This window comes from Monodelphis domestica, chromosome 2 (assembly GCF_027887165.1).
Source record: "Monodelphis domestica isolate mMonDom1 chromosome 2, mMonDom1.pri, whole genome shotgun sequence".
Classification (NCBI taxonomy): Eukaryota; Metazoa; Chordata; class Mammalia; order Didelphimorphia; family Didelphidae; genus Monodelphis; species Monodelphis domestica.
Genome location: NC_077228.1, coordinates 437,081,015 through 437,225,193, shown reverse-complemented (window position 1 = coordinate 437,225,193; position 144,179 = coordinate 437,081,015). Strand labels below are relative to the sequence as shown.

The window sequence follows — 144,179 nt, the reverse complement described above, 5'->3', positions numbered from 1 at the left end:
TATCATTTCATTATAATTATCATTTCATTGAATTCTCACAACAACCCTGAGAATGAGGGGCTATTATTATTCTCATTTTAAAGATGAAGAAACTGAGGCAAGCAGAAGTTAAGTGACTTCCCCAAGGTCACACAATTCATAAATATCCATGGTCAAATTTGAACTCAGGTCTTCCTGACTTCAGACTTGGCTATCTATCCACCACCTTAGTTGTCTCCCTTGATTTTCCAGTGAGTTTCAGTATTATTTTCTGTAGCTTGACACACATTTTTAAAGGATTGAACTGGTATTCACCATCCCACCTGAGTTCCATTTTTGATCCACTGTGTAATTAAGTTTCCTCAAGTTCAGTGATTTGAAAAGGGAGGAAGTGAAATAAGAGATGACCCACATTTTCCTAAGTAATGAATGCATGTATTAAGTAAAAAGATGCACATGTTGTGCTTTGTGAACACTGTCTTCCTTCGTCCCCTTCAGCCCCATCACTGAGAAGAAAACAAAGCTCAGTCATAACCCAGAGTGCCATTCACTGACTTTTTTTCCCCTCTCTCCTGACTTCCCTCAGGGGCCCAAAATGCCAACGCAGTTGAGATCCTGAAATAAGTGATTTATAAGTAAAATGGCCCTCTGCAGTGAAAGGTCTATGAGAGACTGGAGAATTTATTTGCTGAGTTACTATGCAAATTTCACAATTAAATCTTAACTCAGCTCCTGAGGGAATATCAAGGATTACTGAAGGAAAGGGGCTTTGACATGATTAAAAAAAAAAGGAAAGGAAAAGGAAGGAGAGGAAAGAAATAGCAGGAAATCCAGTCCTTCTTCCTTTCTTTAGTTGTTGGGAATTACAATGAAGAGACTAGTGGAACAGGAAACAGAAAAAACATGATGGGGGAAAAGGGGAGAAAAGAAAACTGAAAATCCTAAATCCACTCTATTTTTTTTTTTTTTGGTCAAACTGAATTAATGAATTTTTCTTCAAGGCCTTATTTGAACTTTATATTCTTCACTAAAAAGCAGGTAGTCTAGAGTGAAATAAAATCACACACGTCCAATAAATCTACCACCATTTTCTTCTTTATTTCTTTTTTTACATGTCCTCTCTTCTCCTTCCCAACAAACCAGCTTCCCCTGGTTGAGCTGAGCTGAACCTTTCATTCCCCCAGCCCCTCATTCTAATCCTGGAAGTCTGAGCAGGAGACTTGTGTTTTGACAGGCAGTCTCTTGGGTCTCCCCACTGAAAAGGCCAAAGCTCCCAGTGCAGCAGCAATCCTGGCCTTGAAACAGGAGACAGAACCACTCTCTTTCCTCCACTGCATGCAAATAGGGGAGACTCAGTCCTCTCCCACACAGGCCTCTCAGGCTTTCTTGTGGTTGTCTCTAGAATAGCAATCGACAAAGCTGTGAAGTCTGTCTTTGCTGGGGCTAATGGCCCTGCACCCAGCCTATTGATAGCCCATTTTGGTGGTACAGATAGCACCTAAGGCAAACAATATTTAGGGACTGCAGCATCTCCCAGCCCTTAACATGCTGCCAACAGCTCATCCCTCTCTTTCTTTTTAGTTAACACCCTCTGAAGGACAACGGACTTGTCCTTGCTGGCAACTGAGAGTGCCATGACAACGACCCTTTGCTCATTAGGTTAGTTTTATCTTCAAGAAAAAAGCACCTTTTATTTTCCAGAGAAGAATGAGCACAGAGGCTAGCTCCACATGGCTGCTGGTTATTAATCAACAGGCAAGTAATGAGGCAGACTCGGTTTGTTTGTTTGGTGGAGAAGGGGGGGAGCAAGATGGAGGAGAAATCCTGCTGAATCCCATCTTTGGTGTCTTTCTTTCTACGTTTCCCCTGAAAGCAAAAAATAGTCCCTCAAAATCATTCCTCCTATTCATATAAAGACTTTGGGTTGGATCCTTGCTTGGTGTCACCATCTTCTTGGAGCCAAAAGTGCCTTCTACGATCCAGCCTGGGAAAGTGGCAATTAAGAAAAGCAGGTGGATCAAGTCTCAAAAGGTAATGATATTTGTGCCAAAGACAGAATCAAGGCACCTGTTTCTTTTTGATGACCCTCAATTAAAATGGAGGTCTGTTGTTGTTCAGTCATGTCAGACTCTTTGTGACTCTTTTGGGAGTTTTCTTGGCAAAGATACTGGAGTGGTGTGCCTTTTCATTCTCTAGCTCATTTTACAGATGAGGAAACTGAGGCAAATAGATTAAGTGACTTCCCCAGGGTCACACAGCTAGTAAGTGTCTGAGGTCAAATTTGAACTCAAGTTTTCCTGACTCCATGCTTGGCACTCTATCCACTATACCACCTAACTGTCTCTCTCTACCCACTACAAAATGCAAATGTAAAAGACCACTGCCAGGTCATGTTAAATACTATAGCTTAGGAGGATTTACAGCTCCATCACCTGTGCTCTATTCTCTGTGCTACCTAACTGCTCCAAAATGGAGTATTGGAAAGATTTCTATTTTTTTAAGAGTCAGCCTTGTTTTGATTTACCCAAGGATAAAGTGAAAGGTAACATTTTGTAGTGGGTAGAATAATTCTTTTAGTTAGGAAGTCATGGCTGAGGGATGAGAATCTCGTTTCTGACACTGAGTTAGAAATGTGACCTTAGACAAGTCAATTTCATTGCACTTCAGCCCACTCTTTGGGACTCCCCTGGTGGAGAAAAGTCCCATACCTGATGATCCTCACATTGAATTATTCCTGCAGAAAATAAAGAAAAGGGATGAACACTGAGTCCAAATAAAAAAGAATAGAATTGTCCACCTTTATCATTAGCCAAGAATAGTTTTAGCCTTTTCACTCTCTGAAAAGAATAAGGAATATAGAGAAATCAGAAAAAGATCTTTATGAAAAAATTAAAAAAGGAAAAAGAAGACCTGTGCACACATGATCATATTTATATATATATATATACATATATATATATATATATATATATATCATATTCATTTTAATGAAAAGTGGTTGAGTAAAAGTGGACATTTCAGAAAGCTTTTGAAGACTCTGAGAGAAAGCCCATTTTATGATTTTCTTTTTGCACATTGGAAAGGGGTCCAGACCAATTTAATTTGATTGGATTGTATAGGGATTGTATAGGTAACACCCAGTGAGGAAACTCCTTCTACCAAAAAAACCTTCACCTTTTTTGGGCATCTTATAGTCTGAGAGAGTTGCCTGAGGCATTGTGAGGTCAGGAGACTTGCCTAGAGGCACACAGCCAGTGGATGTCAAAGGTGAAACTTGAATGTAGATTCTCTAGACTCTGAGACAGGCTCTCTTTGTCCATCCTACCTCTATTTGTTTATTTAAATGTAAATATCTGTAAAGCAAGTTTGTTTACTTTTTAAAATATTTATTGCACTATTCATATTAAAGCATACATATATTTTAAGGATTGCTTGGAATTCTAATTTTTAAATCTCCTCTCCCTACTTCTGACCATTCCAGAGACTAGAATAAACTTATATAACCGTGGAAACTTTTAAACTATTAAATTATTTTTATATAATAATTTAATAAAAATAAAATTTTATTTTCATATAAATTATATAACTATTAAACTATTTTAGAGGTAGAATACACAAATATAGGTGCCATACAGATCAAAATATAATTAAGAAAAATTAATAAAGAAATTAGGATCTTGTTTGTCACTCTCTAATAGCCTTTAAGGGAATTAGGTGATTATTGTACATTTTTCTATCTCAGATAACCAATAGAGTTTTCTTAAAGAGCAAACTCTTTCTACTTCTTCCCCAGAATAAACATGGGAATCGAAAAAAGTGTCCATACCTTGTCTGGGGACATTTTAAGGGCTGTTGTAAATAAACCATATATCTCAAAGGAGGTGGGAAATGTCATGCTATTTTAAAATATTTATAATATATAATTATATGTCTTAAATTTGTAAAGTCATTTTTATTTTGTGAGTGGGACTGCTTTGTGGAGTTAGATGACCTGGGTAAAATTCCTGTTCTGACAATGACTTCCTATAAGACTTTGGGTCAGTCACTTAACCTATACAAGTCTCTGTTTCCTCATCTGTAAAATGAAGGGGTTGGACTAGATCATTGAGTCTCAATGATCTGTGAGGCAGACACAATTATTAGTTATTGAGAGTTCTCCAAAAAGCTTTTGTTTATTTGGTTATATCCAGGGGCATATTAGAGCCAGCTTGAAGGATCTTACAAGAGATGACTGTTAAAGTTTCAGTGTGAGCATTTATTTTGAAATTGGCCACTTTAAAAATTGGCAAATGGCACAAAGTAGGGCTTTGCAATGTGATCTTTTCATAAGCCTCTTGATCTCTTTGTCCCAATGCCCCATGTTTAAATGGGGTTGCTGAAACACCTTGTATCTATTCCATAGAATTGTTGGGAGCATCAAGTAATATTAGAGGACTAGAAATTTAGTGTTGGAGGAGATCCTTGAAAATCATCTTGTCTAAGGATTCTGTTGTTCTGCATTGTCGTTGAGCTTTTTTTTTAATACACTAGACTTAAAAAAGTGATGGAGAAAAAATCATACAGATAAAATAAAAAGTATATCATGTAATACTCCCCCATGCCCCTGAAATCCAATTGTTAAGATGCTTACCAGCACACCCTTGGTTATTTCTGTCATTTTTTTTATTGTATTAGAAATTAAAACAACATAGAATTATTATGAAAATAGTTTTGATCTCACAGACTCCTTGAAAGGATCTCAGGAATGCCAAGAGGTCAGGCCATACTTTAATTGAACCTCTGGCCTAGATGATTTCAAGGATCTCCTCCAGCACTAAATAATCTATTCCTATAATCCACTGATATTATTTAATGCTCACAACAACCCTATAGAGTAGACACAAAATATTTTAGCACTCCCCATTTTAAATATAGGGACATAGAGACAAAGAGATAAAGAGACTTACAGAATATTCATATTGCAAAGGAGTGGAGGGGCTGAAAGTCTAACCTGGATCTGACTGGTAGATTGGCCTTTTCCAGCACATCATTAGCTCCCTGTCTTTACCACTTTCTGGTTTATTTAATTTCTTCCAGGTATTTCTAAGCATGTGAACAAATGAGGGAGAGAAATGCAAAAACAAATAAACAAACAAACAAGAACTTAGTCTATAAGAAATAAAGAGTATCTATTTGGATCATATAGGGCAGCTAGGTGAAGCAGTGGATCAGGTTGGGCTTGGAGCCAGAAAAACTCATCTTCCTCAGTTCAAATCTGGCCTCAGACACTTAATAGTCAGGCAGCCTTGGGCAAAACACTTAACTCTGTTTATCTCAGAGCTGGAAAAGGAAATAGCAGACCACTTCAGCATCTTTGCCACAGAAACCCTAAATGGGGTCCTGAAGAGTCTGAACAGCCGAGGATTAGAGCCACCCCACCTCCCACAAATGTTAACTGTGAAAATTGCACCCAGTGTAAAAAGATACCAAAAGAAACCCAAAAAGTCAACCAAGGATTTCACCATATTTATAGAGACTGTATCCTCAACCACAGGTTTTGAATGGGATTGAAAATGGTCTCAATAACCCTGATTCTCCCATCTACTCTTGTTGGAGGCTGCCCTAGTTACTAAAAAGCCTTTCTGTTGCATTTTCATAGGTCTCATTTTTCTTAGGCTGAGAGACATTGACAGAGATGAGTTGTGAATGTTTCCTAGGACACAGGATTTAGAGTTGTTAAGGGCCCTTAAACGTTATCTAGTCCAAGACCTTAATTTCACAGATGAGGAAATTGGTACCCAAAATGATTAAGAGACTTGCTTAAGGTCTTATAGGTAATATATAGCAGTGCTGATATTTAAACTCAGGTCCACTAACTTTAAATTCTTGGCATAATGCCCATCCTCGTATAAAAACCCAAACTGTTAAGGAATTAGACTGTCTGGTCAATAGAATAGTCAAGGTCTGGTAATTAAAGAAAATGAAATTCAAAGATATAGTTTTATATGTCTTTCAATTTCTGGTGTATTTTTCCTGTAAGAATCCTCCCTGTATAACCTGAGTAAGTAACATAATTGGCCCTGACTATGTTGATAGTTGTCGTATCATTTGTGTAGTGTATTATGTTTATTTATGTGAAATATGGGACTAAAAACTTTTCAGGAGGAAATAAAAACATGAAATAATGGAATATTGACTTAGAGATAAAATAGAGATTAAAAAAATAGCAAGATAAAAACCTGAATGGCCTCAGAAGTTGGAAGAATATAAAATGATTAGTTGTTTGAAATTGAAGTCTTATATTAGAAGCACCTAAATGGTATAATGGTTAGATTCCTGAACTTCAAGTCAGTGAGACCTGAATTCCAATTCTACCTAAGACTTTTTTTTTTTTAACTCTTACCTTCTGTCTTGGAATCAATATTGTGTATTGGTTCCAAGGTAGAAGAATGGTAAGGGCTACGCAATGGGAGTTAAGTGACTTGCCCAAGGTCACACGGCTAGGAAGTATCTGAGGCCAGATTTGAACCTAGGACCTCCTGTCTCTAGGCCTGGTTCTCTTTCCACTGAGATACCCAGCTCTTCCCTCTACCTAAGTCTCTTGCAAACTGTGTGACCATAGTTAGTTTAGCTCAGTGTCCATTTTTTCATCTATAAAATGGGAATAATAGCATATCTCACAGAACTGTTGTAAGGATCAAAAAAGATAATATGCATGGTACTTTGCAAAACTTCATGGACTAGGTATAAATGCTTATAGCTATCATTGTCAGTTTATAGGAATTAGTTGAAGCAAGTAGGGGCATTTAGTCTGCAAATGATAAGATAAAGCAAAATGATTGTGACCTTCAGATAATTTATATACTCTTATATAGAAGGATTATATTTATTTTCTTGGCCTCAAAATGCAAAACTAGGACATAAAGGGAGATATATTTTTGCTTAATTAAAAAAATTCCTAACAATTAGTACTATCTCCAAATTAAAGCAGTTATCTCACAAGATTATGAGTTTCTAAAATCTTCATGTTCTAGAATCCGTCAGGTTGAGGGGAGATCTTCCTTGTCAGAAACATTATAGAAGGGATATTTCAGGACTAGTTGATTTCTAAGTCTATCTCCTATTTACTCTGTAGTTGGTTTGTTTGTACATTGTTGTTTGCATGTTGTATTATTCCTCATTAAATTGTGACTTCTTTGAGAGTGGGACCTGCCTTTTGCCTTTCTTAGTATCTGGCAGAACTTGGGCATTTTATTGACTGATTTCTAAGAACTGAAATGAACAGGATTATTGGCTAGTATTAGAACAATAAAATTCTAGTATTAATTCTTTAATTTACCTACTAAACAACCTTTGGTCAGAATAATAATAATATTTATATCAAAGGAGATCAAATGACATAATATGTTCATAGTGCTTTCTAAAGCTTTATGTACTTTATAAATACTAATTATTGTTTGTTGTTTGTTGTTGTTGTTAGGAAGCTAGTGGTACAGTGAATAGAGCCAGGCCAAGAAACAGGAAGTCTTCCTGAGTTCGAATCTGGTTTCAGAGACTCACTAGCTGTGGGACTCTGGGCAAATCACTTATTTATTTACCTCAGTTTCCTCATCTTTAAAATAAGCTATAGAAGGAAATGTCAAACCATTCCAGGATTTTTGTAAAGAGAATCTTAAATGGGATTTTGAAGAGGGCTGAAAAATGACTGAGCAACATTGTTATTATTAAAAATTATTATTTTAACATAGTTATTTGCAGTTCACAAAAAAGCTTTCTGCACAGTCCTTTAATTTAAGAAAAAAACAATGATTTCCAATTTATAAGATGGGCAAATTAAGGGTCAGTTAAGTGACTATTCAAATTGCCAAGCTAAAAAAGTATCAAAACCAAGACTCAAACTCAAGTTTTCTGGTTCTAGGCCCAATATTCTTTCCAATGAATCAGTTTCTTAAGTCATTCTCCCTTGATTTCTTTTTCTCCATCCACAGAGCAATAGGGTTGGACTAGATGATCACTAACAGCTGCAGGAATTGATGGGGTTTTGGAATCTATTTGCAAGGTTTCTTTAGCCAGTAATGACCTTTTCACTTTAATGAAAACTACTTGCTGCTATAGGGACATTTTTGTATATGTGTTTAGTCCAACCCTAAACAAAATTTAACAGCTAAATTAACTGTTTTTTTGTAAGAAACTAGATTTGTCATGGGAATACAGACAAAAACCCATGCTTTAAGGATTTGAAGATCCAGACCGTTAAAACCAATGTAAATAACAGTCTTGCTGTCTTAGCCTTAGTAAGGATATGCAAGAACCTTACACAGACAGGTATATAAAAAGGGACAGCAAAAGAAGAGATCGTGGCTAATAAGCTATGTCTGCAAAGTGTTGGCCCACTTTCTGGGGCTTCAGATAATAACTCATTTCCCATTTTCTTTGGTAAGATTTAAAACAATGAGACAGGGATAATTTTGTGTATTATGAGACATGACTATAAACAAATTAGATGTTATCTGCTGAATTGTATGTATGTTGGCAGTATATTCCAGTCAAAGTCCAGACCCATTGAACAAAGTGGAAAACATAGTCTGGAACAGAGGAGTTCATACATCATGAAACTTGAGTTCTAAACTCACCATTTACTTGCTATGTGACCTTAATCAGAACCGTTTAGTCTTACTAGACCTCAATTACTTCATCTATAAAATGATAATAATCACAAATGCCCCCTAGAATGTGTTGTTACCCTCTACCTTCATCTTCTCTTTTCATTCTATACTAACTTGATATGCTCCTCTTTCTTTATCCATCAACTCCCATGAGTTTAATTATTATGACATGTATATATGCATTGAATGTTATATATGTATATATTTCTATAATACAAAATATTTATGTATCTACCACACACACACACACATTTTGTTGTCATTCACTTGTGTCTGATTCTGTTCATGACTCCATGGACTAATTTGTTTCATGGGGTTCTCTTAGCATTGCCAAATGATTTGCCATTTCTTTCTCCAATGGATCCCTTTTTCTTTTTTCAGAGCCATCCACTATGACCTGTCTATCTTGGGTTATCTTGCATGGCATGAGTCATAGTTTCATTGAATTATTCAAGTCCCTCAGTCATGACAAGGCTGCGGGCTGAAAAGAACTGTTGAGTGAGATTGGCCTAGGATCACACAGCAAATAAGTATCTGAAGTTGGTTTTGAATTCAGGTTTTCCTTTATCCAGGACCAGCAATTTCCACTCTATATTATATACTTTACTACCTAGATGCCACACACACACACACACACACACACACACACACACACACACACACATGCAGAATTAGAATTCAAGTTCCTTGATGACTGGACTCATCTGGACCTGAATATATTTCCCATTTTGATCAAAGAACTTAGAATTTGACTAGAACATATTGCTAATATGTGTACAAACATGAGAATTCAGCAGATAAATCCTTATTTGACTATAGACATCTCTGATAATATTCAAAGAAAGCTATTTCTATCTCATTGTTTTACGTCTTTGTGTATTTATATATGTGTATATATATATATCCCCAAAATACATGTATATATTATATATATGTATGTGTATGTATCTCTTGTAGTCTCCAGAGCTCCAGTCTCATATTCCCAACTGTAGTTTATAAATCTTGCCCTATAGATAACTCCAACTTAGCTTATCCAAAACCTATTACTCTCAAGGATACCACCATATTTCCAGTACCGAAGGCTTATAACATCAATGCCTTCTTTGACTTTATTCTCTTATCCTACATATTCAATTTGTAACAAAATCATGTCATTTCCCCCTTCATTTCATATCTTGGATACATTCCCTTTTTTTCCATGCAAACAGTTCCTGCTTTTTTGTTCAGACCTCATTATCTAACAAGTTCTTCTAATTGTCTCTCCACCTCAAGTCTTTCCTTACTCCAATTCATTCCAAATCCAGGGCCAACATCATTTTCCTAAAGCACAGGTTTGACCATATCATCCTGATACTCAGTATGAGCCAGGGGCTTGCAATTACCTCTAAGATTAAAAAATAAAATCTTCTGTTTTGCATGAAAAGCTCTTCATAACTTGACCTCTTCCTGTTCTCCAGTCTTTTAAAATTTTGTTGTAGTTCAGTTGTTTTAGTCTTCTCTGACTCTTCTTGACCCCATTTGGGGTTTTCTCAGCAGAGGGTCTAGAATGGTTTGTCATTTCCTTCTCTAGCTCATTTTATGTATGAAGAAACTGAGGCAAACAGGGCTAAGTGATTTGCCCAAGATCACACAGCTATGAATTATCTGTGGCTGGGTTTGAACTCAAATCTTTTGGACTCTAGGTCCAGCACTCTATCCTTTCTGGTACCTAATCATCCTTCTAATACATTACTCCATTCTATATACTCTATGAGCCAGTTACAATGGTCTTGCTATTTCTTGCACATAGCACCCCATATTTCTTCTCCATGCCTTTGCACTGACTGTCTCCATACCAGGAATGGTCTTCTTCCCTATCACCACCTCTTAGAATCCCTGAATTCCTCCAAAACTTAGCTCAAATGCCATCTTCTACAGGAGATCTTTCCCATTCTTTCATGACTAGAGCCATTCCTCTGATATTAATTTCCATCTACTTTGTATATACTTTGTATGTATCTCTAGTCACTAATGTGTCTCTCTAATGAGAACTTCTTAACTTTTTCCTTGACCCATTTTTTGCCTTTCTTTGTAGCTCCAGGGCTTAACCTAGTGCCTGGCACATACTTCATGCTTGCTAAGGGCTTGCTGACTGACAGACTGAAAGTGTTTTCAGAGTAATATATCTAAATGGCAAGAGAAAAATAGACAAGGAAGGGACAGTCATTCCTTGCATTCCACAGGACCTTGATCCATGTCGTCCCCATGGAGGCCAGTACATGCACTCCTGCGCTTGTTTTGCTAACAGGGGCATCTGGGGACAAGAAAGAAAGAAAAAGAGATCATGCACATGTGCACGTGTTTGCAAATGCATGGGGGATAACCTTTTATTAGGCAACAGATATGCTGAGTTTCAGGTTTATGTTACCAGGAGACTTGGAGAACTTGAAACTCAGCCTAACTAGGTCTGCCAATGGCCTCTAATGAAAATTTCCATTTGGAGAGACTAGATGTTGACTTGGCATGACACCAAGCAAGCAGCCTGCTGCAAAATTTTACACCAATTGTATTTCTCCTAATTAAACCCTGTCTGACCTCAGCATTAAGAAACAATTTGTTTCAGGATATAACCAGCACACATAAGCAATTACATTCTGTTTGCCCCATTAGCATTATTTGGCTCCTTTGCGATCCAGGGCCGCTACTGTAGCAAAAGCTTCTCAACGCCAGAGCTATAAAAAGCCTTGAGTGCTTGGGTTTTTTTCCCCCAGACTAAGAATATCATCATATTTTAGCCAAGCCAAAGACTCTGGGAACAGTATGCCTCCATATTTATTCTGGGGGGCGAGAGGAGGGAATAAAGAAGAACAGGAATACTTCATTTGAGCCTGAAGCTTTTTTAGTTGTTCTAACTTGGGGAAAAATTCCTGTAGAGAAACTAATAAAGTATGAGCTTATTTCAGCCTTGTTATTTTTCATATTCACAGTCAGCTTTTGACCCCTGTACTTCTAAATTGATTGTAGCTGTCAGAATAGGAGAACCTTAGATTCCAGGCCAGGGGCACTGAGCTCTCCTGGTTAAGTATTTGTTAGAAAAAGAAAGAACCGGCCAACCAGATCCCTTTAGAAGACAGGATAATTAGGGAGGGGGAACCCTGATGATTCTTCTCACACCTTTCTAAAAGATAAACTCTTTCCAAATTAAATGATTGATAGAGTAAGATTTAGAAGGGCAACAGAGGCAATGCAGTCCAAAGCTTTCATTTGATGAGTGAAGAAACTGAGGCTCAGGAGGGATATGATTTGCTCATGTTTGGTAAATTTCAGAGGTAGAATTTGAACTCAGGTCTCCCTCACTCCAACTGTTTTGTAAAATCACTGTTCTGCTTCCTAATTGCTTATTCCTGTTCTCTAGCTTCACCTAATTCTCTCTCTATGTATTAGAAATTTATATACAGAGAGAAGCAGTGAAATTAGTGGCTAGAGTTCACATTAAAAGGAACATGAAAATTAAAGAGCTGAAAACAAAGTGTATTCTGTTGGGGTAAGCAGAATACTTATAGTTCATACAAATGTACAGCTTTAAGAGATTCAAAGTGTTTTTTTTAATAAATTATCTTGATGGGTTACTAGGTGGCACAGTAGAGAGAGAGTGCCAGTCCTGGAGTCAGGAAGACTCATCTCCTTGAGTTCAAATCTGACCTCAGGCTCCTACTAGCTGAACAAGTAACGTAACCCTGTTTACCTCCATTTCCTCATCTCTAAAATGAGCACAACACCTGGCAAGCAGTAAGCATTTAATAAATGCTTATCAATTGATTATCAAGATTCTCAGAAAACAAATGCTCTGTAAATTGTGAAATATTTCAATTACAATTCAAAGATGATTTGGAAGTTTTTTTAAAGCACTATTGCCATTTGTACATCATCAGTAACATCTACTGGCTACTGTCTCATGTGTGAAAAATAAAGCTATGTCAATATTATGCTGTAGCTTTCTTGACAATATCAATCTGATACCAAGAAAGATTTGGGGCAGGGGTGGTGAAGTTGTGGTGGTGGCATTGGGGTTGATAGGTATCAAGAGTTTAAAAAAAGGAAAATTGCCTCAATGAAACTTTAAAAAATATATGAAGAAGAGAACATAAAATGGGATAACAAAATAAATAAAGAAATGAACAGAAGGAATTTCAGAAGACAAAGATTAGCAGGGTGATTTTGCTGTTCTTGTTCAGTCATTTCATTGATGTCTCTGACTCTTTGTGATTCTGTGTGGGGTTTTCTTGGAAAAGATACTGGAGTAACTTGTCATTTTTAGAAACTGAGGCAAACAGGAGTAAGAGACTTATCCAAGGTCACCCAGCCAGTAAGTGTCTGAGACCAGATTTGAACTCAGGGAAGTGAGTCTTCCTAACTCCAGGACCATCATTCTATCCATTGTGTCATAATTTTGTTACTACTTGCTAAATTAAATATATTCCTTAAAACTGTACATAAAAGAAGTCTTCAGTTTCATATGCAATCCAATTTTCCCTTCTTTGCATATAGAAATGTTCTTTTTTCTTAAATTAAAAAAAATTGTTAAAGAAGCTGTGTTTGCCATATGAACTGAAAGGTGAGCCTAAAGGGTATGAATTAAAAAATATACAAGAGGCTTGAGAGAAAACAAGCAAAAGCTGATGAGGGTTAGGAAAACAAATGAATGCACATTCTATTCTAAATTCTCTATTCCAGTAATCTGGGATGATGCATCATTGTTGTTTTTGTGTGCAACTCTTTATGACACCATTTGGGGTTTTCTTGGCAAAGATCCTGGAATGATTTACCATTTCTTTCTCCAGGTTATTTTACAGGTGAAGAAAATGAGGCAAACACGGCTAAATAATTTGCCATTTTCTTCCACAACTTATTTTATAGATAAGGAAACTAAGACAAACAGGAAAAAGAGATTTGTCTAAGGTCTCACAGCTATTAAGCTTCTGAGAATAGATTTACACTCAGGTCTTTGTGACTCCAGTCATGGTACTCTATCCACTGAACCACCTATAGCATCCCCATCATTGGTGTATTATGGCATTTTTAGGATATGTAGATATTCATGATGCTCATGCTATATGTGCATATATGTGCATATACATACATGAATCTATTATTCCTCCCTTAAGTTGTTTTATATTTATTTAAATGAAGTTCCATGAGTATCACTGGTTACATGTATACACAAATATATATATAATTATATATACATATAAAATACATCTGTATGTATATATGTGTGTATATATGCACATAAAACATTATCTGACCATCTATCTATCTCTAAATCCATCCATTCATCCATCCATCCATCCACCCACCTACCCACCTATCCATCCATTCATCTATCTATCTATCTATCTATCTATCTATCTATCTCTCTCTCTCTCTCTCTCTCTCTCTCTCTATCTATCTATCTATCTATCATGACAAGACAGGCATTTGCAGATGATTTTCCATAGCAGACTATATCTTCATCTCCAGAAATAGGAAGTCAATTAGGTTCTTAGCTTAGCTTGCTTCCTATAAGCACTGCTGAAGTTCCAAAGAGCTTGAGTTGCAGGCACCCTGGCTTCTCTCCTTGGTTGACTGCCTACAAGATTGCTCTGTTGAACTCACCAGACCTAGAGTTTGAGACATAGTGACCTTGGAGCCTTGATTCCAGAAACAATCTTGTAGTCATCTTGACTTATGAAAAGATTGTTTTTCTCCAATATAAGTTCCCTGATTACTTTTTTGCTTGTTATCTTTGTATCCCTCACCTTGTACAGTGTTTTGTGTCCAGCAGACACTTAAATTCTCCATGAATCATTGAATGAGAATACTAATCTCTGAGTGTATAGAAAGCATGCTTCCACTTTAGACTTAATACTGAAAGACAATTATTGTAAGGCATAAAGTTTATGTGGGTAGGACTTATGGGACTTGGATTCTGGCATTAAGTCTATACATTTCTAGCTAGGGGATATTAGAAAGATTACCCAGCAGCCTTTAGGGCCCACAGTTTTTTTCATTTATAAAAACGAAAGGATGCATACTAGAGTATCTTAAAATTTGTGCTTTTTAGCTTTCTGATTCTAGATTAGTTATTTGTCCTTTATGTAAACTATCACTTAATTTTTAAGATAATATAGATATATCATGCAATATAACATATAATATATTTTTCCTTATATAAGTCATTTAGTAAGGTATACATGTATAATAACATGTCAAAATTAGTATTATATTCCTTAGATTGTTAATGAGAACAATGTTCATATAATTTTCATTGTATGAAAAGTATAATAATGATTATTATGTTAATATTTTTCATTTAGTTGATTGAGTGACAAAGTGGGTTTGGAGAGAATTCTTTCATTAGAGGGTTATATTGACAAGTTGAACATATTCTCCTAAACATTTTTGAAATATATCAATATAAAAGACATGGCCCCTCCATGAATTAAAGTATATCTGGGTATAAACTAGATACCTGAATTAAGAAATATATTTTATTTTAATATGTGATATCTGTTATGAAAGGAAAAGTTCTCTCCATTGAGAAAAGAAAGTTATTATCTTCTGATTAGAAAGATATTGTGAATATGTCACATTTCAGATGGGCACTTTCAAGGTGACCATGACTTCTCTCTTCTAGGTTTCAGTAAAAAATCAACAAAAAAAACAAATAAACATAAACTCAGAGCAGACTATTAGTTTCTTCCTTTCACAGAGGGACAGTTTGGGACTCTTTAATTACCTAGAGAGATAATTAGAAGAGCTATGAAGACAATTTAATCTACTACATTGTAAATAGGCAGTTAAGTATACTTTCATGTTATAAGCCACATGCAAGGGATTTTTAATATCAATTTTGTTGATGATGCAAGATGCTAGGACTAGACCTGGGAAGCATGCATATTCTCTGATAGACTTTTGATTCTTAAAGAAGTTCTGCATGTGTTGAAAGGTTGCTTTCTATCTAGGCCTTAGAGGAAGATCAAGGTTAGCATATATCATGATGTACTGAAATTTTAAAATAGTGTAAATGAAATGTATGTGTTTCTTTGATGGCATTCCAAATTATATTTTTATTACATTTTAAAATATTATGACAAAATATTATGAAAATACAATTATGATTAATTGATATTTTGTTATTTAATAAAGAATCAAATTTTATGTAGAAATCATAATTTACAAGAAACATGTGTTCTGTAACAAATAGAATACCTGGATGGGATGGCTATCATGTCATCATGGTCATCATCATAACATTTAACTCTAACACTTTTATCAAATTCAGTAAAAAAATTGTTATCCTGTTTTGCAAAAGAGACTATGGGGCATTAAGTGACTTGACTATAGTCATATCATTAACCAAGAGCTATGTAAGGTGAGATTTGAACTGCAGTCTGTTATTCATAAGGCTCAACTCTACTACAACATACTTTTTATTGGTACGTTAATAGCACATTTCGGAAGGCTAAAATCACGGGATTAAAGTCAGTTGGAAAGACTAAAATTATGGATAGAAGTAGGTAATGATTGGAAAATATATTTATTTGTACTTATTCAGATAATTGTTGCAACTGTTATCCCCCTTATTAAAATGTGAATAAAGGAATGAATTAATAAATACAAAAATGTTTCTTAAAGTGGTTATTATGTGCCACTCACTGCTATACATGTTAGGGATACAAAGATAGGATATCCCAAAAGTCTTAGTACAGTTTAAAATTTTTGCAACTTAAAACACACTAAGACTAGGCAGTTCTTGCCCTCAAGGATGTTACACTTTGATCATAGATGACAACATCTATTAAATAGCAAGAGTCAAGAAAGGGTAGTAAGGTAGCAAGGAGACCTGCCTTAGACATGACCAGGAAATGGTGTGATGGAGGAAATGGGGCTAGTGGTTGATTAGATGAGATATAAACCCACCAATCAGAGACTAAGGTCTCAGGAGTAGGATTCCAAGTTCTTCTGGGAGGAGATTGGGGAGAAATCTGGCATGCAGGCCAGATTAGATTAATGTAATCTCATTGAGTATAAGGACTGTTTTATTTTTGTTTTTGAATTCCCGATGATGCCAGAAACATGGTTGGAAATTTTAAAATATTTGTTCATTGACTGACTGATTGAAAGAAGGGTGATTATAGAATATGTTTTACTCTATGTGAGGTGTTACAAAAAGCCCAAGACTGATTGACAGTTCTATTCTCCTTGTCACAACTCTCTTTCTGTTCATGTCTATTAGGGGATCACATTCTTCAATTAGATGATGAGTAGAGTGGTCAGCATTCCCAGAGAAATAGTCCAGGAATTATGACTGAAATTCCTTCATTCCACTTTTCTCATTTCTTGTATGCTGACATACAAGAATGTCAGCATTCTGTATAGCACAGAATGTCAGCATTCTGTGCTATACAGAATGCTGACATTCTGTGCTATAATCTGAGGCACAATCAATAAGGCTATGAGAAATCTATCAGTTTAGATAATGAGGAAGGAACACAGATTGTATTCACCTTAAAGTTATCTGAGCCACGTTAGTGGATTTCAGTCTGGGGGAGTTCTTAAAAGACATATAGTCAACCTTCTTCATTTTACAAATGATGAAACCATGGCCCAAAGATTTCGAATTATTTGTTGAGGTCACACAAGTAGTAAGTGGCAAAGTTGAGAATCATCTCACACCATCTAACTTCAAAATCAGTAATCTTGCCTCTAAACTACCTCAGGTATTCCTGGTTGCCTCTTTTTTTTTTTTTGGACATTTAAGTATTGATTTTGTTATTCAGTTATATCTGACTCATTGTGACATCATTTGGGGTATTCTTGGCAAAGATGCCGGAGTAGTTTGTCTTTTCCTTCTTCAGTTCATTTTACAGCTGAGAAACTGAGGCAAACAGTTAAGTGACTTGCCATGGTCACACAGTGTCCGAGGTCAGATTTGAACTCAAGAAGAGGAATCTTTCTAATTCCAGGCCCTGCACTCTATTTACTGCATCATATGTATATAAGAGTTGCCTTACATAAGTCTTTGGGTAGTCATGTTAGGGATCACTATGAGGAAATTAATTAGCTGAGATTCTGAAAAATAAAACAAAGTCTCCAAGCCAAAAGGGAATAGATTTATTGAGAGAGGGCTGACCAGACTCTGGTTAGGAACTGAAGACCTCAAACCTTATGAGCAACCATCTTATATAGCCCAACTTGTACTAAAGATACAAAAGTCTTTAGAGATATTTATACTTACATCTTACCCAATAATCAAGCGACCCAATAATCAAATAAAATCAGTCAAAACCCAGAAAAAATAAGTGAAGAAAAATCAGATACTACATAGAAAAAAGCAAATAATACATGGGTATAAAGAAAAGCTTCACATAATAGAACATGGGTATGGAGAAATGTCACAAAAACTTCGAATAATTCTGCATATTGTGTGATCTTCTTTTAGAAAAGATTATTTTCAGAAATAATCGAATACTTACAATTGAATATTCAATTCCAAAATGACTGAATTACAAAAAATACTTCAGAAAAAATCACATATCTATCAATAATGTAATCATGGGTGGGGGAAGGTAGATGGTTTCACATTCACATCAATTCCGGTCCAATACATATTAGCATTTTCAGGATTAAAACAACGTTGAGTCCAACAACAAATTTCAACAAGCAGTTACTAAATGTTATTATGTATGTATGGACATATACTGGATTCAAAGGATTTAGACAGTTGCTACCTTAAAGGACTGTAATTTTTGGAGAGAGCTAGAGATAGAATATGTTCACAGATTAATAAATGCAAACTAGCTTAACATGAGATGAGGGATCAGTGATAAGTAAGGATCAAGAAAGATCAGATACTTCCTATCAGATACTTAAATACTTTTAATTCTCAGAGATTCTTATTGAGACTATCTTTTCCTTGTCTTGCCCTACCTCTCAGTGTTTAGGTGCTTGCCTTTCTGGTCTATTTACCCTGGCAAGTTTATTTATATCTGGATTCTTCTATCTAATTTCAGCCCACCTCTTTGCTCTGATCTGTGGTATATGCATGTGTTCTAGCTCCTATATTTTGTTTATCTGATCCCATACTTATGGCTCTACCCTGGTATAGATTCCTTGAACTGTGATTACTCTGAATTATCAGCCTTTCTTATAGCTCTACTTCCAGATCCTTCCTTAACTTGCATCTTTGACCACAATCAGTAGTCCTGGAGCTTACGTTAGAATGAAATAAACAGTCTCAAAATACACACTAGGATGACTAACCAAAACAGTACAAAGTCACAGCAAAAATCCCAGTTGGTATCATCTAGTCAGGCAAAGAGGAATTTGAAGAGCAAGTTAATGTGGTCTTCCAGCATATCAAGTGCTATTATAGAGTAAATGACGACCAGCTGATTTCCATCTCTGTAATGGACAGAGAAACAAGAGGAAATACACTTAAATTGTGTTTGGCACTGTAGGTGCTCAATAAATACCTGTTGCTTGCTTGATTAAACTGCTTCATGACATTTAGGCTAGACATAAGGACATAATCCTGACAGTAAGGACCACTGGGAAGTGGGAGGGGCTACTGAGGGAAAGTGAAGAATCACCTTGGAAAGTATTCCAAAAGATTAGAGGTTCCTTGAGAATGGGAAGTTATGCTGTGACTTTCCCTGAAGTCAAAGAGGAGAACATAACCACATCTCAAAGAATACTAACATGAATGAAAACAGTGGAAAGATGGATTATCTGATGATAGTGTTTTAGCATGAATGGTATAATTTTCTACAATGTAGAATTTAGTTATATACATGTTCATGTATCCACATTTGCACAGATATAACCATTAATTGCTTCCCAAGCTTAATGATCCTTTCAGCATTCACTTAGTTTCTGCTTTATCAAACCTACATATCCTTACATTCTATTTGATTCAAGTCAGTTCAGTTCAGTACAATTCAATTCAATGCATCTTTATAAAGAACCGCCTGGACAATTGGATGCAAAAAGAACTAAGTTCAAATCATACCTCTAAAATTAACCAAGGGCTTGTCACTTTACTCCTTTGATTTTGTTCCCTTGTTTGTAAAATGGGGAGAGGGCTGTATTGGATGTCCAGAAAAGACTAGCACACTGTGGTAAAACCATGTAAATAGAGCAGCTGGCCCAGGCTGAGGATAATCAACAACCTTAACTCATTGGTGAGTTAGGGGGATGTCTACTCCCTCCATGCAAAGACTTCCTCTGGCAGAATGGGTAGATGAGAACAATTTGTTCCACTAGTCATCAAGGTGGCAGAAGCAGGTGCTGCAGAGCATTTAGAGATTGGTCAGACACCAAAGATGCCAAGGTCATCCACTGTATCCTGGACTATCAACAACTGTCCTGACTTTTGTCTTGCCACTGGATTTTGATGATTCTGGAGAGAGAGTAAAGCTGACGACTATGTGTAATTCTGCCTTACTTAAATCCAATTCATACACAAGTCAAGACATCATTCCATAATGTCATTGGCCCTCTTTGAAAAAGGATAAACAATAGCAAAATGGGGATGACAGTGTTAGTAGTACTTACCTCATAGGGGTGTTGTAATAATCACTTGATTCTATAAATTATTATTATTATATATGATAATGATATTATATAAATTATATAAAATATTTTGAAAAATTTAAAGCATTATAACCCATCACCTGTTATCATCATCATTATTATTATTGATAATAATCATAATTATTATGTACACAGTGCTTTGTTTAACACAAAGAAAGGACATACAAAGATAGGACATGATCAATGCCATCATTGAATTTACAATCTATGGCATCATCTTATTCACTTAGTAAGCTTTTGCCAAGAGCTTTCTGTGTATGCAACCACTATACTAAACAGTGAGGACACACATAAATTTATGACCTCGACCTTGGTCTCCAGGAATATGAAATTTAATTGGCAAAATATACTCATGAATTATTTTGGTACAAGGAAGACTGAGATAAGTTTTTAAAAATCATAGGTCCAAGTAGAGTATTTTGGTACATGAGTCATGATGTAGTGGAAGGGGCCTTCATTTCTAGAAGCCAAAATCTCAATGAACTGAGTTGAATTAAATTAATTCAAATTTAATTTAATTTAGGGACTTGTAATGAAGATAAATCAGAAACTAAAAGAATGCTTGCTTACTATACGTGTGATGCCAATTAACATCTTTGGTCTTCAGCTTCTTTGTCTATACAATGAGGAGATTAGACTAGATGATCTTTGGAATCCAACCTAGTTCCAAATTTGTTATGATCTCTTTCATTTGTTGGGTGTAAAAGAAAATAGAAATGTCATGGAAGTCATGGAAGAAGGCCTTTGTGAGGTGCTAGTATCTAAATTGTGTCTTAACAGAAGGACTTCAACAGAAATAGTGAGTATGAATCCAATCCAGGCAAAGAGGGTTGGTATGGCCTAACGAGTAGAAATAAGAAAGAGGAAAAAGAGAACAGGGTATTTTGTAGAGTACTTTGGCTGGAATATAAACTCCATTTAAGGATATTATGGAATTTCTATGACAAACCTGGAAGGGTAAGGAGATATTAAATGTCATCCAGTAGGTAATGGGGAGTCACTGAAGGTTTTTGAGCAGAAGAACAACATGATTAGAGTCATGAATTAAGAGGATTATTCAAGTATGAGTAAAAAGGATAGATTAGAAATAGGAATCCTGGTTAGAAGACTGCTACAGTAGTGTAGACAAAAAAGAGAAGATGCTGTTGCAATGATTGTTGTTATTGTGAAGGATATTGGGGAAGTAGTATTCACAGGATTGGCGATTGATTAGATTATAGACTTAAGGAGAGTGATGAGTCAAAGATAATTCCAAAATTATGCATTTTGGTGATCGAGAAGATGGTGATGCTGTTGACTCAAGGAGTAAAATTAGGAGGAAAGGCAGGTTTTTGTACATTGCCTGACTGGGCAATCAAACTAGTTATCTGGTTGGCAAATGGAATTACGGGAAGAATTTGAAAGTAAAGATAAATATTTGAAAACTATCAGTTTAGAGAAAGCAATTAAAATTTTGGAACTAGAGAAGTTCCCCAATGGAGAGAGTGAAGAGAAGAGGGACAAGAGTAGGATTTGGGTGCTCTATTTCCTTTTTTATTGCAATTGCTGGCATGAGCCAATTTGTGAAAGAGAAAGTTGTTAACTACTATTCACCTGGTTATGTTGGACGACAGGATTGGCAACACTGACTTTTCCAAGCCTTTGTTGGTTCTAATATTTGTCACTTTTCACTAATGAGAATTAACAGAAGGATGGATTGCCTTCAGTTGTAGCAGTTGTATCCTGGAGACATGAAAAGAGGTCTTTGTCCATAAAAGAAGCAGCTAGGTGTTGCCATGGATAAAGAGCTGGACTTTACAAATATGATCTCATTTTATCCCCTCAATAGCCCTGGGACATAGGTGCTATTATTATCTTCATTTTATGGGCAGTTCTTAAAAGGCAAATTCAAAAAGGGATAAGTGTAATATCCAACATGTAGGTTCAAAAAATCCATTTCCCAAGTAAAATATAGAAGAGGCTTGACTCAAAGAGAACTGATCTGAAAAAAGAATGAAGGACTAGGGCTTTGTGTGGATTATAAGGCCATTATAAATCAATATATTGATATGGAGTTAACAAAGCCTAATGAAATTTAGGCTTAAATGAAATAGTAATTTTCAGGATTTAAAATGGGAGAATTTTCATGTAGTTTGCCCTGGTCAGATAACATCTAGAATACTGCATACCACCCAAAATGTCATATGTTCATGAGAGCAATATAAAATGGAGAGTGACCAGAGGAGAGTAACCAGGAAGGTAAAGGGCAGAAAGTTCTTGCCATATGAGGATGGTGTGGAGGAACTAGGGATGACTAACCTGGAGAAGGGAAAACATAGGGAGAGGAAAGGAGATGGTGACATGATAATTATCTTCAATATCATCTTCAACAATAGATTTTACAAACCATTTACTTGATGACTCTTCTAGGTCACATGCAAGCTGGTGAAAATAGATGAGGTACATTTTACAATGTAACAGGAACAAGATAGTTTTGCACATTCTTTAATATCTACATTTTTTATACCAGGTGGCATCTTCCATAGTTACACTGAAACCTGATTCTTTGAGACATTTTGTAAACTAAAAAAAAATTTTCCTTGAACTAGATTTACTTAATTTTTTATTAAATGTTAAAAACATAATTTAAGAACACATCCCCATACAAAATAGAAGGGACATATAATATTACATGGCTAATAACATATTTTAATACCAATTTCTATACAAATCTAAAGAAAAGCATGATATTTTAATATTAATTTTTTCTAGATTATGTGTCAATATAATTCTCAATAATCATTTTCTGATACTTTGTGATCCATGTCCTCTCCCTACCCACTCCCACTTCCCCTTTACCCAAGAGAGCAGGTAATATGATACAGGTTGTATATGTGTTATCATAAGATACGTATTTCCATGTTCATCATGCTGTAAAAGGAGACATATCGTTTCCACCAGAGAAAAATTCATGGAGGAAATAAAATGAAGAATGGCAAGCTTCAATCTGCATTGACTATCTCAGTTCCTGCTATAGAAGTGGATAGTCATTTTTGTCATGAGCTTCTCGAAATTTTCTTGGATTCTTGCTTTGATGATAATAGTTGTTATTCACAGTTGATTATCATACTTTATTGATGTTGCTTTATACATTGTTCTCCTGGTCCTGCTCACTTTACATCACTCAATAAGTCTTTCCCTTTTCATATTCTTGTTAATTTCTTATGGAAACAAGCATTATATTGATTTATATTTTAAATTAGAAGTTTTTCTTATTTATCCAGTTAAATTAGTTTCTTCTTTGACTGTGGGCAAGTTCTATTTTTCATTCTTTTTTCTTGGTCAGCCCTGTGTAAAACAAAGAGTACTGCACAAAACCTGGTTCTGAATCCTGGTTCCTATTTAATAACCTTGTGACTTTTGGTCAACTAAAGATTGATTCTTTTGGAATTTAGTTTCCTCACTTTTGAAGTGGATAATAGTATTTATACTGCCCACTTTGTCATTCTAAAGTCCACTGTGAAGCTTATGACATCATACATGTAAGTTATTATTGCATTAGAACCTTATTAGAATTTATACTTTTGTTAATGATAAAAGTCTTTAAAACATGATCTGAATGGTAGCAATATTTTCTTGTCCTGGGTCTTTCTTGAATATGGTGATCAGAATAGTCATATTTCAAGAAATAACTCATACAGATATTTTATTTAATAATATACACAATAGTCAAATCTGTATATGTGATTTTTTGTATAGCTTGCTAATTTTTAGCATCAGTCCTAAAACTGACAAACTGCCTGGCTTTCTTGCTTATAAGATAGCTATTCTGTTCTGAGAGGGGACAAGAGGAGAGAGGGAAATACTTCCTGCCCTGGAGGGAGTTTATTTTGGAATTTATATGCCCTTTCAGTAGAATATAAAAACTTTGAAGACAGTGTCTATTTCTGTTGGGTGTGTGTATGTGTTTCTGTTTCCAGTTCTTAGCATAGTCCTCTGTCCAACCATAATGAAGATTTCTAGAGTCTTTGAAAATTTCTGGTCTTCTGAGTTTTGTCAGCCAGGCTGGTAATACCTAGAATGAGGAACATCCAGTGAACACCTTTATTACATAATGAGCTGCATGATGGCACGCATTCTTTTATGTTTCTTTGTATCCTCAATGCCTGGCACATAGTAGGTGCTTAATAAATGTTTGTTGATTTTATTTGACTCTTCTTTAATTCATACCACAGCTCTACCTTATGATTTTTTTAATAGAAGCATTGCTGATTTTTCTTTTAATTCCCTTGTGTTTCACTTTCCTACATTTCTCTTCCTGGTTTGGCTGGTATTATGGAGGTTATTGTTGTACTAACCCTTAATGTAATCCAGGCATCATTCCTTTTGTGCAATCCAAAAAATCACCAGACTTCCCCCCCCCCAGAAAAAAGAACCCAGCTTCAGTGATTTTAGTTCTAGAATCTCTGATTCATAGGAAAATGCACTTAGTTTTGGATGAGTTGATGTCTTGTGAAAACTATTTTGGTCCAGAGCATCAGAAGAAACTGTCTACTCTAGATGTAGCTGGAATGTAAAGGAGACTTCTTACTCTAAATTAGTTGCACTTGATTTGAGAATATATTTACTCAGAGCTAGCCCTAGCCAGAGATAGTAGAAATAGTGAGGCATAGAAGATTAAAAAAAAACTAAACCCTCATATCTTTCACCAGAGGTTTGCTAGATAGACTCTCCTTATAAACCAAGTGTTGCTGATCAGTCCATCTATGTGTCTGAATTCTGAAGTAATTTTCATGAAGCAAATGAAATAATGAAAAAATAAATCTTTAGTACAACTATATTCCAATTACTACATTAAGTGCTGGGGATAAAATACAAGCAAGGGCAGGTTGTCCCTGCCCTAAAGTATCTTATTCCACTGGGGGAAGACAACATAGAAAGAATGGCCAAAGGAGCAGGAAGCTGAAAATGACCCAGAAATGGTATGAGGTCCTGGTTCTATAGGGTTTCATGAGATGAAAACTTATCTTTTACAACACAGTTTTTCTGAGGTGGAGTTTGGATTACAGTGGGGGCACAGGAGAGAGGGAGATGGCATTGTTTGGAAATGTCCAGGAAGAAACTTCATTTGAGGGTTTCCTTCTTCCAACTTCACAACTTCCAAAGTTTAGGGAACTCTTTGGCATCAAGAAAGGGGAGAGTCCCAGGTAAATCTTTTTGATTTGGCATTTTTGGTCAATTCTTGACTAAAAAATTATATCAGTAACTAGGGAGAGATGAAGAGGAAAGGGTAGAACCTATTTAAAAAGTGAATGCAAAATTAGGAGGCTAAAGTCGCACTTCTCTCTTTTCCACCATTTGAACACCTTTATACAAACCCAGAAATTGTTCAGTGAACACATAACTGTTTTGTGTAACTGAGAAATAGGCAAGGTTCAAAAACCCAAGTGTTTAAGTCTATTATCTGATAACCTCTAATAAAACTTACCTGACAGGTAAAAAAAAAACAAAAACAAAAAAACAACACTATATTGATAACTTCCCTTATATTTTGGTGGAATGTGAATACCAGTATTAAAAAAAAACCTCTCCCATCTGTCTTAGAAGCTATATAAGTATTGGTTCCAAGGTAGAAAAGTGGCAAGGGCCAGGCAATTGAGGTTAAGTAAACTGCCAAGGATCATACAACTGTCTAAGGTCAGAACTGAACCCAGGTCCTTTCAACTCTAGGCCCAACATGGTATATCCATTGAGCCACTTCACTGCCCAGAATACCAGGTTTTGAATAATGACAACCAACCATGATTCACAGAGATTTTTTTTGTCCATCTTTTAACCTAACTCAAGAATCATTACTCTACTCCACCTAGTACTAAAAGTACTATTTTTTTCTGCTCTCCCTTTTTTCCACAAACCATAGACAACTTGGTTATTTCTAGTTTAACTGTCCAGAGGTGTATTGGAAACTCCCTTTCATTACTCAGTTTTAGTGGCAGGGGTTGCCAAAAGCTAATGTAACCATGCATTGGGTTAACAGAAGCAAAGTATGCAAGATGAGGAAGGTAATGTGTCTTCTGTTTTTTGACATTGTTAGATCTTATTTGGAGTATTGTGGTCAAAAAGAAGAGAAATTGATAAGAAGCATCTTCCTCAGAGCAGGGTAACTAGAGTTGGGAAGGGTATAGGAAGTCATATCATTAGAGGATCAAGTGAAGCAACTAGACGTATCTATTGTAGAAAAAGAAAAGGCTGAGGAAGGATACAATAAGTGTCTCCAAGTATTTGAATTGCGCCATGTTCCTGAAGTATCTGGCATAGTTTTCTTGGCCTCAGACAATAGAATTAGAAACACAGGGCAGATGTTTCACAGAAGCAAGTTTCAACTCCAAATAACTGAACATTTTGAATGGTCCAAAAGTGCTTCCTCTGGAGGTAATGAGTTCCTCTTCAATTAACATTTTTAGAGTAAGATTGCATGCTTATTTTTCACATGAATAGAATTCAAGATCCTTGAAGATAGGAACTATTTCATTTTTGCTTTTATTACAATTCCTTGCACATAGTAAGTATTTGATAAATGTTTATTGGATTTAAATTATTGAGAAGGGATTTCTCTTCAGAGGCAGTTAAGATGAACTAGCTCTGAGGTGTCTTTCAACTTTGGTGTGGTAGTTCCATTGCAGGTTCCTTAAGAGTGAGGTAATGTATGTTCCTTCATTGGAAGTGTTTAAGCAAATGTGTGTGTGTATGTGTGTATATATTCTGTTAATGGATATATATAGGATATGGATTATATAACATCAAAATTCTCTTTCTAGATTTGAGATTGGCAACTAGAAAGATTCATTTTGGTCTGGAATGCCCTAGAAGTTAGGAGTTTTCCTTTAGGCTGGTCCCAAGGCAGAATCAATATGGTGATGGTGGTTGATATTGGTCCCAGCCTAGTGGGCTATCATGCTTTAATTGGCCGTAATTTGACCACTTAATTGTGTTTCTTTCAGTTCTTGAGTGGGACACTTAGAAATCACCTCAACTCACCAAGAACCATTTATTAAATACCTCCTACTATGCACTTGGCACTACTCTAGATGCAAAGACAAAAAAAAAAGTCCAGTGTCCTTGTTAGACATGTGGTTATGATAAGCCCAATTGCTAAGATAGCAGGAGGCTGAGAGTTAGCAGTGGTAAGAATTTGACATGAACAATAGACAGCTTTTCTGTCTTCCTTTTTTCAAGTCCTGTAGAGGAAGAGTTATTGAAATGAGTTTTGGGGGCGGATGAATACCCTTGAGGTGGTGCGGCCCATTACTTCCTTTTAGACCATTTGCCTTTAACTCTCACTTGAGCTACTGTTCAGCAAAGTTAATAGCTGCAAACTCTTCAGGGAAGGTTTGTTAAATCATGTCCAAGAAAATAAATATAATGAATGAACAATCTCTGGAGAAAGCCTTGACATTTAAAAAAAATGTAAATGAGTCTCACAAGTATCAGCTATGAAATAGGCAAAGTGCATTAGTATAAATGAGATATTTTTGCAGTGATTATAGGAGCCATCTCCAGGGGACCACACCTGAACTCTTGAAAGCTTAACCAAAAACCAGTTGTGTACCCAGGAATCTAATGTGACTTATTTGAATGTGTTCCACTAATAACTTTCCTCACACTGGGCTTACATTGCTACGCATGCTTCCTCTTGTTGCTCAGTGGGCTTTGATACAAGGATGCTGGAGCACGGCTTTGAACTCCTCTGAACCCAATTATAAGCAGCCATTTGGAAGTGCCATGGTGGGATGATGGTAGAACGGTGCTCTCTGAACTAGCACACAGAGAGTTCAAGACAGAGTTGACTGCAGTGGGCCTGGCAGCCCATTCATACACTGTGCAGCATTGGCAGAGGCACTGCTGTCTGCTAGCCTAAAATTAGGATGGGGAATATGAAAGGGAAATTCAATTAGCCAACCAATAATGTGCACAAGGGAAGTGGAGGGGCAGCCTTTAGCAGCTTCTGTTCTTTGATTTGCAGGAGAACCTCTCACTACAAAATGTACCTTTTGCAGCAGGTGAGCATTTTAAATGAAAACTCTTCCCTGGAGTAAAGAAAAGACCTTTTCCCCTCCTCCAAAGTATTTTCTCAGCTACATATTATGGAGGTAAGTTCTCCAGGTGGGAAAGTATATTGGGAATCCCAGCCTTTTTTCTCTCAAAATCAGCCTGGGACCAATTAAGATGACCCTGATATAAAGGGGAAGAGACAAGCTATTGCTATTGTTCCCAGTTGGTGATGGTTTGACACACTTTGCTTTGAGACAAAGAGCTTGGCCCCAAAGAGTGTGGTAAGCAGGGTAGAAAGAGGGCTTTTGTGACCAACCACTGTGAGGAGTTGTTTTTATTTATGTCATAAATCTGGTTTGTTTTATGGTCTGACTATAAAAGCCTAAAAAGGCATTTTAAATCTGGAATTTCTTACATGGGGATGTTTTATTGGATTGAGGCAGACTCTGCCTGCTTGCCATTAATATCATGGATGAAAATACTCACACTTGCCTTCATCAAGGTTTCTTTCTGTTTCTTTTTCTGTCTCTCTCTCCCTGTCTCTTTGTCTTGCTATCTCTGTCTCTGTTTCTCTGTTACTCTTTGATTCTCAGTTTCTGCCTCTATTTTCTGTCTTTGTCTCTCTGTTTCTATCTGTGTATCTTACTGTGTCTTTCTCTCTTTCTTCTCTTTGATAATAAAATAATAATAGCCATCATTTACATCATCTCCACCATGTCTTTGTCTCTCCCTCTGTCTTTTTCTCTCTTCCTATCTCTGGCTTGATCTGTCTCCTTTTCTCTGTTCACTGTTTCTCTCTCAAAAACCATGACCAGTTTTTGAAAAAAGTAACAGTTTGCTGATGTTGAACTTGCTTTCTAGGCAGACAGTCAGCAAATGAAACAAATTTTTCAGCCCTAGCCCAAAAACATCTTTCTCCAGCTTGCAAATGAATGAGAAAAATTAATAGATCATTAAATGATAACCTTATTACCATATAGTAGCATTTTACTACTTGGATATATGCATGAGCTCATTGGTTTGGCTACTTGGTGCAACAAAGTATATCACAACCACTCATACTCGCCAAATCATTGCAAAGAAAGAGTAGGGCTGGACAAATGTTTAGTTGAGTGGCAGCACAAATTCTAAATGAAGCCTATTATGAGAAAAGTTAGTGATAATGATTCAGGGGGCATGGCTCCATATTTTGGCACTGGAGACAACTGATAAAGGGCACCACCATCTAGACAGGGAAATACTTCTTCCATAAGCTGATCACTGTCCCCATGCCTAATGGTTTTCTGCCATCCTGTGCCACCACATGGTAAAATATTGTGGAATATACCCAACAAACTTTCATTACTGTGGTGCCTATGTCTTATAGCCTACCTTCTGCCCCAGTGCCAACAGGGTTGAATGTAAGACTACCTCCTCTCTTCTCATGAGTGCCTTCAGCTAGATGTTCAGTCATTTAGGACAGTCAGATTGTTCTCTCTACTCTCTGGTGCTCAGGGTTGTATAGGGGATAATTCTAACTAGCTCAAGAGCCCATTGCTAAATTTTCTATGTGAACAATTTTGTATATATCCTATATTTATTTATTTGTGAACATATTGTATTTTGCTTATTGAATGTAAGTTTAATGAAGGCAAGACTCTCTTATTTGTATCTCTAGCATATAAAAAGTGCCAGGAGTCTAATAGGTGCTTTCTGGTTGAATCACTTTTGATTCCATATGTGCTTTTGTATTTTTACAAATAAACATGTATAAAACATATGTGTGTACAAGTTCATATATGTGGATATATATATATATATATACACATATGCTGACATAGATACATGTGTCCTGTGTGTCCTAAAAGTCTTAGTTCAGTTTTAAGCTAAAGCTTAAGTTTCACAAGTGGGAAGGTTGATAGAAGAAGGAGCCAAAAGTGAAGATGGAAATAAAGACCTGAATGCAAAAACATTAAGTGAGAGCTCTGCTTAAAGCTTATAAGGGCCCACTGCAGACAAGAGCCTTGCATGCTTCCTTTCTGAGGATGACTGAGTGCAAATGTCAAAATATTAGTTGGAGTCTAAATGGAAGTTGGCAGTGCTTAAGGAAAAAAAACTCTTCTGTTCAAAGAAATGAAAAATTTAACAGGGAGCAAGAAATAGCCCATTAATGGAGGAATAGAATAATGTCTTCCAGGGCCTGCCTCCAAATATTTCAAAGCATAATTTAGATTTTGTATCATGAGTACCAAAATGCATTTGATGCCTTGATTGGGTAGATGGTATTTGGTTAACAATTCCATTTTGGGTCTGATTAAGCCACACACACTGTAGACATGCTTTATCCACTGGAAGCATTTTCTTCCATCCACTCAAATGAGGTCAAGCCATAAACCTTCAGGAATTAAGTAAGGAAAAAAATGTCATTTTTTTGAGTTAAGAGAAAAGGAAAGGCTGACTTAGTGGTGGGAAATCCTCTGAGATGGCATTCCCAAGAACAAGTGAGAATGACTTGGGATCATATTCCCAAATCTCTCCTTACATCAGAAGATGGTAAAAATCATTGAAGCAGATTATGTTGACACCTTGCTCTTGCAGCTGCTAGAGGGGCGGTGTTGATGTTGCTACAGCAACAGCACATCCTTACTTGAATTCTCCAACTCACTGCGGATGGAGAGGCTGACTTAAAAGTTTTATCAAGGGTTTCAAAGATTTATGATGCTTCCATGATTTCTGTCATTTGCCTGACCAGTTGCTTGTGGTTGATAACAAATTAGAGGTACATAAACAGCCCTGAAACTTGGCTAGTAAAGCAGCTGCCCATTATTTGGGAGAATAAAGATTTTAAGTATTGAGCACTTTTATATAAAAGTGTGTCCAAAAATGTAAATGACACTTCATTACTATGATACTGCTAGAAGAAATGAATGTAACATAATGGATAAATGCCTGGACAAAGTATAAAGACCTGAATTGAAGATCTACCTCTTAACCTGGGCAGTTCAATTAAGTTCTCAGTGTTTCAGGTAACTGTGGACAAGCTGATGCTGATCTGCATTGATAGGAGTTTTTCACCTAGAGTTAGTTCTCTACAATGATGAAATTATAAGTTCAGTTAAAAAAACACCATTGCATATTGGATTCTGGACTGGGAAAGAAGAGATTTAGGTAGAACAGTGAGTTCTTTGTTGTTCTGTCATTTTTCATTTGTTTCTGACTCTTTGTGACCCCATTTGGGGTTTTCTTGGCAAAGATACTGGAGGTGTTTGCCGTTTATTTCTCCAGCTCATTTTACAGAGGAGTTCTTTACCTAGCTTATTGGAGAAATTGGACAAGCCATTTGGATCACGCCTCAGCAAATCGTTTTTTGCAAGCAACTCTACAACACTTGTATCTCTGTAACCAGAGAATTCATCTGCCAGCTCATTACCAAATCAGTGTCCATGAATAGATGGGTTTTTTTTGGCCTCCAGAAATCATGCCGCTAACTAAGGAATTGCCCTTTTTTAAGGCATTGTAGGATTGCAGTTTCCATCCTACTAGTGTAGACACACATTGATGGGATTATCATCCACAGCTAGAATGAAAATGGTCATCTTATTAGTTGTGTTTATCTCTTGTGGTGGAGCAAGTGTTCTTCAAGGATAGTAACTACAACATATACTTTTTCATTCCTCATAATATCCATTGTGTCACAAAGTAGGATTGTAGTAAATAATAGTTGAATAACAAAGTTGAATAATAATAAATAACAATAATAACAATTGAATAACAAAGGTAGCAAGTCATAGTGGGTAGAGAGCTGACTTTGAAGCCAGGAAGACTTGAGTTCAAGTCCTGCCTCTGACACATGAATATATGTGACCCTAGGCAAGATGTTTATCCTCTTAGTGTACCAAGAGGCTATTCTTAGATTATAAATTGCAAAGAAAATGTCAACCTGCATTTGGTTTAGGGAATTTTCTTTACCTAGGAGATCCTTAGATCAGGGAGTTCAAAAGTATAATACCTCTACCAGTTTAACTGAATGTCTGTCAATAAATATAAAACATTGAAACAATGAAAATTACTCAATGAATTTAATTTTAATACATGAAAAAATCTATCATTTTTCATTCAGTGATATGAGCCAAATAGAATGAAAAAGAAGGAGAAATAGAGAGATTTTGAAGGGGTAAGAAGAAGGGGGAAGAATTATAGGGACAATAGAAGAGACAAGGGGAAATAGGACATCCAAAGGAAGGAAACATGGACTCCATATTGTGAGACCCTGCACTATAGAGCTGCTCTGTGCTTTCTCAGAATTGAACACTAAGGGTTAAACTGACATCATACAATCAGCAGGAGCACTTCCAACAGGGCCTGAGCAGACCCTCAAGTAGTAATTAATTCTTGCTGCTTTCCGCTCTCCAGCTTTCATCATTCTTAATGTTATCTAATTGTAAAATTATTCTTCAAACCTTCCCACTATAAAAGGAGAAAATGCCCAGATCCAGTTTCTACCTTTCTTGGGGGCATGGGTGCCTCAGAACCTTGGTGGAAGAACCCAAGATGCTGCTAATTAAGTGCCTCTGAACACTTGAAAGCTCTTGATCCTAGATTATTTTTTTAACAACCTGAACTATTCTAAGATCCTGAAACAAGGCAAAATGCTTGTTATTTGCAACTTTTAGAGAGTACTAAATTGCTGACCATTACAACTAAAACATGGCGCAATCTCCATAAGTGACATAGTTCCCATAGCCCTCTCAGTAACCTCAATAAACACAATGGCACCTGCCTAAGCTTAAAGGAGTGAGAAAGACAACAACAAAAAGGAAATAAGGACATTATCATCTCTCTCTCTCTCTCTCTCTCTCTCTCTCTCTCTCTCTCTCTCTCTCTCTCTCTCTATATATATATATATATATATATATATATATATATATATTAGATACCAATATGAAGGCACTCCGTTTAACACAGTCTCATCTGTAATGAGCTTTAATGCATTAAAGATGGCCTAGTTTTTGTTTATTCTTTTTTTATTTGTACCTTTTGTACATAAAACTTCATCTCCAAGTATAGCTTTCCCTATCTTCTCCAAAGCAATCTTTCATCATAACAATAACATAACAACCCTGCCTGAGAACATAGACACAATGCACATTCATATTCCCCTACCTCTCCAACCAAGGTAGGGAGGTACATATTCTTTTCCCTGTGGCACAACTTAGTCATTCTAATTAAAAAGTGTTTAATTTAATTTTCCATTTGTATTGTTTCAATTTATGTTGTCATGATTATTGTTCCATTTATGTTGTCATGATTATTGTTTTCCTGGTTCTGCTTATTAAATTATGCATCAGTTCATATGCCTTCCTACTTTTGCCTGAATTTTTCACATCTATTATTTCTTGTGATATCATATTCCATCACACTCATGTAACAGAGTTTTCTTAATCCTTTCATGATTAATGGATACTGCTTTGTTTCCATTTATTTATTACCACAAAAAGTGTTACTATAAATAATTAGATATGTTCAGGACCTACCTTCTATCTTTGGTTTCATTGTGGTGTGTACCTAGCAATGAGATGTCTGGGCTAAAGAATATGAGTGTTTTAAGGATTTTGGGGGTACAATCAACATTTTCCACAATGTCTAGACCCATTACAGGTCCTCTGATAATTTATTTATATTCTTATCTTCTTGTAGCTTTTGCCTTAAAAAACAACAACAAAAAATTCCTCTATTTTCTGTCTTAGTAATGATTCAAAGACAGAAAGGCAAAGGTTTCCAAATGGGGTTAAATGACTTGCTTAGGTTCACATAGCTAGGAAGTATCTGAGGCTAGATTTGAAGCCAGGGTCTCTGACTACAGGGCTGGAACTCTATCCACTATGTACCCTAGCTGCTTCTTTCTGTAGCTTTAACAAAATTGACTATTTCCTTCTTTTGTCAAATTTTCCAGGTCCCCAGGTGTAAGGTGAAACCTCTGTTACTTTAATTTATATTTTTCTTTGTAATTTGGAAGTCCTTTATATTTCTAATAGTTAGAAATTCTTCTGAGAATTATTGTTTAGATCTTTTGGGAAGTGTCTCAATCACAGTTTATACTATCTTCCCATATATTTTTTCATATTGGGCCTTTATCAGTGATATGTAATGCAAAGCTGTTTTCCCCAGTTAAATTTCTCTTGTCCTAACTGCATTGATTTTTCTCACACAAAAGTTTTTCAGTTTCTTGTAACCAAAATTACCTATTTTATCTTTTATGATTTCCTCTAGCCCTTCTTTGGTTATGAATTCTCAAGAGAATTATTTTTTAGAATTTACCCTGCACATCTTTCTTCATTATGCCTGGAGATGCTTCCTCTTAAAAAAATATCTGTACCTAAAAGTGTCACTCAAGAGACCAATTTGTGATCTTTCTTTCTCTCCTCTCTTTCCTCCTTCCTTCCTTCCTTCCTTCCTTCCTTCCTTCCTTCCTTCCTTCCTTCCTTCCTTCCTTCCTTCCTTCCTTCCTTCCTTCCTTCCTTCCTTCCTTCCTTCCTTCCTTCCTTCCTCTCCATTCCCCCCTCTCCTTATGTTCTAAGAATAGGTACTAAATATTGTAGTATTGTACTAAATATTGTCTAAGGTGAGGCAATTAGGGTTAAATGACTTGTCTAAGGTCACATATCTAGGATGTGTCTAAGGCCAGATTTGAACCCAGGACCTTGTTTCTTTAGACCTGATGATCTATTCACTGTTATTATTAAATAAACTATCCAACTGCCTGAGCCTTTTCTATTGTGATTAATTTCAGTGATATTCTCTCTTTTTTAAAAATTTGGGATTTGTATGTGACCATGACATTAAAAGTATAGAGTATGTGAGAATAATGACCATTGCCCTCAATCCAGATTAAAAACAAACAAACAAACAAAAATAGGCAGCTTAATGTGTCTATGGTGGAATATAGAAAATTGAGGTCTGACCACTCATGATCATTGAAAATCTTTATGTCCCCCTGCTACAAAATAGTAGTGATATTAACACATTAAACAATTAATCCTTTTGTTTATGTTCTTGATGGATATTGCCCTTGGCTGTTACTATAGTGCTAAAGAGTGGCAATTTTTTACTCCCATTGGTTGAACCATAGTCATTTTTGGTACATATTCAGGTAGAAACTTTTAGTATTCTTTTGTTTGAAAATTGCCTGCAGGAAGCCAAGTAATTTTTTTAGTTAACACTAAAAAACTATGTGTTGTTCTTAGACAATAGTCATTTAATAAATTCAGGTTAAAGCTTCCAACAAACAATTATCAGAAGACTGGAAGGAAGATTGTGGGAGGTTTGCGATTTTGTTCAATAACCATATGGTTGTGTAATTTTTTTGGACTCACCAAGAGTGAGATGCTTTGTGTGCCGCTGACTATTTATCAGAAACATTTAAGACTCCCTGTGGTGGTCACAGTTGGTACTTCTTAGTCAATGGCTCAGTTTTGCACTGTTGTTCTGAATGGCTATGAACTGTGAAAGGCAAATCCTGGGGACTGAGCCAAAGTCAGGAACCCTTCAGGTAACTTTTATTGGCACTCATGCCTTAATTTTAGAGTGGGAAAATAATCAATGGAGATGGTTTTTGAAGTTGGAGGGAGCAGTATTTTGAGAGAATTCAAAATTTTGATTAAAGCAAAAAAATTGCTAAATGAATAACTTATTAAATACATTTTAAAACCAGTATATAGAGTTCCAAGAAAAGGGCTTATATTTAGACACTGAAATTTTTCAGATTATGACAAATGAAATCTATTCTATATAATTACAATGACTATGCAAATAGGAAGTCTTCATTTAAGCCTTGATGAACCTCACATTTGTGGTGTCATATTTACTGGTGTTTATATCTGTATAGAGAGAAGTTTTGATGACTACCATATTATTAGGTCTCTCCTTATCTTTCTGCTTATCTCAGACTTCATATTCTTAAGACCTGGTGAGATTTTACTCAACAGCAGCCTCTACCTCTCTGATTGGAGGGCAGAGTAAAAAAAAATCTTCTCCAAATTTCCATATAGAGAGATCTCAAAGGCCCAGGGAGTTCTTCATTTCTCATCAATGGTATTCTTTGGACTCCACTCTACTCTCACCATTCCATCTTTAAGAAAACTCTGAACTCTAAGAAATTTAAATCACAGAAATTGCTTTGGCTATGATATTCATACCTTAATAGAACCCTCAGTAGCTCCTGCTCTTCTGATTGGAGGACCAGAGGGAGGAAGGAAAAGAAACAACTCCTCCCAGTGCCTCCATATAAGGAGGGCATAAAAGCACAGCAAACTTTCATTTTTCATCAATTGTATTCTGGATTCTACTCTTTAATCACCAGGTTCCAACATTGGGTACCCTCTTTACTCTCTTTTTTAGCTTCTTTAGTTGTGATGTTTTCCTATATTAGATTATAAGATCCTTGAGGGCAGGAACTATCTTTACTTTTTTATATCCCCAGCACCGACATATAGCATATATATGGAGTGTTTTTTGGTCATCATTTAATACACACACACACACACACACACACACATATTTATATATATACAACATAATATAATATGTGACATTAATAATACATATTATATGTTTTAACTATATAATTAATTATAATAAGTATCCTTATCCAAGAGAAACAAATTCTCACATTAGCTGTATCAAAATCAAAGTCTCATTATTTTCCCCCTTCATTCACCCTTTTCATTTTCCTAAGAAGTCAGGTAATATGATATAGGTTGCACATATATTATCATGTAACATATTATTTCCCTATTCAACCTATTCGGAAATGAAATACATATTACTTTCACTAGAGAAAAATTCATGGAGGAAATATGACATTTGTCTGCATTCTGAATGTCAGTTCCTTCTTTTTTTTTTTAAACCCTTTCCTTCTGTCTTATAATCAATACTGTGGTGTGGGTTCTTGTGGGGTATACCCCCACAGAATCACTCTAACGAGCACACAGGAGTCATGATATGATGCAGACAGAAAATGTAGCCATTATAGCTAACTGTGCAAAAGTTGAGTGCACTGCTCCGAGTGGTCCACTCAAAACAATGTCCAGGGGTATACAGATGAACTCAGAATTTATAGAAAATCAATTCAATGCTCCTCTTTAGCCACCCACTGCCATGGGTACTTGCTACATTGTAGTTATCTTGTCCTTTCTTCCTTCCCCTCTCAAAGTTCCCAGCAGTTTCTGAGCCATTGGAGTATTCTTAAGTTACAATTTCAAAGTTGAGGCAGAGTTTAGACATGGCCAAGGTCTTTTGGCAAGTCATTTCTTACATCATTTTGGGGTCTTATATTTAGGTTCTCATGAGAATTTCTTGAGCTATAAATTTTGGTCACAAATGACCTTCTAGCCTTTTAACCTCTGAAATGCTGATTGAATATACTGTTAGAGCTATTGATAGTAAAGAAAAGGGGAAATGTTTTGTTTAGTTTCAGTTGAAAAAGAGTACTAATTAGGGAAATTAAAGTTTTATGAGAAAAGCTGTGTTGTAGGAGTTAATAGAGACGGAGTTCCAGTGCCCTGCTGCTCTCCCCACCAGAGAATGAGTGCTGTGCTGTGCCCCTATCCCCACCCCTCACTCCAGACAGGGGAGGGAGGAAGCACTCCCACTGGGCTGCTGGGCAGAGGGGGCGGGTGATGTGAAAAAATGTCATCAGGCATGGAGGAGAGGGGGAGGGGAGCAACTGCACCCAAGTCACTCTGCCTTCCTAGTAAGGAACTGGAGGGGGGGGGGCTGGAAGAGGTACAAATGACCATAGAGAACTCTCCATGAGCCATCTTTGATACTTGTACCATAGGTTCACCATCACTGCTATGTACACTTCTTTAGGAGAGTTTGGTGAGTCTTCCAAAGGTCTTTCTATGGCTTTATGTCAATGCTTTTTTAATCTTCCTCCTGAAGGAATCTATCTTTCACTAATTCTCTCTTGGAAAGTTGCCTCAGGGATGTTGATCATTGATATACTTCTATTGCTATACTAACTAAAACATAGGAGAATAATACATTAATTTCAACCCACACAATACGAAGTGCTGGTTCTAAGGTAGAAGAGCAGTAAGGGCTGGGCAATCTGGGTTAAGTGACTTGCCCAGAGATAGGAGGTATCTAAGGCCAGATTTGAATTTATGATCTCCTGTCTCTAGGCCTGGCTCTTTATCTGCTGAGTTATCTAGCGGACACTATAGCATTAATAAAAGCTTTTTAGATTGTATTGTGACAGGAATTTATTAAGTGCCATGCACTGTGCCAGGCTCTGGACATCCAAAAGCAAAAAAAGAAAAGGAAAAAGAGATCACATCAGTCCTTGCCTTCAGGTGTGATATTGAAATCACTTTAAAAGACTGATATATATTAATTTAAGATTGCCAAGGAATTTACTTATGTAATTCCTAAATAAAACACTCAAGTCAGCTGCCAAATTTTTTATGGTGTTTTAATTATAACAGGAGGAAGAAAGTATTAGAGGGAAAGAAAGAGAGAGAGAGAGAGAGAGAGAGAGAGAGAGAGAGAGAGAGAGAGAGAGAGAGAGAGAGAGAGAGAGAGAGAGAGAGAAGAAAAAGGGAGAGAAGGAAAGAAGTTTAACTCAGACCCACTCTGGCTCAGGCTGAGCCAAAGCAGGCTTTAAGGCCTTGGATAGCCAAGGCAGGAAAGCAGTCTGCAGGGCTCCTTCAATTCCAAGCACCAGCCTCAAACTGACTTTCCCTCCTCACAGGAAGTCCTGAGAGCTCCAGATGGTGTTTTCTATCTCACTTCCTGCATTTCACATGTACCAATGGTGGCTCTAGCTTGACCTAGAACCACCCAGAGGTCTGTCCTTTTTTTTTTTTTTTTTGCACATGTCTGTTGAAGGCCATATCCTCAAATAATTAAGTCTTGAGTTTCCTGCAGCCCTTCCTAATCTTGTTACACTGAGTAGGGTGGAGAATGTAGTTTCAAAGACTTGATTCAAAGACAAAGACAAAGATTCTTTTATTCCAAGTATCTCTATTGTTATTGATCAGGAAATAGCTAAATCCGTTCTTCTAAAGAATGGTCTGAATAGGGTGGAGTAGTTTTGAAATTCACACAGGAAGCTTACATTCTACTGGAGGGAAATGTGCAAATTAGTAAATGAAAAAGATTTGTGGAGTAAATACAAAAAAAAAAATTAGGTGTGTGAGTGGTATCAGTAAGTCCTCATGTAGGAGCTGAGCATTAAAGTTAGTTCTAAGAGGTGAGACATTCCTGTTGTGTGGTGATAAAAAATGACAAAGTCAGATAACTATCTCAATATGATAGTAAAGGAAGCATTTTTTTCATGTCTGACTGATTTAGCATATGGTACCAAATTATTAAATTCCATATCCTGTTGTATCCAGGAATTCCTTCCTTTTTCTTCATTGCCTACAAAAAAAAGAAAGAAAGAAAACTAGCAAAGAAAAAAAGTAAATAAAATGATAACTTACTCACCAACCTTAGTTCTCTCTAAAGGTACTAGTCTATATTTTGGTATGAAAGACCTATGCATCCTGTAATAAGACATTCAGTATTATGGGTGTCTTGAGCTCCACCTTCATGCAAATCACTAGATTATGAACTTGAAAACAGTGACTATTTTTGCTTTTCTCTGAATTTATTTTATACCCTTATCTTTTATCTTAGTATCAATTCTAAGACAGAGAAGTAGCAAGGGTTAGCCAATCAGGAGTGACTTGCCCAGGGTCACACAGCTAGGACATGTCTGAGGTCAAATTTGAACCCAGGTCCTCTTGCTTCTAGGCCTTTCTCTGTATTCCCAACACTTAGAACAGTACCTGGCATAGAGCAGATGCTTGGTAAATCCTTGTTAACTGAGTTTCTCAGAACAATTTCAATGTTCTACGTCTGTTCATAACAAAAAGAGCCTTTGTTAATGTGCCTTTAGGTTCTGAGGTTCTTTTGACCTAACTTTAGGGTGCTATCAGTACTGCATATACAAACACTATCACTCTACATTTCATTTTCTTTTTATGAAGACAACTGAACATATTACAATTCAGTCCATATTCTCTGTCATTCATGTCATTGCTTCCTGAAGCAAATATTACTTTTTTTGACTACTTCATTCATTTCAATTTGTGGTGTATTGGACATAAAACAGATCTGCTATTCCTATGTTCTATGGTTTGGTTTCAATTTGTTAGTTCTCTAATCCATTCAAAGATTGAACCTCAGTCATCTCAGAATGAAAATGAAAACACTCCATTCAAATAGATGACTTCACTCAAGTCAAGGACTGCTTTCTGGATTTGAAAATCTATTAGATAAAAATATTTAATCTAAACACTTACTAGCATTTATTATTTTTTAAAAGTTAGCAGTTATCAACAAGCATGGTGTGGTGTGACCAAGAATCAAAAGGCATGAGCTCATGTTTGGACCTTACTTATTTCCAGTCTTGGGCAAGTCATTAGTTTCTTCAGTTACAAAATGAGTATAATATTACTCAAACTGTCTCAAAGAACTGTCCTAAATTTCAAATGAGACTATGTATAAAGCAGTTTGCAACTATAGAACCTAGATGTGATTGTTATCTTCTATCCTTGGAAACTTGTAGCAACTTAAAAATAATAGTAATGATTGCTATTGATATAGAGCTTTAAAGTATGAAAAACTATTTATGTTGATTACTCATTCAAGCCTCAGAAGAAATCTGAGAAATAGCTATAGTAGGTATTATTATGTCCATTTTGCAGATTACAAAGCAGAGGCTGAAAAGTAATTTGCCTATCATTATATCGTTAATGGATGTTAAAGATGAGATTTAAAATCAGTCATTCCTGAAACTTCTGGGTAAAAATGGCTGCAATCTAGATGCAAATCGCTTCCTTTCCCCGGCACCGAGCAAAATAGACTAACTCAAAAGAGCATAAAAATCACCTTTGGAAGAATGGAGGGACTCTCCAGTACCCCACAGAAACAAAGGTACGTGGGGTTTGAACATTTCCACACTATAAGAAGGAGGAAAAACTTGCACAAAAAAGTGAACTGAGCCGCCCTCCCCCCCCCTTCCCCACTAAACCAGAGTAGGGTATCAGAGCGCTCACTGGGACAGGGAGTGAGTGAGGAACATTTCTGTCTGGGGGGGCACACCAAGGTCCTTTGGATCTAAAGACTGCTATGAAACGACCTCTCAGGGAGGTTCCATGGGAGAACCCTGGGAACTGGAGAGCGCACAGTCAGAAAGCTCCCTGCAAACTGGGAACAGTTAGGATTCTTGAGAGCCTGTAAAAACTGCCTAAGGCCAAAGCGTTGCCCATCGCTGTAGTGAAGGGGGAGCAAGCCAGGTTCCTGGGATCTGACAGGGAATACCAGAGTTCCACCCTTTAGAGCGGTTTTACAGGAGATTCCTGCACACCTGTAAGAAGAGGTCACAGAGCATGGGGGTGGGCACGGTGAACACAGGGGCGGGCGTGCCGAGCACTGGGGCTGGCACTCTAAGAAACCTTGGAGGCTGGGAAGAACTAGTCTGAGGCAACCTAAATTCACAGAAAACCCACCCATATCACCCAGACCCCAGACCAAAAAGGAAAGGGGAATAAAACCACCAAAGGAAAGGCTCACATGGCCCAAAATCAAGCCTCCAAGAAGAAAGGGGAAAAAGTGACTATTGAAAACTTTTATGGTGGGAGTACCCAAGGAAAAGAAGAGAAAGAGGATGAAATCCAAATAAAATCAAAACAGACCTCCCAAAATGGAAATTATCCACAAGCTCTGGAAGAAATCAAATTGGGGCTTATCCAAAAGATGGAAACTTTCTGGAAAGAAAAATGGGAGAAAGAGATCAGCAGTCTGATAGACAAGACTTCACAATTGGAGAAAGAGCTGGAAGTATCTAACAAAAAGGTAGAAAAAGCTGAAAAACAAATCCAGTCCCTAAAGACCAGAAATAAGCAACTAGAAGACAGTGAGCTTGCAAAACAGTAAGAATTAATAAAGCAAAGTCAAAAAATTAATGAATTAGAAGAAAACATAAAATATCTCACTGATAAGGTAACAGACCAGGAAAACTTAGGAAGAAGAGACAACTTGAGAATTATTGGTCTGCCTGAAAAACCAGAGATGAACAAAAATATCGATGCTATACTACAGGAGATTATTGAAGAAAATTGCCCACATGTTCTGGAGCAAGGGGGCAAAATAGAAATAGAAAGGGTTCATAGAACACCATCTATACTAAATCCCCAAAAGACAACCCCCAGGAATGTAATTGCCAAATTCAAGAGCTTCCAAGCAAAGGAGAAAATCCTACAAGAAGCCAAGAAGTGGAGCTTCAGATATAGAGGGGCTCCTAAAAGAATCACACATGATTTAGTGGCTAACATGCTAAGAGACTGCAAAGCATGTAACATGATATTTAGAAAGGCAAGAGTCTCCAACCAAGAAACAACTACCCATCAAAACTGACTATATACTTCCAAGGGAAAGTATGGGCATTCAACAAAATAGAAGATTTCCAAGCATTTGTTAAGAAAAGACCAGAACTTAGTGGAAAATTTGATATCCAATCACAGAAAGCAAGAGAAACATGAAAGGGTAAATATAAAAGAAAGGGAAAAGGAGATAAATCTTTTTTTGTTTGTTTGTTTGTTTTAAAGATAGTAATTGTTTATTCATCTTTACATCCAAGTGTAACAGTGGCTTCAGCATACAATGTAGATACTCAGAATGTATTCCTTTTTTTCATGAATGTTGCTTCAGTAATTTAGCAGGCCATTTAATTTAACCATTTGAACCATTTTTTTTCTGATTTCTTCTTTGTTTCAACTTCATCACTGTTTTCCGATGAACTTAAAGGAGATAAATCTTATCTTTTTCTTTAAGTCAAACTCTCTTCTATAAGGACTACATTTACATCAAATTATATATATATTAATATGTGGGGAAAATGTATTGTGTAACTCTCAAAAATTGTATGCATCGTAAGAGTAGTTAGAAGAATCATGCATAGGGAAAGATTGGGGCATCATGAAGATTTGGTGAAAGGGGGGGCAAAGAAAGAAAAAGGGAGGGGGGAATCATTGATGATACTAAGATTTGCTTCAAGAAATGGGGGGGCAACTAAATAGAATAACCGTTCCCATACAAAGATACATATGGGAAGGGGAGGGGAAGAACTCTCATATGAGAAGGAGAGGAAGAGAGCGTGAAGTGGTATTACTTAAACCTTACTCTCAGTGAAATCAACTCTGAGAGGGAAGAACATCTAGATCCAGTGGGATCCTGAATTCTATCTTACCCAACAGGGTAAGAAAGAAAGGAAAATTAAGGAGGGGGAGGGGGAAGGGAGTATAAAAAGGGAGGGAAGGAGAGGGGGGAGGGGAAGGGAGCATATCAAGGGAGGGGACTAGGGGGACTGACCTAAAGTAAATCACTGGCTCAAGTGGTTATAGCTAAAGAAGAAAGGTCAGAACTAGGGGAAGATATCAAAATGCCAAGGAATCCACAAGTGACAATCATAACTTTGAACATAAATGGGATGAACTCACCCATAAAACGTAGACAAATAGCAGAGCAGATTAGAACCCAAAACCCTACCATATGATGTCTTCAAGAAACACATCTGAGGCGGGTTGATACTCACAAGGTTAGAATTAAAGGATGGAGTAAGACCTTTTGGGCCTCAGCTGATAGAAAGAAGGCAGGAGTTGCAATCATGATATCTGACAAAGCCAAAGCAAAAATAGACCTGATCAAAAGGGATAGGGAAGGTAAATATATTCTGTTAAAAGGGAGTATAGACAATGAGGAAATATCACTAATCAACATGTATACACCAAATGGTATAGCATCCAAATTTCTAATGAAGAAACTAGGAGAATTGAAGGAGGAAATAGACAGTAAAACCATATTAGTGGGAGACTTGAAACAACCACTATCAAATTTAGATAAATCATAACAAAAAATAAATAAAAAAGAGGTAAAAGAAGTGAATGAAATCTTAGAAAAATTAGAGTTAATAGACATAAATAGACATATGGAGAAAAATAAATAGGGACAAAAAGGAATACACCTTCTCAGCACTACATGGCACATTCACAAAAATAGATCATACACTAGGTCACAGAAACATGGCATTCAAATGCAGAAAAGCAGAAATAATAAATGCAACCTTTTCAGATCATAAGGCAATAAAAATACTGATCAGTAAGGGTACATGGAGAGCCAAATCAAAAATTAATTGGAAATTAAATAATATGATACTCCAAAATCGGTTAGTTAGAGAAGAAATCATAGAAACAATTAATAATTTCATTGAGGAAAATGACAATGGTGAGACATCCTTTCAAACCTTATGGTATGCAGCCAAAGCAGCACTTAGAGGAAAATTCATATGCCTGAGTGCGTATATTAACAAATTAGGGAGGGCAGAGATCAATGAATTGGAAATGCAAATCAAAAAACTTGAGAGCGAACAAATTAAAACCCCCCAGAAGAAAACCAAACTAGAGATCTTAAAAATTAAGGGAGAAATTAATAAAATCTAAAGTGATAGAGCTATTGAACTAATAAATAAGACTAGAAGCTGGTATTTGAAAAAAACAGACAAAATAGACAAAGTACTGGTCAATCTAATTAAAAAAAGGAAAGAAGAAAGGCAAATTAACAGCATCAAGGATGAAAAGGGGGAACTCACCTCCAATGAAAAGGAAATTAAGGCAATCATTAAAAACTACTTTGCCCAACTATATGGCAATAAATATACCAACCTAGGAGATATGGATGAATATTTACAAAAATATAAATTGCCTAGACTAACAGAAGAAGAAATAGATTTCTTAAATAATCCCATATCAGAAACAGAAATCCAACAAGCCATCAAAGAACTTCCTAAGAAAAAATCCCCAGGGCCTGATGGATTCACCAGTGAATTCTATCAAACATTCAAAGAACAGCTAACCCCAATACTATACAAACTATTTGACATAATAAGCAAAGAGGGAGTTCCACCAAATTCCTTTTATGACACAAACATGTTATTGATTCCAAAGCCAGGCAGGCCAAAAACAGAGAAAGAAAATTATAGACCAACTTCCCTCATGAATATAGATTCAAAAATCTTAAATAGGATACTAGCAAAAAGACTCCAGCAAGTGATCAGAAGAGTCATTCACCATGATCAAGTAGGATTTATACCAGGGATGCAGGAAAACCATCCACATAATTGACCACATCAACAAGCAAACCAATAAAAATCACATGATTATTTCAATAGACGCAGAAAAAGCCTTTGATAAATTACAACACCCATTCCTATTAAAAACACTAGAAAGCATAGGAATAGAAGGATTGTTCCTAAAAGTAATAAACAGTATATATCTAAAACCATCAACTAATATCAAATGCAATGGGGACAAACTAGATGCATTTCCAATAAGATCAGGAGTGAAACAAGGATACCCATTCTCTCCTCTATTATTTGACATTGTACTAGAAACACTAGCAGTAGCAATTAGAGAAGAAAAAGAAATCTAAGGCATTAAAATAGGCAAGGAGGAGACCAAGTTATCACTCTTTGCGGATGACATGATGGTCTACTTAAAGAATCCTAGAAATTCAACCAAAAAGCTAATCAAAATAATCAACAACTTTAGCAAAGTTGCAGTATACAAAATAAACCCACATAAGTCATCAGCATTTCTATATATTTCCAACACAGCTCAGCAGGAAGTATTAGAAAGAGAAATCCCATTCAAAATCACTTTAGACAAAATAAAATACTTAGGAATCTATCTCCTGAGACAAACACAGGAACTATATGAACACAACTACAAAACACTCTCCACACAACTAAAACTAGGCTTGAACAACTGGAAAAAACTTTAACTGCTCATGGGTAGGACGAGCCAATATAATAAAAATGACCATCCTACCCAAACTCATCTATTTAGTGCCATACCCATGGAACTTCCAAAAATTTTTTTTACTAATTTAGAAAAAACCATTACAAAGTTCATTTGGAAGAACAAAGGATCAAGGATATCCAGGGAAATCATGAAAAAAAAATACAAGGAAAGGGGGCCTTGCATTCCCAGATCTCAGACAATATTATAAAGCAGTGGTCATCAAACCAATTTGGTACTGACTAAGAGACAGAAAGGAGGATCAGTGGAATAGACTCGGGGTAAGAGACCTCAGCAAGACAGTATATGACAAACCCAAAGATCCCACCTTTTGGGACAAAAATCCACTATTTCATAAAAACTGTTGGGAAAATTGGAGGACAGTGTGGGAAAGATTAGGCTTAGATCAACACCTCACACCCTACACCAAGATAAATTCAAAATGGGTGAATGACTTGAACATAAAGAAGGAAACTATAAGAAAATTAGGCAAAAACAGAATAGTATACATGTCAGACCTTTGGGAAGGGAAAGATTTTAAAATCAAGCAAGACTTAGAAAGAGTCACAAAATCAAAATAAATAATTTGGAATACATCAAATTAAAAAGTTTTTGTACAAACAAAACCAATGTAACTAAAATCAGAAGGGAAGCAACAAATTGGGAAACAATCTTCATAAAAACCTCTGACAAAGGTTTAATTACTCAAATTTACAAAGAGCTAAATCAATTGTACAAAAAAATCAAGCCATTCTCCAATTGATAAATTGGCAAGGGGCATGAACAGGCAGTTCTCAGCCAAAGAAATCAAATCTATTAATAAGCACATGAAAAAGTGTCTACATCTCTTATACTCAGAGAGATGCAAATCAAAACAACTCTGAGGTATCACCTCACACCTAGCAGATTGGCTAACATGACAGCAGAGGAAAGTATTGAATGCTGGAGGGGATGTGCCAAAGTAGGGACACTAATTCATTGCTGGTGGAGTTGTGAATTGATCCAACCATTCTGGAGGGCAATTTGGAACTATGCCCAAAGGGTGATAAAAGACTGTCTGCCCTTTGATCCAGCTATAGCACTGCTGGGTTTGTACCCCAAAGAGACAATAAGGAAAAAGACTTGTACAACAATATTCATAGCTGCACTCTTTGTGGTGGCAAAAAATTGGAAAATGAGGGGATGCCCTTCAATTGGGGAATGGCTGAACAAATTGTGGTATATGTTAGTGATGGAATACTATTGTGCTAAAAGGAATAATAAAGTGGAGGAATTCCATGGAGACTAGAACAACCTCCAGGAAGTGATGCAGAGTGAAAGGAAGAGAACCAGGAAAACATTGTACACAGAGACTGATACACTATGGTACAATCGAAGGTAATGGATTCCTCCATTTGGGTCAAGGCAATGTCCCTTAACAATCTGCAGGGATCTAAGAAACACTATCCACAAGCAGAGGATAAACTGTGGGAGAAAGAAAAAACACTGAGGAAAAGCAACTGCTTGACTACAGGGGTTGAGGGGATATGACTGAGGAGAGACTCTAAATGAACACTCTAGTGCAAATACCAACAACATGGAAATGGGTTCGAATCTAGAACACATGTGAAACCCAATGGAATCGTGCGTTGGCTATGGGAAAGGTGGTGGGAGGGGGGGGCAAGAAAAGAAAATGATCTTTGTTTCCCATGAATAATATTTGGAAATGATCAAATAAAATAATGTTTAAAAAAATAAAATAAAATAAAATAATGAAAAGCAAAAAAAAAATAAGAAGAAAGAAAGAAAAAAGAAAAAAAGCAGCTATTCCTGTACTCAAGATAGAAGACAATGGCTCAAAACCTTTCATTCTTTTAAAAATGGAAGCCATTTAATGGAGATATTGGATTTCAACAATGTATTGTCTGGATCCACAATGAAATATACTATAAAATGAGACTGTAAGAATTGAAAATGACCACCTATTTAGCCATTTTTTTCAATCAAGAAAGGTTCATTATCACATATGATTCTATCAACTTCAGCTCTGAGTGTTAATATGTCAAATTGGTGGTATTTGATTCCAAGGATCAAATCATGATTCTTGCTTTATCTATCTATCTATCTATCTATCTATCTATCTATCTATCTATCTATCTATCTATCTATCTATCCATCCATCTGCCTATTTTATTCCTTCCTCCTTCCTTCCTCCCTTCCCTCCTCTCTATCTTATTCTTCTTTCCTTCCTTCCTTTCTTCCTTCCTTCTTCCTTCCTTCCTTCCTTTCTTCCTTCCTTCTTCCTTCCTCCTTCCTTCCTTCCTTCCTTCCTTCCTTCCTTTCTTTCTTTCTTTCTTTCTTTCTTTCTTTCTTTCTTTCTTTCTTTCTTTCTTTCTTTCTTTCTTTCTTTCTTTCTTTCTTTCTTTCTTTCTTTCTTTCTTTCTTTCTTTCTTTCTTTCTTTCTTTCTTTCTTTCTTTCTTTCTTTCTTTCTTTCTTCTCCTTCCTTCCTTCCTTTCTTTCTTTCTTCCTTCCTTCCTTTCTTCCTTCCTTCCTTCCTTCCTTCCTTCCTTCCTTCCTTCCTTCCTTCCTTCCTTCCTTCCTTCCTTCCTTCCTTCCTTCCTTCCTCCCTCTGTCCCTCCCTCCCTCCCTCCCTCAGTTCTTTCTTTCTTTCTTTCTTTCTTTCTTTCTTTCTTTCTTTCTTTCTTTCTTTCTTTCTTTCTTTCTTTCTTTCTTTCTTTCTTTCTTTCTTTCTTTCTTTCTTTCTTTCTTTCTTTCTTTCTTTCTTTCTTTCTTTCTTTCTTTCTTTCTTTCTTTCTTTCTTCCTTCCTTTCTTTCTTCCTTCCTTCCTTCCTTTCTTTCTTTCTTTCTTTCTTTCTTTCTTTCTTTCTTTCTTTCTTTCTTTCTTTCTTTCTTTCTTTCTTTCTTTCTTTCTTTCTTTCTTTCTTTCTTTCTTTCTTTCTGTGCTTCCAGATGGCTTATCACTGCCAAGAGAATTCTTCCCCACCTGGTAATAAATATGTATTGGTAGGGTTTGATTTCCTTCACTGCAAAGCTACCTCTATGAATGTCCAAAATATGCATCTTTTGCCACTATATAATCCCAGGTTACATCTTGTGGCAAAGGAATAGAGTAGGTGTGATAGCTTAATACCCTCACTATCCTCATTATTGGATTCCTGCCTGGAGATGAGACCTTTGGACAACAGTTAAAATTTTTGACAACTGTCAGCTATGTCAGAGGTTCAGACTTGAGAAGCAGTACTCAATATTAGTGCTAATTGGGTCAGATGGGAAACAGGAATAGTTTGGCCACCAGTGATTATAGTAGTATCCTAGTATAATAGGATCCTAGAAGTAAAATGTCCTGAAAGGTCATCTAATCCAGTCTCCTCAAAGCATGAATGTGTCTCACAAAACTGTTGGCAACTCACCATGTTGGCTCTTTTAGAAAGTTTTTCCTTATAGGGTAGTCTGAAATTACCTCTCCTCTATCACCCAGGCTTTTACTCATTTGTTTTAGTTCTTATAAAATAACACTTAATAAATCTATTAACTTTTCCATATGGTCATCCTTAAACTAGTGTAGGGCAATTATCATATTCCCATTATCTTCTCTTTCAAAAGCTAAACAGACCCAGTGTCTTCAATTCTTCTCATGTGACCCTGTGACCTTATTTCCAAATCACTGTCTTAGTTTCTCATTTATTTCCCTTGATATGGACACCACGTTATTAATAAAGCCAAAGATTACATATTTTGATCATCTCTCTTTCTCTGTCTCTGTCTGTCTCTGTCTCTGCCTCTGTCTCTGTCTGTCTCTGTCTCTGTCTCTCTCTCTCTCTCTGTCTCTCTCTCTCTGTCTCTGTCTCTGTCTCTCTGTCTGTGTGTGTGTGTGTGTGTGTGTGTGTGTGTGTGTGTGTGTGTGTTTTGGGTTGTTAGCTTCTCTATCACAATATTGGCTAATGTTGAGCTCATGGTCATTGTAAACCTTCAGGTCTTTCTTTTTTATTTTTTTTCTCTCATGAACTGCTGTCAGGATATATAAATGAATCAGCTGTATTAATAATTAGGAGCAGGTTAGAGGGAACCTTCAGAGCTTAAAACATAGTTACATCAAGGTCCAAGTGTTCACCAGTCTTAACAATTACTGTACAATGCCTCTACATCTGCTCCCTCATTAAAACCTCATGCTCACCTGGACTAAAGCAGTGCTCATTGTGCACCTGGATGCTAGAACAATGCTGATGTGATTGTCTATTTATCTTATGAAATGTGGGATTCAGGGATTGCCACAAATTCTGTACTTTTGAGTCATAATAGAACTATAAAAGCAGGTGATCTTAACCCTTTTTGTGTCTTGGATCCCTCTGTCAGTCTGGTGAAGCCTGTGGACTCAGAATAATGCTTTTAAGTGCATAAATTAAGATGGAGAGGATTATAAAGGAAACCAATTATATGGTAATGGTTATCTTCCCCCCTCCCCAGGTTAATCCCAAAGGAATAAAAGCAACCCAGTAGCAGTGAAGCAGGCAGGTGAACAAGTCATTGGTTTTCATGATATTTGCTGAATGCCTACAAGATGAGAGAGGTCCTGAAGTACTTGGGACCCTGTTATTTACAGTATTCCACAGCAGATGGGTCTTTTTCCCACATGGGAGAGTGAGATTAAGAATATATGAAAACAATACTTTCTTTTGGAGCAGCTGCAATTTAGGAGCTGCCAGAATTGGGGGTTGAGGGGTAGCCACAAAAGACAATAATTTATCACAAGACCCAGGAAGATAGGCATCAAGAGATCTTTTTTCATGATCTTGGGTATATGTACTGTGTGTGTGAAAGGATTTGAGGAATACTTCTGTGCTCACATATTTGTTGAAGAGAATGGAAAAGAAATCGGGCACTGGATGAAAGAAATAATCCTGAAAGGGAAGAGATTCTGAGGATTGGTGAGCATTGCAGTTAGGGAGGCTCTGCTCATGGAATCTGAGTTGGAACCTTCTGAAGAAGCAAAAGTCCATAGTTCAGGGGATATTAAGTCAGACACATGGACACTGACAAATGAAAAGAACCCTACTATCACCCTCAGGAAGGAAGAAGCCCATGGTAAGAGCTGGAAACTCCCCACTGAGAGGTACAGAGGCAGCAATGTGTAGACCTGACATAGCTAACCAGGAGGTGTGCTGTTTTCTTTGGAGCATGCATCTAAGATCTGACAGAGTCAATCGATAGAAATCCTAAAAAATTTAAGGGGCAGTACATACGGGAGAACCACTGAGCCTGTTTTAGAATTCACACAGAGAGCTTGTTGGATTAAATAAACATAACAAGTTTTTGATGAGCAATCAGAGGGAGAACTAATAGCTTTTATAGCCCCATGTATTGATTTTAAACACAGTTGCCTTCATTATGGTGAAAAGAGAGGCAAAATGTAAAATTATGTATTTGGTAATATGTAAGAATCTCATTCCTTTCCATTGTGCATCACTGAGTGATTGTGTGTATATTCCCCGGTGATCTCACCTCTATGCATCCCTGAGCAAAACCTGGCCCAGAAGGGGCAATGTCTGCCTGGGAAGAATAGATTTGCATGAAGGATTTGGAGTGAAATTAATGCTCATGTTTACTTCTGGCCCCTTGGTTTACCTTGAATCTTGAACTGAATGGACTATGTTGACATCTGAATTTATAAGAGCTGCATCTACAAAAATCTATCCTTCCTCTGAAGGAAAACAGCATGGATTCTCTTTTGTCCAGTTGTTCTATAGCAAGAATATGGCTATGATTGATTTCACTGGTGGTGTTTCTCTAGTGCCCTCCACATTGCACAAGACACAGGTGCTTTACAAATGCTCTTTGGAGAGGCTGTTGATGAGGAGAGCTAACTGGGATCAGATCTCTATTTTTGCAGAAGAAACATTTTGATAATATAGCATTTTGGGGTGGTGGTGGGCTATTTTCCTCATTGAAGAAGTTGATGTGAAAGATAGTTTGGTTTGATCTCTCTATTGCTCAGGTACACAAAGATGTCAGTCAGTTACTCTACCTGAAGCTAATTAAAAGCATGATTAAAAACTCCACACCTGTATTACATGGAACTTAGGTATATTTATTCATTTAACTCAGTTATTACTGTGGCCTTTTACTGGACAATTAAATGGATTGAATCTCCATCATCTGCCCCTCAGATTCTTAAGGAGAACTTTATGTGACTTCCTTGAATGTATTCTTTTCTTCTTAAGTATTTAAGGACTGTGATACAAGTCTTTTAAAAGCAATGGAAAACAAACTTGAGGTTATTTTTAAAGTCACAGAACTTCTCTATTAAGGATTAGAGTAAATATTAACAATGTACTAAAGAAAGTGCATGAGCAATAACATACAAATTTAGAATAAGAATTTCAAAAATTTCTAGATATTTTGGAAACAACCTTAAATATTTCTCACTGTTTCCTATATAAATGGCACTGACTTTATTTAGGGCCAAACTTAATGATTTCTTGAATCTAGACTTTCAGAGCTTTTCTGGAAGAGACAACATGGATACAGAATTTCTTTTTCTTTTGTCATAGATCTCCTCAGCAGTCTGATGAAGGTTATGAACTTTTCAGAAGAATAGTTTAATATGTATAAAACAAAATACTAGAATTGAAAGGGGAGTCAAATTTATTGACATCATTATATTAAAAAACACAACAGGTTTGTGGACTTCTGTTAAGATCTCCTAGCATAGTGGAATGCATGATAAATTTGGAGGTCAGAAGAAATCTGGATTTGAATTCTGTCTCTGACACTTGTGTGACCAGAGATCATTTTGCTCCTGGTTCAGTTTCTTAATCTGAAAAATGGAGAAAATAATACTTGTCATAGCTTATTTATATGGAATTAGGTGAAGCATGTTGTATACTTTAAAACATCATTAAAATCATATAAAGATTACCTATTTTATTACCTCCATCATTCTTCTCACTCTGACATGGTCCTGGCCGTGTTTGCCTGTTGGCTGTTTGTGCTATTTGTGGGTCTGTAGCATCAGAAGCAAATGTGAAGCTGGATGACCCATGTAGTGTGAAAATCCCGTTAATTAGTTAACTCTAGTGCAAAACATTCTTTCAGAGCCATTGGATTTCAGCCTCTGGGAACTTTAGTGAGAAGGGATTCCAAGTAGTTTCAACTCTGAGAGGTTTAGAATGTATTAGGGCATTTCTTTTTCTGGGCCTATACCTTCATCTTGAGAAGTTAGGGGCTTATCTTAACACCCTACCTAACATGATTATTTCAGGTTGTCTTCTCCTTTTACCTAGACAATGGAAGCATTTTAATTTTTTCTCCCTGCGAGTTGACCTGAAAGGACTCAGTAAACTTTGGGGCTTTCTAATTTCTTTTGATTTTTGTCTCTACCAAGACAATCTGGGAACTTCATGATGTGACACCACCTCCTGTATTATCTCCAATTAATTTTTATTCTTTGTTTCCATGGCCCCTTACCAAATATAATTTTATTGAATTATGATCTGAAAATGATGTATTTACTATTTCTCCATTTCTGCATTTAAATAAAAATTTTGTGTCTTAATATATAGTTAATTTCTATAATGATACTATCCACCACTGAAAAGTACATATATTTCTTTTTATTCCTATTCGATTCTCTTTATCAATCAATTCTAGATTACCTAAGATTTTATTCATCTCTTTAACTTCCTTCTTATCTATCATCTATCTATCTATCTATCTATCTATCTATCTATCTATCTATCTATTTTTGTTAGATTTATCTAGATCTGATAAGAGAATGTTGAGGTCCTCCACTGTTATAGTTTCGTGATCCATTTCTATCTCTAATTCTTTTAACTTTTCTTTAAAAATATTGGATGCCATAATGTTTGCTATATATAGGGTTAATACTGTGAATACTTCATTATCTGAGGTACCTTTTAACATAATGCAGATTCCCTGTTTGTCTCTTTTAATTAGATCTATTTTAGCTTTAACTTTAACTGAGATCATTATTACTACCCTTGCTTTCTTTTGTCATCTGAAGCATAATATATTCTACTCTTTCCCCTTATATTTATTGTATATCTCTCCTTTTTAAATGTCTTGCTTATAAACAACATGTTGTTGAGTTTGGGGTTTTGATTCATGCTAGACATCACCTCTTGCACTTTCCCCAACCCCCTACTGCAACTATACAAAACATAACATATTAAAGAGAAAAAAGGGAGATTTTTTTTTTTGTTCAAAGAAGCCAAATATAATTCCTAACAGTTGTTGTTCAGACCTTTCAATCACATCTGACTCTTTATGGCCCCATTTAGAGTTTTCTTGGCAAAGATTCTGGAATGATTTTCCATTTCCATTTCCAGTTAATTTTACAGTTGACAAACTAGGGTAAATAGGGTTAATAAGTGACTTTAACAGGGTCACATAGATATTAAATATCTGAGATCAGATCTGAACTCAGGTCTAACCTGACTCCTGACATAACTCTACCTAATGTGCCATTTAGCTGACCCTATAATTCCCAACAGAATTCATGTAAAGTACTAATACCTGACCATGGAAAGTATTTCTTCTAAGACTGGAACTCTTACATTTAGGTCCTGAGAAGGGCTGCTCCCAAGTGGGCATCTTTCACAGAAGTAATTTGAAATCTGAGGAAAGCAGTGTTCCCGCTTCATGTTATAGTTAACTGTACAATTCCTTGCCTTTAATTTGTGACTTCTCATAAAATGTTTTCCCTGTTACCATTTCTTCTCATGCTTCCTCATCCAACTTATGCCATGTTATACTGCCTACATCCTAAAATTGAATTTTAGAAATCGGAGCCATCTAGCTTCAAAAGGGGAAGATTATTTTCAGAAGGTCTATCCACTAGTTTTATGATGGAAATGGGGAAAGAATAATTCTGAACTTCTTTGCCTTGCCTGTAAATATTTGTCTTCCCTGTATCTGGTTCAGAATATGCTAGGAAATAAACATGAGCAGCTGGGTGGTATAATGGATAGACCTGGAAATAGGAAGACATCTTCTTGAGTTCAAATTTTGCTTTATGCTCTTATTAGCTGTGTGCCTCTGAGCAAGTCATTTAGCTTCGTTTACCTAAGTTTCTCCTCTACTAAATAAGTTGGGGAAGGAAATGACAAGCTACTCAAGTGACTTTGCCAAGAAAACACCAAATGAGGTTATACATTGTCGAAGTTAGAAAACTGAGAGATTTATAGCATGGAAGCCAGGTAAAATGTTATTACAGCAGTGTATGGAAGAGATGGATCTGAAAGAGAAAGGTAGTAGCATGGAAAGAAGTGGATGCAATAATGGATAATGTGAAAATACTACAAAGCAGAATCAACAGGATTTGGCAGCTATTTGGAAGGAAATCTGAGTAACAAAAAGAACAAAATCAAAGATGAATTGGAAATTTTTAAACTCAGATAGTTAAAAAAATAACAGTGACATCAAAAGAAATGGGGGAATATTTAACATTTGTTGGAATCTTAACTATAAATTCATTAATTATATAACTAAAATACATATACACACACTTTAAAACTCCTCTCTATTAAGTATTATTATTATGATGATCCTTTATTATCCTTATTAAATTTGGAGAAAATGGCTATGTGAACATGTGGAAATGAGGTGATATTGATATTTTTTCAAGCAATGTGAAGTAGAGGTTTTTCACTTAGAGGAAAGACAGTTCCCCAATGAGATGAGACACTTCTTGCACATTTGTGCCATAAGAGTGGTACATTGCTTTCTCTGTCCCTGTTTCAGCCTTATCCCTGAATTGCTGATCATCAAGATTGGGCTCCTTAGTATTTATCTACTTGTTAATTGGATGGCTAACTCTGGATAATGGATAATTCTAATTTTCTATATTTAGAAAGTGTATAAATATCTAAATTAGATTTAGGCAATGCAAGCGGCAGTATTTGATTTGCAGAGGACATAATTAGGTTGCTCCTTTACCTTCGCAGTCACAACCAGTTTTTAACTCATTAATCTGTAAAGGGTTTTGATACACCTTTGAACTGAATAAACCATGAAACCATAACACAGTAGTATCCTATTTTGTTACACTTTTGGAGTACTACATTTCACTGGTAACATTGGCTTGTCTAACCTCATTCAACAGCACTCATGATCAGCAGAAGGTGTGAACCAATGACTTCAATTCTTGAAAATATCCTACAGATGGGGGAGTAGGTTGATCTTTTCCAGACAGAGCAGAGGTTTCCAGTGTCACTTGCCTCAATGCTTCTCTGTATCTCTAGATAAAAGAATACATTGTAAAACCACAGAAGTGTGTGTATACTTAATAACAATCAGACTTCTATTCATCACTTCTCTGTATCAAGCTTCCACTAATATTAGAATGTTTACTGAAGGATAAACTGGAAATGAAGAAAATATAAGTTAAGTTCTGAGAAAGTAAACGTGGGCCTACAATTTTTATCTTTGAATTGCGGTTCTCTCCTGCCTTTTCATTTTCAAGACATGGCCTTACCTCTTATAGACCTGGACATAAAGTCCTATTATGAACAACAAGGTTTGCAATGTAGTCATATTCTCTGTAATGCCTGGGGAAGTATATATTACTAATATAAAAATTAGACCCTTTGTTCAAAGGCTTCACGTTACTGTAATAGGTTCAGGATTTTTTTTTCAGTAACATATTATGCAGATAGTGACCCAAATCTCCACCAACACATCATTACCTAGTATTAGATTATAAAAGTCTTGGATTCAATAGTAAATCATTTTAGATGTCAAACAACATAACAAGAGGGAATCTTTCTTTGTCTTCATGCACAAATAGGTACAATTTCCTCACAGATTCTGTTTTGATCCAAGTTTTGTAGTTTTCCCACTGGTTTTTGTCAAATAGTGAGTTCTTTCCCCAAGAGGGTTTATCTATCACTTGGGGGAAAGATCAATAAGTTGTGGTATATAATTGTAATGAAATACTTTTGTGCCATAAGGAATGATGAACAGGATGAGTTCAGAAAAAACTTGGAAAGACTTATATGAACTGATACAAAGCAAAGTGAGCAGAACAAAAAGAAGAATGCATATAGTAACAAAAAATGTTATATGATTATCAACTGTGAAGGACTAAGCCATTATCAGCAAAATAAATGTCTAAGATAACCATAAGGGACTCATGATAAAAAAAAATAAATGCTATCCACAGACAAAAAAAGAACTGTTGTAACCTGAGTGCAGATCAAATCATACTATCTTCTACTATATTTTCTTCATGAGATTCCTATTTTATGTATGATATATCTTCTGTCATAACATGAGCAATATTGAAATATGCATCATATGAAAGTATGTATATAACCTATATCAGACTATTCACTGCCTTTGGAAGGTGGGGATGGTAGGGCAGGAGAAAATCTGAATTTTAAAATGTTAAAAACAGTTGTCAAAAAGTACTTCTACATGTTACTGAAAGATAAAATAAAATAATAGCAGTGATAAAGATGATGGTGGTGTATATTTATATAGTGCTTTAAGGTTTGCCAGACTCACTCAGACCAAAAGCACAGGAGCCCTCTTCCACTCTGATTGGCATGGAACCTTTGACCTATTCTGTTTCTTTAAAAATACTTTATTTGTTTCCATTATCAAAAATCCTCCTTTTGACCTTCCTATCTGAAACCTCTACTCCCAATTTAGAGTACAAGAAAAACAAAACACATTCCAAATATGTATAGTCAGAGCAAATTTCCACATTGGCTATGTCCAAAAAGTATTTGTCTGAGTACTTTACATGTGTTTCAGGGGATGGACAGTATGCTTCATCATTATCTATCTTGAATTGTGGTTAACTATTATGCAAAGAGGCACCTTCTTAGATTCCCATTTACCACTTCAAAAAAGATATTTTTGTACATTTTTGGAGTTTGTTTTGCTTAGGATTAATCTGTTCCTTGGTTTATCCTCCTTTTAAATTTCCCTTCCCACCATGTTCCCCTTTCCCTCCTACTTCCCTAATGAATGAAAGAAATTTCTGTGTGTGTGTGTGTGTGTGTGTGTGTATGTGTGTGTGTGTGTTTGTGTGTGTGTATTCTTCCTTATTTTTGACCAATTCAGATTAAAGTGAAATTCAAGTAACAGAAGCTCCCAACCTTTCGCCTTTTTTGTATAGATGTCTACTTATGTACCCTGTTTATGTGAGAAATTTTTTACCTAAACTTCCTGTTCTTTGCTCCTCTCCTCACAGTGTATTACATTTCTTCTTTCTTTCCATTTTCTTAAGCTCAACAAACCACAACTGAACTACTCCCAGGCCTTGTTCAATTGAACTCTCTCTCTAAACATTGATGATAGGGATCAGAGAGAACACATGTATCATGCCTATATTTGAATGTAAGCAGTTATCTTTGCTTAGTCCTTTATCATTGTTCATTTATGCTCAACTTTGTTTCTCTTCATTCCTGTGTTTGAATTTCAGAGTTTCTCTGTAGCTTTGGTTTTTCATCAGGAATGCTTGAAAGTCCTCTATTTCATTAAAGTTCCATTTCCCTCTGTAATATTATACTCAATGTTTCTGGGTAAATTATTTTCAGCCATTAAGCCCATATCCTTTGGCCTTTTGAATGTCTCATTCCATGTTTTCTATAGTGGTGGCTGCTACATTTTGTGTGATTCTTATTGTGACTTCTTGGTATTTAAATTTTTTACATTTGGCAGAATACTGTGACTTTTTTTTTTACCTAGAAACTCCATATTTTCACTGATATTAGTAGGGGTTTAAAATTTGAAATTTCTTTTAGGAAGTGAGGACTGGATTCTTTCTATTTCCACTTTGTCCTCTGATTCAAAGAGATGTTTTTGAAATATAATGTCTAGGCTCTTTTGGGGGCCATGGTATTTAAAGTGTCAGATGAAATATTAAAAATACTTTGTTTTAATCATCCAACAACTTCTTTCTCATCTTTCTTCCTCAATTTCTGCCTACACCCTATTGCCAACTAAGAATACAAGAAAAGCATTACAAATATATATAGCCAATTGAAGAAAAATTCACCTTGGTCATGTCCAGAATATATTTCATAAATTATTTTTCTTAAATTTCTTGAGATCCTTACATTTTTTCTTCTTAATTTGTTTGCAAAGTAAACTATTTTTGTAATGAGATACTTTGAATTTCCTTCTATTTATTCAGCCTTTCAATTTTAATATTTCTTGTTGTCTCAGGAAGTCATTTGTTTTTATTTGGTAAATTTTAATTTTCAGGGAGTTCATTGCTTTGGAAAAGTTTTTATACTTTTTAAGCCAACTTGTTAATTTTTCAATTCTTTCTTCCATAGTTCTCATTGCTTTTCCTTTTTTACCCCTCATGAGCTCTCATTTAACTTATTCAAAAAAATTTTAAACTAAAAAACAAAACAACAGTTCTTCTTTCATTTCTCCAAGGAATTCTAGTTGAGTTTAAGAACAAGTCTGTTTTTACTCTGAGGCCTTGTGTGTAGATGTTTTGGAGCCATTCTACTATTTATGTGCCCAGATTCCCTGCTATCCTAATAACTCATATTTTTTGTTTGTTCATTTTTTTCTGACTTCCTAACTATGGACTTGCCATGATGGCTGGGCTTTAGTCATGTCAGGCCTGATCCCATTGCTGTTTTATTGGGGGTATTGATTATTGTCTTATTTAAAGATATCACAAACCTTTCAGTGCTCCTAAAGTGATCTGTTCCATGGCAAAGTGTGAATGTTACCTCCACTCCCACCCCTGATCTGAGCTCTGGAAGTTTCTTATGTGTATTTGGGTCTGGGGAAAGATATATTGCTGCAGGACTCAGTCCCCTTCAATCAGCTGGAAATTATTGGTTCATAGTAACAAAATTGTTAGCTCTTCTTTGTTCTTTGATCCCTCTACTGATGCAGAAAATGAGACTATGCTTTAAGCTTGGTTTCTGAGTCACATCATTGCTGTTGTTGCATTCTGAATTTCCTATACACAGACCAAGGGCTCCTTACTCTGGGGTATCACTCCTCTGTGGAAATCTTCTTCCCTCCACACCTTAGGTCTAATGGTCTTGAAACTGGTTACTGGATGACAAAGCTGTTTTTTGGCACTAGTTCCTATTTCAGCTTTCTGGTATAAGTCTAGGACAGTGTTGGCAAACTTTTTAGAGATTGGGTGCCCAAACTGCACCTCCAAGCTGCCTGTAAGCTTTCTATTATTCCATTATTCCACCCCATTATTCCAGAGAGCAGAGGGAGCAAGTGCTTGCATTGGTACTCTAGACTAAGGGGTGGGACATGCAGAAAAAGTGTCCTCAGGCATAGTGGAGAGGGGGAATGGAGCAGTCCCCTTCTTGCCTCTATGGCACAGGTGCCACATCTTTGCTACCTCAGGTCTAGGGTCCCCTTTTGCTCTGATTCACTGCCTCTCCCTGAGAATTACAGTGCCTCAAGTGTGGTTTTCTTCTGTTCTGAATCACAGTGTCTTCATTCCACCCTGCCAGTCTCCAAACAAATGACTTGCATTTTCTAGACTGTTCCATCAGGATTCTATCTGGTACATTTTCTAGATTTCTTTAGAGGAGTTTTGCAGATGAGAGCTTAGTTGCACTTATTCCTAATACTCAGCCATCTTGGCTCTACCAATTTGTCCCATTTTCAATCTGGGCCATTTGGCTTCTCTTAAGGCAACCTGATATTGCCACCCTACTCACACACTCCTCACTTGAAGCTCATTATATTAATGCTTGATTTTACTGATCAAGCTTAGACCACTTTAATTCAAAACTCAAAATTCAAAATTCAAATGCTCAAGAGATTCAGTCATCCCAGAGGCAAGGATTATAAGCATGTTCTGTGACTCTTGATTAAATGCTTGCTTTTTAAAACTCAAACATGTTAGACAATGCCCTATCTAATTCCTTGACTGATGACACCACTACTGTATAAATATATCTTCTTTAGAAATATAGAGAAAAGAATTTCTCCTTGCTAGAGTCTAGGTACCCAAGCATCTAGGGAAGTTGGATTCTGAGGACATTTCTCTTAAGTCATTGCTATGACATTTCAAATATAATAATCAGTATATTGAGGGCATATATATTGATTTAGAAAAATCTGAATTCTATAAAGTCATTCATTTAAAATTATTTGTAGAAACCTTTCAAGCTTGGTTCTTTTAAAAAATTTGACCATCTTTCCCATCTACTCCACTCCCATCATTAAGCAAAAATTTATACAATCAGTTGATAAATAATTATATTTTTTCCAGCCAGTGCACACTGTTACACAAAAGAGTGACACACAAATCACTCTATGCTATGTTTATAGCATCATGTTAGCTTCTGTGGGAGATTAAAAAAAAGACATAAAACATTGTCCAGCCCTCAAGGAGTTTAAAGTCTACTTGACTAGAAAAGACACACATATGAAAAGATAATTCTAGAAAACAACATTATTCTAGTGATTAAATTTTTCTCTCTGAACAGATGGATTTGTTTAAAGAGGAAAATATTATCTCTGTAATTTTTGAATAATCTTAAAATTACCTTAGGTGGCAAGAAAGATGAGAAAAAGAAAGTTTACCTTATAATGATTCATAATACACTTTATTATTAGAATATTCATAATGTACAATCCTATTTAAAATATTGAATTCAGTTTTTAAAGTATAATTCAAAATATAGGTATACACTCAATTCAAACTACTATTTCCAAACTGTTGAAAGTTAGAAGAAATTGGGGATGAGTAAGAATTCAAATGAAACATTGTGTAACAAGGGCAAGGGAAGGAGAATCAGTGTCTAAACATATCTTCCTCCTAACTTAAGGGTTGCTTTTAGTCTCAATAGCAAAACACCAGGCAGTATGCCTTTGGCCAAATTTATCATCTTTTCAAGTCTCTAATTTCCTTTTCTAGAACTTCTTGTGTACAGGATTTGCTCTTTTGTGTATCAGCTCATACTGGCTGGAAAAAAGTGTAATTGCTTACAATTATGTAGTTTATAGATTTTTGACCAGTGGTGGGAGTTGGTAGAATAAGGATGGCAGAGATGCCAGAAATTTATTTATTTATTTATTTTGATGGTAGAGGTTTTAAAAGAATTGAGGTTGAAATAGTTTTGCAAATAATCATAAATGATTGACTATCAAATATTGGCTTTCTAAAGTTAAATTAGTTCAATTTAATAAGTGTATTCTTTGTCAAGCATTGCATTAGGCACTTGGAATATGAAGAAGAAAACAAAAAGAGCTTCTGCATCCAAGACTTAAATTCCACAAACTGCAGGAACACAGATAGGTAAATTAGAACACATACCAAATAAGTACAAAGTAATTTCCTGAAGGGGTATGTATGGATGAAAAGCACTTATAGCAAGAGGAGAAAGAACCCCCCAACCCCCAGGAAATAGTACTAGACTAAAGTCTTGAATGGAACTAAGGATTTTAAGAGGAAGAAATGAGGAGGGAGATGATTCTTGATACGTTTAAAGACAGGAGATAGATTACCATATACAGAGACCTGAAGTTAGGATACTTTTATTGGAAGAGAGCATATATTTTATTGTTATGAATACCTTGCCTTTATGAGAACCAATAATTACCAACTGTTACCATCACCTCTATGATGTCCATATACTTCCATAAACATTCCATAGAGGATTAACTTTTTCTAACACTCTAGAACCTTTCCTTTTGATCTTTTAATATTTTGTAGATATTGGTATAACCCAGCCCATCTTTGATCCTTGGTTCTCATGCCATGCCTGATTCATCATCTTTTCAAGCCTCTTATTTCCTTTTCTAGAACTTCTTGTGTACAGGCTGTTGGCAATATCCTGTAGTCCAATGGCACTCACTATGTGCTTTCCATTCATGTTGGAGTCATTTGCAATTTTGATTCTTTTGAGATCACAATATTCTGTGATTTATAGCCATATATAGTGATATGTAGCCATATCACTATGAGAGTATTAAAAAAAAACAGACTTCTGTGTTAGAAGGTTGCTTGAGATCATTGAGAAGACCATGTGGTTTCCTGTATAATTTCTAATATCTCTAAGAAAGTTCTAAAACCTCTATTGCTATAATCCTATGAAATACACTCCTCTTATAAAATTTTGTGCATCTTTGTCCACATGCAGTACTGCCCAGGGTATTTTTTTGTTTTGGTGGGGAAGAAGAAGAGGTTTACATCTATGATTTCATTAGAATAGGAAAAATCACAGTGAGAAAATTTCCTTTAACAATGCAGATTTAAAGTCTCGCTTTAATTTATAGAGTTGCTTGAAGTATTTTTAGGATAAAGGAAATTTCTTAAAGTGGTACCACCAGTATGTGTCAGAGGAGAGGTCTTCAACCCTGGTCTTCTTGAACCTAATGCTGGCTTTCCATCAACTAAATGACCCCTACTACTCAGGATATCTAAATGGACAGACTGATTTCAGAGGCTAACCTTTCAATCACATATCTCAATATCTAGATAATTTACATTCTCCATCCATTTATTTCTTCTGGTAGGCTAGTCTTTTTATAACAGCTACTGGTCTCATTGACAAAGTCCTATAGGGTTCCAAAATTTGATGTAACCAAATACATTACAAAACAGAGCCTTGGGAGATCCTTGGCATCAATAGAGAATCCTTCATAGGTTTTGATGTTACAGTGGACATCTTTGATGATGATGATGGCAAACATTTTTGTCAGGCATGATTTCCTGTTCTTTGTTTCACTTCATGCTATACCCAAAGTATCATCAAATAAAGTTATTGATGTGGTTGCAATTATGATGGATATAATTCATATATGTATGAATATATATTATATAACATTTATATAATATATATTCACATATAATTCATATAATCTTAATGTGTATGTTGGAGAATCTCTGTGGTTGAAAAGCATTTAAAGCTATTTTTGACACCACAGAGTAAAATGCATTTTTACCACCAAGTAATAATATACAGCAAGATCATCTATTTTCTCTACCTTGATATTTCTATGTATTCAGTGATAACAAAGATCTACAAAGCAGGATTATACATGCTATTGTGTACTCTAACTTCACTATTACTATCAAGGGTACCACCATGACTTTAGTCATCTGGGCTTGCAACCTCCATACTATCCTCTATTCCTAGCTTGTATTCACCCCACATATCCAATAAGTTATCAAATTTTGTCATTTTAATCTTCGTAATGCTTCTCATTTACATGCTTCTCTTTTCCACAGCCCCCACCCTTATACAAGCCTACATTACCTCTTACAGCATTATTGCAATACTTTTCTAATTAGTCTAGCTGCCTTACGTCTCTTTCCCCTCCCATTCACCCTCCCTTCAGTGCCAGAGTGAAAATTTTCCTAAAGAAAAGGTCTGCCCATGCGAATCTCCTTCCACCAATATACTCCAGCAACTCCCCTTTATCCCTAGGATAAAATATAAAATGCTTTATCATTTAGAGGCCTTCACAGTGTGGCCTCTTTTTCCTTTTCTAATCCTGTGATGCTTTACTGTCTTTCACAAACTCTCTCATGAGTTACAAGGATCTGCTTGCTGTTTCTCACACTGACTTGTTATTGAATGTTCTGCCTTCTTTCCTCTGTCTTTAGATTCTTTCAGACTTCACCTCAAACCCCACCTGTGGGAGGCCTTCTCAGACTCCTCTGCTTCTAGTCTTTGCCTTCTAAAATTCTTTTATGCTATATATAGTGCATAGTTATTCTATTTTCTGTCCTCATTTGAATGTGAGCTCCTTGAGGTCAGTGAAAATATTTTTGCCTTTCTTTGGATCTCCAGAGTTTAGCCCAATGCCTGCCACATATTAAGAGTTTAATATAAAGTTTTTTGACTGTTGATGATTGATTGATATAAGTAAATACACAGTAATTTCAAGAGGGGGAGAATGCTAATAAATTGGGGGGATGCTGTGAAGAGAGAAATGGGGAGTGTTAAAGGTGGTACTAGAGCTTTGGAGGAAATAGGGATTCTATGAGGGAGGGGAGGAGAGAATTAGCCTAGGGATGATTACCCCAAAGAAAGAACAAAAATAAACCATAGATTTTATGCCTCTGAGAAGAATTTTGGCTGGAGTGAGTAACAGGGTGAAATTAGTGTAGATGAATGGTCAACATGGTAGCTATTAACTCTAGACTATTTCCAATTCTTCACGATGCTACAATTTTGGTCATTCTCAGGCTTGGAATATCATTTTTTTCTTCCAAAAATATCCCAACCCCCACCTTCACTCATTACCATTCATTACCATTCCTGGAGGAGGAAAGGCCAGCCACAAGAAAAGAAAGAGAGTTGCTCTGAGAAATAAATGCTTCTATTTCAGTTATATCAGAAAGCAGGATGGTTATTTCTCACCAGACAGCCTGGGTCTATTTATTGTCAATGCAATCTGAAAAAAATATATAATTTCCAATCCATAGTTGATATAAATATATAAGAGATGAATCACAATCACATCTTTCTTTCCCCTCTCTCTTCATTCGGCTCTCTTTTTACAGTATCTGCATGTTAGTTCTAGGACGGGTGCCAGTTGTATCAATTAAACAGTAACTAATTCAAGTACATTTACAATCTGTGTTTGAAATGCCAGCCCCATACAGTAGTTACCAATTAAGCATGAGGCAGATTAATGGGATGCATTGTTCTCTTGGGTTAACTCCACCACATTGTCATTAAGCATGTAAACCCCAGTGAACCAAAGACTTCCATGTGAAGAGAAAGGAAAACACATGCTTACAAAATGAAGTTGGGTGTTGTATATCAAGCTTAATCATTTCAGAGTAGAAAAAAGATTCAACTTTTTTTTTTGGCAGGTAGGGGGAGGAGTCATTCTCTCAATATCTTTCTCAACACTGTGGCTTGCATATTTTGCATATATCTGATCAATGGAGAGCCAGAGATACAAACTGAGGAGAAAATAATAATTAAAAAACCTGATCAGACAGACAAATGGTCCCTCTAACTTTAGAGTTCTTAGAACAGATATCCCTTTAATGTGGTTCCAGTTCATTATTAGCTTGAGGAATTCTGAAGACCAAGCAAATTATCTACTAGGTGGGTGAGAGAGAGAGAGAGAGAGAGAGAGAGAGAGAGAGAGAGAGAGAGAGAGAGAGAGAGAGAGAGAGAGAGAGAGAGGTGTAGAGGGCCAGAATTTATATCCATTCAAAAATCAAAAAGGAAAGCAAATGGATTCTTTGTGGAGTGATTTCTGTTCCTAGCCTGATGATTTTTAGAATCAATTGTGATTGTTCTCTCTTCTCCACTATCCCTAAATTAATACAAATTTAATATCTAATTATTTTTCACAGATCAGGGCAAATGGAAATATTTCCATGGCATGAAAAGTAATGTATCCTTCCCTTCTATTATTTGTGAGCTTTTGTGTTAATTTCTCTTCTTTGACTTGTCTGACCTCAGTGTTTAGGAGTGGGCAGAAAGAGTTTAAAATAATACTTAGCTCCTTCCTGTGGAAAAGAAAAAAAAAGAGGTACATTCTGCCTTAACTTATATTCTATAGAATTATTTGGTGATTAAATCATGTGGTGAAATTAATGACTTGATAGAGCCAGAAGTAGCTCAGCATCCCTGCCATTTCCCCAAACATTAAGGGTCAGTTTAATTGCATGTACAATAGGGAAGGTTGAGCACACAGTTATTCCCTTGTGTGGAGTTTTACATCCTTACCCAGCAGCTTCCCGTCTTGAATTTTGCCTAAATGGCATATTTGGAGTTGGCCTAAATAGTGGAGTTAACCCAAGTCTCTCCTCGCTCCCTGTTTCTATTCAGAAAGTCCCTGGGTAGAGGCAGGGGGTGTCCATGGAGGAGGGCTGTTGTTTTTATAGTTGCCTCTTACTAATTTTAATCTCCACTGAGACTTCCCAATTTAGTTGTCATTCCTTATTTCAGTGTTTTAAAGAACTATTTTAATTCCCCAGGCAACCTAGAGTACATGACTTTCCTGCAAACGAGGCATTGAAAGGACCCCTCTCTTCTCCTTCTCCTCCTCCTTTTTCCCTGCCTCCCCCTCCTCATTCCCATTGGCTCATTGGTATAGGAACAGAAATGTTGGAATCAATATAAGAGTAAATAGCCACATGGTCTTTATTGTGAAGGCAGAGTTTCTACAGAAAATCCTTGTAATCAGAAAAGAGGGAAGATGAGATTAAACTGATTAAACTGAGAAAGTCAAAAAAGGACAACTTGAAAGATTAGCTCTAGGATGACTGAAAAAGTAATCCTCTGTGCATGCTAAGTAGAGCAGCCTCTTTCTGCTATCAGCCCCTTCATCTGGTGACCTTCTATTGCATTAGCACAGAGCTACTTGATCCAAGGTAAATACTGACAATTGAAAAAAAAAAAAACGGAATGCCAGTGATTACAACAGGTATCAACCTTATGGCAAGGATGCTTTGTAATCATTAAGGAACTCCATTGCTGGCCCCAGTGATAAAAATAGGGTGAGAAGAGAAAGTCATTCTGCCTAGTACATGCCTCATGTTTATTTTACAAAAATATCATGTGTTGCATTTGGGTGGAAGAAAGGAGGGGGCTAAGGAAATATTAAGGGGTGGGAGGTGATAATATAGACTTGAAGACTTAGTGTCAGGAAAATCTGAATTTCAATCAGCATGATCCTGGGGAAATCATGTGATCTCTCAGTTTCTTTACTATAAAATAGGTATGACAATTTCCCAAAGTGATTTTTGGTGACAGTTAATGGAGATAAGTGAAGTCTTTACAAATATTAAAATGATATTTGTGTCACATTATTATTAGTAGGTACTCAAATGAAGGAAATAAGGAAGAAAAGAAGGAAGAAAGGAAAGAAAGAACAATAGTTGGGGAGAAAGAGAAGGAAGGGAAAGGAGTAAAGAAGGAAAGGAAGAGGGAAAGGAAGAAGGAAAGAAAGAAACAAAGAAAGAAAAAAGAAAGAAACAAAGCAAAAGAAAAGGAAAGGTAGAGAAAAACAGAAAGAAAGATAGGAAGAAAGGAAGGAAGAAAGGATGGAAGGAAGGAAGGAAGGAAGGATGGAAGGAAGGAAGGAAGGAAGGAAGGAAGGAAGGAAGGAAGGAAGGAAGGAAGGAAGGAAGGAAGGAAGGAAGAAGGAAGAAGGAAGGAAGGAAGGAAGGAAGGAAGGAAGGAAGGAAGGAAGGAAGGAAAAAAGGAAAAGGGAGGGCATAAATGAGGAGGGAGGGAAGAAATGAGCAAGGAAAGAGTAAAAACTATTAAAATTCACAAATGCAGAATTGTTTCTGGAAGCAAGAGTCTTTGATGCTTTAAAAGGCTAGGCATCTTTTTCAATCCCCATAAATGAAAATGAAAATAAACTTAACAAATATGAGAATTGATATTAAACCTACAGCTCCTTATTTTTACAATGAAAAACTGTCTTCAAACCTCTCACAGAATGCTTTTACTGTTTCCTTCCAAATTTTTGCCCTGTCTGCCCTGTTTCTCCCCTCCTCCCTTCCATCCCTTACATAGAGGTTTTAAGTTCTTACACTGTTTTTTGAGATGCAGTTCTGAAACATGGAGTTCAAACTGGGCACATGCTTTTCTTTTAACACTGACCCTTAAATAGAAATTCCAAGCATTTTTGAACACTCCGTGGTAGAGATTGTGCTGAGCCAAGTTAGAATTAGCCTCACTTACTGACCTACAAATAGGCTTGGCCTGACCTGACTTGCTTCTCTCTCTCTTAGTGCTTTGGAAAAATTCATATTTCCCAATTTGTTGAATTGAATTTATTTATTTTTGAGTAGGCACAGAGAGCAAAAGCCAAAGTAAACTCCAAGCTGCCTTCTGAAATCACTCATACATATGGCCTGTCACCCTGAAAGCCAGACTTTTCTTTGTTGAAGTCACTTGAGAAGAAACTGCTTTAAATAGAATTTTTAAAAAGTTGTTTGTTTGGGTTTTTTTTTTTTTTGGCCCAGTCAGAGATACACAAGATTTCCTCCTTAGACAATAACACCAAAACAATTCAACAGACTAAAAAGGGGTTGGAGAAGTAGTTCTGAAAAAAACCTGAAGGTCAGAAAGACAGCATCTGTTCAGAATTCTGGAAGCCTCTTTCAGATTGATTTCAATCTCACTACTGCTCTTGGTGGTGAAGTGGTATAAAGGGAGCTATGGTATACAGCAGTGATTCCTATTTTAATTCCTCACACTTCTTTAAACAACAACCATAACAAAATTTGAACCTAGAGATAATTTAACATGCTAATCATAAAATTATTTACTGCTTAAGGCACTATTAAATAATTTTGGGGGTGAACCCCTTGGACCACTGTGGAGAATTCCTAAGGGATTTGTAAATTACTAAATAAGTATAAAAGAAGTCCTGTTTCTGGGGTAACGATCATTGCCTCTGATGTTAGAAGACCTGAATTTGAATCCTGCCTCTTCCATTTATTAGCCCTGTGACATGATCATGTTACTTAACTAAATTCAGTTCAACAGCATTTATCAAGTGTCTATTATGTGCCAGCTATGGGGCTAGATGCTGAGAATATGAAGACAAAAATGAAATAGCTCCTGCCTACATGGAGTTTTCATGCATTTGTCTGGGTGTGGGGTGGTGGGGAAGATAAGAAGAACATAGATGAGGAAATACAAAATAATTTTAAAAGTTTAGGAGAGTAAGAGCTCTAACAATTCAGGGAATCAGGAAAGACTTTTTTCAAATGGTGCTGTCAAGAGGAAGATGAATATCCCATGCATGGAGAAAGCCTTTGTTGAAGAATGGAAGTAAAGGATAGAATGCTATACATCAAGCATGAAACATGGCAGGTTGGCTAGAACTCACTTATTCATTCAATAAATAATAAATGCCTACTATGTGCTAGACACTGTACTAAGTGCAGAGGCTACACAAAGGAGGCAAATTTTTTGAGTGCACCCTACTCTCAAAGAGCTTACAATTTAATGGGGGTGTGTGTGGATATAACAGGCAACCAAATATATGCAAAGCAAGCTATATACTAGATGAATAGAAAATAATAGAGGGAAAGTGCTACAATTAAGAGGGATTAGGGAAAGCTTCATGTAGAAGGTCAGATTTTAGTTGAGGCTTAAGGAAGTCAAGGAGGTCAGTAGTTGGAGTAGAAGAGAGAACATTCTAGGCAGAGGGTATAACCAGAGAAAAAGCCCAGATCAGAGAGACTGCTCAAAGAAAATCCAAGAAGCTACTGTCACCAGATTGAAGAGTCCATGCTAGGGAGTAAGTTATAAGAAGATGGGTACAGCTAGAAGGTATGTGGATAGAGCATCAGGCTTGGAGTTAGGAAAACCTGAGTTCAAATATGGTCTCATACACTTATTAGCTTTGTGACCCTGTTCAGTGACAATTCACTCAACCCCATTTGCCTCAGTTTCCTAATTTTTAAATGAGGATTGTTGTGGTTGTGCTAACTGCCTGGGAGGGTTGCTGTATGGATCAAATCAAAGAAAGGATGTGAAGTACTCATGATCAGAGTGTTTTAAGTGACTGAATACAGAATGAATGAATGACATCCTTTTCAACAACAATGACAAATTTGGTTATAGTTTCAGAGCTAGAAGGGAAGGAAGAAGTATATCAAGTAAAACCTGCATAGATTAAGAGTGGATAGTGAGAAGATAGCCAAAATGTCAAATAAAGCATGGCTAGAACTTGATAGAAACAGTGCCACTGATTGTCTGAGCAGTCTATAGGAACATGGTACTCATATTTTTTTTTTACCTTTTTAAGTTTATTTATTTAATTAATTAACTTAGAATATTTTCCCATAGTCATATGAATCATGTTCTTTCCTTTCCCTCCTCCCACACCATTCCTGTAGCCAATGAACAATTCTCTTTGGGGTATAAACTCAGCAGTGGTATGACTGGATCAAAGGGCTTAGTTCCAAATTGCCTTCCAGAATGGTTGTATCAATTCACAACTCCACCAGCAGTACATTAATGCCCCAACTTTGCCACAATCCCTCCAACATTTATTGCTGTCCTTTGCAGTCATATTAGCCAATCTGCTAGGTGTGAGGTGGTATCTCAGAGTTGTTTTGATTTGTATCTCTCTGATTATAAGAGATTTAGAGCACTTTTTCATGTGCTTATTGATAGTTTTGATTTCTTTATCTTAACATTTTGTCCCTTTCCCATCTCTCAAGTGGGGAATGGCTTGATTTTTGGGTACTCACATTTCAAGATAGAGAATGAGCTCGAATCCTTTATACCTTTCCAGACTTCAACCAAATTTGAAAATGTCAAACTCTTCAATATAGAACTCACATTTCAAGAAAAGAAATGAGCTTGAATCATTCATACCTTTCCCAATCTCTACTAAATTTGAAAATCTCGTATTCTTGTGCTAACATAGATGGGTCGTTATCTCCCAACCTGTTGGAGAGAAACCCCATCCTGATGAGATCACAGAACCTTAGGATATATATTTTAATTACTGTATCACAAAGTAGATTCTAGGACCTAATGGAAGTTATTTAAGAATAAAGTACATTAATCTAATGTCATTTTCTCATATCTCAACCTTTTGATTTTTGCAACATTTGACAGTGTTGACCACCTTCTCTTTCTGGTTACTCCATCGTTTCTCTTTTTTCTCTTCTTACCTGTCTGACTGCTACTTTTCAGACTCTTTACTAAATATTCATCCACATCATGTCAGCTAATTGTGATAGGTCCTCTCATTTCTTTTCTCAGTTAAGCATTCATTATCTGGTACAGAAAGAAACAAAAGTATCCAGAAATATCAGTGCCATTGGGAGTAAAGCAGACCAAGCTTCTTCTGTCAATTCATTAATCTATGTGGTTATTATTGGTAGTAGTTGGTGCCTAAAATTTTTGGTGAACCCAAGAGATAAAAAGACATGTGAAGTCTATTGTAATATTAAAGCCTTGTGTTTGCTGTTTTAGATTTGAAGAAACAGTTTTTGTAATCAGATTGTTACCTGTGATTATATTAGACTGATACCAGGTGGTGATGGTTTTGGTTTTAAACACATTATTGGATAAAGTACATCTTTTTTTGGGTCAACCGTCTAATCATAACAAGCTGCTCACTGATTAATCTTATTTTTTACAAAAAATATAAATATTTGTTAGAAAAGATAAACAAAATTAGCAAACACTTTAAAAGAAATCTAATAGGGAAAGCTTATTTAGAAATAAAAAGTTGACTTTATCTTAGCTTTCTGAATAATCCTTAACTTTCAGTTTTGGTCAGAATACTATTTTTCTCATTTGCCTCAAATCATGTTTTGGTGCTAAATCCCTAATGGGACTATTATCCTTCTCAACGTATTTAGGCTAACTTGGTGTCAAAAGTCCTTATGTAGTTACTATCTATGCATAGGTCATCTTAGGGAATCATTACAAGGGTTACCACCATTAACAGCTTGATCATAGTCATTCTTATAATAAAATTATAGTTACTAGATTATTAGATTAGAAAACTACTGTAAAGATGGCATATCTTTGGGTCAGCATAATTTTGAAAAAATCTGTGGACAAGATAGAGAAATGTTTATGAGATGACAATATAATGAAGTATATATCTAAATGTTTAAATAGCAGTACCAAAAGAGTATTGATAACTAGAAAAAAAGGCAAACAGAAGGTAGTGCTTTAGTGTGTTAGACTCTAAACATTTTAATAAAAAATTTTTGAGCACATAGCTCAAATATATGTATACTGACTTGTAAATTTTGTCAATATACTACTATGGAAATATATTCTTCACAATGTAATACACATACCAAAAATGGAAAATTATAGGATAAAAACAAAGCAAATATTTAATATATTTAATTTATTATTAAAATATTTATCATATTTTAGTGAGAATAATGTGATTTACTTTATTATTTTAATGTATTTTATTGAACATTGATGGAACAATTCGAGGTTCTGATTTTAGGTTATTTATTTTGATATTTGGTTTTAAAGGCTGTCATAGCTGAAAAAAAATCTCACAAAAACACATCCAAAATTGAAGAAACACATTATTGGCTATGTTTCCTAAACCAGAGCAACTATTTTTTTTAACTCCATCCATTAATGATGCAAAGGATTTAGTTGAAATTTCTTTAGGGTTCAAATATGGTTTCAGGCACTTCCCAACTGTGTGACCCTGGGCAAATCACTTATCCTACCATTGCCTAGTCCTTACTGCTCTTCTGCTTTGGAATCAATCAATATACAGTATTGATTCTAAATCAGAAGGTAAGGGTTTTAAAAAAATCCAGAAATATCTTTAGTAAATTTCTATCTTTCCTGATGTCAGTGATGGGTGGGATATGGTCTTCTTCACTTGTTTTTAATATATCAGATATGTTTGGAGGAAGGGATGTCTACTTAAAATGAAGTTTGTAGATCTGAGAGTTTTGTGTGTTTTCACTTGAACCCTAAGCCTACTCCCAGAAGCAACCCTCCTCTCTTCTTTCTCCACTTGCTGGCTGCTGTTGCTTATTTTCACTGTTATGTCTTTTCATCTTAGGGTCTCCCTACCTTAGCCCCTATCGGGTCCAAGGTGAGCATCCTTTATTTTCCTGGGATGGAGCAGTGAACTCAATAGGCTGCAAAGAGATTACCTGCCATTAGCAATTGGAGCTTGATCCAAGGGCCATTATGAATGTACATTATTGGTCCTGTGGTTGAGTTAGGAATGTAGGACAAAAATCTGTGTGTGTGTGTGTGTGTGTGTGTGTGTGTGTGTGTGTGTGTGTGTGCTGGGAAAGGCTGAGTGCTATGACTACCTACATCCCTTTAAACTTGCTCACCTATCTCCTTAGCAAATTATCAATGGCCAGCAATATTTATCTACTCACATTGGGCATAAGCAGGAGTATCAGTTAAGACAGGGCAGAAAATGACTGCCTATTCAGCTGTCTAAGAAAGAAAATGCTACAGGTTGGAATATATACTACAGGATTCAATGGACATAGATAGTAGAGGTGAGTTATGGAGAGAAACAGAGGCAGGATACCTTCAACCATAGTGAAAAGCTGTGTTATTCTCAGTTTTATATAGTATGCACATATCCATGTATTTATGCATTTATGTATCTCTAAATTGATATATGTATTTTGTCCACAGGCCCCTGCCATGCACTGTCCTCATTTTAAAGAACACTGTTGTTGTAGCTAATAACAGCACCCTGTCCTTGGTTCTTTTTTCTTCAACATTTTAATCAATGACTTAAAGGAAGGCATAAATGGCAGGCTTATCAAATTTTCAGCTGACATAAAGTGAAGAGGGATGGACTACAATGATGGTTCAAATCTAATAAAACAAAATTTCCTGTGTACTTCAGTCTTTCTGGAATATTATGGATCCATGGTATCAATTATAGCTGCAGAAAAACAGGTGGTATGAAGGACATAAATAGCTAGCTTGTTCCATTAGGTGGAAAAGAGGTTTTTCTGAAAGCTTCTACTGTAAAATTGAACTTCTTAGCTTTTGTAGCTAAAAGGAAATGATAGAGCAGCTGTTCTGTATTTGAAGAAACCTTTGAATAGGCCCAATATAATATACTCATCAATAAATTTAAAAAGTATAATTGTAATCCTTGGCTCATTACCAACGTTTTGAATTCATAAGTACTTCTCAATAAGTATTTAAATATTTCTCTCTAGTATTTCTCTTGTTTTAGTATCTCTCCAAGATTTTCCCTAGAAACATCAGCATTTAGTTCATATTTAGGTCTTTACAAAAGGAAAGAGGTTGTTGGTTTTCATATATATATTCAGGGTGACAAAACATTGCGCATAGAATAGATTTTATTTTATATGACAGAAAATGAATAGTATTCACATCCAAGTTCATAAATTTTCAAATCAATTTCCTTTCCTATATGGTGGACCTTCACTTTTCCAATGTTGTAGTAATTCTGTTATATAGGGCCTATATTTATTACCTTAAAATAGTAATCATTTAAAGTAGTAACTTTGAAGGGGTAGAGTCACAGCTTGAAGGCTCAGTAGATTGAGTTAGACCTAGAGACAGTAGGTTCTGGGGTCAAGTGTGGCCTCAGACACTTCCTAGTTCTATGATCCTGGGCAAGTCACTTAACCTCCATTGCTTAGGTCTTACCACTCTCCTGCCTTCGAACCAATACACAGTATTGATTCTAAGATGGAAGGTAAGGGTTCAAAATAAGAAATAAAGTAGTAGTTTGTATAGCATCACCCAAGCAAAAGGAAAGAACTTGAGTTTGATAGAAAACTTTTTAACACTTTTAACATAATACAATTATTCCTTTTTCTTAACACTCCATTTATCAGTTCCATACTCCTTGAGTCTACATGAACAGAATAGACATAATACTATTCTGGGGTTGGAACTTCTACTAATACAGGAAAAAAAAAGTTGAAGCACAAGAGAATTGATAACCTCCCCTAAACTTGCATAATTCACATTACTCACAATACAAAAAAGGGCAAGAACTAGGTTTGCTTTTCCCTTTTGTGGTTCTATATCCCAACATGTGATGTAGATAAAAGATATAGATTTGTTATTAAACAATGGGGACATATATCCCATCTAGGGTTTTCATTCCTTGTCATGGAGACACAAAAATAAGGAAGGATTTTTCTTGGGACTCATCTTGGAAAATCTAATTCATAAAGAAATGAAAAAGAACCCATATATATATTTTAGGGGTACTATATGGTGTTTTATTCATTTGTTAACTCCCAGCATACTAGCATAATGCTCTGTGCATAGTGGGTAGGCTTAATGATTTTTAGTAGAATTTAATGTCAACAATCAGTTCTGTTCACATGTGACTGTTAGATTTAGGAGATTAGTGTCAAGTAGATTATGAAAGATATTTTTTTTTATGTCCAGGTTGGGCCTATTGTTATTACTATATTTGTTTGTGACATCCTGACTTAACTAATAAGAATCATCCAGTTAATGAATGTATGGCAGAAAATAAATGACCTATTGAAAATGGAGAATTAATGAATATCTAGATAAATAGATGAATGAATGAATGAATGAAAAAAGCATATATTTAGAGTTCACTACATGACACGTACTGGGTTTAGTATTGAATATAGAAATGGGAAAATACAGTTATTCCCTTTTCTTAATGAGTCATATTGTAATTGGGGGAAACCATACATAGTAGAAAATTCCCTAGTAGAAAAGAAGAAAAAAATCCTATAATCCTATAAAGCCCAAAGGTTTCCAAGTTAAGTCAGTAAGTAAGATGATAGTGCCAAGCAAGGCAGATGGTAAGTTTTGGAGCAACTTAGGAAGAAGGAGTAGGGCAGATGTTAAGGTCTCACTGAAAGGAACAGAGTTAGGGACTTCCATATACCCAAGCCCTGTGAATAGTGTAATTGCTCAGATGAGTTCTGAGTAGATCCATGTGGTAGAAGAGTGTAAAGCAGGAACTAAGTGGGCATGAAGTGGGCACACCTCTAATGCACATCTAGCCATCCCAGATAGATTCTGAGGTAGCTTTTGAGATTAGAGTGGGAAACGCAAGTAAGGGAGTTCACCGTCAACCAACAAAATTTAAAAAATAGATTGAAGCTAAGGAAAAATGCAAAGTGGAATACCTAAGAAGAAAATTAACTTGTGAATGTATGATTAAGGGCTTGTATTGCAGGAAAGAGTCTAGAAGAGTTAGGGAATCTGGGTTCTAGTCCTATCTCAGCCATGGGCTGGCAGTATGACTTTGGACAAGTTACTTGCTTTCTTTATCCGTAAAATAATGGCCTTAGACAAGTCCATTGCTTCCAGGTCTGAAACTAAAACTCTATGAATAATGAAATAATGGAAAGAACTTTGAATCTGGAGTCACAGGATATGAGTTTGAGTCTCAGTTATATGATTTACTTCCTTTGTGATCCTTAATTTAAAATCTTTCAGCTTCCATTTCCTTATTTGTAAAATGTAAAAATTTTAGGTGATTTTTCATGTTTCTTCCATCACTAACTATAATCTCATCATTTACATAGTGGGCAAGATTTGAACATAGTGGGGAAATGCATAATACTGAAAAAAATTTACTTGAAAAAATATTGTAGTTCTTAGAAGCTATGATTCTTAGTAGGGTTTGGAACAATGTTTCATATGAATTTTATAAGAATTATTTTTTCTTCAGAAACTATCCATAACAATTGGATAGTTATCTATTGGGGACTAGTTGTTTGTCTCAATATTTATGTCAATTCATTATATATCAAACTTTCATGAGAGATATTTGATGTAATTAGAATAACATCTTTTCATATTCTAACTGAATTTTGTTCTGGAAAAGGATACAATTTTTCTTGTCATTACTTATTTTATTACTCATGACATTTCTTTTTCATTTTGAATTTTCTTTCTAGTCCTAGTTGTGAAAGATGCTTCCTTCTACTAGTATTCTCTTTAATCTTTTCAGAGGTTACCATGATATGTGGTATAAAATTCTGCTATAAACATCAGTTCTTCAGAATAATGTTTCTTTTTAAAAATTCCATGATCAGGTAATTGATTCACAATTTTTATTTTGTTAATATATATTTTAAAGATGAATTTTTTCCCATAGGGACTATTTTAATTCTATATAAAACATTTTGGTAGCTACTTAATTTAATTATTATCTTTTATGTATTTGTTACTTCTATAATTCATTCTTTGTTTCACTGATTATTCATGTTTTTATTCTCCATTTGTGTCTATGTCATCTGCTTCAGTTTCCTGTTTTATTTTTTTATTGTTGCCTATTAGATGGTAAAAAAAACATTAAAAATTTCACTTTTTATACTTATGATTATTCTCTGCCATAGTAGTATATTTTATAATTATATTCTATATAAGATGAATATATTTATGTCATGCCTATATCTAATCTATCTCTGAATTATCTAATGTGTCTATCTATCTATCTATCTATCTATCTATCTATCTATCTTTATATTTTTTAACATCTCCTTGCAGCAGTTGCTACAGGCTTCAAATATAACTTTCCAACAGTTTGTTCACTGGTTTCATTTTTTTTAAGTATTCTGTTAGGTTTATCCTTCTCTGAGAGAGTAGCATTGAAGTTTCCTACAATTATTATTTTATCTTTGTCTTTTTGCAGCTTAATTATTTTCCCTTTTTGACTTTGGGTATTATGTCATCTGATTAATGTAATTTTAAATAGTTACATTGCATTATTGTCTGATGACCTTCAAAATAATGTAATTTTCCTAATTATATATTTTGACATTGAGACTTTTTATTTTTATCTTCTTGGATAGAAACATTTCAACATCGGCTTTTTTTGGAATTATCTTTAACATGGTTAATTTTGTTCCTACTCTCATTTTCAATGTGTATGTCTTATATGTCTTGCATTTTTTAATATGAATAATAAAGGCATTAAAAGCAGAGGAGACTATGATTTCATTTTATTTTCTTTGATAGTGTTGGTCATGGTACATTAATCCATTCATATTTAAGCTCATGATTGTTAGGTTTGCATTTTCCTCCATTTGTTTCATTGGTAAAGATTTGTATTTCCTGCTTTCTCTTTTATATCAATACTTTGTGTCTCAGTTACCAGTTTTGTTTACACACTAATTTGATCTCAGTATTTCTCATAGGCTGCATCATTCTTATTTATTTGCTATAAATTGAGTTCCTTGAATTTAATTTGTTAGCACCTTCTTACTTTGTATTTATCTATTTATTTTCATTTCCTCAGCCTTTGACTTTATCTCTTCAACTATGCAAAAATTTTTAATTGTAATAACATTCATTTGTCACATGTTTCTCCAAAATATTCCTTATTTCTTCCTTATTTCTACCCCCATGCAGGCTTCTGATTTCTATTTTCTTATTCAAGGGACATATGCTTAGATCTTCCCTATTTATCCACTATCTTGCTCTCATAAAGGATAGGACATATGAAAGATAAACATTTTATTCCTACCTTAATATCATTTCCATGTTAATATATTTGTGAATCTAGCCTTTCCTTTTCTCCACCATATTGTTTTTTGGTTGTTTTGGTTCGTGTGATTTTATGTAGCTGTGTCCTGCTATGACAGTCATCAGTTTGGATCATTGAGGAAACTCTCATCTCCAAAGCTGATCAACTACTCCTCAACTCATAGTCTTGGAACTTCATTTGCTTAGGGTACTGAGTTATTAAGTATTTTTTCCATAGTCTGATAGCTAGTGTATGTCATAAGATCCTTCCAACTCCCAAGTCAGCCACAATGTTTCTCTGTGGTCTTTAAAGGAATTACAGAATATATATTTTTCCAGATTTAGAATTTTATGGCACATTTATAGATGGATAGACTTAAAGATTTCATACCATTTCACATCTAGATATATTTTAGTTTTATAAGTAGTTACTAGAGGTTGTATAAATGAACCTCACACTGGAGGTTACATAAAAGAAATACTCTCCTATGATTATATATAGGCATTGTTTGCTTTGCTCTCTGACACCATCAAAATAACTGACCTTTGGAAATATTCTAACAAAATATTGAGATTGCTCGGTAGCTACTCTCTAGCTGAGCCCTACAACATTTAGGGAAAATATTGAATTTGCTAATCTAACATGAGAAGAAGTTATCAGAGAACTGATCAACCCTGAAATAGACTATTTCAAAAAAGATACAGAACATAACATCTCTTTGGGGCATAGGTAGCCTTGACATCAGTAAAGGAAATGCCTCGTGGTTACTTCTTTTACATTGGCAGATGGTGTGGTATAGTTGAAAAAGCACTGGACTTGAAACCAGAAAATCTAGTTTTGAAGTCAAAAGGCCTGATCTTGAGGCTTGCTTCTGGGACCAATAACCTGATCTTGGTCAAGTCACTGAACCTTTTAGGTCTCTCTGGTTCCTCATCTATAAAATGGGAAACATGTGTATGTATGTCCATGCATTCAACCATGCACACTTTGAAAGCCTGAGAGCACTCACTGTACAAATGTAGGCAATGGCTTCTCCCCTTTCTTTTCTATTGAGTAGCAAAGAATATAAGAGCTAAAGTAAAGGACTATGCGTTCCAGGAGTCATTTAATGGGTCGTTAATTGACAAGACTAAATTACAGGCATTCTAGCATTGTTACTTGTATTATTTTGACTTTCCTATTAGACTGTAAATTCCATGAGATCAGAAACTTTTTTAAACCCCTTTTTGCATTCCTAGCACTTTACATAGTCCCTGGCATGTATTAGATTCTTAATTAATGTTTGACTGATTATTTGATTGACCCTTAAGGGTTAAATATGGTTCAGGCCCAGGTTAATCACATACATTTGGATATTATCATGGCTTAAAAAATTTTGTTTAAGCCGAATCTCTGATTTCACTGGTGTAGGCAACTCTCATGGAGGAAACTCCCTCTACTCATTTAGATCCACATTTGCTCTGCAATTTATCATCTTAAAAGTTGTACAGGGCACAAAGATGTAAAATGCCAAGCCTAGGGTCATAATATCAGTATGTGTGGAAACTAAACTCATATTGTACTGATTTTGAGGCAAACTTTCATCTATTCTACAACACTGCTTTTCAATTGTCATGATGAAAGGACTGAAATTGTGTATTTCATCCTGATATGTGTTTAAACATCTTGATAGAGTAACCTTCAACTGAAATTGCTTGATTTCAATATTTCCAATTGAATTGAACATGTTCCCTTGTTATATGATGATTATTTTTTGCTGGTGAAGTACTTGCCTATAAAGTGCTTGACTTATCACTAATTAAGGGCTGCTAAATCCTCTCTCTACCTGGCACTGAGAGGTGATCATCCTTATGAACATAGAAAAGAAAATCAAAGCACAGAAAACCAAGGGGTTTGAAAGTCACAAGACATACAAAAAAAGGAATACAAGTATTTTTTAAATATCTATTTCTCTTCAGTTTCAAATCACTATAATTCTCCCAAATATTTTTTCACAACTTCTGATTTGGCTTATCTCATTTTAAAATCATTATTCTCAGGAGAAAATATATTCAAAGAAGCACATAGATATAGACTCTTATATTTTGTCTTTTCCTTTGTACATACAGAGTCCTTAACTGGCTGGGGGCAGAAGAACCTTTAGAGTTGAGATTTCCCAAGTGGATCTGAAAAATCAATGATTGTTACTGAACCAACATAGTCAGTTTGTTTTCATCAATCTCTCCTATCCCCTCACATCCTCCAACAACACCTTCCTCCTCACAGTTCCTTTTCCTCTTCTCCTTTCAGTCTAATTATCCAGTTGGTAGAAGTTACTTTTTGGAAGAATTTGAAATCAGGGGAGGTCACATTTACTTTTACATCCTAGATACAACCAGTTCCTTCTTAGATATTTTCCTTCCCAGCAACACAAGGCCTTTTTGTTTTTTCCAAATTACAACTCAGTGGCAGACGAAGAAAATCCCGATTCTAGGCCACATTCACATCCTCTTTTCTGCCTCTGCAGAGTTCTGTTGAGCCCCCAAGGAATTCTTCTCTTGGTTGGAGTCCCTGTTTAATGAAGGGAAGATAACAGAGTAAGTTTGTGCAAGTTTCAGAAGCTGGAGAAAGGTGTGAATTTCTGTGTGTACTCAGAAGTCTGAAGTGCACTCATACTAGTTCAGTTGACTTTATAAACAATAATAACAAATGTGGAGGACTAGTTTTAAGGGTTCTAAAAAGGATGAATTTTAAATATAATTAAACAAAGAATCTTTGCTCTACCTCTCCCACACCCTAAACCTGCCAATAAGTAGGGGAGTTAGTTGGTGCAGTGGATAGTGCACTAGACCTGAGGTCAAAAAGACCTGAGACAAAATATGGCCTCAGACATTTAATAGCAGTGTGACCCTAGTCAAGTCCCTTAACCCTATTTGCCTCTGTGTCTTCATCCTAGAAAATAAACTAAAACAGGAAATGGCAAACCACTTCAGTATCTTTGCTAAGAAAACTCCAAAGGCAGTCAGGAAAAGTCAAACATGACTAAAATGACTGAACAACAAAATAAATGCTTATTGATTGATTGATTGCCATGAGCATAATTGCCTATTAGATTGGATTCAACTGAGATAATGACTCTTTCTCAATTGAATGGAACTCTTCTGAGTTCCTTTTTTATATCTTCCATTTCTTTCTTCTTCCCTTCCTGTCTGTTTGAGTGCAGACCAACTGAAGAGAATTGGTTGCAACAGGAATTTAAAGCTCCGAAATCACATTTCAACCTTCAGCTTTGTCATCATGTTCTGGGCTCTCTATGTAACTTGTCTTCATTGGTTGCTGAAGGGTAGGTGCCAGGATCAGAGCCCCAGAGCCAGCACTTTGGCTAAGCCCTGAGGAATAGAGCTCAAAGCAGCAAATTCAATATAGAAAGCTGGAAAACTGCTGAGGATGCAGGATACATCAGGGCCCAGTAGTTAGACCATGAGCCAAAATCTTACCTGGTCAGAAATTTCCTCTGGAACAGCTACAAACTTGTCAGAGCTCTGAAGATCAAGACAGGAGGTCATATAGGTCTTGAAATTTCTTTTCAAAGACAATGCACCTAATTTGGAAAAGCCCAAATTCTCTACTATATGACATCATGATCTCAATAGTTCTTATATCTCTGTTCTCAAATGCTAAAACCATAATTTTGAAGTACCTATAGTCATATTCTATCATGAAGATCCCTGTGAACCAGTGGCCTATGTATGTGTACACATGTGTATGTCTGTGTGTGTGTTGTTGTTATTCAGTAATTTTCAAACATGTCTAACTCTTCATGACCCTATTTGAGGATTCTTGGCAAAGATACTGGAGTGGATTGCCTTCTCCAATTCATTTTACAGATGAGGAAACTGAGGCCACCAAGGTTAAGTGATATGCCCAGAATCAGAGGTATCTAAGCCCATATTTGCACTAATTTTTGACTCCAGGGCTGGCACTCTTTCCATAGACAGACACAGACAGACAGACAGACAGACAGACAGACAGACAGACAGACAGATAGATACATACATACATACATAAAAGAAACTGTTCAAAAAATTGGAGAAATGAAGCAAACTATAAGTTATGTTCAAGTACTTCATGAAATTCAAAGTACATCTAGATGAAGCTAGATGGTAGAAAAAGTCCTCAACCTGGAGTCAGGAGAGACCAAAGTTGAAATCTTTCTTTGAGTGACCACAGGCAAATTAAATGCCTTGGTGCCCTCCGTCTTCGGATTTGTAAAATAGGACTAATGAAAATAACAGGGGCATAAGAGCATAAAAGGACCTACCTCTCAGAGAAGTTGAAATCATTGAATGTGATAACAACCATGAATCAAACAGGATAACTGTATTGGCATGGTTTTACATATTTTTTTTAAAAAGCTCTTCTCTACCCTTTAAGAATAAATAAATCATTTAATAATTATCTCTCAAACCATTCTGCACAGTTGGGTTGCCATCGTGGCCCTAGAATAAGCTGAGTGGGTAGTCTTGGTGATATCGAGAGCTCTTAAATAGTTTAAACAGTCTACCTTCAAACTAAGAAGTTGAAAAGGTCCATCTCTGAACCACCTAGATAAAGTAAGATAGATCACCTATACTATTGTCTCCTCTGAGTTAGCCACAGAAAAACCAAATTAGGGAGGGGCTCCTTATCTGCTAGCCTTCATCTCTTTTCTGCATGTTAATGACTTCTACTATATTCTCATCAATGCCCAACTACAAATGCCTTTTCTTGTTAAATGGAGACTTAAAGGAATAAAATTGGAAGTAGAGCAAAATTCATTATTCTGTATCATATATTTCATTCAGCTATGTCCATGAATTCTGCTGAAACCAAGATTGTTGGATCAGTTCACTCGTGAGCCTTATAAGTTAATATAGCAAAACATTTGGTTGTGTCACCATAGACTAACTTCCTAATACTCTGGCTATCTTACAAATGCACAGTATTGTTTATATGGCAGTTGACCTAGTGAGAGAGAGTGGATGGCTCATGAAATCTGGTACCACTACTGGGAAAAAAATAACTGAAAGCATATGTTTTACTGATTTCTTGATATGAAGGACAGTACGTTGCCCACCGTGGTGGAATTGTGGCCAACTGTGACCTGTAGTATGCTTATCTCTGGCTTCTCTCAGACTGCAAATCATTTCACAGTATGCAAAAGATTTGAGAATAATAGAGCCAGGGTTCCTAGAGAATATTTCCATACGAGAGGCCCCTATTTTTGACTTGGTGAGTTTTATTATCCATATGCTCTTCTTGGAGCTGATAGTGCATCAGCAGCTGTTTGGAGAATATTAGAATAGTTCAGTTTTTAAAAGGGAATCTGTTTATCCTCTTATATTAACACTCTTTAATGAGGAACATGCTGACCTAGCTGGATTCCCCAAACTCTCCATTTCATTTACTATTCTTACACATGCCTCTCTTTTACCTCTTAAATTAAATTAAAAATTTTTTTAAATTGACACATTTTTTTTAAATGACAGCAGTCTGCTACAGCCTTTGGGGCTTGGAAAATAAGATGCATTTAACATTTGATAATCCTACTCACAACATTGTGAAATATGCATAGATTTGTCTTTTTTTTTAACCAAAAACAGAATCAGGAAAGTTTTTAACAAAGAATGTGAATCTCAGAGTCATAACTGGATTTTTTTTTTTTTGCACCTTGGTTAAGGATCTCAGACCATGTGATCTCAATTGTAAGACTGGGAATTGGTTGAAAAAGAAACTGTGAAATTCTGGCAGAAGACCATTGCTGATGAGATCCCAGTAAAAGGGACGGTAAGATAGGAGCCCACTTCAACATCTCATGCTCCATTATTTTAGCTAATTATTTTTACAAATAAGGAACTAAGTTCTGTTGGTTAAACATTAATGAAAGTATTATAAATATTTTCTAAAGTTAGCATCATGGAAAAGAACTTAGTTCACCTTGTACTTGTTCCAGCCTTTGCTAATCCTAAGAGGCAGTAGGGGGAAATAAATGAGATTTCCTAAACCATGTATCTATAAACTTCATACCCTTTAATATTCTCTTATTCCACAATTTATGGTGATTCTGCATATGTGTGTGTGTTTCTATCATTTGTATACATGTTGGATTGTTCAAATAAAATGTAAATTCCTTTAGGGAATCATCATTGTACTATAGTTTTGGAGTCTAAAGGGACTTTGGGGATCATCTAGCCCTTACAAAATAATTCCCTCCATTTTATGAATGAAGGAACCAAAGCCCAAAGTAATTTACTTATCTTCTTATCTCTAACATTACCCCCATAGACCTTCCACACAGCAAATGCTTAATGCATTCATTGATATGAATTGAATAGCACATTATAAATTCAAACATTTTCAAGGGTAGAAAAAATAGTAGACAAAATATCTCTTTCACTGGAGTAGTTGAATCTCTATACCTTCAATACTGGACATATAAGTTCTTGCAATGATAATACCTTTATACACCATTTATATAGTGTTTTAAGATATATTCAGCACTTTACAAATATTATATCATTTGACCATCACAACAGTTTAATGAGATAGGTGCTATATTGTTATCTTCTTTTGTACAGTCAAGAAATCTGTTATCACATAGCTAGTGTCTGAGACAGAATTAGAACTCAGGTATTCATTTTTATATACACAGTTCTTTATCCTCTCTACCACCTAGCCATTTTATTACTTGTCTTTTCTAATTTGTAGAATCATAGAATTGAAGAGCAGATTTAGTTTTGTTCTTTTAACTTTTCCCCATTTCCTTTCCTATCTCCAAAGTCTTTACCCTTCCAGTGTATTGATGTTATCCCCCCTCCCACCATGAGCTTCCTTGTGACATATAAATTTACCCCCATTTGTTTCTTTTCCCATTTCTTTTAGTATTAACCTCTTTTAAGCTCTAATTGTGTGTATATATATGTATATACACACATGTATATGTATTTATGCATGCATATATCTATAAAACTATTTATGTCTTGTCCTTTCATCCTATATAGTTTATCACTGTTCCCTTTAAGGGTAATTATTCTAGCTGCCCAGGTGATAACAACAGTTTTTAAGAATTATCAATGACCTCTTTTCTTATAGGGATACATAACATTTTAACTTATTGAGTTTCTTTAAAAAAAGGGGAGTTGTTTGTTTTGTTTTGTTTTTCTTTTCCCCCTTTTTTTTAAATTACCTTTTGATGATTCTCTTGAGTTCTGTGCTTGGGCATCAAATTTTCTGTTCAGGTCTGCTCTTTTCTTTACAAATTCTTGGAATTCTTCTATTTTGTTGAAGGACCATACTTTCCCCTGTAAGAATATAGTCAGTTTTGCTGGGTAGTTGACTCTTGGTTGTAGACCTAGTTCCCTTGTTTTCCATAATATCATATTCTATGCCTTTTGGTCCTTCAGTGTGGATGCAGCCAGATCCTGTGTTATCCTCACTGGGGTTCTGTGGTATCTTCTTCTTGGCAGCTTGTAATATCTTTTCTTTGTTCTGAGAGTTCTTGAATTTGGCTATAACTTTTCTGGGTGTTCTGAGTTGGGGATTAAGTATAGGAGGTGATCTGTGGATTCTTCCAATCTCCACTTTCCCCTCTTGTTCTAGGATATCAGAGCAGTTTTCCTGAATAATTTCCTGTAGTATTATTTCCAGGCTTTTTCTTTTGTCATGGTCTTCTGGTAGACCAATGATTCTTAAATTGTCTCTCCTCGAAAGATTTTCTAAATCCTCTGTTTTGTGAATGAGATGCTTCATATTTTCCTCAATTTTTTCATTCTTTTGGTTTTGTTTTATAGTGTCCTGCTGCCTTGTGAGGTAACTTGATTCTAGTTCTTGTATTCTGCTACTTAAAGACTAGATTTCATCCCTGGCTTTTTGGTCATCCTTTCATTCTAGTCTGATTTTCTTTGGAGGTCATCTTTCATTCTCTTTACCTCATCTCTTATCTCCTTTGCCTCATCTTTCATCTTCTTTGCCTCATTTTCAAGCTGGTTGATTTTGGCTTTCAAGACACTATTTTCTGTTTCCAGATGACTTATCTTAGTTTTTAAATTCTTGTCCCAATTGTCTTCAGCCTCTCTTAATTGTGTTTTGAATTGCATTTTGAGTTCTTCCAAAGCCTGTGTCCAATTCACTGGGATTTCTGTTTTGTTACTTGCCTCTTCCTGTGTCTTGTTTGTTCTTGGTTCATTGCCTGTGCAGAAGCTGTCAATTGTAATTTATTTCTTCTTTTTCTGTTGTTTGCTCATATTTACCCCCTTCTTTGCTCCCTGTATTTGTCTGTGCTTTTGCTCCTCTCATTTTTTTGGTTTTGGTGCTTTCTGTCAGTCTCCCCTCTTGGAGCTTTGTCAGATCTCTCAGTGCTGTCCCTGGGGGAGGAGTGTTGGAGTTTGCCCTTCCCTGTCCTCTGGAGGCTTTTGATTGGATTAAAGTCCAGCAGTCAGTGAGGGAGGGGTGTTGCAGCCTAAGCTTTCCTGAGTTCTGAAGACTTTTGATGGGATTAAGTTTAGCTGGGTTGGGGCCAAAAACCTCCTGGAAGTCTGGAGCAGTATGGAAGATCTCCACAGCTCTGATTAGGCTGCCTGCTCCCTCTCTAGTTCCTTCCCCACTGTCTGTGCTTGACGTTCAGAACTTGGCACTGCCCTGCCCGCAAGGTATACCCTCCAGACCAGCTCCTTTGCCCGTCCAGAGGTTCCCGCTGCCACTGGAGGCCCAGCACTCTAGGTGTGTGGGGGAGATGGGTCCTGGGACATTCTTTCTGCCTTCCCCTTAAACCTGAGTGTTCTTGAGGGCGTACCTTTTGAGTTGAGTCCAGCAGGAGGGTTCCTTGGCTCTCTTGTTGTTAGGTTTGATTTTCAATTCCCTAGGAGCATTCAGTTTGTGATCTGTACGGAAGTGTATTCAGAGGTCTGAACTTCTGCTCCTTCTATGCAGCCATCTTGACTCCACCTCCTTTCCCCCTTTTTCTTAAAGTAAAAATATTCCCATCAATGCCTTCTCCAAATAATATAGAAACTAATGGTCATTTGATAGCTTAAACTATAAATAAAATTTTAGGAAGTTTGTATTGATGTCTAGATTAGATTTAAGGTTGCCTTTGACCCTTGTTACTCTCTGTCTCTCTTAAGACCCTTGTCTTAAGTGTGGAGTGGAGAATTCAGAACATTGATAAGTAAGACACCAGTATTTTTAGATTCTGAACATGACCCATATCCCAAACCAATTCTAAACTGTTTTCAAAGTCGAAAACAAAAACTTCTGCTTCACAAAGATCCTATATGAAAAGGAGAAATGTAAGAATAATAGTCTACATACAAAATCTTAACTGAGACTTGAATGCATCGGATTTTATCAGCAAGTTTTTCTAAACACACATCAATGCATATGCACACATTTCTATGTCTACATACATATAAACATGAATAAGCACATATATATGGATTTTAAAATGCATAAGTGTTGGGAAATTTCAGTTAAAAAACCAATGAGAATTCTTTAAAAATACACTTCATTTGAGCAAAACAGATTTCTAATTTTACTTTTCCACATATTTCATGTTCTTAGGCTTTAAACTTTTCCTTTTACAAAGATAAGTGGGTCAGGCTTTCAGAGACTGCAAGGCAGTCAAGTTGATCTGCCGAATCTGTTCGATTAGGTCAACCTGAAACTGTGAGAGAAGAGGACTAAATCACAATGAAATGATTTGGAACCAAGTATTATTTCACTTCTGGATCATATTGACATCTGTTGTAACATGCTATTAAAACCCCACATGGCACATGGAATAATACTGGGCAGGAAAAATTCTATGAAATGCAAACCTTTTAGATTTTGGTCACGGATGAGCAGTATTTAAAATGAACCATCTGAAGTTCTATCTATGGAAAAAAAAGAATAAATCTATCAGAACCCTGCAGACAATGTGGTTGGTTCCTTAATTTGATGGTTTCCTTCACCATAGTATATTAAGTTTATTCCCATTCACAGTTGTCATGTTTAAAACTGTTTGTGCAATGTGTTCAACATATGCCCACTATTATGTATGTCTCATGTATAACACAATTTGAGATAGGCAGACTTTCTTTTTATTTCTGGGATCTGTTGTATGTTGACAAAATACATATGATTTGGTAGTTTTTGTGTGTTTTTATAAATTCATTGCACTTATCAAGGAAACTCTAATTATCTAGGGATCAAGATGATCAATTATCAAGGTTACTCAGATCATTTGCTTTTTTACTTTCTCTAAATGGAATCAGAACAAAATAATGGCACATTCATAGCATGAAAGAACAAACCCTACCCAGGTGCTATTCCAACCTAGGAACATATTTATATTGCACTTTAAGGTTTAAAAAATATTTTTACAACAATCCTGTGAAATGTGTCCTGCTGGTATTATTATCATTCATAAAATGAGTTCAGAGAGATTAATTGACTTGAGTTTATGTGGAAGAGCCAGTATTCAAACCCAGGATTTCTGACTTTAGACCTAACATGCTTCTCCCTCTATCATGCAATCTAACACATGCTGCCTTTCCTTTCTATCATCTTTTGGCTTCATTTTCACAGGAATTTTTGTCCGTTAGCTGACTCTAGGAGTATTTGTCACTGGCAGATGCTTGCTTTCTCTAAACCTGCCATGAATATAAGTTCATGGACCTACATAGTAGAATAGGAGCTGACATTAATGAATATGGGTGAAACCAATATGCAATTTCTGGATCAAATAGAATTTTATTGGCCTTAATATTAAATAAAAATGTTTGACAGCAGACAGTAAGTATGAGGCAAACAATCAAAAGAAACTCAAATGGACCTATTTCAGTAATTTTGTTGGGTTTTGTTTAATGACGTCAGTAAACTTTATATTGAGAGAAGTAGCTAAAATTATTGGCTAAATTGGTTTGGGAATTATATGCATATTTGCCTTTTAAAAATTACCTGGACCACTAAAGTCTCCAATCACCATAGATAACTGAGAGTCAGTTTAATCTCTTTTAAAGAGCTTAAACGTGAGATATATAGGAAGGTTTCACTTACTTGACTGGTCTTAGAGGAAGGTAAGAGAAAAGGTGCCTTAGTGAAAACTTTTGGGGAATCCATATTTTTTAGAGGATGAAATTTTATTCCTCTACTCATACTGAATGCTTGGGAGACATAAAAAGAGGGGGCATTTTTTAGCTCTTGATTTTATAAGCACTCAAATGGAAAGATGAAAATAATTTGTGATAGGCATATTAAATATCTTAATGAAAAGGCATTAAGTGCATGCGGGGATCTTATTGTCCCTTTTTAAAATAGCCTAAAGATTCCCCTAGTTTACACTGCTAATTGATTTAATAAACTAGCCACAACCTTAACTTACTGCCTTTTGTTTTCTTTTGTCATAGAGAGTATGAAGAAAAACTTCAGCAAAGCAAAAATGTACAGATCCTAATAAAAGGAATCCCAATTAATGGTGTTCTTAATTAGCTGGGACAGCTCCACCATGAAACCTTGCTCTTCTACTTGGTCCCCTTTTCCCTTACATAAGTGCCTGCTAACTTTATTCATTTTTTTTCAGGGTTTTCCTTTTTTCATTCTTAGGGAAGATCATCATTATCATCCTCATTCAAAATTAATTTTAAAACATTTTCTGGACGAGGCTTCAATTTAGAGTCAGATGTCCCAAGCTGGAATCCTGGGTCTCTCACTACCTGTATGATATTGGGTGAGTTGTTTAATTTCTTTGGGCCTCACCTTCTTCACCTATAAAATGAGAGGATTGAAATAGATGGTATTTAATTTGCCTCTGGCTCAAATCTATGATCCTAAGTTTGCATAATTTGCAAGATATATGCCTTTGGCAGTCTAGGAAAGCCTATGGATGCTTTCTGAGAATAATATTTTTCAATACATATACTTCCCAAAAGAACCAATCACATTAAAATAAAGTTGTGATTTTTTCTCATCCAGGTTCATGGACCTCTTGAAGTCTATCCTTGGTCGGCCCCTTGTAGGTCTGTGGCCTTCCTCTAAAACTTTCAGAGGGACCATCAAATAAAACCCTAGAACATTCATTAGAAGGAAGTCATAAGAATTCATATTTCTGTTTTATAGACATTCATCAATCCTTTTAGTCCTTCAATCAGTCAATAAAAGCTCTACTAAAGTTCTTTTGAGTATCTTATTATGATAGACTATATGTCTGTTTAAAACTGGCCTAGCCAAGTTTGGAGAAAGTGATGAATCAGTCAGTTAGCATTAATTAATGGTCCAGTATATGTCAGTCCCTGGAGATGCAAAAGTCAAACAGTCTTGGACCTTATAGAGCTTCTATTCTAAATGGGGAGAGAATATTCACATAGGTACATTTATAAAGAATATCTGTGGGGTAGCTAGGTGACTCATTAGACAAATAGTCAGGCCTAGAGATGGGAGGTTCTGGCTTCAAATCTGTCCTCAGAAACTTCCTAGCTATGTGACCCTGGGCAAGTCACTTAAACACAATTGCTTAGCTTCTATCATTCTTCTGCCTTTGAACTGATACTTAATATTGATTCTAAGACAGGCTATAAGAGTGTATTTTTTAAAAGAATATATATGAAAGGGAAACCAGACAGTTTTGGAAGAAAAGCACCTGGGAGGAAGAAGACCAGGAAAGACTTCATGTAGAATAAGGGTTCTTAACCAAGAATCTGTAGACTCTCAGAGGTTCTGGAGATGAATTTTGGGGTATCCATGAACTTGGATGAGAAAAGAAAATGCATTTTGATTTATAATGACCTCTAATTAAAATTTAGGATTTCCATCAAATATTTTAAAATATTCTGAGAAAATACCCACAGGCATCAGTTCAAGATCCTTTTTGTTCTCACTTAATTGACAGATTTTTACTAAGTCCTAATTTTAGACTGTGATGGGAGGTCAAGGTGCTAGGAACTGGAAATGAAGCACTCTTGGATCTTGAAGAGATTGAAATCTGCCTAAAATTAATCTATAGATATATACAAAATATATCCCAGAAAATTTGGGGTGGAAGATGCAAACAGCTCATGAGATCAGGAAATATTTAATGTGAAAGAGGGAGTTTGAGTTGAAACTTGAAGGTAGCTAAGGATTTTAAGAGATTGAACTGAGAAAGGAATGTATTCTATTCATGAGGTAACCATGAGCCAGTGGAAATACATGGAGATATAAGATGTAATGTTACTTATAAATAACAATGAGAAAACCAATTTGGCTGGATAGCAGTGTTCTTTAAAGCAGTGGAATAAGGCTGAGATGATTAGTTGGAGCCTGACCAAATTGGGCTTTTAATGCCAACAGGGGAGATTATTTTATCAAAAAACTCATAACAATTTTCTACATATGAGGATGTCATAAGAATCATAATCTATGGATCTTTAGAGATAGCTGCTCCAAGTATCTCATTTTGAAGATTTGGAAACTGAGGCTCAGAGTTGAAGTAACTTATTCAAGATCATACAACTAGCTAGTTTTATGACATACTTCTGGATTTATTGTCTAGGTTACTTTTTATTAGACTAAGCTTCTTGAAGTCATACTGTTCTCTTTTTATTCTTCAGTCTAAACTCTAGGATGTTTATCTTTTCCTCAAATTGACATTGCGCTCATTTTAAGTTGATTTATTTACATTTTGAAATCCACAATTAGTATGTTGTCCACCATGATCATTCAATATCCAAACTTAGACTCTCATGCTCATTTATCTGCTCCATATCTAGAACAGATAAAATTGGATGATCCACTAGTGCTCTCACATATTTGCCCTAGAGCCAGGCATGACCTGTGAGAAAAATACTTTCTCTGACTGGTAGTTTGTGAATGAGCAGTTGCCCTTTCCAGAAGCCAACTGTGTTGCTCTGAGATTGTAAAAAAATGTCACCCAAGGAGCCTGAGGGCTCCACTGTGCTCCCAAGAGAGTCACCTGATCCTCCCTGACATATCTGGATTACAGGCTCTGGGAAGTATCACTCTGAATCTGCACAAGAAAGAAAGAAAACATTTCCCCAAATCCTGTATCTTTCTGGTCTACATGATCCCAGTCAAAACTCAGTCAGCAAATTTGGTAGCATAATTAGCAAATAGGCATGTAACTCACAAAATTATATAAATACTAAATAATAAAATAGGGAAGTTTATTTCTTGTCATATTCACTCAGATAATTAGTAATATCTTATGAGTGAGGAATTAGAACTATTATAGCATCTGGGACTCTCAAATCCCTAGAGAACTAGGGTAGAGTCATAGTCCAGATAAGTATATTGGGCTGCATCTGAATTAGTGTGAAACCACAGCATGGCTTCCTAGGGGAGTCTCTGTGCTGGACGTCAGGGGCTTTTGTACCACATAAAGGTGCCTGGGTCAGAGTATTTCAGGAGGAAGAAACACACACACACACACACACACACACACACACACACACACACACACCCCACTTTCTGGGTTACCCACTCAGTTGCAGCTTGTTTGCTCTCCTTCATGAGCGAAATGGTCCATCCCTCTCTATATGGCCAAAAAAAATCCAATAAAAGTTTATAGTTATACCAAGTTATATATCTACTAACAATAGTGTCTTCCCTCTCTTCTACTCAAATATATCAGGTAAATACTGCATCTGCATTTCAGAATGGTGCATATTATTTTTAACGATCTTCTATCTACTCAAAACCATGGCTCTAGTTTTCATGCTAAAAGTTATAAAAGTTAAATATCTTGTCTAGAGCTAACTCAATCCAACTAGAATTTATTAAGATGCCTAAAATGTGCAGGTCACCATGCTATGTCTGGTGATACAAAGACAAAAATTATATAATTCCTACCCTGAAGGAGCTTATAGTCTATGTCTAACCAAAGAAACCTATTGGATTTCAAGAAGTAAAGGGAGCTTCAGTGAATTATAAGAGATTGAGTGAAAGTAAAGGTGAGAAAATAGGATCAAAGTCATCAGCTTTGAAGATATTTGAGTTTTAAGAGATTAAGACTCCTACAAAGGAGATGGAGAAGTAATAGTCCAAAAAGTAGGAGAACCAAGAGAGAAAATACTACAAAAGAAAAAAGGATGCTGGCAGATAACATAGAGAGTTCAGATCATTTAAAGGCAGAAAAAAATCCCACTATATTTGACAAGGAGGAGGTCATGAAATAACCTTTATGAGAACAATTTCTTTAGAGTTAGTGGGGATTGAAACCATCTTGTAAGAGAATGAGTTTTAAGTGGGCAGTGAAGAAATAGATTCAGTGACTAAAGTTTAATCTTTCTAAATGTTGGACATTGAAAAAGAGGAGAGAATGGAGATAATAGCTTCATTGGGTGGGAGATTTCAGAAATGCCTGTACACAATGGTAACTATAAGAGGAGGAAGGAAAATTTGAGTATACAGAGGAGGATTGATGGAACAAGGTCACAGAGTAAGGAAAAAGGGAGGGAATATAAATGAAAAAGTTCATATTAGAAAGATGGAAAGCTAGCTATATTTTTTTCTCAGACCAGAGACAAAAAGGTTTAGAGAAGTGGGCCAGGAGGATTTAGGTAGTTCATATTTGATGAACTTAATATTCTTAATTAAGTAGTTAATATATGAGATCATCTGTTAAGAATGATCAGGAATGTCAGAGTGAAGTTCTTGATGACAGATGATAGCATAACCTTCATACAATATGTGATTATCAATAATTAGTTGCAATGATGAATGTATAGTGTTTTGTTAATGTTGAAGAATTATATAAATTTTATTGTTTTTATTAATGTTAACAAGAGATGAATAAAGTATTATTGTATGTCTAGAAAAGTTCACCTATATGAGATGATATAAATTTGTAGTGTAGTTTTCAGATGATATTTTCTCATAGAAATATTTTAATATGTTATTTAGGCTTTCTAACATAATTAGAGAACCTAGTAAATGTTTGGTAATATGAGTACAGGAACAGAAGCTACATGTTAAGAGCTACAAACAGGGTTAATGGATTGTTAATTCCAACATTGGCTAGAATTTAGAGATCAAGATTTGTACTTTGGGCAAATAATAGGTATGGGAGAAATAAGAGAGTGAGAAAAGGAAATAGTTGACAGTGAACAGATTGAGATATTCCAGAGCCCTTGAAGAAGAGAGTATAGTGATAGTGATATCTAAGGTGAAATTACATCCACAGAGAGAGGACTTAATGCAGATGATAAGAATTGAATTTAAAGAACAATAAGGATAGGATGTTAGAATAATAATCAAGTGAAATACTGATGTCTGAAGATGATGGCAATCCAAGGGTGGAGAATATAGTAATCTAGGTGCTATATGATAGAAGAAGTTAGAGGATATACAAGAAGGAAGTCATGCCACTATCAAGGATGGGAAATTATTGGTGCTAATCCCAAATAAGGGGAGTCTATTAAATGATTGGAGTAGAGCAAGTTGCAAGAAGAAGCAATGACTGTGAATTTATATTGTCAAACTCTATAAAATAAGGGAGTAATTAAAAAAGGAGGAATAGCACTGGAGAAGGAAGGCCACCTAAGCTGAGAAACTCTCAGCAAAAATACTCACACCCATTAATCTAAGAAGATGGTAGACAGAACTGGCAAGGAGAGTTTTTTAATAATGGAATAAAATACTTGAGCAGCTCAAAGAAAAGGACATTATGCCTATATAGATATGGTAATATAATCATGAAGATGAGGAAGATAATTTAGGGATGTAGGGATTTGGAACCATGAAACATTTTTAATATTGTGAAAAGAATGCTAGTTAGTAGAGATCTAGCTTCAGGATTCTACCCTAAAACCAGTTAGTTGTATGATCCTAGGCAAGTCATGTAATCTCAGTTTTTCACATCTGGGGAAAAAAATAACATAATATCTGTAATATCTTGCAGGATGGTCATGAAAAGCCAATGAGATGATGAATGTAAAGCATTGTGCAGTCTTTAAAACACTATGTACATGTCAATCATCATCATCATCATCATCATTATTAGGCTATTGTTCTGATTTGATTCAGTTAAGAAGTATTCTTATTAAACACAAAATTATTCAGGGCATTTCAGATTCTTGTTAGAGTATTTAATTTGACTTTTGTGGTCTTCCTTAAGCCAGTTATTGTCACTAAATCTGAAATATTATTATACAAAGATATTCTATGTATTATGGTAAAGACTAAGTGGTATAAACTATAGCCATGCACACACAAATTTATTGTTCTTCAAAACAGATTACAACTCCCTTATTCATTTTTTGCAAGCTTTGTGGCTATTGTATAAAGTTATAATTTTCCAGTACTAGATATAAGCATATCTTATAATGAATACATTTTATTTTAAGAGTTCAATTTTAACCGATATGACATACCTTTTAATTGAAGTAATGTTTTGTATTACTCCTTTGGATTAAAAAGCTATTTCTAAATGTCAGTTAATAGGTTTCAGTGAAAGCGATTTATTAAATGTTGTGTACTCAGTTTAAATCTAACTGGGTAACTAAACATTAAAGTAACAGGGAAAAAAATCTATATTGGTCTAATTTGAATTATATGTTCTTCTCGCCAAGCATAATTGCTATTGACTGCCTAAAGCAGCATTCTTTAAGTCATGAATAATCATAAAAAATTACAATTGGCACAAGAGGAAACCCATCAAAAAGAAGAAAAAAACAAACCCACAACCTTCACAGCCACAAATACAACCCCCTCCTTCAACAAGGAAACAAAACCCCACACAAAACAACTCTACTCTATTAACTGGAAGAATGGGCTAGCTACACGGTAATCAACAGAAGCACATCCTTTATGCTAGATAATATTTCATTTCAGGTTTGACATTTCACTGCAGAATGAAGCTCACTTGTTATTGAATGGATATTGTAAAGACCGAAGCTTCAATACCCTTCCCACCTCCTTTCATTAAATGAGCCCTCATGTCACTGCTGTGTACACACTTTTTTTTTTTTTTTGCTTTAGCAGAAGATTTTTCCTGAAGCCTTAGAAAATGGCATTAATCTCATAAGGTGAATATTGTAAAGGAGCTAGAGGTCAGGGTTAAATTCAAGAAGCCTCATGCTTAAGGGACATCTATAACTACTTTGCAAAACATGGCCACTAAATTACCCTGGACATGATTGTGCAGGCTTTAGCATCTGGATCCTCCAGGGTCCCACATTTATTCTTCTATTCTGAGTAATAGGAAAGGAAAAAGAGAAAAACAAAAGCACTGGAAAAAAACCCAGTGATTAGCCGCATAACCCAAGAGCTAACCTTCAAATTTATTTCCTTCCAATTTTGTCCACTTTGGAAAGGAAATATCATAAATATAGAAACACAGTGACTTTCCTTATTGTATAACAAAATATACTGAAATTGTTTCATTTCTGTAAGTATTGGTGAAATCCACAAAAGGAGTCAATCACACCAATCAAGGAACCAGAGGGAGGACTAACCTCCGACCTAGAAAATGAACCTGAATTTCATTTATTCCTATTGATTGAATCTCTCAGTTGTGTATTTCTTTCAAAGATTCATAAATTCATATAGTTGGAAATTGAGAGGACATCCATTTATTTAATAAGCATTTATTATTGTTGTTGTTTAACATTTCTACAGTGCTTTAAGGGTTTCAAAGCATTTTACATATATTATCTCTTTTAAAGGTGTTATTAGCTTTATTTTACAGATAAGAAAACTAAGAGTAAAGGTAATAAATGGACAAATTGACATATATCTAGGGCCTATAGCTAGTAAATATCTGGATCAAGATTTTAAGTTGTATCTTCTGAATCCAATATTCTAGTCACTGCACAACCTAAGAGCCTACTATATGCAAGGCCCTCCTAGCATGCTCTGGGAAGGGATAGATAACTGGTCAGCTAGGTGTTTTAATGGATATAGAGACTCCCTTACACAGGTAAGGGAGAAAAGGGGGTTATTTATAAAAGGGCTGGACTTCATTGTTTAAGAGTGTGGTCACCAGGTTTTTAATTAATTCCAAAGAGATTTATTTACAATTTATTTACAAAATATAGAAAGAGTGAAGTAAGAAATCAGAGAGGATAAGTTAAGAAATCTAGCCTAAACACTAAGTAATTTACTCCTGACCCATGAACAGGAAGAGTTAGTTCTTGACCAGAGGGGCCTCAGCCATTGTAGACGAGGCCCTGGGGATGCAGGGAATCTCTCTCAAGAGGATAGGTCTTTCCTGAGGTTTGTCTCTTCTGAATATTCAGCAGTTAAGAGTCAGCTTTTCATCACCATGTGTCAGTCTAAAGGAACAAGGTCTCAGGTCAAGTCAGCATATCCTTCTACCCCTCTTCACCAGCCTCAACTCGAAAGCATGAAGAATTGAACTTCTTCAGGAAGTTGTCCCTTTTAAAGACATTTTCTCTGGCATCACTTCCTGTGTCCTCCCCTAATTTTACGTCTACCAATCACAGTTGATGCTCTGCTCTAGGACTGCCCTGATTTGTCACCCACTATCACACATGTGGGTCAAAGACCTCCCACTCAATGATAAAGTGGAATGTTTACACTTTTGGTAATTATATCTAAAAATGAGCAGATCTACATACTCAACTTTAAGTAGGGTGTTCTAAAAATTGTCAAGGGGTTACAATTTAATCTTCATAATCAGGGGGGAGTTAATTCATTTCATTGTTATAATCAGGGGAGAGTTAAATTTAATCTTCACACCTGGAAATGGGTGGGAGGGGGTTCAAATCTTCATTCAGACACTTCTTGGTGTATGACATTGGATAAGTCACTTAACTCTAAGCACCTAGCCCTGCCTGCCTTCTGCCTTGGACATTCATTGATTCTAAAACAAACAGTAGTTTTTAAAAATAAAGATAACTAATTAAATGATTCTCGCCTTCATAAGGCATGCCATCAAATGGGCAGCATTTGACATATGTTGTTCATCCTTCATTTTTGAAGAGGACCAACTATATCATAAGGTGAACTGGTTATAAGTGAGGCAGACTTACACAAAGTCATCAACTTCACTCCTGCTTCCAGAGTCCTCAAATTCTAGTGACAAGATAAAAGTCAGGACCAATTGTCTCAGAATCAATGCTAAGTATTTGTTTTGAGGCAGAAGAGCCATTAGGACCAGGCAATTGAAGTTAAGTGACTTATCCAGGATTGCCCAGTTACAGGTTACACAACTCACTTAACCTCAGTTTGCTTCAATTTCCTCATCTGTAAAATAGGGATAATAACAGCATTTACCTCCCAGGACTGTTATTGGGATCAAGTGATATAATATTTGTAAGCATTATAAAAATGTTACCTATTATTATAATAATTGTCATTATTATTATCCTCATCATCATAAGACAGAAGCTAAACAATAAAGGACAAAAGAAAAACTGCTTTTAGACCATTCAATTAGTACTATGAACATAAATAGAGGTTTATGCTATGTATTGTTTACCTCAACTCTTTATTTCTAAGAGAACATTTAAGTCAATCAGAAATAGGTTGTCATAGAGGGTAGAATATTGTTCTTGGAGTCTGAAAGAATCAGGTCTCTGCTGTTATTCTATCTTACTCTGGATAAGTCACTGAAATTCTATATGCCCCAGGAAAACCTGAAGACCTAAGGTATTCTGAATACAATCAAAGAGTGAAAGACTATAGAATTAGAAGAGAGATAGAAATTATCTCTTCCCTTTTTTACAAGGGATAAAATTCAAGACCAGGGAGGGAGGTGATTCCCCAGGGTCACATAAGTTTTAAAAGCTAAAACCGGAATTGGAATTGAAATCTACTACTCAAATTCTAGTATTCTAGTACAGTGTTATATTACTTTTAAGTAGTATAGTTATAGTATAGTATAAATTACATATATATATATATATACATATCAATAGTATAGTATAGGTATATTACTTTTAACTGGTATAGTATAGTATTCTAGTATAGTGTTATATTACTTTTAACTCTAGTATTCTTATTCTTATTACTGTAATGCAGTCTCACCAATTTGTGAGCATAAGGAAATTTTAGGCAAAAATTTTCCTGATCTTTCAAGTCAATGCAATTCTCCTTCTACTACCTTTTGTTTTACATTCACTTCTGTTTATTTTCCTGGTATTTGTTCTGTGTTGTATCCTTATTATCTCATTTACTATCATGTAATCTTTTCAAGTAGGGATTTCTTCATTTATTATATTTTCATCTCCATAGCAGGGTGCCTGAAACACAGTAGGCACTTTACAAGTATTGGTTGACTGATTTGTAAAATTATGGTATTGCACTAGACGAATCTCAAAATTTCTATACAACTCTAAAGTCCCATGACCAAGAATTCATTTAAATTCTATGCTTTTAACAAGTGACTTCTGACCCTAGTTGTAAAAGTATACAGGGATATTTGAATAGGAAAATTTGTTTTTCTCAATATCTAGAGAAAACAGAATGAAATAAAATGGACAAGCCAAAGTATGAAAAAATTAGCTTTGTTATTAATAGAATTTGGCCAGCTCTTACCAAGTAGTAGATGCTTTTTTCTTTCTAGGTCTCTATAAATCTGTACTTCTTCAGGGAAGGAAGGGCTACTGGATTAGGATTTGCAAAATTATAGTCCCAAGGTCAATTCTAGACTGCTGCCTGTATTTGTAAGGCCAAAGCTAGGAATATTTTCCTTTTATTTAAAAACAATTTAAATATGATAAAAATACATTTAAAAATGTAAAAACTGTTCTTAGTCATAGGTCCATAAAAGGCAGATTTGGTCCATGGTCTGAACTCCTAAACTAGATGAGAGACAATTCAAGATCTCTTTCAAGCCAAAGATTCTATCTTTCTAAATATATCTGTATCTAGGCCAGCTCCATCCATGCTTTACTTTACTTCGCATCCATCTTCTTGCCATAACTCTTAATCTCAGCACATATAGCCTTGTCTCTCACAACCCCACACCTTCATTCCTTCTTTTTTTTTCATTTTGGAACCATACTCAGATTAATACTAAAATTGCAACTGGAAAGGATATGTCAATAGACTCTTCTTGACTAACAGTCCCCATCCTTGTAACTTTCCAAACTAAAATATTCTTACCTATCTACCATTTTCCTGTATATATTTTCTCCCTTAAACTCTATGAGGGCAAAATCTATCTTTACTTTTAAATGTAAATGCCTAGTGCTTGATACACAGTAAATCACTTTATAAATTCTTTTTCATCCCTTCATTGAAATATTTAGGATGTCAGGCATTATAATAAATCCAAGATTGCTTTTCCTCTAAATATATTGCATTTTATTCTACTGATTTAATTTAACTCAATTTATAAGCTATTTTCCAAGGTAAGAGGAGATTACTGTGGAAAGAATGATTTCCTTTTGGCAATTCTCAGTCATTCCAGTCATGTGCATTTCAAAGAGTTGATAGTAATAGATCTCTGAAGGGAAGGATGCTACTAGTAAGAATACTCTTAAGTATATAAAAGGTTGGGAACATTTTTTTGATATTATAGGCATAAATAAGGGGAGCAATGGATGAGTAACACATTTTTCTTTTTTGTTACACAATGGCCTGAAATAAAAGAAACCTTCCAATCATTTAATCAATCTTCCAGTCAATACAAAAAGTCATATGGATCCTATAATACTGTAAATGAACTCTGAAATATGGCTAAGATTTTCACCCCACTGTCTAATTTTATAAATTTGTGAAAAATGTTGTATTTTCCAAAGTGATGTTTAAAAGTATTTGTTGACATATTGCCACATTTGAAAATATCAGTTGAAACTTTAGCAAAGTTGCAGGATACAAAATAAACCCACATAAATCATCAGCTTTTCTATATATCTCCAACACAGCTCAGCAGCAAGAACTAGAAAGAGAAATCCCATTCAAAATCACCTTAGACAAAATAAAATACCTAGGAATCTATCTCCCAAGACAAACACAGGAACTATATGAACACAACTACAAAACACTCGCCACACAACTAAAACTAGACTTGAACAAATGGAAAAACATTAACTGCTCATGGATAGGACGAGCCAATATAATAAAAATGACCATCCTACCCAAACTTATTTATCTATTTAGTGCCATACCCATTGAACTACCAAAATACTTCTTCACTGATTTAGAAAAAACTATAACAAAGTTCATTTGGAAGAACAAAAGATCAAGGATATCCAGGGAAATAATGAAAAAAAACACACATGATGGGGGCCTTGCAGTCCCTGACCTAAAACTATATTACAAAGCAGCAGTCATCAAAACAATTTGGTACTGGCTAAGAAACAGAAAGGAAGATCAGTGGAATAGACTGGGGGAAAGCGACCTCAGCAAGAGAGTATACGATAAACCCAAAGATCCCAGCTTTTGGGACAAAAATCCACTATTCGATAAAAACTGCTGGGAAAATTGGAAGACAGTGTGGGAGAGACTAGGAATAGATCAACACCTCACACCCTACACCAAGATAAATTCAAAATGGGTGAGTGACTTAAACATAAAGAAGGAAACCATAAGTAAATTGGGTAAACATAGAATAGTATACATGTCAGACCTTTGGGAGGGGAAAGGCTTTAAAACCAAGCAAGATATAGAAAGAATCACAAAATGTAAAATAAATAATTTTGACTACATCAAACTAAAAAGCTTTTGTACAAACAAAACCAATATAACTAAAATCAGAAGGGAAACGACAAATTGGGAAAAAATCTTCATAGAAACCTCTGACAAAGGTTTAATTACTCATATTTATAATGAGCTAAATCAATTGTACAAAAAATCAAGCCATTCTCCAATTGATAAATGGGCAAGGGAAATGGATAGGCAGTTCTCAGATAAAGAAATCAAAACTATTAACAAGCACATGAAGAAGTGTTCTACATCTCTTATAATCAGAGAGATGCAAATCAAAACAACTCTGAGGTATCACCTCACACCTAGCAGATTGGCTAACATAACAGCAAAGGAAAGTAATGAATGCTGGAGGGGATGTGGCAAAATAGGGACATTAATTCATTGCTGGTGGAGCTGTGAAATGATCCAACCATTCTGGAGGGCAATTTGGAACTATGCCCAAAGGGCGACAAAAGAATATCTACCCTTTGACCCAGCCATAGCACTGCTGGGTCTGTACCCCAAAGAGATAATGGACACAAAGACTTGTACAAAAATATTCATAGCTGCGCTCTTTGTGGTGGCCCAAAACTGGAAAACGAGGGGATGCCCATCAATTGGGGAATGGCTGAACAAACTGTGGTATATGTTGGTGATGGAATACTATTGTGCTAAAAGGAATAATAAAGTGGAGAAGTTCCATGGAGACTGGAACAACCTCCAGGAAGTGATGCAGAGCAAGAGGAGCAGAACCAGGAGAACATTGTACACAGAGACTAATACACTGTGGTATAATCGAACGTAATGGACTTCTCCATTAGTGGCGGTGTAATGTCCCTGAACAACTTGCAGGGATCCAGGAGAAAAAAACACCATTCATAAGCAAAGGATAAACTATGGGAGTGGAAACGCCGAGAAAAAGCAACTGCCTGAATACAGAGGTTGAGGGGACATGACAGAGGATGGACTCTAAATGAACACTCTAATGCAAATACTATCAACAAAGCAATGGGTTCAAATCAAGAAAACATCTAATGCCCAGTGGACTTACGCGTTGGCTATGGGGGGTTGGGGGGGGGAGGAAAAGAAAATTATCTATGTCTTTAACGAATAATGCTTGGAAATGATCAAATAAAATATATTTAAAAAAAAAAAGAAAATATCAGTTGAAAATTTTTTGAAAAAATAATATAAAATCAGTTACACATAATTTTTTTTATGAGATACTATAATAAGGGTCACAATGGCCTGATGGAATATCAAGGTGATCTCAAAGCCAGGAAGGTCTGGGTTCAAGTCCTGCCTCTTACATATACATTCTGAGTGATTCCAATCATGCCACTTAATTTTTCAATGACCTGGGTACGCACAGGGTCACCAAGACAGTAAATTGCAGAAGACATACAGACGTACATTGATGGAGGGAGCTTCTTTTAATAGACTTCACTATATTAATGAAATCACAAGTTTTGGGACCAACAATGACAATAACAATAACAATAGACATGCTATATTTTGCTGCTGTTGTTTTATCATTCAGTTGTGTCTGACTCTTTATGAGCCTATTTGGGGTTAGTGTTTTGCCATTTCCTTCTTTAGGTCATTTTACATATGAAAAAACAGAAGCAGCCAAGGTTAAGTAACTTAACCAGGGTCATATGCCAGGGTCATGTCTGAGGCTAGTTTTGAACTCAGGGAGATGAGCCTCCCAGATTCCAAGCCCAGGGCTCTATCCACTGTAAGACCTGGCTTCCCTCAGCTAAAATGCCAACTAGGAAATTACTAAACGTAATCAGAAATCTTTGACTTTAGATTCATTCTTTCTACTTCTAACTTCCTAATGTAGAAAGAAGCAGGACTTAATGTCCTAAAGTTGGGCAGTTATCTTAAGGAACCAGAAGACCTAATTCCAGATAGAAATGGTTGTTTGGAGGCAGATATAGTAGGAACAGGGAAGGATTAGTAATAATAACTAATCAAGACATAATATAGTACGGTATAAAAAACACCTGATTTTCAACTTAAAAATCTGGATTTGAATTTGAGCTTTGACATTTACTGACTGCACCAATTACTTAATATCTGAGTCTGATCCCTTATATCAAATTAATGTGTCAACCAATCACCTACTGTCATCTAAAAAAAACCTAACAAAATACTCCAGCCAAGATACCTTTACTAAAAGAGAACAATTCTATTGAATCAACTAATTGGAGATATTCAACCAATGTGCCCTACTACAGATTGTATATAAAAAATCAAGCCAGTATGGAAGGCTAGAAGAGAGAACAGTTCTAGTAAGCCAATGAAAAGAGATTGTTTAGGGAGGAGGAGAAAACCAGAGGTTGAACTTCAGAATATTGGGGGGTTTAGATATCTCCTTAACCCCTAGCAGAATCCTTAGGAAAGCTGTTCCTGGTAGCAAGGTCTATAGGGAACAAGGTACATAGGGAGAAATGAGATACATTGAGGAAAGGCAACTTTATGACACTAAAGAGACCTAGGACCTAAGGGAAATTCATGAGGATTCTAGCAATGGTACTTCGAGCATTTGTGAGCTACCCCTTTGCTACATGTGCTATAAGCTTGAGTTCACATTGTCCTGGATTCCTTAGGTAATTATAAGAGTTTCTGCAGTCTTGGGCAGGGAAAAGTGGGTGGGGGGAGAATTTTGTATTGTATTCTTATGGTACCTTAGTAATTACCCTTTCCTAAAATCTAATTAAGTCTAGCTGGCTAATTAATGTGCATTGAAAATCACAAGGAAAAGGATACTGGTTGGATTTTATAAACTGTAGCACTAAAGAACCACATATAGGCACACAGAGATACAAACACACAGACAGGCAGACACACACACACACACACACACACACACACACACACACACACACACAATCTCTTCTTGTTACCATAGGACCCTGAGAGGCAATAACATCTATTCTCTAGGAACCAACCCAGCCTGCCAGTGTATATGGGAGTTTAGAGAATAATTTCACAGCATGCACTATATATGAAATAGAAGTTTGAATAGATCATCTCTAAAATCCCTTCCTGCTCTAAAGCTATCATCCTTTGACCTGGAAAAAGACAGCCAACCTTTGACCACTTCTCTCTAAAGAGGATTGTTTGATTACCTTACCCACAGAAAATGCTTTTTCTCAGATATATATTATATCCCGTGCTGGATGGGACTTGAGGCTAGTTTTTTAGCAACCAACATAATGGGCATTATGTTGGAATAAGTTATATTTTAGTATTCTCTATGCATGTTGATTTTAGGGAACCAATAAATAGGCTCTTTTAAAAAAAAATCTGGCTGAACTTAAAAGAACTGGGCTTGATAGAATTATAATTTCACCATATCTGATGATAGTAGCAAACAATTAAAATGAAGTTACCTTAGAGATCATCTAGTCAAGCCTCATTATTTTATATATGTATATACATATATATTTTAATATATTTTATATATTATTTTATATATATATATTATTTTATATATACATATTTTATATGTGGCTTCTCTAAAGTAAGGGGTGCAGTGGGAGGAGGATTAGGGAGGGAGCTAGATGACAGACAGATTTGAAATCCATATGTTTTAACATCTACGCTCTGGGTATATACAAACTTGGGATACTCTATTTCAGATTGGTAATAGAAATGTTTCCCTCAGAAAAACTATGCTATTTTAGGTTCATCCTATTCCAGCTAAAAAAGAGTTAAAGAGGAACACAGTAAGGTTTGCTAATGGAAGCTCCACATGGGTTATGTAGGAACTTAAAGTACATTAATAATAAAAGCCCTGCTTTAAAAACTGACCTTGTATTTGAAAGATATGCACTTGTATCATTACCAATTAATGTGTTAGGTAACATAGCTCATACTTGGAAAGCAACAAGGAGGAGTACTGTAAATGATATTCACACATCTTAATTAGTGTCATTAATAGTTCTTTTCCCATCTTTCATGAAAGCAGTGACATTACATTGCAAGCACCTTGTTATAAGCCAACCTAGGAACTTAGATTTGAAGCCAAGTCTTAAAAGTGGTTATAAGTTATGGTGTCTACATGACTAGAATGTTTCTCTAGGGCCTCCTTCCAGCTACAAGGACCTTTGGAAGCAATCAGCTTCTGGATCCAGACCTGAAGGTAATGGTGACTCATAGGCGGCTTCGGTGCCCTGTGAAATCATGCTGTGTGAATATAAAGGACCCATTTGAAATGGAATTCATTCTCCCAGGGTTTCTCTTTTTGTTCAGTGATCTGAATGTTAGTGGTGGCAAAGGGTCAACATAATATTTCATAGGGCATGAATTAGGTAACTGCAATGAAGCAACTGAGAGGTGTTGGCAAACAGCTTCTGGGAGTTACTGAAAATACATTATTGTTATTAGATTGTATCAAAATTTATAAAAATTTAGGCCAAAGGAGAAAATCTCTGCTTTGCTAATGCAGTGTGTCAGGTCCAGTGTTCTAGAGTGATCACACTTTCAGAACCACAGAGAACCATGATGAAGGGAGTTTGGAATTAATTATCTCTTCCTATTTCTCTTTGGATCTAGCTCCTTAATTAGAAAGCTTTAGAATACAGAACCTTAGAATTCAGATTTATTTCACCCACAATGCTGATTTTTTTTTGTTTGTTTAAATTCCGTCCACAGTCTGAAGTATGCCCATGAGTGTTCAAGCTTGTTTGATAGTCATGTCTTAAACTCAGCAGGCATTTTAGGGCTCTCTATATTACCTAAGCAATAACTGGAAGGTGGATATAGAAAGCCAGCATTCACTTTGAAAATGGGAAGGAATAATCTGGGAATTGTTGTTATGGAAAAGCAAAGAATATAACTTCTAGAGGTTTTGATCCTCCCTCCATCAGGGAAATTATTCATTTGCCAAAATCACCAGTAATTCCATTTATTTCAATTTAACGAATATTTATTATTCCTACTATATGCAAGGTACCATGTCAGGAGCATTGAGTACCAAGACAAAGGAATTGCTCCCAGAATTTAAAGAGCCTACATTCCATGATGGGATGTAACAGTTAAATAGAAACATAAATACTACATTTATATAAAGTATTTATCCTCAGAGGTAGTACTTATGGAGTGACCAGAGCCCTGTATGTGGAATCAAGAAGACCCGGATTCATTCTGTTTCAGATACTTCCTAGGGTGTGAACCTGAGTAAGTCCCTTAACCACTCTGTCCTTGGGCTTCCTCATCTGGAAAATGGTTATGGTAGTGGCACCTAGTTCAAAGGGTTCTATATGGTGTTAAACAACATCATGCATGTTTGGTGTTTTGAACATGCTTTAGCATGATATCAATAATGACATTCTTATCATTAAAATAATAGGAAATAGTTCAACTGAGGGATCTAGCAAAAGTCTTTTGTAGGAGATAGCATCTTAGCTCAGTTGCTTTAAAGGATGGTAGAGATGGTAAAAGGTTGAGTATAGAAACGGAGCATATTCATTTTGTGAATGTTTGCTAACAATATAAATTTGCAAAACAACCAACCCAAATACAATAGAATATAAAATAGAATATAAAGTTCTGGGCTAGCTCAGAGTTAGGAAGACTTGAGTTCAAATTCAGTCTTAGAGAGTTACTGATTATGTGACCTGGGCAAAACACTTTAGCTCTTTCTGACTCAATTTCCTCAAATATAAAATGCAGTTTTGAATAGTCCCTATCTTGCAAAGTTTGTTTGAGGGAACAGCTTAACACAGTGCACAGTGCATAGTAGGTACCTAATAATTTTTTGTTCCCTCCCTCATCAACCTTTTCTATGTCTTTCTATAATCTCCCTAAATATTCATGATTATGTTTCAAGGTAGTTACAGTGATTTTATTCTATGCCATATTGTAGCATTTTTAAGCAAAAATATTATAAGTGTAAACTTGAGGAAAATATTACCCAAGATGGAAGCAGTCAGCATTGGAGAGGTGTGGGAGGACAAGCATACTGTGGCACTATTGGTAGAGCTGTGAAATGGTCTGAAAATAAAATGACTAAAATATTTATGCCCTTTGATTCTGAGATCTCACTACTAGGAAAAATATTTATAATAGCAGTGTGTGTGTGAGTGAGTGAGTGAGTGTGTGTGTGTGTCTGTGTCTGTGTGTGTGTTGAGTAACAAAAGTCTGGAAACAAAACAGATGTCCATCAATTGGAGAATGGAGGAACAAATTATGGTACATGAATTTGATTGAACAAGTGGCATAATGGTTGTGTCGGAGTATATTCATTTTGTGAATGTTAGCTAACATGATTTAAATTTGAAAAACAACAAATAAAAATATTATTATTTTTTAATGAGGCAGCTAATCAGCAGAGCAGCTCTATGACCCTGGGTAAAATACAACCCCCATGTACCTCAGTTTTCTCATTTGTAAAATAGGAATATTTTTTTAATCGTTCAATTTTTTCCATGATTCATTGGCTTATACATACATACATAGATATATAGAGATATAGACATATAAAATAACTTGAACCCATTTCCATATCATTCATTTTTGTAAAAGAATAATCCTTTAAAACCAAAACCCCAAGTCACATACCCTGGAAAATGGGAATCTTAATAGCTTCTACATCCTGGGCTATTTTAAGGATAAATGAGATAAAATAGGGTCAGCCAAGTGGCTCAATGAATCAAGATCCAGGCCTAGATATAGGAGGTCCTGGGTTCAAATATCACCTCAGACACTTCAAGCTTTGTGGCCTGGGAAAAGTCACTTAACCTCCACTGGCTAGCCTTTATTTCTTTTCAGTGTTGGAACCAATATACGGAATTAATTTTAAGATGCAAGATATGGGTTTTTAAAAAATGAGATAAAATTTGTAAGGTATTTTGCAAACTACAAAATGCTATAAAAATACTAGACATTATATATTATTATCATTACTAGTGTTATGATAATAATAGCTACCATTATATAGCACTATATGTCAGACACTGTGCTAAGTCCAATACAATTGATATCTCATTATATCTCTAGAACAACTCTGAGAAGTATTATTAGTTTAATTTTACAGATGGGTAAACTGAGGCAAACAGAGTTTAAGTGGCTTTTCCATGGTCATATAGCTAATAAGTGTACGAGGCCAAATTTGAACTCAGATCCTCTTGAGTCCGGGTCCTGCACTCTATTAATACTATTTTCCATTATTGTTTGTATCCCAAATACTTAAGACAGTGCTTTGCACATGGGAAGAGTCTGATGACTGTCTTTCATTCATCTTCTTCAAATAACAGATATCAAAGTGACAAATTCTATGATATAGCTTAATGTTGACTTTGAGCCTCTCCTATATAGCTTTGGAATTTGTTTAAAATTTGTTTTTAAACCTACATGTGAGGACATGTTTTATTATTGCAATTTTAATTTATTTAGTTTGAGTTGCCCTGTTATTTATTCACTTACTTCTCCCAAATGGGACTTTCTAGTGTTCATTGCTCTAGCTCAGTACTTGCATTTTTGTTTTCCTTCTTTCTTTTCTTCTTTATGATATTCCATCCATAGCGTCATACCTTTTAGTTAGTGGGGTAGAGTCTAGTACACCACCATGTCATTGTAACAATAAGCATTGTCTTTCTTCTTATTATATGCAATTATAAAACAACAACAGGTCTTTCCTACTGCTGGTGATATTAAGTATGATTATAAATAATTATAAAAATGTAAAAATATTACTTGGATCACAGGACTTAAATTCAACATGAGGCATTTTGGGTTGTTTAACTTATCTATTGTTAATTAGTTAAAAAAATAAATTATCTACTGAAATAAGTGACCAATTTTTATATTATCATAGTGATAGTCTGACAATATGTGACAACCCATGTAAAACTGCACTTCTATATAGGATTATAGCTCTAGAGGAGGAAAAGATATCCCAAATCACCTAATCTGATGCCCTCAAGAAGAAACTGAGACCTTGATCTGTGACTTGCTCAAGTTTGCAAAGGGAGTAACAATAGAGGTGAGATTTGAGCTAAGGTCTTCTGTTTCTAGAGTGAATACTCTTTCCCATGTACCACTTTTTATTCCAGAACCAATCTGTGATGAGTGATCCTTAAAAAAATCCAGGTATGGTTAGATCTTCTAACAGTTAAGATGGCCAAAGGGTATTTTAAGGAAATATACTGCCATGCTTTGCTGTGTTTTTAAGACATTGCTGTGATATGTGCCCATAAAACAAATTTGGCTTATTCTGAAAACATCTGATAGATAGTGGTAATGATGATAAAGATAATAACAACAAGAAGAAAATAAAACCTGGGATTTACTCCTTTCTTTAAAGTCTGAACATTTGATTTACCTATAATATCTCATTTTATACTACAACAAATTTCTAAGTAAAAAAATGACCCCTTTTTTTAAAAAGCATGTAGGTGACAAGAGATATAAAAATAACTGGGAAATTGTTTTTAGGTTTCCAACAGATCTAGTTTAGTGTTTGTTTAAATCTGTGTTGAAGATTTCAGGTAAAATATTTATTTCCTCTATTCAAATGGGTTTCTCATTGTAATTTATTACAATTGATAAGCATCACAGTTTGACTCCTGGATGGAACTTTGTTTCTGTTGTTGTTCCCAATCTTGCTGGCTAAATAATGTAGCAAGCCTAATAAATTCAAATAAAACTTCTGATTGGTTTGGCATCAGTTTAACAATCTAGAATAATTTACTGATCTCAGATACTTCATGTAAGGCCATAATGTTTAGACTAGAAAATAATAAAATGCACTCAATTGATTAAGCTGTTTGTAGGAGTCTAAGAATTAGCATACTGTATAATGGCAAATAGTTCATAATTACCAAATAGGGCTGATAAAAGGGTTCAGTGCTATTGACTGCTGGACTTGGTAACCTTGATTAGAGGAGAATCTCAATGAAAGGTAAAGTCTCTATAGATTCAGCACATAGAGAATCAAGGGAGGCTTCAAAGACATGATTTCTCCAGTTTCCTCATTATTTAACACTGACCGTACTCTGATCCTTAATAGCACAATGCTCCTTGGAAGGGTGACCTTTGTACACATTTCAGAGTCTCTCTCAATCCAGAGACCAAACTGTTCTTGTCCACTCTTCATCTGGATGACTCCTTTCAATTTTATCCCATTAAAAAGACAATACATTGAGCCTTAAGCTCCCAAGGTAAAAATTTTAAATGAGTAATACCAACAATAATTGGTTTTCTCTTAAATCTTATATTTACAATCTGGTAAGATATTCAGCTAGTTTTTTAATAGGGTGGAAAATCAGATGTGCTCTGGTGACTGACTTTGGGGATATAATGATATACACATCTATTTGATGGGCAGTGAAACATGCCCATAATGAGGTGGAGGCAATATTTGGGAAATTGTTAAAAGAATGCCATCATCACTAACTTAATCTCCAGTCCTCTCTTTCTTCAATTATGGTCATCTCACTCTTAATTGACTTTATGTTAGTGAATCTGAGCCCTTCTACTTGACCCTCACCACCACTGAGAAAATAATTTACTTTATTGGAACCTTTGGTCATGACAAACACACCAGTTCCCTGTATATTGATACTAAGTTTATCTAACTCAGGAACAATCAGGGAATCATGGTTATTTAGACACCATTTAGTCCAGCTCCCACCCAAAGCAGAAATCACATTATTCTACTTGTTCCTTACAATGTTTATCCAAATTCTGCTTTTTAAAAAACACTCTTAATTATGGGGAACTCACTACTTTATGAGACAGTTCATTCCATTTCTGTAATGGCTAGAAAATCCTTTCATTATTGTGTCCCCAGATGTCCAACTTCTAACTAGCTCTATCCTAGCCCTGTCCTCAGAAGTTATATATAAACATATATAAAAACTTAATCCTTCTTCTGTGTAATTACCCTTCAAATATTTTAATACAGCTAATACTATGCCCTAAGTCTATTCACCTCCAGGTTAACTACATATTCAATTCCTTCAATAGTTCCTGCTATGGCATAATTTTGAAGCCTTCTTATCCTCTTGGAAATTCTTCTTTATTTTTAGTCATTTTCTAAATTTCCTTCTTAAAATGTGGTTCCTAGAATTATGCAGATCTGATCTGATCATTTATAAAATATTTTTGGAATATTTTCTGCTCTTTATTAATATTGCATTTAAAATAACATTTATTGAGGTCTTGTTATTTTACATATCAATCATTTAGGGAATTCTTAACTCCCTGAGCTTAAACCTTTGCTTTTCATGGAGAAATAAAACAATTAAACAGAAACATCTAATACAGTGACTATATCTGACAACATATACAACATTCTATTCTACTGACAATAATCTCCCCCTCTAATACTGCCTAAGCTTGTCTATGCTTCTCATACTGCCATAGCTTTTTTGGTTATTACATTAAACTATTGACTCATTATTATTGTTCACATAAAACCTTTAACTTCATTTTACAACTAACTCAAATATCTCCAGTGCTAAGCACAGTGGCTAGTATGTAGTGGCATTTAACAAATCTTTATTAACTATGAGCATTAGGAACTCACTAATAAAAGGTTTGTTGATTGATCAATTAATTAAAATAATGACAAGGCTGTACAATGAGGAAAGCGATGTGATGAACTGGACATTGAATTTCAAGGTTAGGTGTGTGTATGTACATGTTTCTTAACATACATATAAAAGCACCTTTTATAATCTTCATATAACTATACGTTCATTAGTTTTTTTCTCCACCTTTTGATTATGAGAACCTGAAAGACCCATAGTACAGGGTCACATTCCTCCTTAGGAAGTATCAATTACTGATAATAAAATCACAGATTATTTTTTTTCTTTCCGTGATTGAACTCAACATCTATTTTCTCATTCTCTCCTTGTGTTCTTACTGAAACACATTATGTTCTACAGGTAGATTTCCTTGAGTAACTCCATGTGAGGTCTACAGAGGAAGAGAGGAAATTATCCTCTCTGGAAAAAAATCGAGTCAAGTAAGCAAGCATTTATTATTTCTTTACTATATGTTAGGCACTCTGCCAAGCACTGGGGTACAAATACAAACAACAAAAAGATAATCTTTACCTTTAAGGAGTTTACATTTCACTGTGGGAAGATACATTAAAAAGAAGCTGAAAATCCAGGGAGAAAAGGGAGCATGATGACATAGTCTAGAGTCAGAAGCAGAGAGCATAGCTGGCCTAAGCCTTTCTTCAAAACTGGACATTCCATGAAGAACTCCTGCACCCCCCATCCCCATTTGTCTTCACTACTTTGGAACTTCTCTGACTTTCCACCATGCCCCAGAAAGCTCCTTATTGGGAAAAAAAAAAGTCCTCCTGCTTCAAGATACCATCAACCTTGCTACTCAACCTTGGCACTAGTCTCTGTTCTTCTATTTGGAGAGGTTTAGCCATGGACTCTAAAACCTCCATTTAAAGAGGGATCTCAGAGAAGAGATCCTTATTCCTTACCAGGATGCATTCTTAGAGTCAGCATTCCCTGTCGCCTTTTATTTTTCCAACTTCTTTTTGTGTACCATTTCCCCCCATTAAATTGTAAGCTCCTTGAGAGTAGGGACTATCCTTTTTATATTTGTAGCTCTAGTGCTTAGCACAATATCTAATACATAGTGCATTTAACAAATGATTGTTAACTATTGGCATGAGGAACCCACTAATGGGAGTTTTGTTGACTGATCTGTTAATGAGTTAGAAATGATTATTTATATCCAAGGGCTATATATGAGTTGGGTTTTCAAAATTAGAAAACAGCTTTTGTACATATATATAATCAACATCTGTATGTAAAAGCAATGTCCCCACTCATCACTACCTTTCAGGGTTGGTGTGGCCTTCTTAAAACTGTAATAATTCTCCTTGAGTCTTAATGGTGTTAAGATATGGTTGCAATGTGCTTGACATCATATCTTGTGACCTACTTGGGTGGGCCAAAGTATGGGTTGGAAGTATTAGATAAAGAGAAGTTTTCAAGCTGCTCATTTCATTAGAAAGGTACCTCCATGACTCCTCACAAGCTCAGCTAGCTCCCTATTCACCTAGAAAGGAACCTGTATGAACCTGTGCTGAATAACTGAGTGGTTCCTTTCATGGCTTATTTATACCTGATGTTGGTACTAATAGACAATGCCCTCTACTATTCAGTAGCATTACTATAGGGGCACATCTCTGGAGCTGATGGCATGTCTTTGAGAGACTTAACTTTCTGGTTCTAAGCTGACATATTGATAGAAGACTTGGGTGGGTTGAGGGTGAAAAGAGTCACAACATGAGGGTTGTGTAAATTCATGAATTGAATTTCATTGGAGAGAAGTTTAAATTTAAATCTTTCTATGATACAAGAAAAAATATGTGTTCAGAAATCTGAGAATAGTCTAGCCTGGACACTAATCTAAATTAAAATTTAACTTCCTTGTAATTAGAAGTCTCAGAAGAGGGGCAGTTTCTGAGTGACAGATAAATGCTAAGGGCATTGACAGTGGGGAAGCCTATATAGTTTCTTTGCTGTCTCTTAATCCAAGTTGTTATTATATATAGAATCTTCACTTTGAAGAATATCAGATTTGTGCCAAAATTTTTTGGTTATAAAATAAACACCCGAGCATTGGGGACCATGTGACATGAATTTCTTGCAGGGTATATGTTTGGTAGGGAGCACACATGTAAAACCATTTTGAACTCATTAACAAAGCAGAAACATTAGTAAAATATGTCTTTTGCTAGTTTCTAGGATGGAATGGGGAACAATTAAGCTGTAAGACACTCCAGGGTGTGTATTATGACCTAATAATGACATGCCCTAGTAGTTTTGACTGAATGCCATTAACTGCCAAGGCATGTCATTGCTTGACTGTAATACACACCCTGGAGTGTCTTATTGGGAGGATATAAATGTTAATTCCTAAGGAAACTCATACATTGTAAGAAGGAACCATTGCTTTAAGATAGAGAACAACACTTTGAAGTTTCCAAGCAAATATTAAGTTTTTGAAGCAAGCTGTGTCAAACAATTTAGAAGCAATAATGTTGGAGAGGCAAAATGGTCTATTTAAATAGTATGTTTCAGTGGACACTGAAATAGAGGATCACTCAGAAGATCAGAGTGCTAGGATCCATATCACTTTGCAGATGTTTGACCTTGGGCAAGTCACTGAATTTATCTGAGTCTTAGTTGTCTTCTGTTTGAAAAGCAATGCTAATATTTTTCTCCTAGGATGTCTGTGAAGAAACAAAAAGAAAAACCAATAAGGTGCAATATAGATTCATAAAATTACATAATTTCAGATTCAAAAGATATCTGAAAATCCATCTGCTCCAATCTATGCCTGAGAAAGAATCTATACTACAACACATCTGAGAAGTTATCATCTGGCCTTTGAAGACCCCTAGTAAAGGGACTGATTCCTGAAATAGTTCATTCCACTTGGAAATGGCTCAATTTGGGGGAAACCATTTTATCTCTCTGTAAATTTATCCAGTGCTTCTGGATTTAGCTTTAATCATTAGGAACTTGATTAAGCTCCTTCTGTGTGCCTGGCATGATATTGGTTCCTTGGAACATGAAAAAAAAATGAAACAGTTCTTGTTCTTAATGAGCTTACATTCTATCAGGGGAGATGGCATGTACATTTATAAGTATATATAGAATATACCTAAGAGAAATGAAAGGAAATTTGGGAAGGGAGGATGCTAGCAATTGGTGATATCATATAGAAAGCTATTCTTGGATGGAGATTTGAAGGAAGAGAGATTCTTCAAAAGACAAGCGGGGAAGGAGTACAATGCAAGCATAAAAGATGACTATACCAAGGATGGGGCAAATGAGGTATCATGTTTGAGGAAAAGCCAGAAGACCAAACTAAATGGATTGTAGAGTACAAAAAGGAGAGAAATGTCTAATGAATGTGGAAAGGTTGGTTGGGGCCAGGAAGGTGTTTAAATGCCAAAGAATTTAAAGTTTATGCCAGATCAGAGATCCCCAAACTTTTTACACAGGGTGCCAGTTCACTATCCCTCAGACTGTAGGATGGCCTGACTATAAAAACCTAACCCTAACCCTAACCCTAACCTTAACCCTAACCCTAACCCTAACCAGTCAGCAGTATACACAGTGTGGAATCCCCTCCCCCAGATCTCGGCTCACAATGTGTAAAAATGGAGATTTGAACCCCAGACTTCAATCCCCAGAAGTCCTTGGCATTTCCCAGAATGCCCTATAATCTCACCTGAGATACCCATCTGGGCCAAGAACAAAATGGGTATTTAAACTGACTGTACTGCCTACTAGCTCTCTCTGCTTCCACTTCTAAGCACATGCGTCTCTCAAGATGTAGAATAAGTGACTGTGAATGGGCTATTCAGCCCTAGACACGTGCTTTCCTTATTTTGTATTTTCTTATTTCCTTGATTTCTAATAATCTTTAATAAACCTCTAATAATATAATACTTTTAGTAGAGAAATTAATTTAACTGTTACAGTTAATGGCTACCAAATGGGAAAAACTCTCATTTTTTTTTTAAAAGATAGCCTAGATAAATTTATTTTTAAGCCAAGGTTTTTTACCTTTGCAAAGCTGTTGCTTATTCAGCTTGTTCCAGCCATCCACTTCATACCTTCTTGATTCAATATTGCTCACCTGGGAACCAGCCCTGCCCACCCTGCCCGGCCTGGCCTGGCCTGCCTGACTGCTGCTTGCCTGCTTCTGCACTCCTGCAAGCTGTTTGACCCAGAACCTCTCTCCCAATCTGCTCTCCCATTCCTGACCTGGCCTCTGAGCACATCGCTCATCACTCCAGGCCCAGGACTCACTCCCACCAGCTGGTAAAAAATGGGGGTGATTCTTCTTTAGGCTACAATTAGCCAACATGTGGACTGGGGGCAGGAGATCTCAGTGGGGGAGAAAGAGGAGAAGGAAAAGACTTTTCCAAATAGGAAGTTACCAGCATGACTGCTTTAAAAGGATATATTTTGAGTGCACTGGTCCTTTTATTTATCTCCCTAGATGGTTCCTTATCATTGGAAGTACCTGAGGAATCTTTAAACTTACTCCCTGTAATTCTCTCAGAGAGTCAGGGGGAAAATTCAACTCCCTGCAATTCTTTGGCAAAATTTGAGATTCCAAAAACCCACCCTCACTATGGGGAGACAGCTCAGTGGCTCGGTGGATTGAGAGCCAGGCCTAGAGACAGGAGGTCCTGGGTTAAAATCTGGCCTCAGACACTTCCTGGTGGTGTGGCCCTGGGTAAGTCACTTGACCCACTTTGCCTATCCCTTACCAATTTTCTGCCTTCTCACAATAGGCATCTAAATGGATAAAAAAAAAAAAAAACAAGGAACTTTAAAGAGAATGGAGGATATATTTTTAAGGCTTTTCGGACTTCAATGTTTTATTAAAAATCTCTGTATTCTATTGCATTTTACTGATTGTTTTGTTTAAGATTTAATCTTGTTGATTTTAAGTTCACATATAAATGTATTCAATACTATTCTGTTATACTGAATCATTTTAATGTATTGGGTTTTAACTACTGTTAAATTCTGTTGCTTTTCCCCTATAATTATACTGAACAAATATTATTGAGTAAGCCCATATAAAAACAGCTTTTCTGTTTTGACTTTGTAAATTGTCACATAGAGGATAGATGGACTGCATCAGAAAATTGCTACACTTGTATAACAACTTTTGAAAATGTAATGAGCTAAATATCTCAAATTGATTTTAAGAGTTCTTTAGAAATGATTTTTAGAATTTTTTTAAACAATCTCTGATCTTTTTGCCTGCCCCTAACAGGATGTAAGGCTCATTTTAGTAGCTAAAGTAAAATACAATTATAATCCCCACCTCCCACATTTAGAAAAATGTGAACGGAAGCTGGGAAGTTAATCCCAGGGCATATAGTACCCCTGGATGGCTACCCAAAAGAGAAGCATCTCTCATTTACAACTCTTCAGCTCACTTTATTTACACCAGAATACTATCTAGTATTCTTGATGATGTTCGAAACCCAAAATAAGTTTCACTTTGTTTAAAAATATGTTTGCCAAGGTGGAAAGATTTGCTACATTTGTAAAAACTGTAACAAATATCCATCAGGTTGATTCAATATTAGGAAAAGCATCCACATAATTGACCATATCAACAAGCAAACCAATAAAAATCACATGATTATCTTAATAGACGCAGAAAAAGCCTTTGATAAAATACAACACCCATTCCTATTAAAGACACTAGAAAGCATAGGAATAGAAGGGTCATTCCTAAAAATAATAACCAATATATATCGAAAACCATCAGCTAACATCATCTGCAATGGGGAAAAACTAGATGCATTCCCAATAAGATCAGGAGTGAAACAAGGATGCCCATTATCACCTCTATTATTTGACTTTGTACTAGAAACACTACCAGTAGCAATTAGAGAAGAAAAAGAAATTGAAGGCATTAAAATAGGCAAGGAGGAGACCAAGTTATCACTCTTTGAGGATGATATGATGGTCTACTTAAAGAATCCTAGAGAATCAACCAAAAAGCTAATCAAAATAATGAACAACTTTAGCAAAGTTGCAGGATACAAAATAAACCCACATAAGTCATTAGCATTTCTATATATTTCCAACACAGCTCAGCAGCAAAAATTAGAAAGAGAAATCACATTCAAAATCACCTTAGACAAAATAAAATACTTAGGAATCTATCTCCCGAGACAAAGACAGGAACTATACGAACACAACTACAAAACACTCTCCACACAACTGTGAACCTTAAAAATTCTCAGACCCTACTTCATAAGGTTAGGATTGTAAACCTTAAAAAAATTCCCAGACCCTATTTCATAAGGTTGGTTTAAGACCATTCCCCATTGGGACCATTCACCATTTGGGCAGTGAAGGTACTTGATCAGGAATGTGAGAACTCTACTTCACCATACTTAAGCATGCCTTAGGGGAAGATAAAGTTGTAAACTCTTTGCTGAACAATGAAAGTACTTAAACCCATACTTATAGTAAGGCAAAAAGTTCTTAAGCTGTGCCTATTTTTAGGACTAATACAAAAGGGTGCTAAGTACCTATAAAGGGCAGGCAACTTGTGAACTTACAAGGAGCAAAGAGGTGAAAACTTACTCAGAGATTCTAGTCTACTCAGGTGTGAATTACTCAGAAGATTAGTCTTCTTAGGTGTAAACTAAGGATGGTCTGTCCTTTGAAAAACATCTACTGTGATTGGTAGATGGAAGAATTTAGGGGAGGTGACATAGGAGAAAATACCCTTTAAATAGGAGCTCAGATAGGAGCTCAAGGACATTCTGATTCATTCAGATTCAGGATTGGGCTGGTGGAATCAGCTGAGATAAAGCTGCCCTGGTGTCACTAAAATCCTTGCTTGGACAGATCTTGTGGTGAGTGATTAAGGACTGACTGATCTTTCTCTAAGGGCTTAGGCCTGGGTTGGCCAGGGCTGCCCTGGGCCGGCCTATCCTTTTCTCATTATTTCCTTTTTTCTCCCTTTCTCTCTTTCTTTAATTCCTCATTGTATTAATTAAAATCTCTATAAACCCAGCTGATCTGGGTATATTGAATAATTGGGAATTTTTCCCTGGTGACCACCTGATATATTGATTTAAAAAACGAAACACTGTAGTGAAAACATATTTTCTGCAGTCACAATTTACTCATCCACTCTTATATCTACTACAATTTAAGTCTTCCACTATTTTAATCACTACAATTTATGGCAACCAACCATTTTAATTATCACACAACTAAAACTAGACTTGAGCAATTGGAAAAACATTAACTGCTCATGGATAGGACAAGCCATATGATAAAAATGACCATCCTACACAAACTTATCTATATATTTAGTACCATACCCATTGAACTTCCAAAATTTTATTTTACTGAATTAGAAAAAAAAACCATAATATAGTACATTTGGAAGGACAAAGGATCAAGGATATCCAGGGAAATAATGAAAAAAAATACAAAGGAAGGTGGCCTTGCAGTCCCAGATCTCAAACTATACTATAAAGCAGTTGTCATCAAAACAATTTGGTACTGGCTAAGAGATAAAAAGGAGGATCAGTGGAATAGACTTGGGGTAAGTGACCTCAGCAAGACAGTCTATGACAAACCCAAACACCTCAGCTTTTGGGACAAAAATCCAGAATTTGACAAAAACTGCTGGGAAAACTGGAAGACAATGTGGGAGAGATTAGGTTTGGACCAACACCTCACACCCTACACCAAGATAAACTCAGAATGGGTGAATGACTTGAACATAAAGAAGGAAACTACAAGTAAATTAGGCAAACACAGAATAGTATACATGTCAGACCTGTGGGAAGGGAAAGAAGTTAAAACCAAGCAAGACATAGAAAGAGCCACAAAACGTAAAATAAACAATTTTGATTACATCAAATTAAAAAGTTTTTGTACAAACAAAACCAAATGTAACTAAAATTAGAAGGGAAGCAACAAACTGGGAAATAATCTTCATAACAAAAACCTCTAACAAAGGTCTAATTACTCAAATTTATAAGGAGCTAAATCAATTGTACAAAAAAATCAAGCCATTCTCCAATTGATAAATGGGCAAGGGACATGAATAGGCAGTTTTTAGCCAAAGAAATCAAAACTATTAATAAGCACATGAAAAAGTGCTCTAAATCTCTGATAATCAGAGAGATGCAAATCAAAACAACTCTGAGGTACCACCTCACACCTAGCAGATTGACTAACATGACAGCAAAGGAAAGTAATGAATGTTGGAGGGGATGTGGCAAAGTAGGGACATTAATTCATTGCTGGTGGAGTTGCGAATTGATCCAACCATTCTGGAGGGCAATTTGGAACTATGCTCAAAGGGCAATAAGACTGTCTGCTTTTTGACCCAGCCATAGCACTGCTGGGTTTGTACTCCAAAGAGATAATAAGGAAAAAGACATGTACAAGAATATTCATAGCTGCATTCTTTGTGGTGGCCAAAAATTGGAAAATGAGGGGATGCCCTTCAATTGGGGAATGGCTGAACAAATTGTGGTATATGTTGGTGATGGAATACTATTGTGCTAAAAGGAATAATAAAGTAGAGGAATTCCATGGAGGCTGGAACAACCTCCAGGAAGTGATGCAGAGCAAGAGTAGCAGAACCAGGAAAACATTGTACACAGAGACTGATACACTGTGGTACAATCGAAGGTAATGGACTTCTCAATTAGTGGCAATGCAATGTCCCTGAGCAATCTGCAGGGATCAAAGAGAAAAAAATACTACCCTCAAGCAGAGGACAAACAGTGGAAGTAAAAGCACCAAGGAAAGGCAACAGCATGACTACAGGGGTGGAGGGGATATGACTGAGGAGAGACTCTAAATGAAGACCTTAATGAAAATACCAACAACATGGAAAAGAATTCGGACCGAGGACATATATGATACCCAGAGGAATCACTCATCGCCATTGGGAGGGGTAGTGGGAGGTAGGGGGGGGGGAAGAAAAAGAAAATGATCTTTGTTTCTAATTAATAATGTTTGAAAATGAGCAAATAAAATGTTTGAAAGGGGGAAAAAGGGTGTTACCATAAACAAACAAACAAAAAAAATCCATCAGTTCATAGGCTTTTAAAAATGCCATATAGCAACTCATGTGAAATATGATAGTGGGTTTGTTTGTTATTGTAATTAATTGGGCTATTTAGAATTTTGGAGATATTGATACCTACATATTTGTACTACTGTTCTTTATTTAAAAAAAAAAAAACTTTTACTTTGTAAAATTCATTTGCTTGTACTCACAGTGGATTATGGCCAGATATGAAGAGAAAATGGATCTCATTTTTGGTGAGAAAGCCTTGTATTCTATATTTTCTTAGCTGACACAGTGTGTCAATGATTATAAACTATATTTTTATTTTTAAAACTCTTTTATTATATTTTTTCTTGCATGTTCAATATACTATTTCAGTTTTTTCTCTCTGTTTTGTATTTGAAGCACTTGTCACCAGCAACGAGATTTTCTTCAACATTTTTGATTTTGCAGTAATATAAGTTTAAAATACATTTGCTATAATGTCAATGCATGCCCCAAAAGCTTGAGACTATAAAAATGATGCCACTAATTGTTTTAAAAAATTATGGGACTTTGCTTAATGAGTCTGTCTGATTCCAGGACAAGCTATACAAAAGAGCCATTGCACAGGACCAAAGAAACCAATCTAGGAAAGATTGATGTACTTCTAAGCCAATACAAAGGACTTGAACCTAGTGTGAAGCTTAACATATTTTAAGACATAGGCCTTCCTTGTATCCACACTCTTTGTGAAAATACTTACAGACCAGTATCCCTAACTACTTGGCTTCTATAATCTAGTCCCTTTTCTGTCTTTCATAGTGTGGCAAACTTTCTGTAGTCCTGGCTACTGACTGGGTAAATGCTTACTTGCTTATTTCATTTTAATTGGGCCCTGATTCAAGGACCTATTATAGATTTATTTTTCCTTTACTTGGAATTTTTACACTTAAGACTTTGATAGTCTATATTTCATCCAGAAGTTATCCTTTTTTATTTGGATTTTTCTGATTTCTTTTTAATTTCTCTTGCCAATTGATTCATATACCTCATAACTCAGCCATGCATTTGCAAATGATCCCTGTGTTTTTCAATCACCCTCTTCAAGGGGGGAATGTAAAAATATTATTATTTTAAATTGCAAAGTTTAAATTCCTTTTGAGAAGAATTTTAGGTTAAGAAACATGCTACCTCTCCTAATCCAGAAACTGAACTGTTTGGAGAAGACACCATGAAGATGCCTCCAGACCACAAGCTGCACAAGAAGATCAAGAATGAACTTTGGGTATGTTTGATTGAACATTTATTTGTATGTATACTTTCATGCCAAAGGGGACTGCCCCCTAACTGGTTTTTTGTCAATGTGTCCAGCAATTATTGGCTTTGTTCTTTTCCTCTTATCCTCAAATTATTGTAATCTCTAAATTGATTAGGTTTTCATGATCCTTTTTGGGGAAACCTTTCCCAATAACGATCAAACGAGGGTGTGTAAAAATGGAGATTTGACCCTAGACTTCAATCCCCAGAAATCCTTGGCACTTCCTAGAATGCCCTATAATCTTACCCAAGATACCCACCTGGGCCGAAAACAAAATGGGTATTTAAACTGACTGTACTGCCTACGTGCTCTCTCTGCTTCCGCTTCTAAGCACATGTGTCTCTCAAGATGTAAAGTAAGTGGCGGTGAATGGGCTATTCAGCCCTAGACACATGCTTTTCTTATTTTGTATTTTCTTATTTCCTTGATTTCTAATAATCTTTAATAAACCTTTTAGTAGAGAAACTAATTTAATTGTTACACATGCTGATGTCTTCCATTGTGCAGTCACATAATCCCAAAGGATTATGTCACCAGAAGTAGTACTATAGGGGAGTGATGACACCACATACAGTGCTCCTCTCACTGACCACCAATGAAAGAGTTGTCCCTTCTGGAAGTGCAGTGGGGGCCAGATACATGGCCTCAGGGGACTGCATATGGCCCACAGGCCATAGTTTAGGGGCCCCTATACTAGATGAAATAGGGAGCCTTTGCTGAATGAGGACATGACATGGTCAGACCTCCATTTGAGAAAAATAATTTTGACAACCATATGGAAATGGAATTGAAATGGTGAGAGACTTGAGACAGGGAGGTCAAGTGGGAAGAAACTTCAATTTTTCAAAATTCAATAATTCAATTAAGCATATGCTTAACTATTTAGAGAGTACAAAATCCTATTAAATTATAATCCTCTTTTTCCTTTTGTCTTTTTATCCACAGCACAGAGCATTGTGCCTCTTACACATAGGAAGCACTTAATAAATGCTTGTTGGATTGAATTGAATTGGATTAACAGAAGCTACTTTATTATTTTTAAAATTAATTTCCCCCAGTTAAATGTAGATATAATTTTTAATAATCGTTTTCTGACATTTTTCAATCTATGTTTTTTCCCTCTCTTCCTCCCTGAGATGGCAGGTAATATAGGTTATACATGTGCTATCATGTAGTACATTTTTTCATGTCCATCATTTTGTGAAAGGAGACTTATCACTTATATAAGAAAAAAATTCATGAAGTGGAATAAAGTGAAGAATGGCATGCTTGAATCTGTATTCAGACTAATTTCTTCTTCAGCAGGGGATAGCTTTTTTGTCAGGAGTCCCTTGGAATTGTCTTAGGTCCTTATATTACTGATAACAGTTAAGTCATTCACACTTGCTTATTATATACATTTATCACTATTGCTTTATAGTGTTTTTCTACTTTCCCAGTTCTTCTCACTTCACTATGCATCATTTCATATAAATTTTTCAGATTTTTTGTAATTGTCCTATTCATCATTTATTATGGTTCAATCATATTCCACTATAAGCATATACCACAATTTGTTTAACCATTCCCTAATTGATGGACATCCTTTCAGTCTCCAATTCTTTGCTATCACAAAAACAAACAAACAAACAAAAACAAAAACAAAAACCGCTGCTGCAACAATTTTTCTACAAGAAGATCCTTTTTAATTATGTTTAATCAACTTGGGATACAGACCTAGTAGGAACATTGCTGGGTCAATGCAGAAGCTACTTTCTTTTCTTATTTCCTCACTTATGTTGTCTCTCAATTCCCTATTAGTCATTTTTTTCCCTTTCCCTTCTAGTTCAAATATTATAGAATCAAGCATCTTTTTCTTCTTTCTGTTGTCAATTACCATCATTTTATCCTCCTGGAACACTGATTCTATGAAATCTAAGATAATCCTCTTTGACTGATCCAATATAGCTACAAACCTCTTCTGTTGTCTTTAGCTTTTCTCACCAATCTCAGTTCATTCTAAACTTCCAAATTCACTCCTAATGCTTATCTTCCAAGATTGATTTATACTTTTAAATTCATCCTCAATTACCTATTCTTGGTTCTGTTTTCAGAATGGGCAATATAAAAATTTAATTTGGGCAAGATATATACTACCAAGGATGACCAAAGCAGAAAGAATGGTTTTATCCACATGGAAATGCTCATACTAGAAAAAAAAATTATTCTCTGCCCAGGAAATGAACCTATACCATAACAGTGAAAATGACCAATCTTGCTTTTAGACCATTGGTTCTCAAGTACAGTGTCATAGATTGGACCTCCATTTTGAGCAACTATTTTTATTGTTTCTTAATAATTCATTGCAAGTGTCCTAGGAAAGGTAGGCGACTTTTGTCACAAGGGGAATATAAAAATGAAAAAGTGAAATATCTGACTTTATACAGTAGCAGAATTAGGGCTATTGGAGGAGACAGAGTTAGGAAGAAAGAGTTAGCAGCAATAGGTAGAAACCTCATTGAAGAAGACTTTGACTTGGAATAGGGAAGATTTGCTGTCCATTGGCTATTTCTAAGGGTAGCCTGGACTGTCTTGCAAGGAGGTGGCTTTGCCACTTCTATAAGTTCCTAGAAGCCTGTTGGATACTGTATATGAAACACTGAACAATTCTCAGCACCTATTCTTTTCCCCTATTCCTATGTTTTCTGGATTAGGGATTTGCTGACCCTAACATAGTCTGAATTTGTGTTACTTTGAGAACAACTCACATCCAGTATGGCTGGACATTACTCCCCTTCTTACATGCTACAATCCAGTCTTCTTTCAGGCTTTCTTTTTATTTCTCACATGTGTTATTCTATGATTTCTTTTTTTCACTTAAACTCTGACTTTGTGTCTTCGAATTAATACTAAGTATTGGTTTCAATACTAAGTAATGGTTCCATGACAGAAGATCAGTAAAGACTAGGCCATTGGGATTAAGTGACTTACCCAGGGACACACATATAGGAAGTGTCTGAGGTCAGATTTGAACTTAGGACTTCCTATCTCCATGTCTTGCTCTCTATCCACTTGAGCCACCTTGTTTCCCCAAATCTATAATTTTAAGAAATGTGTTAGTGGTGACAAAGCAAGTCACTGCAAGTGCTAGTACAAGAACTCAACAGGAACTCCTAGCCTTGATACTGTTTAGTATTAGTAAACTGATACTACTCCAGCATAATATTTCAACTCTGAAAAGAAAAGCTGTAAAAAACATAGGAGTGGATGCAGGAAACATTTGCCTCCCCCCTCCTTATTAACAATAAGCAGAATGTACTGTTACTCATAAAATGTTAATTACTCCTCTTTGAAACACCACCCTGATTTTCAGTTTAAATCATTAACTTGCTTTATTAAGCATTCTACCAATACAAAACAATCCCCTTTTCAATATACTTTCAATTTTTTATTTGCCATAAATATTCAATTGGATATTTCCATTTGTGGTAGAAGTTTGCTAATTTACTGGAAGTTGATTCTTTTCCCCTGGAAATGTCACTTGGGTGGCCCTGCTGAGCTAAATGGAAAGTCCAAGTAAGGATTTTTAAATGCATTTTTCTGTGTAGGATAGAGCAGCTGCCTACTTCTTTGGGGGATTTGAGTTATCAGAAGAGACTCCTTTTTTTTAAAATGAAATGACTTCTTTTAGTTTGACTGATTTACTGCTTTAAAAACTGAATGATTATGGAAGTATAATCTATAATTCATAATTTATTAATCATATGAAAGAGGAAGTTGGGAAGGGAAATGCATGGGAACTATATCACTAAATTGAGGTATGTCTCTATCTGCACATAAGCATAGAATAGGTTTAAAAAAATTAAGATATAATGAAGGAAGTAGTCTTTACCACAATAGGTAAATGCTTGCTAGGGATTTTGAATTGTGTGGAATGAGCCAGAAGCTGGGTCTTATCCTGCCATCTCTCTGTTTATACATAGGATTTATAAAAATATTATTGATATTTCTGCTAACAACTGATATTCACCATTGTCCTTAAAATCAAGTGATTCAGGTACAGCTTAGTGGCTAAGTGAATTGAAAGCCTAGAGATGGAGGTCCTGGGTTCAAATTTGACCTCTGATCTAGTTGTGAGAGCCTAGGCCTCATGTTTAGTCCTAACTGTTCTTCTGTCTTAGAACTTACAGGCAGTATTGATTCTAAGATGGAATGTAAGGGTTTAAAAAATAAATCAAATGATTGAAACAAATTTAAATGTTTTATATTCAGTGATAAAAGTTTTTAATAACCCAAAAGCTTTACCTTGAAGATTTGGGAAGAAGAACCCATTACTCACTGATTAGATTAGGAAGACTTCATGTTTTACTTGGCCCAGGCCATATCTCAGGGAGCCCAGGGGATCCTTATAGTGGTGCTGGACTTAGTGTGGACACTGAATTGGCTTTATCTCAACTGCACCTCAGAACTCCTGAACTCAAGCAATCCATAAATTTCAGCTTCACTAGTAACAGCAATTACAACTTTGCCCCACTACACCTGAATGCATATCTTAAAAACAAATTAGGTGCAAGTGGTCTAGTTTGGTTGCAATAAAGAACATATGATATGTAGTAAAGCTGAAAAGATAGACCAACATCAGGTTATAGAGACTTGAATATTAGGCAAAGGAGTTTGAACATTCCTTGGGAGGAAATAGTGATGGAGATACTAAAGAGTTTTGAGCAGAGAAATGACAACCAGATTTATACATATAAATACATATACATATAAATCTGACAGTAGTATAAGGAAGGATTTTAAAAGAATGCAATTAGATCCAGATGATGTTAGATGGCTATTGTTTAACACGGTATTCAAGGTCTGTAGTAGGAACTTAGTAGTAGCATACTGACTTTGGATGGAATTTTATTGGGACAGAATCACAGATTTTCTTGGGAAAGAAGAGGGAGATAATAATGAGGGTCTATATTTGTGTATTGACAGTGGTAATAAAGAGAATGGGAAGAGGGTGAGAGATTATTGGGAATGGGTAAGAGATACAGAGATAAAGGAGGTTAAAGAAAGGATAAATCACAGATAATGTGGAGATGTGTCATACATGGGAGATTAAGTGAATAGTGACAGAAATAGTAAAATCAAAAGGAGAAACCATTTGTTTTAGACAATGTTGACTTTGAGCTTCTAGTTGAACATCCAGGGATGTAAAAGAGGCAGAGGGCAGGAAGTTGGAAAGGTGGGTCAGGAGAATGATGAGAGGTGAAAGTATAGAAAGTATAGAATTTAGAGTCATATGTGAAGAGTTTGTAGTTAAATCCATGGAAGTGAATGAGACAAGGTAGAGAAAGGCAAAAGAAAAGTCCTAAGGACAGAGTTAATGACAAAATAATTAGCTAATAGTAATTTTTTATCCTATAAATAAACATTTTCCTCTTTATACAGTCTCTAAAGATGGGTCATTTCTTAGCATTAAAGGGAAATGCTTAGTAACATTTAGTATTTGGTCTTAAGGTCTACTTTTAGAAAGAGAAAAGTCTTCATTTCCTCTGGTTGCAGGATAAGAGATAAATAATTCCTACTAGAAAAGTACTGATTTACATTCTGTCAGCAGAGTATGGAGTTAAATTTATCAACTAAACTACACACTGTTTTCCATATTGCCACATCAGTATTGACCCTTGGCTCTAATAATTAGTATTGGGCCAAATGGACATCATCTCAATGACCTAAGAGAAAGCCAAAGACTCGTTTTAGTTTTCACAGGTGCCTCCTTTTGCCCCAAGGAGGTTCAGGGTCCACTCACATGCAAACAATTAATTCTCAATAAACAAGGTCTCAGGCCCTATCACTAGTACAAACTTTTGGCAAGATTCATGTAACTTATTCAGTCTTCTGCATTTGCCGTGAATGTTGAATGATTTCCTGTTATGTGTGGCACTATATTTAGTATTCAAATAAATCATTTTCACTCTGTCTTATTAAATCCTGAGATATAAAATAAAAGCAGATAACACTTTCAGAGAAGATAGAGTTGGAGGGATGGGGAGGTAGGGGGAAGGCAGTAGTTGCTACTTAATCTGCCTGAATAATTCATCATGCCTCTTCATTCCACATTCCACAGTCTATTGCCAAAACTTGCAACTTCTACACTTTCAGTATCTCCGCTATCTAGCTCTTCTTCAAAATCCCAATTGCTACCACCTGGTTTTTATGGGATACATCTGCAGCATCAAGTTGGTACACTTGTAAGCACTTTGTATTACTTTCAGTTAACTGTTACATTTGGGAAACAAGCTATTCTTTAGCTGGTTTTTCTGTTAAATGTGTGTTTATCTGTGAACCGGAAATGTATTCAAGGACAGAAAACTTGATGGTGTCTTCAATTGAAGTTTTACCTTGTTTACCTCAAGAACTCTCTTTCAAACGAGTACAGTAGATTTGATTGCTTTCTCCATTATGGATTTTAGAAATCCATCAAGAAACCAGTGAACATTTATTAAATGTTTACTATGTGCCAGACACTGAGCATTAAGCACTTGAGATACAAAAGACAAACTCTAGCTTTTGTGTGAAAATTGTTTAGTTGAGAGCTACTCTTCCCAAATCCATCTGTGGTTTTCTGGGGAAGGATTCTGGAGCGACTTGCCATTTTCTTTTCCAGCTCAGTTTACAGAATAAGAAACTGAGGCAATTAGTGTTAATTGACTTTAGTCTCTTAAGTCTGAAACTGGATTTGAACTATAAATCTTTCTAAACTTAGGTTTCTTGCACTCTATCCATTCTACCATCTAGCTGCCTATTTAACATACCAAGTATATTTTTGGTCTCTTGTAAAATGTAAAATCCTCTACCCAAAATAGAAGAATTATTCCTACTTCACCCCTATCAATACAATTCATGGCTCAGCAGGCCAAGAGCAATGACAACAGAGTGTAGAGGTAGCATGATGTAGAAGATAAAAAACGCTAGACTTTGAGTCAGAAAGGAAGAGGTTAAAATCCTGCCTCGGACTTTTTTTAAAAATTATTTACTTATTAGGATTAGTTTTGTGATTCTGAACAAGTCCTAACCTCTCTGTGCCTCTACTTCTTTATACCTAAAATGAGGGAACTAGACTTCATAACTACTAAGTTCTCTTCAACCTCTAAATCTGTGATTCTCTGATCAAATGAGTCAATATTCCCATGATGGAGAGGGGGAGGGAAGCAGATGAAATAAGTAGAAGGGAGGAAGGTAAAAGTCTGTTATTATTTGACATCACAGCTTGTCTCTACTCTACCCATTATTTGGGAGACAGAACACCCAGGAACAGAACAGGAACAGAACACAGGAAGCTGGTATTATTGCTACCAGATTAGAACACAGAAGAAAAGCTAACTAAAAGGGAAGACTGACTGGAAACTGGATATGACCTGGAAATGGAAATAAGGTGGGCTAGATCACTGTGATTCTGAAACTACATCAACTCCCAAAAAAGGGGTTCCACGTGCTTGCCAGGAAAAAAATGGAGAAAGCAATTTCTTATTACCCTCTAGTTGGCAAATTTGCTTCAAGAAAACCATCAAGGATAGAAAGGAAAGATCAAAAGGAAGAGAGCTTCTTAAGATGAAGCTTATAAAAATATCTAGGATGGTACATTTTGAGTGACTGCCGAGGTCAGTGTAGGAAGTCTGGACTAAGGGAGAAAATCTTTGAAAGCCAAATTAGGAGTTATTTTTTCTAGTTTAAAGTATAAAGGGCAATAGAATGGTTCCTCAATAGTCCACAGACAAAGAATTTAGGTAGATAAAAGGTAACTGAAAGTTCTGTATTATCCCAGAATTCCAGGAAAAAGTATTTTTGGGTGAAATATCTTTAAAAAAATGAGATGGCTGAACTGTATCTGAGACTGGAATGCTGAAGAATAGGACAGAGAAAGGGATTCCCAAAAGACCAGGAAAGTTAACATCTTGGCCAAGTTCAACCTATATGCAAAATGAATTTTAGAATTTAATCTAGTGTGTTTTGTTGTCCAGATAGGACTGGTTAACCTAAGAACAAAATCCAAAACCACTGAAGATCTAGAAAAGGAAGGATAGAGTCAGTCAAGCAAAAGAGGAGAGGTGGAATTAATAAAGAAGGCCTTAGTTCATTCACTGATAAAAATTATGTGAAGTCAGGGAACCTGTGTTAAAATCCCTTATGCTCAAATTTGGGCAAATCACACTTTCCCTTGGCCTTAGCCTTACTTCCCTCATTTGTAAAATAAGAGAAGACTAGATGGCCTCAGAGGTCTTTAGATTGTAAGTTCCTTGAACACCTGGACAATTTTTTGCCTCTTTTTAGACTCTTAGTGCTTAGCACGTCTGGCACATCCTAGGTGCTTTAAAAATGTTTACTGATTGATCATTGATTTTATTTCAAGATTCTATTATTTGATTTTTTTTACTTTGCCCTCCCATGCATTCTTCTATAGAGATTAGTAATAAAAATCTATAACAATGGTATTCTGTTTTAGAGAGGAGGACAAAAGCTTGCATTCTCCCCACAAATTTAAGCAGTGTGGTAAGGACATCCATGTTCAAAAAGAAGTATTAAATGGAAGAAGCTAGTAGGGGCAGCAATAATAAGTAATAAGTAATAAGGTCAGTGATGGCAAACCTTTTAGAGGCCAGAGTTCCAGGCCCTGCCTCCATTCCACCCCACCCCCAACCAAGAGCCATGCCCACCCCCCCACCAAAGATGGTATGATATGCCCCTTCTACAAGTGCCAGGAATGCCCCTACTACTTACCCCACATAGGGGAGGGAGAAAGGACTCCCATTGGGCTGCTGGAAAGAGAGTCAGGTGAAATGAGGAATGTTCTCAGTGAGTATAGACAGAGGGAAAGGAGTGGCCTGAGCACTCTGCTCCCCTCCTGCTCTGCTGCCTGTGAGCGGCCCACTTTACCCCCTATTCATTCCCATTGGGTTTTTGGGCAGAGAGGCTGGTGATGTGAAAATATGTTGAAAGGCTCAGATCCTTTGTGTTTCCAGTAACACACTCTGGGAGTATGGGTAGAGGAGGAGGGTGCCCACATGCCCACAGAGAGTGCTCTGAGTCCCATCTTTGGCCCCTGTGCCATAGGCTCTCCCTCATTGATCTAGGTGCTGCATTGGCTAGAGCACTGCAGCTAGAATCAGAGGGAAGTTCAAAGCTCGGAGTAAAGCCTGACCTCAGACTGGCTGTATGACCTTGGAGCCTCTGACAGTCTCCATTTTATCATCTGTAAAATGGGAATAATGTCATATACTGCCTGTGGTTGTAAAGCTAAAGTAATAATAATAAAGTAAATTTATTCCAAAGACTTTCTCACTTAGGCAAATAATAAGAGAATAAAATTATTCTTGGTAGCAGGAAGTCTCAGAGAAAGAAATAGCTTTTAATATATTTTCTCTCCCCTTTAGAACTTCTAGTCTTAAAGAATTACCTAGAAAATGAAATGTTAAATGACTTGTTTAGGACCACACCGTAAGTATATGCCTGAAAACAGGAAGCCAGGTCTTCTTGACTTATAGGGTCACTTTCTTTCTGTCTCTCACAGAAGTTACCATAGTAAACTGAAACTTCCTTCAAAATGACAAGTACTTTGAAAACATAATTTCAATAAACAGGTGGCAGGACTCAAGAGAATTTTGAAAAATAGTAGGACAATTGGTAACTACTTTATAAAGTAGTTTCTTTTAGCTTCAGGGGGAAAAAAGATCTTTTAGATTTAGAAAAAGAAAAAGAATTCAATTTCAAGGGTTGAACCATTACCCTCTTTCAGCTCTAAATGGCTACTTTTACATATGGAAAATTCAAAAGTAGAAAGAAAAAACCCTTCAAATGATTGCTACACAAGTTCAAAGAGGCCCATCAGCTTTCTTTTCCTTTCTCTTTTTCTGAATTTTTTTGAATCCTTCATCCTATACTTATGGAACTACTGGGTTCTCAATATCCTTGGGGCTCGATGCTCAAGAGATAAATTCTGAGTCACATAATTATTAGATTCCTTTTAGAAATACTTTCAGATTTTTTCTTGATAATCCATGTATGAGAAATATTTTATACTTAAATAGTAATATGTATAACATACAAATTATAAGCATATATACACATGTGTTTATGTATACATGCCCATGTATTTTTAGACTTTCTCTATGTCTCTGAGTCAAGAAGTCCATGAGCTACTCATGCAACCATAGTACAATTGATTGGCACAGGAGCTCTGAGCTGTTCTGTTTCTGATTTGGATTGTTTGGGCTCTCCTTGGGTAACATGTTAGCCTTTCTCTTGGTAGTACACCATATTTGTGCTTGACTTAGAGGGGACAGACATTGGAAGGGCTTTTAGTTCTACTGCATCTCAGAACTTCTGAACTCAAGCAATCCACAAACCTTAGGTTGCACAGCAGTAAGGATTACAGGTGTATACTAATCCACTCTACAAAGATAACTTGACAAACTAAACCTGCACCTTTTCAGATAACAAAGATTTGATTTTTCTTGCCAACTAGGTCTTTTAGATTATGGATGTCAAACATTCTATAGTCGGTCACACTCCAGAGTACAGCTGGAACAATGTTGAAATGTATTTGGGAAATGTTTAACAAAATAAATAAAAATACAATAAAACAACATTAATATGTGGTTTTTAAGTCAATATGTGGCCTACAGATATTGTTAAGTGTGGTTTAGAAGTCTCCATTTCTATTAGTTTGATTCTACACCATATGATGGTAATAATCAGTGTATATGAGCTATTTCAAAATTATTTCTGATCAATCTTTCAAAACATTTTTAAAAATCTCTTACTTTCTGTTTTAGAACCAATACAGAGTGTCAATTTTAAGAGAAAAGAGCAGTAAGAGCTAAGCAATTGTAGTTGTGGTTTTCCCAGTCACACAACTAAATGTCGGAGACCAGGTTTGAACCTGGGATCTCTTCTCTCTGAGTCTAGAGTTCTATCCACTGAGCCACTAGAACTTTTAAAAAAATGTTTTGTACAGGCAGCTTTTTAAATATGGATATTTAGGTCTTTGAGGCCTTTTAGACATTTCTAATCTTCTGCCTAGGATGCACACTTATCATTTGAATGTTGGTTTCAATTATGTACTCCTGGTCAATGAGAGTGTTCTTGGGTATACTTTTTGATGATGGCTATAATGATGGAAAAACCTAATATCCAAAGATGAGGCAAGAAATGTTGAAAAATCCTAGTCTTGGAACCTTCATATAGTAATGTCAAATCAAAATGAGAGATGAAGGAAATTTTGACATGAAACTAATCTTGAAACATTTCTTTCTTTAAGAAAAAAATCCCCTCAAAACAAGAAAAATTTCCTTGATATATTTTTCCTCTGTGTTAATATAAATCGATGTCAAATAACATTAGAGGGAAAGCACAGCTAAAGAAGCCCAACCTATTCTGTGGAATCAAACTGAGTGTAGTATTAATGTCAATTATCTGTGTGGACCCAGGGTTGCTTTTGGCAATTATAAACAGTAATGTCTTATAACCATTTTATGGCTGAAGAAGCAGGCACTGCATGGGATTTTAAAAGAAATCTAAATGGAAAATTGAATTTGAAGCAGCTACTCTTTTCATCCCATCATCTCTTTCCTTTATCTTTTAAAAATTATTATTTATTTGTTTTTTACATTTTTTTCTTTTTTAAATTTTGAGTTCCAAATTCTTCCCCATCCATCCCTTTTCCACCCACTGAGTAGATAAGCAATATGATATCAATTATACATGTGAAATCATGCAAAACATATTTCCATAGTAGTCATATTTCCAGAAAAAGCAAAAAAAATGTAAAGTGTGAAAATTATACTTCATTTTGAATACAGAATTCATCAATTTTCTCTCTGGAGGTAGATAGCTTTTTTTTTTCATCATGAGTCCTTTGGAATTGCCTGGAATCATTACATTGATTAAAATAGCCACATATTTATAAAATTTCTGTTAGTGTGCACAATGATCTCCAAGTTCTCACTTCACTCCATCAGTTCTCTTAGGTCTTGCTATTTTATTCTGAAATCACTCCTCATGCCATTTCTTATAGCATAATAGTACTCTACCATAATTATGTGCTACAACTTATTCAATCATTCCACAATTGATGGGTTTCCTATATCAAAGGATATGCACAGGTTTGTAACCCTTTGGGCATACTTTCAAATTGTTTTCTAGACTGGTTGGACTAGTTCACAATTCCACCAACAGTTCATTAGTGTATCTGTTCCTCTCATCCCTTCCAGAATTTGCCATTTCTGATAAGTGTGAGGTCATTCTGCAGATTCGTCTTCATTTGCATTTCCCTAATCAATAGTGGGTTAAGGCATTTTTTTTATATTACCATAGATATTTTTTATTTCTTCTGATAACTGCCTGTTCATATCCTTTGACCATTTTTCAAAATTGGGGAATAGTTCTTGTTTTTATAAATTTGACTGAGTCCTATGCTTAGTATATATTTGAGGAACAAAGCCTTTATCATCTATAATATGTTACCTCATTATCAATGGTAATTTTTAGCAAGCTATAGTTTTCCTAATTATCACTTTTAATTAAATCTAGTTTTGCTTTTCCTTGTTTTTCATGATTTCCATGTCTGTCTTTTTTAAAAAAAATTTAGCCAAAGCATATTAGATTTTGCTCCAGCTCGTCATTGTAATTCTGTGCTTTTGTTTCACATATCCTTTCTAAACAACATACTGTTGGATACTGGTTTCTAATCAAGCTGTTATCTCTTTCTGTTTCATAGGTGAGCTTATCTCATTCACTTTCACAGTTATGATTGCTGTGTATCTCTCTTTTTCTCTTTCTGCCCTTCCCCCCCTCTTTCCCTTAGCTTCCTCCCAAGTTAATTTTGCTTCTAGCCATTTCCTTCCTTAATCTTTCCTTCCCCTTATAGTCCTCTCCAACTTTTTTATCCCTTCCCCTTCCATTTCCCTACTGTGTAAGTTACATTTTTATACAACTGATTAGATAGATATATCCTTCCTTTGAACTTATTTGACAAGAAGGAGGTTCAAGTATTGCTTGGCACCCAACTTCTCAATTTCCTCTTTCACTATAAAAGCCTTTCTTTGCAATCTTCTTTTAACTGAGAAAATTTCCCCTATTCTACCTCTCTCTTCCCCCTTCTCTGAGTGTACCTCTCTTTCTCCTGCCTCATTTTATTTTGGACATCATTCCTACATAATTAACTCAAACAGTTGACCTCTGTCTTTGTGTACTCTTTTTAACTTCCCCAATAATGATATAGTTTTTGAGTTATGTGTATAATTTTGCATGTAGGAATGTAAATATTCAAATTTATTGATTTCCTTATAATTAATCTTTCAGATTTATCTTTTAATGCTACTCTTGAGGCTTTCATTTGAATGTCACATTTTCTATTCTGCTCTGGTCTTTTTGTCAGGAATCTTTGAAAGCCCATTATTTGATATGATATATTTTACCCCATGTAAGAGTATATTCAACTTTCCTGGGTAGACAGTTCTTGGTTGTAATCCTTTGCCTTCTGGTATATCATATTGTAAGCCTTCCACTCCTTCAACATAGAAGTTGCTAAATTTTGTGGGATCCTGACTATGGCTCCACAATATTTGAATTATTTCTTTCTGACTGCCGGAAATTTGTTAGGTTGGCATTCAATGTCCTTTGTTCATAGCTTCCCAACATTTAACATATGTTCCCACCAAAACATTTTGAGTATTGCTCAAACATTCCCTCTACTTTTAATGTTCTTTACCTTTTTCCTTTCTGATTATTCTGATTGAATTTCAAGGTTATTTATCAAATTATCAAATAATACTGTCCATAAAATTTCCCCTGTTTGTCCAAAACTAGATAGGAGAATTTTTCACTTTTGCATCATGAAAATACTTTATCCCTTTCCTCTGGCACTTAAATTTTGCCTCTGATTATAGATATAATAGGCAGTATGGCATACTGGATATACAAAGGTCATTTAGAAGACTCCAGTTCAAATTCTGTTTCTGATAAATACTGGTAGTATTACCCAGGGCAAGTTACTCAACCTTTTAATACCCCCAGTGACTTTAACACTGTCTTTTGTTTAACAGTTGTCAATTTTCATTAGTATTGAGTTTTCTCATCAAAAGTTCCCTATACTAATGAAATTATAGGTCCAGTGTAAAAAAAAAAAAAGAAATATATGTTTGTCTTATTCCTTTCTAAGGTCCCTATTAGCCTGTAAGTTCTTTGAAGCTTTAGACTGCTTATAATACATCTTTGTTTCATTCTTTACTATGATGGCTTTCATAAAGTAGTCATTCAATAAATCTTTGTTGAACTTAGTTCAATTAATTTAAATATTTATTGATTACTGAGAAGGATTAAGTTAAGCTAACTTGCTGTCAAGAATTATGACTTTGTATATTGTTGATTCTAAGGTAATGTATTTTCTTTTTTATTGTAGAGAAATAATGGGATTTAGTATCAACTCAATTGGGGATATAGAGAGTACAAGCTTCTTGAGGTCAAGCACACTTTTAAATTTTTTTTAATATATATTGGCAGCCTAGAACAATACTTTGCTAGAGTGGGCAATTAATAAACACTTGTTTGCTGAATGGTGTAAGAGAAATAACATTTTTTTAAATAGGCAATATTCTTTTTTAAAAAGCTGGTTTGTTTATTCTATCCATTTGAGAATAAAGAAAAAAAATTAAGAATGAAAAAAGGAAATTTTGCTCCTACTTTGGAAAAGACTTGTTTTGAAACATAATTGGTTTGAAGAGGCAGTATCCTACAATATGTTACACATATTGTCATTTACTAGTCTAAGTTTTCTTAGCTAGATCTAAAAGATGAAATTTTACTTACTACTATTAAGACAGTTGCAAAGTCTGGTCCTTTTGATCTCTATCTATGAATCCTATGTACTAAACAGGAATCAGGACATTGGAAAACATACACCAAAGCATCAAATCTGAGGCCTGCTGGCATCATGTAGCCTAAAAAAATTCCCAAGGTGGCTAGAGAGAAATAATTAAATAAAAAACATGGAAAAACATAGGTAATGTTTATTTGTGGCCTTTAAGTCAATAAGTAGCCTTCAGGGATCCCTTTATATTGGAGTTTAATACCACTGACATGCAGAATTACTTGGCTGTATATCCTCAGTTTGTTGAGGTGCATAGTTATAAGGATAGAATTACCTTTCCTTTTTAAATCATTCTATAAGTATTTAATAGCTAAAGTGGGTTGTAAAAATTCACCAAATTCTAAAATTTTTATCCTCAAGTACAAAATGGTACCATCACTCTTAGTCCCTTTCTTTGTTTCTCTCCCTCTTTTCTCCTTCCATCAACCTCCCTCTCTTTTCCTTTCTTTTCTCCATATCCTCTCCCCTCATTCCTTTTTCTTCCTTTCTCCCCATTCATTTTCCCATCTCTAATTTAGAACCTCAGCCAGTGATATGATTTTATTATCTTTCACATTTTATGTCTCTTGAAACTATCCATCATCATCAATATTAATTAACATTTACAAATTACTTTAAGCCTTTGCAAAGTGTTTTATGCATGTGATTTCATTTTGTCTGCCCAATAGTCTTATAAGGTAGGTGACCAGTTTAACAGATAAGGAAACTAAGATTGAAAGAAATTAAATAATTTGTCAAAGATTATGTAGCTAGTAAGTCTCTGAGACAGGATTCAAACTCAAGTCTTTCACGTTTCAAGTCTATCACTCTATTCATTGGGTAACCTATTGAATATTAAGATTTCTATGACTCTTCCAACATCTTAGATGTTTTAACTTTCATACCACTCATTACATATAAAATTGTAATAGATCTATGCTATGCTCCCTACCTTTTTTTATCTTACTTGAGGAATAACTAAAAGTTAATGAGCCTAATCATCACATATGGCTTATGGAAACCAGTTTAGTTATTTTATAGTCACTATGTAAACAAAGCTATCCCTATGCAGTAATGAGGTTGACTTTTTAAAGACATATACTAGAACTTGTACATTCAAGTGAGAGTTGTCCTCTTTTAATTAGTCCCCTTGGGAAACTCTCTGCTTATTCCAGTGATACTGCCCTTGCTCAGAGCATTTCTGGAACCATTCCTTAGGAATTACCTTTAGGACCAGTTTACATGAAAACAAGTCACATTACATTTGGCCATAAATGGAATTGCTAGTTGGATGGCCCACCTTATTCAAAATGACTATTTGGCTATTTCAAAAAATCAATTCCATCCTTGGGGAGCAAAGTTTTAACAGTCCTTTGAGTTATTTGTTTTTGTTTTTTTTTGTGGTTTTTATCTAAAAGCAATTCTAAAAGAAGAATTAGTCCAGCAATAATGTAAACAATGAAAGCAAGTGTGGAATTGGTATATAATTTCTCCAGGTAACTAGATGAAATAATCACTCATCTGATTGTATATATTATGGGATACTTGTTTAAATATTAGTAAAATACTTCTATGATCATCTACTCTGTGCTTGCCTGCTCAGATTTTTTAAATTAAATTAAAAATAAAAAAGTGGAGTTGAAAAACTACCATGTTTAACACATTATTTAGGGAATATGAGAAAAAGATGCTGTCTTTCAATATATTGGATAGTTTGAGAAGCAATTCATAAGAACAACTTCTTTAAGTTAAGCAACATTAATTATATAGATAAGAGCCCATAGAAGAAATAGTATATAAATTCTTTGTTGGTACGTTATTGGGAGAATTGCCACATGGATGGCACAGTTGCTATTCACTGGGAATCTAGAAGATAAAAATTATTTCAGTCTGGAGAGATTAGAAAACTCTTGAAAAAAGAGGTGAGCTTTTATATTGTTTTATATTGTTCTTGAATATATGGATAAATTGAAATGATAGAAGACAGTCATGAGCAAAAGAATAGAGGAATGGAGTCAAAATGGAGGGAATAGAAGCAGGGAAAACTTGAATCACTATGAGAGACCTCTCCATCCATAAAATAATGCCTCAAAATAAATACTGCAGTGAAAGAACCAAAAGAGGAACAGAGTCAAGCAACTTTCATGCAGAGAACAAATTGAAAGATAGGCAGAGAGTATCTGGTTCATTTGGGGTGAGAGGGGAGCACAACCAACAGAAGGCTACACCAAGGAGTATCAGAACAAGCCAACAGCAAGCCCCCATACCCTACATCTACTGTTTTAGGTTCTGAACCTGGACAATTCAATGTCCAGACCCTGAAACCCTGCCTAGGCCAATAGCAGTGCAACCAAATGAATACACCCCAGGGCAAGTCTGCAGTCAGGTCCAAAATCCCACCACAAAGCAGTCTCCAGGCATACCTGATCTGTGTAAGCCAAGTGTGAGACCATAAGTCCCAGCCCAACCTTGAAGGGACTTGAACCCCAATGTAAGATAGTCTGTGTGACATACCTGGTCTGTAATTCCAGAGAGAAGTCCCAAGTCCTAGTGCAACACAGTTCACAGTGTGTTAGCCTGTGTAAGCCCTGACAGACAGTCAGAGCTAACCCATATCAAAGATCAAGGTAAAGTTACAAGTCCCATGACAAGGCAGTCTACAGTATGCCTGACATGATCAAGCCCAAAATGAGACCAAAAGCCCCCTCCCTAGGCTGAGGTACATTGTTAAGCTTCATCACAGGGGAGGTCACAATGCTCTGAGCTCTGCAGGACTTCAGAAGTCTTAGGGGGTAATTGAATAAATAGTGGGCTTTCAGCCCCCCCCAACCCACAGGCTATCATATGACCTTGGAAGGACTAAACACCTTTAAGGTCAAAGTGAAAGTCAAGAAAAAGGCTAGGAAAATAAACACACATTTAAAAAAACTAACCTTAGAAAATATTTATGTATACAAAGAAGATCAAGGCACAGACACATATGGGGTCAGTGAAAGCAAAGCAAATACTTGCAAAGCTTCAAGGAAAATTATGAATTGGTTTCAGATCCTGGAAGAGAGCTGAAAAAAGGATTTAAAAAATTAATAGAAGTAGTGGAAAAATGGAGAAGTCAAATGAGAGTAATACAAGAATAAAATAACAGCAGAACTGGCCAGGTGAAAAAGTTTCAAAAACTTGCCAAAGAAAAGTCTTTTTTTAAAAATTAGAATTGGTCATTTAGAAGCTTATGACATTATGAGACATCAAGAAATAATAAAACAAAATTAAAAGAATGAAGAAACAGAAGAAAACATGAAATATCACATAGAAGGAACAACAAATCTAGAAAATGGATCCAGGAGAGACAATTTAAGAATTATTGGACTACCTGAAAGTCACAAAAAAAAAACACAACAACAACAACAAAAAACTCTGGACATCATAATAAGAGAAATTATCAAAGAAAACTGGCCTGACTTTTTTGAACAAGAAAGTAAAATAGAAATTGAAAGAATCCACAGATCACCTTCTGAAATAAATCCCTAAAAGACAACTCTCAGGAATATTATAGGAAAATTCAAAAGCCGCTAAGCCAAAGATAAAATATTGCAAACATCCAGGAAAAAACAGTTCAGATACTGTGAACTATGGTCATTAAAATATCTTCTCATTAAAATATCAAAAGATTTGAATATAGTATTCATGAAGGCAAAAGATTTAGGTTTACAACCCAGAATCACCAATTCAGCAAAATTTAAGCATATTATTTCAGGGGGAAATAGTCATTTAATAAAATATAAGATTTACAAGCATTACTGATGAAAAGACTAAACCTAAAGAGAAAATTCAATGCCCAAACACAAGACCCAAGAGAAGCCTAAAAGGGAAATATAAAAAAAAGAAAATGTACAGGGTTTAACAAGGTCAAACTGTATATATTCCTATGTGGAAAGATGGTATTTGTAATTCTTAGATTTTTTTATCACTATTAGAACAGTTAGAAGGAGTATACATAGACAGAGGATATGGGAGTAAGCTGATTAAGATAAAATGATATGTGAAAAACAAGGGGTGAAAAAAAGAGGACTGAGAGAAACAGAAAGGGTGAGGTGGAATGAGTTAAATTATCTCACCTAAAGAGATGTGAAAAACTATTACAGTGGAGTAGAGGGGAAGATGAGGGTAGTGATGGGCAATGTTTAAACTTTATTCTCATTGTAATTGGCTCAGAGAAGGAATAACAACTATACTCATCCAGGTATAAAATCTTATCTTACCCTGTAGAGAAGTAGGAAGGGAATAAGATAAGGTAGGAGAGTGCAGTAATAGAAGAGTGGGGAAGTAGAGGGTGGCGATTAAAAAACAAGACACCTATGAGGATGACAGAGTGAAAAGAGAAAGGGAAAAATCAAAAGGGCAAAATAAGGTGGAGGGGAATACAGACTTAGTAATAATAAGTGTGAATCTGAATGGGATGATTGCTCTCATAAAATGGAAGAATATCGCAGAGTAGATTAATAACCAGAATCCTACCATCTGTTGTTTACAAGAAACACATTAAAGATAGGGAAACACTTACAAAATAAAGGTAAAGGGTTGGAGCAGAATTTATTGTGCACAATTGGAAGTAATTGATCTAATTAAAATAGATAAAGAAATTATATCTTTCTAAAAAATACAGTAGATAATGAAGTAATATCATTACTAAATAAATATGGACCAAATGGCATAGCCTCCAAATTTTTAAAGAAGAAATTAAAATAATTTCAGAAGGAAACAAACAGTAAACCTATACTAGAGGGGATCTGACCTTTTCCCTTTCAGATCTAGATAAATCAAACCAAAAAGTAAACAAGAGAGAAGTAAAGGAAATGAATGAAATTTTAGAAAAGTTAGAATAGAACTCTGAAGAAAATTGAATGGGAATAGAAAGGAATATGCCTTCTTTTCAGCAGTACATAATTTCTACACACAAAAAAAATTGTATTGTAGGTCTTAAATGCTTTACAACCAAATGCAGAGAATTAGAAATAATAAATATATCATTTTCAGATCATAATGCAATAAAATCATAATCAATAAGGGTCTAAGGAAAGACAAATAAATTGATAGGAAATGAAATTATCTAATAATATAAAAAGGAGGGATAAAAAAACAAATTATAGGAAAAATCAATAATTTCATGATTGAGAATGACAATGAGGAGACCCCATATCAAAATTTATGGAATACCACCAAAGCAGTCCTGAGAGGAAAACTTATATCTCTAAATATTTACATCAATAAAATAGAGAAGATGCAGATCATCGAATTATGCATGCAACTAAAAAACTAGTAAAAGAACAAATTAAAAATCCCCAATTAAAAACTAAATTGTAAATCTTAAAAAATTAAAGGAGAAATTAATAAAATTGAAAATAAGAAAACTGTTGAACTAATAAATAAGACAAGGAGTTGGTTTTATGGGGGGAGGGGGGGAAGAGCCTGAACATTGGTTGCTTTGATTTAAAAAAGGAAAGAAGAAAATCAAATAATTGATTGAAAATCAAATTGAATAGAATGAACTCACAACCAATGAACAGTAAAATTTCTTAGGTTAAGAAAGAGAAAATGGAATACTTAAATAATACCATTACAGAAAAAAGGAATTAAATAATTTTAATCAATTTATTCCCTTAGAACTCCCCCCCCCCCAGGGTCATATAGACTCACAAATGAATTCTATTCAACATTTAAAGAACAATCCCCAAACTATATAAACTATTTGGGAAAATAGGCAGAG

The 144,179-nt window shown here is 35.6% G+C and overlaps 1 long non-coding RNA gene across 3 annotated transcripts; it reads right to left on the bottom strand.

The window, feature by feature from the left end:
* Positions 1-39,563: 39,563 nt before the first annotated feature.
* On the bottom strand, positions 39,564-141,106 carry LOC103094966 (uncharacterized). Of its 3 annotated transcripts, XR_463104.2 has the most exons (6): positions 140,933-141,106; positions 88,889-88,945; positions 81,411-81,605; positions 71,749-71,854; positions 56,263-56,409; positions 52,779-52,968 (listed from the first exon to the last, which is right to left on the bottom strand). It is a non-coding gene; the product is annotated as an uncharacterized LOC103094966 (long non-coding RNA). The 3 variants fall into 3 exon arrangements; XR_001627212.2 differs by lacking the exons at positions 52,779-52,968; positions 81,411-81,605 and adding an exon at positions 39,564-39,674; XR_001627211.2 differs by lacking the exon at positions 81,411-81,605.
* Between the last annotated feature and the right edge of the window lie 3,073 nt (positions 141,107-144,179).